This window comes from Dipteris shenzhenensis, chromosome 19, assembly GCF_047967505.1.
Source record: "Dipteris shenzhenensis isolate YYH24624 ecotype China chromosome 19, Dip_SZ_1.0, whole genome shotgun sequence".
Lineage (NCBI taxonomy): Eukaryota > Viridiplantae > Streptophyta > Polypodiopsida > Gleicheniales > Dipteridaceae > Dipteris > Dipteris shenzhenensis.
Window position 1 is genome coordinate 43,976,838 of NC_141614.1, and position 132,824 is coordinate 44,109,661.

Below are 132,824 nucleotides of genomic sequence, written 5' to 3' on the forward strand. Positions count from 1 at the left end.
CAGAATAAGGATTGAAAAGGATAACCAAGATTTGTGCTTTGAAAAGCTCAATCACATACAAGCCAAGAATGTAATTAGAAAACGTGAGAAAGCTTTCTTGATTTTGGTGAATACGGCTAATGGTACCAATCCTACTACCAAACCCACTTACGAAAAGTTTCCATGTGAGCTTTTTGATTGTTTTCTAGAGGACCTACCTCCTAAATACCTTGCTCTAGACCTAAAGATCATAGGATTAAAATCCTATTGGGTAATACACCAACTTGTGAAGCACTAGATACAGTAAATATGATAGAGCAAAAAGAAATCCAAAAACAAGTGGATGGTTTGATAGAAAGCGGATTAATAAGATATAGTAGTTCTCCTTTCAAAGCACCTATTTTATTGGTAAAAATGAAGAATGGCACTTATCAAATGTGTAATTTATTACCATGCACTAAACAAAACCACAATAAAAAACAGGTACCCAATTCCTTGGACAAATGACCTATTGGATAAATTGAGTCCTATAATCAGACATGCAACAAAGATCAATTGCAATCCAAGAAAGAGGGATGTTACATCACTTGCTAAGGATATTATATCATATTATAGTCATGTCTCTAGTTAGACTATTCCATAGGACCGCACCAAACCTAATGAGGATTCTCATGGATTCTGTATGTCATTAGTTGGGGATGCCTAACGAGACCTATGTTTTTACCATGCTAAATGGTAAGTATTGTGGGTGCTTCCATGTGATACTAATATTGTTAGAATTATTGGTGTTGCATTTGCTTATTCACATTGAGCACAATTATATTGGGGTTGATTGATTGCGTGGTCCATTCAATTGATTATTACTCATCTGATTGCAGCTTGAGTAAGATGTTCAAACTAATGATTAGGATTGAAGTTAGTGTCAGGTTATCGACTAAGCTATTGCATGACAAATGTTATATGGGCATAGGTAAATTTTTATATTACTATGATCTTGTATAGCTTGGGCAATATTTTTGTATGAGGACATAAATCATTTTTTAATGAATCAAGCCCAAAGAGGCTATGTAAAAAGCATATGGTACTTTTGTGGAGGGAAGGGGTAATTTTGGCAATGTATGCTTTAATCGAAGACCTCAAATACTCTATATGAGAAAGCATGAGCTAACTCATGTAGGAATGAAAATTGTTACGCATTTGTTATCATTTATCTCCTTGTGCCTTTGATTCTTTATGGGTACTTGGATGAAGGGATTTACATGCAACAACCCTAGAGATATGTTGAAACTTGAAAAGTAAATCAAGTGTGCCAACTAAAGAAAAGTCTCTATGGTTCAAAGCAAGCACCAAGAAGTTGGTCTAGCACAATTGACAATGTTTTACAAATCTTGGATATATAAAGTCTTATGCAGATCTACACTCTACTACAAAGTTGTATCGGAAAAACTACTCAGGGAACCACTGTGCACTCTTTTGGATGATTTTTAAACTTCAATAAATAGGAGTTATAAGTCTTTCCTTTGCGAGTTGTTCTTTGCTGATCATCTAGAATACAATCAAGCTTCAGAACTTCAATTTCATCCATAATCAAAGGTGGTTCTTCATATACAGGATGCGTTGGTAATTCTCCCTTAAAAGGTTTCAAGAGATGAATGTGAAAGGCATTATGAATCTTCCAATGATTTGGCTAGTCCAAACGATAAGTCAAATCATTTACCTTAGCGATAACCTTGAAAGGTCCATAAAACCTTGCTGCTAATTTCACTACATGGCATTTATCGACACTCTTTAAACACCTCTTTTCAATTCATAGAAAGACAACATCTCCTTCCTTACACATCATATGTTATCTTTTCTTATTTGCTTGCTTAGTATACTTCTCTTGAGCTCTCTTAATGGCTTCAGTCACTTCTCTCATGATCTGATTATAGTTTCTTGTAAAATCATCTGCAGCTTCTATCTTTTGACTAATCCTTGTGATAGGGATCGGTCATAATTTTCCTTGGATTATTTCGAATGGAGCTCTTCCTGTAGTAGAATAGATTGTATTGTTATAAGCAAATTGCAATAAATGCAAATACTTATTCCAATTTCTACGTTGAGCATCAGCATATATCCGCTACATATTCAAGATAGTATTGTTGATTACCTCTGTTTATCCATTTGCTTCGAGATGGAAAGCTGAAGTAAAATCCATCTTGGTGCCAAATTTTTCAAATAAAGTTCTCTAAAAGGTACTACAAAACTTGGAGTCTCGATCTGAAACTATAATCTTTGGTAATCTATGATGTGGAAAAACGTACTTCAAATACATGTGTGCCGCTTGTGGTGTAGATAATGTCTTTTTGTTGCAAGGCAAGAAATATGCTTTCTCGCTAAAGCGGTCCACAATAGTCCAGATCATGTTATTCTAATTAAAAGTCAAAGGAAATCCAGTAATAAAATACATAGATATTTGTTCCCAAGACTATGAAGGAATAGGCAAAGGCATTAATACTCCTAGTGTTTTCCCCTTGAAACTTTTTATCTTTTGGCAAATTAAACATTCAACAACATACTTAGAGATGTCGTTTTTCATTAAAGGCCAATGAAATTCTTTGATAATACTTTGATAAGTTGCAGTCACCCCTCGATGTCCCACATAAGAAGGTTGATGCATTTCCTCCATTACTTGTAATCTAAAAGGACTGGTGACGCAAAGTCTTTTTTCATAGAAGAAATATCCATCATTCACTGAATAGCTAGATATAAGACTCCAATTGTTTTGTTCAAGCTTAGTCCATATATCAAAGAAATTGGAGTCATCGTGACAGGAATTTTTCATTTCCTCAAATGGCTGTATTTCAATTACTAAAATGTTGTTGATTTTCGATTTTCGACTTAATGCATCTGCAACCGTATTTTCTTTTCTTGCTCTTAGATCTCTCAAGTTCTTTTTCTAACTTCTCTCGTTGATCTCTCTCTTGCAAAAGTTGAAGGTGAAGTGTATTAATTTGCTCTTGAATCATAGGAGATGGTGAAAGATGCTGTGCCATTTTACGGAAGCAAATAAATTCTTACACTCAATAAAAAATAAAATTTGCTCGACCATTATACTTATCTCTTGTGCACTCACCACCCAAGTTGAGAGCGTTCACACGTGTTGCCAATCATCTTCGCCAAGATCTGCAATACCAATTTTATGATGCTATTAGTATGTGAGAAAACCTTCTCGACACTTAGTAACAAGAGCTTTACGGCTTGTGGATGTTATCGAATATAGCGTTGCCGGAGTAGAGGAGCCTGCAAGAATCAACTTGAGGTCTGAGGAGAGCTACCCGTATGCTCGAGATATGAGAGGAATAGTGCGAAAATAAGAGAGCTAGAAAAGGAGTAGAGAGCTCTGATAAGTTGTTGAAAGACTTTGATAACATATCAAGCAATTCCCATTCTCTTATCATTCAAAAACTATTCTTATCTTCTTCTTCAACGTTTTAACCTTAGAAAGCATTTTCAAACCCACTGATGTGCTCAAAATTAGCCTGAATAGACCAGGGGAATGGATTCGGAGGGTCCATAAAATACACATGGAAAAACATGCAAAGGAGCTCTATGCCATAACAATACGTATAAGGGTAATGTATCTATTTGTAAGGCCTTTCTCCTACGAGCTTCCCCCTCCCCCTCCGTACCTCTACCTCCCCTAGCCCTCCTCCTCGCTTCGACCTCACCTCCCCTCACCCGCCGCTGCCGCTGCGCCCTCCCTCGCCATCCCCGCTCACCTCCGCCTCACCCCCCTCGCACCTCCGCTCACCCTCCTCGCAACCCCGCCTCACCCCACCCTCACCCCCTCACCTCGCCTCACCCCCGCCTCGCTCCGCCCCCCCTCGCTACGCTCACCCCTCCCCGCTCTGTCTCCTCTCCCCTTGCCCTCCCGCTCCACCCCTCCCCGCTACCACTCCGCTCACCCCCCGCCTCCCGTTCTGCCCCCTCACCCCTCGCCTCCTGCCCCTGCCCCCTTTCGCCTCTCCGCCCCTCCGTTCCACCCCCGTCTCCCCCTCCCGCTCTCCGCCCCCGCCCCCCCCGCCCCTTCGCTCCACCCCGCCCCTCCATCCCACCCCTTCCCCCCGCCCCCCGCCCGCCTCTCGCCCCACTCCGCCTCTCCCCCGCCCCCGCTTCCGTTCTCGCCTCCTCTCCACCTCCCCCGTTCCCCGCCCCCACTCCTCCACCCCGCGCCACCTCCGCTTCCCGCCCCCCCATCTCGCTTCCTCCGCCCCCCGCCCTCCATCCTTCCCGCCACACCCAGGCTCCACCCTCCCGCATCTACCCCCCCCCCCCTTTTTTGGGTGGCAGCCTCTTCCTCATCGGAAGCCTCGCAGTTCGTCTTGGCGGTATGGCGGCTCCCTGCCCGGAACCGGAGGCCCAGACGGACCCTCCCTCTCCAGATGCCTACCACGTCATCCTGACAGAGCAACAATCATCTCGGGTTCAGGAGGTTGCCAATGACTTTGCCCTTACCTCTGTTTATGGTAGAGTCATTGGACATTCCCCCTCCAGATCAGCCATCAGGGACTGGCTCCAGTCCACTCTCATGCTAGAGGACGGCCATATTGAGGAGGTGGCCCTTATGGGAAGGGGCATCTTCTGGCTCAAACTCTCCAATGCGAAAGCTGCGAGCAACCTGATTGCTGGCTCCCCCACGACAGTGGATGGAAAGATTATCATGATAGTCCCGTGGTACCGCAGATTCAGCGCAGCGGATTTTGATGCTCGGTTTCGTATACCTCGTCATCCAGTGACGCTAGTTTTTCCAGGTCTTGCTGCTGAGCTGCGGCCGATTGTCAGGGACCTGGGCTCCCACTTTGGCTAGGTTATGCACGATACTTTCGCCGATGCGGTGACTACGTTAGGAGCCCCCCGAGTCCGTGTGGCTGTGGCAGATCCTGCGACTCTCCCGGCAGTGATCGAGATCGTGACAGATGCCGGCAGCATCACCCAGAGCATGGTAGTCACCGGACAGCCAGGGCAGTGTCTGAGGTGTCACAGCTTTGGGCACCTGGCGGAACGCCAGCTCTTCTCGGCCCCCCCCGCCCCCCTCCTCTCCGCCCCCTTCCCCCCCCTCCGGGCAGCCACGCCAGAAGGAGCAGAGGCAGCCGGAGCCCGGACCAGAGTTAGCTGGCGGCTGGACTGAGGTTAGAAGGAAAAGAGGAAAGAACAAGAAGATTTCTGATAAAGGCAAAGAGGCAGAGGTTACCCAACAGGAGCTGCACCTCAGAGACCCGACAGGCAGCCGCCCCAGGGACCTGGGAGAGCATCTTCTTCGATGGTAGCCCGCCCTCCACAGCCTCAGGTCCCCCTCTCCTCCTCTCCCCAGCCTCTTCCCATTCAGCCCCAGGCCACCCCCCATCTGCACCCCATTTCTCCCGACCCGCAGCTTCAGCCCCCTCCTCGTCCTCCTCAGTCTTCTCCCCCTCCTTCTCAGCCCCAGTTCCAGATGCATCCCCATCCCTCCCCCCCCCTCGCCTCTTTCAGCTCTCCCGCAGAGCTAGTTGCACCGACAGTTCCTCAGCCGAGGGCAGCCCCCGCTCCCCCTCCTCCTCCTCCGCTAGTCGCCCCTGAGGAGTCTGAGTTGCCTATTCCCCAGCCTCCTCCCCCTCCCCCTCCGCTGGCAGGACACCCTGAGTCTACACCTTCACCGGAGCAGGCTTCTCTGTCCGCTCAGTGGCAGACTCTGACGGGCCTCAGCTTCAGGAGAGAGAGCTCCCCCGCGACTTTTACAGATCTGGTCCCTGGGACTACTTGGATGTGGTCGACCTCGGGACTTTCCCTGCTTGCCTCCACATCCGCAAAGGGGCGAATGGGAAGATAGCTGCCTTGGCCCCCAGGGATGGCCCTAGCTTTGCTTTCACGTTCCTTAGCAACGGCACCGAGACCTGGACAGATGACTCGGTCTGGGAGGCTCTCAGGGAGCAGACACATGCTCAGGTTTGCTCCTGGATAGGCCCGTCCGATGGACAGCTTCTCGAGACTCAGTGGTCCGAGGGTGACGTGCGCCTGCGGTGGCATTGCGCCGCCAAACGCTTCAGACTGATTGTGATCCTCAGGCCCCCCCTGTCTTGGCCCCTCCCCCAAGATGTCAGAGCCTGGACCCCTCAGAAACTCCGTGCCTTCTACGGCATGTCCACCTCAGAGATCTCGAGCTGGCTCGAGAAAGCTTTCGTTCATGGTACCAAAGGTCTCTCGCCTTTGCTGAAGGTGTTGAAGGACGGGCAGGACGACCCCGCCTCCCCCTCCAAACCTTCCCATAAGCGTCAGCGCCTCCACTCCGAAATGTCAGCTTCTTCTTCGACTTCGACTGCGAGCAGACCAGACAGTTGTTTGCAACCTCCCAGTCCTCACCATGAGCCTACACCTCGTTTCTTGGAATGTGAACGGGTTTCACTCTTCTGGAACCCGTGGTCCTAGGAAGCTCATTTTGAGACAGGAACTTCAACTAGCAGTGATTGGTCGTTTGGATGTACTTCTGCTCCAGGAGCACAAGCTTTCTGCGGCTCACTCTCGTAGATGCGGGAAGATTCTCCCTAGACGCTCTCACACTTATTGGGAGCCCTCGATCGGCGCACTGGGGAGGAGTGGTGGTGTCTGTACCTCCGTGGGCGAGCAGCTAGCCCAGGGAGTTTTCGGTCATGGCACGCTGATACCAGGCCGTGCCCTTTGGCTGGATTGTTGGAGGTGACTTCAACAATCTGGAGACCTTGGAGGACCAGCAGGGCAGACGACCGGAGTTTACAGGTATGTCTTAGGCAGAGCAGTCAGCTTGGGACTCTAGATCTGGTTGGCTCGGTGGCGCAGGCTTTGCAGGAGTCCAGCCAGATCTGCCAGCTCGCAGCCCTACAGGTTCGACAGGATTGGTGGGGCAGAGAGAGCTCTTCGGAGGGACCTCGCCTCCATTCAGCGACTCCAGCAGGCATCCCCGGGCTCGGAGGAGCTTCGGATCCAGGCCCTTCGAGCCAGAGCCCTTCTTGAGGAGACACTCCAGCATCGCTCAGAGTTTTCCTATCACGCCTCTCTCTCCTTCTGGGCCCGGAAGGGTGACCGGATGTGCAGGGAGTTCTTCAGGACGCATGGCCAGAGAACTGCAGGTGATCAGCTTCGGAGTCTCAGGACAGTGGAGGGACACATCGTTACGGATCCGAGAGAGGTCTTGGGGTTGGCCACTGACTTCTACAGGACCCTTTTCCAGCAGGAGCCGCTTGCCCCTCGTACTCGACGTGCCCGTGAGGAGGTGTGGAGGCACACTCCATCCCTGGTCCAACCTAGCATGCAGGCGACGTTGTTGGCACCGTTCACCACGGATGAGATGCTGGAGGCCTTGATGGCCATCGATGGACAGAAATGCCTAGGTGAGGATGGGCTATCCTGGGCATTCTTCACCTCCTTCTGGGACCAGATCCATCAGCCCCTCCTTGCAGCTCTGCAGAGGATTTTCAGCAGCGGTCATATGCCAGAGAGCCTTTCCTCGGGACTGATTTGCCTCATCCCGAAGGGAGGAGATAGACAGGAGATCCATCAGTGGCGCCCGATCACTCTCCTTACCACTGCCTACAAAATCCTCGCCAAGATGATCAGCGCCAGAGTTCGGCCTCTACTCCCAGACCTCATCCATGACACTCAGACAGGCTTTGTCCAGGATCGCAGTATCCTAGATAATGTCTTCACCTTTTCAGAGGCGGCGGAGTGGGCTCAGCACAGCGGATCACACCTTGCCATCCTACTTCTCGACTTTGAGAAGGCCTACGATCGAGTGGACTGGTCCTTTCTGGAGGGGACTCTGGAGCAGCTAGGTTTCCCAGCAGGTTGGATTCAGGGTATCTCAGCTTTGTACAGGACAGCTTCTAGCAGGGTCATCATTGGAGGCAGGATGGGTGAGCGTTTTAGCTTGGAGAGATCAGTGCGTCAAGGCTGCCCCCTTGCTCCTTACCTGTTTCTCTTCTTTGCCGAGGCTATGACTTACTACCTTCGGGCGAGGTCTACAGGGATCAGAGGTGTTCGCCTTCCACTCCGGGAGGACACGGAGCTTTTGGACTTGGAGTATGCGGATGACACAGCCCTGTATGTCCAGGACGATGAGATGATGGTGGAGAGGGTGCGGATGGCCCTGGAGGTCTTTTGCTCGGCTGCTGGTGCGAAAATCAACTGGAACAAATCAGTTGGTTTTCTCATAGACCCCGGGGCGTGTTCTCAGTGGGGGAGGTTTTTGGGTTTCAGGTGGATCCCACGGGGACAGACAGCTAGATACCTTGGTTTTCAGGTCGGCCTGGACATCACGCCAGCTCAACAGTTTCTCCCGGTGCTAGATTCCATTCGACGGAAGCTGGCTTTCTGGAGCACTGCTAAGCTTTCCCTTGCAGGTCGTGCCCTGGTAGTTAACCAGGTCCTCCTAGCCACGGCTTGGTATGTGGCTTCCTGTTGGTGTTTCTCGAGATCCAGTGTGGCACAGCTCAGGAGGCTGGTTCGGAACTTCCTTTGGTCCGGGGAGGATGGCCTCAGAGATACCAGAGCCAGGGTCGCTTGGCAGACAGTCATTCTTCCGCAGGCTGAGGGTGGCCTGGGGGTCATCGATCCAGAGCTTCAGAGTCAAGCCTTGTTAGGCAAGCTTGTCATCCGTGGTTTGACCCCGGGGGGCCAGACGTGGAAGATGCTACTTCAGCAGGGGGTCGGTTCTTGTGTCCCGCGCCGAGGTGGAGAGTGGCTACCGTCCCTCAGGAGGATCTTCACTTCCGCCCCGCTCACTCAGCCCCGTTCCCCACTCGTTCGTAGCCTCCTCATGGTTTGGAGGCGGCTCCGCCTCAGTCTCATTCAGTCCCCTCCTAGCTGTCAGGAGGAGATCGATCGCCAGCCGCTTATCTGGAGGAACGGTCAGGTCAGAGATGCCGAGGGCCTTCAGTTAGGGGAGAGATCACATATCAGGTGGGATGGCTGGATGAGGGGGCCAGCCCGGTCCCTTCGAGTTTGGAGGGACACGTACAGACATCTGGAGACGGCTGATCTCGCAGACGTAGCTGGAGGTGCATGTGGAGCCCAAGCAAGACGCACGGAGATCGACGGCGCGATCCAAGCTGATTGGTTGGTTCCACCTGAGCCTCAGATCCTCATGCCTGGTGACGACCGTTGGCTGGGACAGTTCACCCCCCGTGGCATCCCACTGGTGGTCACAGGACGTATGGATGACTCCTCTATTTCCTTCTTCGCGGTTATGGGGGATGGACGACTCAGGAGAGAGGATGCGCTCATCGGCCCCCTACTCCCATGGCAGAGGGTTCGGGTCGTAGGGCTTTTGGGGAAGGTCTGGCGTACCGATCCTAGCATCGAGCAGGATCAGATGCAGCTTTGGCGTCTCTGGCTTTGGGAGGGGCGGGCCTTGTCAAAGCTTGATTGGGACCCAGGAGAGTGGTGTTGGCTAGAGATTGTGACAGGACAGGGGCCGACCTCCTTCGCCTACAGCACGACTCTGGGCAGGCGAGTTCTTGGGAGGATGCAGAGCCGCCCCCCCACCCAGCGGCCCAGCTGGTATGCACAGGGTATTTCCAAGTTCTTTTTGCAGGCCTTCTGGAAGGCCTTGTGGGAGAGCTGACGGCCGCGGAAGATCTCCTACTTCCTGTGGCTTCTTGCCCACAAAGGTCTTCCAGTGGGGAGCTGGTTGCGGCAGATAGGCTAGGACGGATGCTGTCAGATTTGCCATGAGGATGAGGAGTCACCAAAACACTGCCTGTGGAGCTGCACTTGCGCCTAGGAAGTGTGAAGGTGGACTTTCGGGATTCTTACTCGCGCAGCACCGGAGCTAGGATTGATCACTTGGGGCGCGTTCTGTTGGTGCAGCACCGCACCTGGTCTTCATCACTTATTCGAGGCATGCCAGCAGGACCCCACCTTCCTTATCACACAGGGGACGTGGGGGCCGCTCGAGGGTATCCCGCAGCACCTAGCAGAGGCTGATACAGAAGTTCAAGAGAGGCAACCAGTCTGGGAGATTATTAGCAGCATTGCAAGGTGGCACATTTGGACCTCGCGTTGCGCGCAGATCCTCGGTGGCACCTCCTTATCGACTGCCCAGATCATGACGGATATTTGGAGCGAGATTATTCATACCCTCAGAGGCCAGTGGGACCAGATTCAGGGAGATTCCCGGGCCGGCCGGGAGAAGCGGAGACGCTTCCTTCGAGCTTGGGACACACAGGGCCTCTTCTTCGAGCAGACTTCGCAGGGCCTTCGGTGGCGCTACTCACCACCCCGATGGCTGTTCATTCACACTCGCCTTATCCCTCCGTGAGAGAGTGATTTATTTTTTGTTACCTTTTAGGGCTGTGTCCGATTTGTGAACGCAGCCCGTCAGCTACAAGCTGACCTTTTGTATCTTGCTCTCGAAGTAATATAATTAACACTGTTTTTTCGGGAAAAAAAAAAAATACGTATAAGGGTAATCCAAACTTCCCTCACATATGGTTGAACTTCAGTGAGGGAAGTGGGCACAAGGATTATTATTTACGCAATTCTCATTGTCAAAGGCAATTTAGAATTATGGAGTTTTCGTATTGAAACTTTGTCGAGACTATTACCAAATCATGGATGCCTTCATGAAGTCAAAGACACCAGTCAACTAATAGTTAGTTGCACCTTCGCCATGTGAAAAAGCTACAACATATTGATTAATCTCTTTTGCCCTAGTTCTTCAAGCTTTTAGACTCACATGGCCTCACGATTCAAACAAGCTTGCATTCCATCTTAAAAAGGTATGGATCTAGAGATGATCAAAAAGTCAAAATTCAATGGGAGATATAGATGGTGGCACAAGAAAAATAATGGGTTATAAGGATGAGAGAATGAGAGAGAGAGAGAGAGAGAGAGAGAGAGAGAGAGTTACACACACACACACACACAAAAAAACTACTAAAAAATCCCAAGAGAAAACAAGAGATGTAATTAACTACAATCTTGATGCCTCAATAGATATCTCATATTTGCCTGTTGAGTCATCGCTCACTGGTGAGGGACGTGAGCTCCATAATCTCTATATCTGGTGGTCCATATAAAGAGTGGTACATGATCTCCATCGTACATGGTCTGACCTGTATTTGGATTCTGGGTGGCCTCTGTGGCTTTGGCTCTGCTCCTCATCACCTGTTTTCAGTAATCCACTCTGCTCTCATATCAGCTAGCTACTTCTCCACTCCATTGTGGACCGATGCTGACTCAAACGTGTAGAAGCAAATTGCATGCCACATCACAACCATTTTCCTTACAGGGAGGTTGGGATACTATCCATTAAATTCACATGATACTCTACTGAATTGTAATGATGAATCAACATCATCTTAGGACTTGTGTAAGCAATTGTAACTGTCCTAATCTCTTTGTCCAAATTAATTAGCTCGACTCCAACTATGCTAAGGTATCTAGAGACGCCTATCAATTTGTGCAATAAAAATTTTCGCATCATGCATATGGCACACTTATCTTAGAGTAGAGTAATGCTTGCTACAAAGCCACAACTTGTTAATATTGGAAAATGAACGTTCTTTTTCACTTTTCTGAAGCTCTTTCCACAACTTCACAAAACCATAGCTCTCTTCAATGTCAAGACCTTAGCCTTCTTTTGTTCATTAATATGCAGTCATCTGAAAACCTTTCGAGTTCACAGCTAGTCAGTGCTTTCAATTCAACTTAATTTTGCACCTAGTAAATGCCTTCTTTCATTCAGACATAGCCCACACTAGGTGAACCACGTCTATCAGTATCTCTCTCTCTTTTGTTTTGTTTTTCTTTTAAGCTCAGCCACTGCAGCTAGTACACATCTTATTTCTGCACAATTTGTAGCAACCAACTGCCTAACTAGATACTCAGCATGAAGCTTAGTGGAATATTCCAACCTCAACCAGCTTATGCTTCAGCTACGAGGTCTATCTTTTAAGCTGACCGATGACTGTAACAGGAAACAATCAAAACCAATTAGCAATTCTGCTTCTTCAAAGATGCTATGTCACAGCTTGAGTGCAGTATATAGAAGCACATGATACCAATAGAGACCCTTTTAGAACCAAATATTCTCCTCTTGATTAAACAACCATTTCCAATTTTCATGCTATCACCAGCTTCACTCTAGATAAAACATGCACTCCATAGAAATGAAAATACAGTAGGATTATATTCTCCCAAACAAAGATACGGATGCATTCAGTGCAACAATATTGCATTGAGTGAATTTCATTCTCAGATATTGCATAATGCTCATTGTTATAAATTTCTTCCCTTGCTTTTCAGAACTTAGGTCACCTCATATTGATTCAGCACAGTTTGTAGAAAAACAGGGCCGCGAATCTGCAAAAAACTCTTTTGATGATATTAGGGAGAAAGGCCTACAAGACACCCAATCACCTTACATATCATGTGTAACCGTGCAACATGCTTCATGAGCAAGGTCTTACAATTGTTTACCCAGGTTAACCGTGGACAATGTTTGATGCAAACAGCATAGCGAAAACCAATATTGAGATGCACTTCTTGTAACCCTAATTTACTGTCAGAGCAACATGAATTATGCCAAAATTTCATCTGGAAATCCCTATTTGCCTCAGAGTAGTTATTGAATAATATTTATACTACAGAACAAATTAGCACTTTCAACTATTCGTGCTAGCACTTCAAGGAACCAGTATACAAGGTTAACCTTTGTATCTTTGGTGTCAGTAGAACCTATGGTTTCAAGTCTAATGGCTATACGACAAATAACACTTCCAAACTTTGTGCACAATACTCAAGAACCAGAAAACGCGATGGGAGGGCAATAAGTGTGTGATTTGTGCTTCAGTAGATCCTCATGGTTTTAACACTAAGGCCAGCCCAACCTTGGCTTGCTTCTCCAAGGCCCTGGTATCCACCTCAGTTGAAATGGTGACTGTTGACTTAGGTCTCCACTCATGCTGCAAGACTGCCCCCACCTTACCATGATTGTTCATCCGAGTCTTCACAGTAGTAAGGGAATCCAGTGCATAAGAACTTCCAACTGTGAATGTATTTTCGTTGGTGGAAAATTTCCGAGAAATCTCTGCAGCCACAGTTGTCTTTGTATCTGGACTGATATTATGCAGATAAGAGGCCTTCAAAGTGTCACCTTTATCCAATCTGTGACAGGAAAGACTCATTTACCACTTTTATAAGTCAAGAAAGCTCTCAGAGCAGAGACCAAGAAATAAAGGACACCATTGCAAATTGGTATTCAAGTGACATTAAAATAACGACAGCCAAACAGAAAAATTCGTACAAGAGAACTGCAGCGCTGAAGTCTGGCTTTGTAAGCCCTAGACCTGCATTGTACTTGGTAAAAGCTCCAGATCCTGTGTCAAAAGCAAACTCCCCACCCAAAGCAAAGCCTTCGCTACCAAAGGCCCCATTAACGTCCACAATTGGAACAGCAGTCAACCCAAAGACAGAGCTGATGCCAGCATATTCATTATGATACTGCAACTCCATCTGACCAAAAGGCAGAAATACAATGGACAAGGAATTACTTGTGAAACTACACAATCATATTTGAAGTACTCGAATTTTACTTTCGGTTTGACTTCTAGTAGCTGGCTCTTAAGCTCACCTTCCCAGATCGTTGGTCTGGGATAGTGAAGCTGAAGACTGACTTGAGACCTGGAGCAAGCTCACCCACTGTCACTGTGGTAAAGATCTACATCAGGATACCATTCCCATGTCAGTAACAATGAAATACCACGAAAGTTGAATGGGATGAAATTGTATTTCTCAAAGGGAACACAAGTGCATGTCTATTTCACAGGGAGGGCAGGAAGAGTTAAAATTCTCCGACATACAAGTAAGCTGAAAGGTACAAGGATATGGATATCTAAGGAGCTCACTCCTACCCAGCTCAAACAAAGGAATATTGAGCTCACTAAAGTGAAGGATGGGTCTCCTGAGACGGACTAGCATTAATTAGATATTTCAAATCTAAACCCAAAGACTCTCAGTCTTAAACTGATGTAAAGAAGGCCACTTTATTATAGGACTAGAATATAGATGAGTGCTATAATAATCCCGAGATGAGATGCTAAGTGCACTGGACTCTCTGATACTCAGTGATATACTAGCTACTCTTTTTTGGTGTGTATGTACTTTGTCTTATAGGCCCGTGAGGCCTTCGGAAGACATTAATAAATCTTTCTTTCTCTCCCTCTTCCTTTTTTGGGTGTGTACTTTGTCTCATAGGCCTGTGAGGTCTTCTGAAGACATTATTATATCTTTCTCTCTCTCCCTCTTCCCACCTCTCCTTCCCCACAAAAGAAAGATGTTACAAAATTTAGTAACATCATGTTGCGGTAAAAGGAATATGGATGCTTTGGTCAACTTCTTCCATTTTGGTCAGGACTATCTCTACAAAGTGATTGAGGTAACTCCTAGTCAGAATAACGGTTGATTTAGGCTTTACCCATTGGGTCAAGGAAACATGCTACTTTGTACCCTATAAACAATTTGAAATGTCTAATGGCTTGATTGTGTCAGCTAGCAGTACCTTACGTTTTCTTCTGGACTCTGCAACATCTTTTGGAGTTTGAAAATCATTGGAATCACTAATGGAACAAGAAGTGGGAGGTGTCAAAGGAACCTGCATGGCCTAGGTCAGGTAGGCAGCTATTGGCATGCTTTTATGTTGTTTTAAGTCATAAACACTCTGGTGGCTTGATGACGTGAATCATAGGCAGCCTCTAGCGCTCAATTTCTAACAATTACCACCTCCCAAAACCCTTGTCTTTGGGCCACATAATATCAGAAGATTGTATCAAGATTGTTCAGGTCTTCCAGGATTATCCTCTCCTCCTCAAGACTAGCTTTGAAGCTTTAATAAAGACACATCATTGCAAGTAAATAGTGGAAGAATACATAGGCTAAGGGATCCAATTGAGAATACTCCATTCCCAAAGGATCTACTTGCCTGTATAGTAGACTCTTTCAATGGAACTGCTGTCCTCAATGAATGTGCCCTTCTTAGTTTTCCCTTGTCAATGACATGGACTACTTAGTACTCTAAGACAATTCCTATTCCGTGTAATTGTTGTTCATCATCGCATCTACAATACGACCGTATGGGTAGATAGCCAGAGTTTGGAAACTGCTGGGCAGGCTGAGAGCTAATGCTGTCCCTTGGGACTCCGGCACCGTGTCGGGAGCTTGGAGGAAGCTAGAACAGATTAAGGGAACACAGCCATCTCTAAGCATACACGTGCTAAAGGAGATTGTTATCCCAGAGGCCTTTGATTGGCTTGAAGACAATCTTGCCATGAATGCTGTCAAACTCATCCACTCCTAAACCCAGTGCTCTCCTTTCCAAATGTTTACTAGTCCACCTAGGACTCCTAGTGTACTCAACACTAGGTTAGTACTAACTGTACTGTCTGTCCTAACTACATCAGTGAGAACCTGTGAAGGACCATGAGGGCTACAGTAGAGCACTAAGCTTCAGCAGGCCCAAAAGGGCTCACGAGTGCTGGCAAGTGGGCACTCAAGCACTAGCAGCACATGAGGCTTTCAATGTAGCTTGAAGTGAAGGTGCATGAGGAGCACTAGAGAATACAAGAAGAAAGCCATAGTAGGCTTGAGAGAAGCCTATGGCCAATGTAGCTCAAACCGAGAGGTACGTAAGGAGTACTGGAGAATTCAATAAGAAAGCCATAGTAGGCTTGAGAGAAGCCAGGCTTGGCTGAAATCTGAGAGCTTCAGCAGAGCATAAGCTCTAAGAGGAGCTAGGACAAGAGAAGGAGATCCCAGGCGACTCGAATAGTGCTGCAGCAATAGCATAGAAAGCCATAATAGGCTTGAGAGAAGCCTACTATGGCTTTCAATGTAGCTCAAACGAGAGGAGCATAAGGAGTCCTGGAGAATTCAATAAGAAAGCCATAGTAGACTTGAGAGGAGCTCAGCTTGGCTGAAATTTCGCAAAAGCTTCAACAACATATATAGGCTCTAAGAGCAGCTATGACAAACGGGGACTCGTCTAGTGCTGCAGCAAATGAATTACAATGCTGAGAAAATTTTGATGCACTCTACAAGCTAACTTGTAGGCAAGCTCACTACTCTAAAGTATTCTGAATAGTATCTTAGAGACGTATTGGTCCATTCACCAATCCCTAGTGCTTTGACCAACTCAGGTCCTCTCAAATAAACTTCCTCATCTTCTTCAAACTCAACTTCCTCACCTTCTTCAAAGTCGACTTTCCTTCTATATGCATTCACATAGCTTTCAGCCTCTTCAAACCATCTTGGGCATGCTTCAACATTTGATGCATGTCTTGGACAAAGTCTTTGCCATTAATACTTTTCCTTTACAAGCCCTACAGATGGTGGAGCTCTAGGCTGAATCCAGACATCAACAAGAAAAGGCTATAGCCTGTCGCTGAATGTTTTGAAAGATTATAGGTGAACTCTAAAATTCAAGGGTTCTTCCTGATTCACCTTCCTTTTACTCCCATATACATGCAACATATCTTCTAGAGTGAAGCTGTATTACCATTGGAATGTGTATGGTCAAACATGCTCATATTCAACTCTGGTTCCAACTTATGAAACACAGCCCTCCAAACATGGCTATCAAACTTGCTACCCAGTCACCAACAATAGTGAACAGTGGCCCATACAACCTGAAAACACCTTTGACAACCAGACAACCAATCTTTGCCAACCCAAGTGCGTCACATATTTCTAGTTGGAATAAAATTGAGCCCTCCTCATCAATCTATCAATTATTACCCATGCACAATCATGATTTCTTTGCATACAAAATCCATAGAGATACTTGGACGCTTCAAAACTCTTTTCAAGGTGCATGAGTCTTATGAATTTCAGGATGTACCTTACTCAAACTATCATGACACTCATAAAAGCACTCCTATAAAAGTTAATGCCTAGTATCTTTGTTAAGCCATATACAAACTCTACCCTGTGAGGGAAAGAGAGAAAGAGTGGAACAAAGGAGACAGAGAGAGGGAGACACAAGAAGTGTGGGTGTGTAGAGTGTTGAGCCACACCACAAACTCATAGGTTTTATTAGGATTAGGCTTTCACCCTATGACTGTCTTAAGACAGTCATAGGTGTCATAACATTTTAAAGGGTGGCAATGTGCCTTTACCCCAACAACCTCCCACCTAAAGGCCAATGTGCCTAAAGGGGAGAAAAGAATAAAAATTACAGCAATATACAGTTACTGTATACAAGACCATAAAATAAGAATGGTCTCATCCTAATCCCATGATGTGGCGACAATGTGCAAACCGCTCTGTAGGCAAGCTCTTAGTGAGCAAATCTGCAGGATTATCATCAGTGTGCACCTTCACAAGCTCAAGCTGCTTGTCCTCCAGTACCTCCCTGATGAAATGGTATTTCACATCTATGTGCTTGGTCTTCTGATGAAAGACCGGATTCTTTGCCAACATGATAGCACTCTGACTATCACAATGCAAAACTGGTATATCTCCTGTAATGCCCAAATCTCCCACCAGCCGAGTAAGCCATATTGCTTCCTTGCAAGCCTCAGTGGCTGCAACATATTCAGCTTCAGTGGTTGACAGTGCAATGCATTTCTGCAACCGAGACACCCATGATATAGCACCTCCTGCAAATGTGAAAATATAACCGGTAGTAGACTTCCGGTTATCTGCATTCCCTGCATAGTATGAATCTGTAAAACCATGCACCAATGCATCCTGCCTACCATAGCATATGCACAAGTCTTTGGTACCCTTGAGATACCTCAAGACGCCTTTCACTGCTTCCCAGTGCCGCTTGCCTGGATTTGCCATATACCTGCTGATGACTCCCACCGCAAAAGCAATATCCGGACGAGTGGCAACCATGGCATACATCAAAGAACCAACTGCAGATGCATACGGAACCTTGGCCATCTCAGCCTTATCATCATCTGATCTGGGGCTGTCCTTACTGCTGAGTTTTAAATGTGGAGGCAACGGGGTACTAATAGACTTCCCCCCCTCCATTTTAAACCTCTGCAGTACTTTGTCAATGTACTCCTTCTGTGACAGAAACAAAAGTCCCTTGGATCTGTCACGAATAATCCGCATACCAAGAATATGGTTTGCATCACCCAAGTCTTTCATGTCAAAAGACTTATGCAGTTGCTTCTTCAAAGCACTAATCTCCTGCTGAGATTTGCTGGCAATCAGCATGTCATCCACATATAGAATGAGTGGCATCAAACTGCCATCCTTTGCCATTTGTGTAGAAGCAGTGATCGGTCTCACACCTATGATACCCTTGGGACTGCATGAAGGCATCAAACTTCTTGTACCATTCTCTTGGCGCCTGCTTGAGTCCATACAAGCTCCTCTTGAGCTTACACACAAGCTGCTCTTTCCCTTTAACAGCATATCCCTCTGGCTGACTCATGTAGATCTCATCATGGAGATCTCCGTGAAGAAAAGCAGTCTTCACATCCATCTGACATAAATCCATGTCCGCATGAGCAACAAGAGCTAACACTGCTCTCAAAGTAGTCATTTTGACTACAGGGGAAAAGATCTCATCAAAGTCAATGCCCTTCTCCTGCTTAAATCCCTTGGCAACCAATCTGGCCTTATACCTCGGTAAAGCATTTGAATCCACTTTGACTTTGTAAACCCACTTGCATGGCAAAACCTTTCTGCCTGCAGGTAGCTGCACCAAATCCCATGTATCATTTTGAAGTAGGGAGTCCATTTCTGACTGCATGGCTTTCTCCCACTTCCTTTTCTCTGTTCTTCCCATAGCTTCCTTGAAGCTGGAAGGCTCACCACAATCTGTCAGCATGATAAAATCAGCCACATTATTGGCTCCTGGAACAAACCTGTCAGGAGGCCGTTGTACACGGGTGCTCCTCCTAACAAAATGTTCCGGATTAGACTGCTGTCTAGCCTGTTCGTCATGCATGACGGGTGGCTGTACCACCATATTTGGCTGTTCTACAGCGCCATTTGCTGGCATATCCAGTGGTGCATCATTGGCAAAATTGTCTGGCTGATTTTCAGCCTGTATACCCTCTTGAACAGGGTTATCTACAGCAGCCTGCTGCTGCATATTAATGGGCATTCTTTGCTGTCCGACATCATCATAAATAACCCTCTTGTATTCCACAGGTTGCACGGGTTCTTTGTGTACACTATCCTCTTTAAAGATGACGTCATTGCTGCGTATAATCTTCCGTTTGACGGGATCCCATAACCTGTACCCCATTTCACCTTCGTCACCGTAACCCATGAAGATGCATCTGAAAGACTTTCGGTCCAGTTTGGTGCGCAGTTCTTTGCGTACATGAGCAAAGCACTCGCAGCCAAACACACGTTAAGTGCTTATATGAAGGTGGCTTGCCAGACCACACCTCCTCTGGCACTTTCAACTCCAAAGCCTTGTTCGGCGACCTGTTAATTAGGTAAACTGCTGTTTGCACGGCTTCTGCCCAAAAGCCATGGGGCAATGCAGCATAAGACAACATACATCCAACTTTCTCCTGAATAGTTCGATTCATCCGCTCACTCACACCATTTTGAGATGCATTATGAGGGGTTGTGAGTTCCTGTTTAATGCCCTTAGCTTCGCAAAACTGTACAAAAGCATGTGACACATACTCACCCCCATTATGGGTCTGAGGCATTTCAGCCTGCGTCCTGTCCGATTCTCAACCTGAGCGACAAACCTCTTGAAAGCATTTAAGGCATCGCTCTTATGCTTCAAGAAATAGACCCACACTTTGCGTGTGGCATCATCAATAAAAGTAATGTAATACTTTGCACCCCCTAGTGATAGCTGTGGCATCTCACACAAATCAGTGTGCACTAGATCAAGCGGTGCTCTATTCTGGGGAGTTCTCCTCTTATGAGGAGTCATAGAATGCTTTCCAAAAAATGCAATGATCACGAGTAGGCAAATCTGAAAATGAAAGAGACGGCAGATAACCCAAACGTGACAGTTCTTGCATTCCTTTAACGGACATGTGTCCCAACCGGCTATGCCACAATGAAACCTTCGGCAGCTCGGTTATGGAAACAACATGATTACCTACACTGGAAACATAAAGAGGGTACAAGGTATCACTCTTATAACCCTCAGCCACTACAACCTGGCCATCAGTAATTACCCATTTGGAATCCCCAAATGTGGTGTGGTAACCACTGTCATCCAACAAGCCAGTGCTAATCAGATTTTTCTTGATTTGCGGCACATGGCGAACACCATCAAGCATAAATATGCGTCCATCAGGGAATACTATCTGTATACTGCCAATCCCTGCAATCTGACATGCATAGTTGTTCCCAAGATGAACAACTCCATGAGTACTTGTGTAGGAAGTAAACCACTTCCTATGAGGAGTAACATGAAAAGAAGCACCTGAATCCAAGAGCCAGGTGTGCATGTCATGGCCATCAATAATCAATGTATGTGCAATTACAGGAGAAGAGCATAAAACATCATGTCTGTCACTGTCACTGTCCTCTGCTGCAACATTCACTGCATCCAAGTCATCTGTCTTGGCCTTGCCTTTGCCTTTGCTTCCACTGCCTGCATCCTTTGTCTCAGCCTTCTTGGCTTTCTGATCCCGTATAAACTTGAAGCACTTAGACTTCACATGTCCCTTCTTGCCACAGTAAAAGCATTCAATATCCTTTTTGCCACGGGACTGACTGCGGGATTTGGACTTGCCAGCAGATCTCCCTTTTTGCTGAGTCCTACCTCTTTCCTGTACTTGCAAAGCATTGGAAGACTTGCTGCCCATATTATTCTTCCTGCTCATCTCCTCCATAAGGAGAGAGCTCTCCACATCAGCATACATAAGAGTGACATTTGAATTTGACAGAGTGGTCTTGAAAGTGTCCCAACTCTCAGGGAGGGTACACAACAAGAAAGTAGCCTTGAACTCCTCATCAAGGTTCAATCCCTGTGCAATAAGCTGTGTAAAGATGGCATTGAACTCACTCAAGTGTGAGGTCATAGCTGTACCTTCCTTCATGCGAAGGTCGACAAGCTTCTTCAACCAATAAACCTTACTGGCTGAACTCTTTTGGGCATACAACTCTTCTAGCCTCTGCCATAGGCCATAAGAGGTCTTTTCAACCTGAACATTGAACACAAGAGAATCAGTGAGAGTAAGCATAATAGCAGCCCTTGCAGACAAATCAAGTTCCTCCCACTCATCATCTGCAATCCCAGATGGCTTGACACCCTTCACCCTTATGGGCTTAGAAATCTTCTTTAGCAGAAGTACATTCAAACACTGTTCTGCCCATAATGCATAATTGTGTGCCCCTTCCAATTTCTTTATGTTCAGTATTGAAGATTCACTTCCCCCTGATGCCATATCAGATAAGGAAAGTGCCTGACTCCCTGTAAGTCAAAAAATTGACTAAATAAAATTCTGATTTCTCAGAAAACCTGCTCTATCAAGAGCCAGGAGCACTCACAATAGTGCTGTTTTTTACTGTCAAAAATTCTGCAGCAAAACAGAAAATTTTCCCTCCAGTCACTGTACCTTCTGACACACTGTACCGTGCTCAAATAGGCATAAAATAGTAACTTCAGAATGCTGCAGCTGTTCCACAAGTGCTTTATCAGTGCATCATCATCTGACGAAGCACAAAACACTGCTGTCCTGGACACTTCTCCCACCTCAGATGAGGTATTGCACTGATTTTATATGCATAAACCACTTGTCATACACTGTTTTGTCCACTGAAAAAGGCTCCAAACACCTCAGCCTGTCACAAAACCTGCAACAAAGTATGGGACAAATCCCAAACAATCACCCTTCTGCCAAGGGGATAAAAGGCATATGAAGTTCTCAAACAGTAACTCAAGTGCTCACAAGCAAAATATGGGCAAAAGCCCCTTGATTTGACACCTGTACCAAGTAAAAAACACCTCAACACTGAGGTAGCATACAAAATACAGCGCTCTCCTGGCACTTTCACCTGACAATGTAATGCATAAACGGCCCTGTGTACACAGTAACAACACAGATCCCAACGTACAAACACTGAAGAGAAAATCTTTTGAGCATTGTGAACGATGGACAGTTAGGGACCGAGTAAACTCGATGCGCCCTGGCCAAGCGTGGCTCAACTGAGATTTTCAAAGTGTCGTACACAGAATGTGACCTGCAAGAAATGTCACTGAATACACTGCGGAAACAAGACCAATGTGGGCACCCTGGCTCCACACTGCCTCAAGGCATACACTGCATACACTTCCAGGCAAAAGCCCTATGAAATTGTCACCCGAAAACTGAGATTTGCACTCAGCAAAAGCATAAAAGCCCTCTGTAAAATCAAGGCATCTGACCTTCCCGAAACAAAATAACTGTGCAACCACCACACACTGTGGCACTAGTCACCTCAAGCATGAGGGACACAAGTGTACTTGCTGTACCTCGAACACACAGTTTTGAGAACTAAAAAAAAAAAATTCCGGGAATGAAGAGCAGAGTGCTCTCTCTTTTCCTTCTTCCCCCCCCCCCAAAAAAAAAAAAAAAAAAAACTGTGCCTGCTGTACCTTTTGTACCTGCGCAGGGTACCTGCGAGGGCACGAATCCCCAAAAAAATTTCGCCTTGTACTTGCTTGTCGCGGCGTCCGTACGGCCACGTCCGTACGGTACGGCTGCCTGTACGGCGTCCGTACAGCCGGTACAGATGGCCGTACCTGTCGCGGCTGCTGCCTTGCAGCCGGTCGATGGGCTGCACGCAGCCGGTGCTGCGCGCAGCGCACGCTGGCTGCGCTTGCCGGTGCTGTGCGGTGCGCGCGCTGGCTGCGCCCGCGCAGCTAGCAGCAGCTAGCTGCTGTTGCAGCTATAGCTGCGTGAGCAGCTGCTCCTGCGCGCTGGCTGCTCGCCCTGCTCGCTCGCGCTGCCCCGCTCGCTGCTGCCTCGCTCTGCTCGCGCGCTGCCGCCCTGCTAGCTGCTGAGGGCACGAGGCCCGAGGGGAGAGGTAGAGGTGGAGGGAGGGGTAGACCGAAAATGAGAGGGAGAGGTAGAGGCTCTGATACCACTTGTGAGGGAAAGAGAGAGGGAGTGGAACAAAGGAGACAGAGAGAGGGAGACACAAGAAGTGTGGGTGTGTAAAGTGTTGAGCCACACGACAAACTCATAGGTTTTATTAGGATTAGGCTTTCACCCTATGACTGTCTTAAGACAGTCATAGGTGTCATAACATTTTAAAGGGTGGCAATGTGCCTTTACCCCAACATACCCTCAAAGACAACTATCTAGTATTTTATACTTTTCCTTCTTTTTCCTTCGTCAACACAACTCTCTCAACACTAACTCAGAGAAGATGGCATTATGAAATGTAATCATAGAATAAGAATCAGAACTAATAGAAGTGTCATAAAATTTGAAAGAACACAACTTCTGCCCAAAATTTAGATCCTGGGTTTTGTCAGATCCAACTAGCAAAGAACAAACACAAAATCATATGCATACTATGGCATGCAAGACTGCTTGGTTTGAGCAATGGCTCATGACATTTCTTGAATGAAAGCATATTTTTAGACATTGAAACAAGTGCTGCCTGTTTTACTGATACAATGGCCTTCAATGTTAGCAAATAAAACACATGAAGCATCTCTAAATGACTCTCAAAGTCTTGCATGATAATATCTGTTGAGGACTTGTTTCTTTCTTTCAAAAGTCCTATGCTGTTGTCTGTGTCAGAGGTGAACCAAAGAGATCAGAGAGTATAAAATGACAGCTGGATTCAAAGAGTGGCTGACAGTAGGATGTACACAACTCGATTTCTACACTTTTGGTTTGTTTGATTTCTTGTAGTCTATCAAAGATATCCTTTATGAGTATAGTTGTGACATAATCCCGATCTTGTTTAGAGCTCAACAATCTAGATATATATAACAGTATCAATCTTTCTTCCTCACAAGTGATATAAATGGAGAGCTACCACAATCAATAGATGAATCCTTCTCAAGAAGATCCTCGACTTGCCTCCAAATATATGTTGCTTATGCTAAAGAAGTCCAATTGCAAGAATGAATTCCTTACTCTTGTAGACATGATCTGAGATCTTCTTCACTTCCCCCATAGCTCGTATGTGATTCATCACAGGATTCAAGCCTCCTTGCTCAGCAAACTCTTTCCATCATGCTGAAATTCAATTGTATTGGTTTCAAAGATCAAAACAGCTTGCTTTTATGCATCTTGGGATTACTCAAATGGCATCCTCATGATCAATAATAAAAGAAACCAATTTAAATATCCTTGAGTATGTACATGAACCATGCCATCAGCTATTGATCATATACTTTCACTGGTGAAGGATCACGTAGCCTAAAAGTGTTTAGCTTGAATATGAAGCTGATTGACTTAGGCATCTACGGAGACCAAGTCACATGTACTTCCTTCCTTAATGAGCAAAAGACCATGCTGATTCTGAAGGTCTCGATAGAGCTATTGGATTGAGAAATACTACCTTTTACTTCTCAAGATCCACTTCCTTAGCTCTAGATAGGGTCAATGAACTCTCTTTGTCAACAATCATAGAACGGATGACCTTTTCCTTCACAAGTAAAATGCTTGCCCTGTAAAGCTTCTTGGGCTTGACAAATTGTACTTCGATCTGAAGATGCAGCTTCCAGCCTGCCAAAAACATTCTCATTTTCTCCTCATCCTTATCAGAGTGAGGGTTGAAATTAATAGCAACAACTATCGCAAAAAATTATGTAGTTTGCAACTGATTCCCATGAGCTGATAGGACTTCTTCAACTTAAGAATAAGTCTCTTCCTAAGAGCCTACAGTCATCAAAGAGTGGCCCTACTATCCATTCTCGGGCTAATTATAGGCAGTATCCTGAATGAATATGTCCTTATTCGGATCCATGGTATTATCTTGCTTGGCATCGTTCAACCCTTAAGACTTGGACAGCTTTGACCAGCTCGCTAGTTTCTTCCCAATCTTGGCCTTGAGACCTCCTCTATGATGAGTTCTTATATAGGGAGAGGGAAATTTTCCATGTGGAAAAGCTGGAGATGGTGCCGGTCCTTCATCTTTACAACTGTTGATTTCATTTTTATCAATGTAGTATGGGGATGAAAGTCTAGGTGGCAATGGAGTCGCAAAAGAATGTCTCATAGCATTTGCTTGGCCTCCGCATATGAAGAATGTTTGAGAACAATCCAGACAGCTATGGAAGGCCATAAGGCTGACCTTACAAAGCATGTAGATCATGCATCAGAGTTTTCAAATACACATACAATACATTTGTGATGCAGTAGATATGACCATTTGAGGCAGCATGCCAGCTAAGAAGAACATTAACAAAGTATTGTGCACTACCAAGTAATTCAAGGGAAATGGCATTCTTGGAAGCCCCATCAGCTACGTTTGCCTTCCCCCTCTTCTTAGGAAACTTCCCCACCCCTTGACTGTTTCTCTTGCTCCAAACCCTCAAGCTGGCAAGCCTGGAGCCGTGGATCTGTGTACCTGCCCACATAATCTGTCCCAGCATGCAAAACGTCTGTTGTAGGTGTGCTAGAGGCCTCAAAACAGCTCCAAAAGGCAAAGGCGGCTATTCAAAGTGCACCGGGGTGCTGCAGCAAGTCTTAATGCAGAGAATCGATTGATTTTGATGTGCTGAAAGGCCAGAAAAACCTCAAAAGTGGCTGGAAATGCAGCTCCAAGGTGATTTAGGGTTTTGAAATGCTGGAGCACATGAGGAAAACACCCGGAATCACCTCTGATGTAGGCGGTTATGCTGCAGCAGCACCAAAACAACTCGAAATTGCAGTAGCAGCTGCAAACTAGGTCGAAAAGCCTCCAAAAGATCACGAAAATCTGCAATCAAGGCCGACAAGTGGTCGATTTCTGCTGTAGCATCCTGGAAACCCTGATTTTTAACGATGAGAAGCTCCAAAACGGTTCGTTTCCTGAAGAAAATGCCGACCAGCAAGCAAGGGAATGCGTCAACCAGCATGGAATGGAGGTGGCTGGCTGTGGAGAAGAAAAAATGAAGCAAAGCAGCAAGACAGAGGCGAAATGAGGCGGCTATGACAGAAAACCTGAACGGGCTGAGAAGGCTAATAGGAGGAGGTAGAATGAAGCAGGGCTGAGGCGGCTTCTGCAGGAGGGAAGAGGCTGAGCAAAATTAGGGTTAGGGTTAGGGTTAGGGCAGAGATGACGTGGCAGGGAGCGGGCGCTATGGCAAGATTGACCTGGTGTGAGTGTGTGTGTGTGTGTGTGTGTGTGTGTGTGTGTGTGTGTGAGAGAGAGAGAGAGAGAGAGAGAGAGAGAGAGAGGCTAGGGAGTGAAGAAGTGGTACACAAATGTAGAATCCATGAAGACTTTCGTTCATTCATCATCACTACATGAGAGAAGTGAAGTACAAGTCTTACAGGCCACACACTCACACACTTGCACCAAGTGCATATGGGATAAGTCCCATAGTGACACGTGGCACTCACACGACTCACACAATCACGAGTACTAGATCTCCCAGTACTACACACCAACACATCAAATCAACACACTCTTTGGCTATGATATCTCCAACAATATTGCGATCTCATGCCTATTTTTTGCAATGTGCAAGTCAAGAAACATGAAGTGGATCCATATGAAGGTTCACATAATTCGAGCACACATCTTCGGCAACTCCATCCAATTGCACCCACATCAATGAAAACAAAGTGCCTAAAGATAGGGAAGAGCCAAGCACCTAAAGTTACAGCCTGCTATGTGCAGGGGCAGCTGTTCATGGAAGAGGCCTCAGGCAAGTATTCCTATTAATAATACCAAAGAGGATGATTTGGGTGTATTGGCCTTCACCTTTCATGGCCTTCACTAACCGTAGTTAGTGAACTAACTGTGGTTAGGGGAAAAAACCTCTAAGTGAGGGAAAAGTGCCCCTAACCTACTTATTACATTACATTGGTCACTGCTAAATTATAACAATAATTCTAACACCCCCTTGTAGTGCCAATGTCATATACAAGGAAATCAATCACCAAAAGGAGATAAGTTCAAGGCACTGCGAAATGCCTCAAACTTTTCACATGGAAGCGCTTTGGTGAAAATGTCTGCAACATTGTCATGTGTTGACACATAGATCATACTGATCTCTCCTGCATGCAACACTTCTCTGACGTAGTGATAGTGAACCTCAATGTGCTTCGTGCGAGCATGAAACACAGGATTCTTTGCCACTGCAATAGCACTCTGACTATCAGTGAGAATTGGAGAAGGACCCTCCAATGAAAGATGAAGATCAGCAAATAAACGATGCAGCCAAACACATTCAACTGTCACTGTGAAAGCTGCCCTGTACTCAGCTTCACATGAAGAGGTAGCCACTCTAGATTGTTTCTTGCTCAACCAAGAAATACAAGCTTTACCCAAAAAGAAACAATTGCCACTTGTGGACTGCCTAGTGCCATAGTCTCCAGCCCAATTTGAGTCACTGTAGGCATGCATCTGCAAATCACCCCCCCTGGGAAACATCAAGCCAAAAGACTTGGTACCTTGCAAATAACGGAAGATGTGTTTTACACCCTGCCAATGCATAGTCTTTGGGCTGTGCATATATCTGCTCACCTGAGAAACTGCAAACTGAATATCAGGTCGTGTATTGCAGAGATAAATGAGGCATCCAACAGCCTGACTGTAGAGTGTGACATCAATTGATTCACCTGCATCATGCATTGCAAGCTTCAGCCCCGGCTCCATGGGAGTAGCTATGGGCTTACAATCCTGCATGTTGAATCTGTCCAAGAGTTTCTGCACATACTTGGATTGAGACATAACGATGCCACTTTTCTGTTGAGTGAACTGGATCCCCAAATAAAAGTGTAGCAGCCCCAAATCTGACATGTCAAAAGTGGTCTGCAATTCAGCTTTAAAATCTGCAATATTATCTTCATTTGACCCTGTGAGCAGTAAGTCATCTACATAAAGAATGATGACTAAAATATCCCCCCCATCCTTCTTGATGTAGAGGGTGCTCTCAGTTGGACTATTGTGCAGCCCCTTGCTAGTCAGAAAGGCATGAATTTTGACATACCATGCACGTGGGGCTTGTTTCAGCCCATACAAAGCTTTATTCAGCTTGCATACCTGAAGTGCATTTCCTGAAATTTCAAAGCCTGGAGGTTGTTTCACATAAACCTCTTCCAACAAGCCTCCATTAAGGAAAGCTGTTTTAATGTCCAACTGATGAACATTCCATTTAAAGTTTGCAGCCATAGTTATAACTGACCGGATGGTTGTCATTCTGGATGTAGGAGCAAAAGTCTCCTCATAGTCTATGCCCTTTTTCTGAGTATATCCTTTTGCAACCAACCTTGCCTTGTACCGATCAATGGTCCCATCTGGCTTTCTTTGAAAACCCACCGTGTACCTATAGCATATTTACCTCGTGGCAAATCGACAACTTTCCATGTCTGATTTTTCTGAATGGACTGCAACTCATCGTGCATGGCATTCATCCAATGCACATTATCCTGTGCCTCTTCAAATGTCTCAGGTTTTTCCTCATCAAGAAGAGTACATGCATAAGCTGATTCAACTGAAAGAGCTCCCCCCCCATGCCTTACTGCACTCCGAGTTCTGCCAGGTAATGGAGCATCAATTTTACTCTCCGTGAGAGTTTGTAACAGCCAATTTGGGACTGCTTTTGCTGCATGTATATATGCAATTTCTTGCTGAACAACCTCTTCCACTGCTTGTGAAGGTGGTAAGACATCCTGTGGCTGAATCGGTGCATGTGGAGGTATCTGAAAATTTTGATTTGCATCAGATATATCAGCAGGAGAACCCAAGGCAATGGGTAGTAATCCCTCAAAGACATCATCGGAAGAAGTAGGCAAATCAAATTCAGCTTGAGTGTGAGCTGAATTTTCTGAAAATATAACATCTCTACTGACAATAATCTTGCGTGTGACAGGATTGTAGAGACGGTAGCCCTTGCTCTCTGCACTGTACCCAACAAAAATGCATTTGATTGCCTTATCAGACAACTTATGCCGAAACTCAACGGGCACATGAGCATATGTAATGCATCCAAAAACACGAAAATGATCCACAGAAGGCTTTCTCCCTTGCCAAACTTCATAGGGAGTCTTGGTCTTCAAAGCTTTTGTGGGTGCCCGATTCAAAACATAATTGGCACTCATGAGACCTTCAAGCCAAAATTTGTGAGGCAATTTTTTGCTTTTTAGCATGCATCTATCCATCTCCATAAGAGTACGATTTTCTCTCTCTATCCATCTCCATAAGAGTACGATTCTTCCTCTCAGCTTTGCCATTTTGCTGAGGAGTTAGCCTCACTATAAGCTGATGTGCAATGCCCTTGTCTTTCAAAAATGCATCAAAATCTGCAGACAAATACTCCCCTCCTCTATCTGTGCGTAATGTCTGTATCTTGAGTCCTGATTCATTCTCAACCATGGCTGTAAAGTGTTTGAAAACCATAAACACTTCTGATTTGCGTTTCAGCCCATAAACCCAAGTGTAGATAGAGTAGTCATCTATAAAAGTGACAAAGTAAAGATGACCACCCAATGATGGAGTCTTCATGGGACCACAAACATCACTATGGATAAGCTGTAATTTTCGAACAGCTTTTACTAATCCATCCTTCTTGAAAGGAAATCTGTGCATTTTACCAAGAATGCACCCTTCACAGGCATGTGGAGGAGGTGTTTCAAGAGGAGGCAATGCATCAACCATAGCATGTTTTTGAAGCATCATCAAGCTGCCATAATGCATGTGTCCATATCTGGCATGCCATAACTCCGCATTCTGCATAGCGGCAGTAGGAGTGGAAATTGCAAGAGCATGTGCTAGTCTTTTCTCATACATGTCAAGCTGAAAAAGACCACGTAACAAAGTGCCAGACAATCTCAAGGCATAGTCATTCTCTCTGTCATGGACTGCACACTTATCATCTTCAAAAATGACCTGAAATCCAGCTCTGTTAAGAGTGGACACTAAAAGTAGATTTTTTGTGATACCAGGCACATACAAGACATCAGAAATTTTGAATGTTGAGCCATCAATGGCTGTAAGTTCAACTTCTCCTGTACCACGAACTAAATAGGAGGAGTTGTTGGCACATGTGACCTTTTTACCAATGGGAGGTGGATGCAGAGATGTGAAAAGACACTTCCTGGAAGTGATATGCTTTGAGGCACCGCTATCAAAATACTATGTATTTTGTGTCTCATTGACACTGAAAGCTGATCCATCCTTGGAAGAATCATAACTGCATGTCAGAAAAGCATAAGAGTCATCATTACAAGTGGCTGTACTATCCGGAGCAGCCAACTGAGAGTCTGAACTGCAAGACAAGAAGGCATAGTCGTGCTCCACAAAGTTGGCTGTAGCTTGCTCATTGTCAAATGCATGAGGAGCTGACTCTGAAACACCCATACCGGAGCTGTTTTTCTTTTCTTTTGCAAGCCTCTTCTTGCATTCTCCAATGTAGTGACCTGGCTTTTTGCAGTAATGACATATTACCTTCTTTCTTGGGCTTACCTGCATCACCCTTAGTCTTTTGAGAAGGCTGTCCTGAACCACTGGAAGGCTGATTTGGTGATGTCTTTGCTTGTCCCTTTACTTTAGGCTTGAATTTTGAAGCTAAGCCTGCTCTGAGATACCAAATGTGAGTGGAAGGGAGAGAGCAAAGTGTGAGAGCAAGAGAGAGAGCTGAAAACGATAGTTGCAATAGAAGAGTGTTACAACTGAAGAGAGTGATAGGTTTTGTCAAAGTGACAAAACCTTATCCTTCACTAGCCATAGTTAGTGAACTAACTGTGGTTAGGGGAAAAACCTCTAAGTGAGGGAAAAGTGCCCCTAACCTACTTATTACATTACATTGGTCACTACTAAATTATAACAATAATTCTAACAATTAGTAGTGGGTTAGAGTGGACACCTCACCCAAGGGGAAATTTAGTTCCCACTTAGGGGTTTTTCCCCCTTGGGGTAGTTGGGGCTAAATAGGGTTGTTATTTTGGCTCGAGAGTAAATAACCCTATGTACCCTAAGTGTGAGTTGTACTTCATTCGCTCTTCCAATATCAGCATCTCATTTTCTTCACCCTTGATCAGTCCACTCTCTATCCTCTCGATAATTTTGACAAATGTGGCAACATAGGCAGTACTTTGGCTGGTAATTTCTAGTTGCACCTTGGCAACCTGTGGATGACATGTATACTTTGGTGACTAGTAGTGGTGTTGTTGAGTGAAGTGGTGCCTTGCAGCATGCTCTCCTCCAAATGTCACCATTTGGCAACTGCAACATGGATGTGGCGACGGCCCTCTTGGATATGTGACTCGTGATACAACCATTAAAAAAAGTGTGCTGTATACTAATGAATTTGAGGCACCCTCGCAATGTGTGGGTGGTCCCATTTCTTCTGTTTTGCCATGTGTTGGTGACCTCAAACTTTGGAACTCGGACCTGTGTGGCTAGCTTGTCATTGATTGGTGTTAGAGAGCTATACCACTCCCTTTTGTTGCTCATGTGTGCCGTGTGGCAATACCATCCTCATATCAGCGTAAGAGAGCTATACCGCTCCCTTTTGATGGTCATGTCTGCCTTGTGGCAATACCATCCTCATACCACATATCCTGTAATTCTATCACCACATTAGCAACAATGGGTATCTCCTCAATGATACTCGTCAACAAAGCGTTGCTACTACTCTTTTGCCTTGTCGCCGTCGTTCTTATCAGCTGTCTTCTTCCTGCACTCTTTGACACAGTGGCCCATCTTGTCATAGTAGAAGCACTTCACCTTCTTCTTCCCCTTCAAAACTAAAGATCCTTCTTCTTGGCCATCCTCCTTTCGAGATAGCCTTGCTTTCCCCTACCTCAGACAAAGGGAAAGCAGAGTGGAAGAGATTTCAGATGTTAAAAGTTGGTTTAAATCAAGTGCATCAATGGTGGTAGTAGGTACAATGAGCTGATTAACATATCCAACCAATACAGTTCATGCAAAGAGTTGATAGACAAAACAACTTCCATCAGGAAGATATCAGCGGCAAATTTACCTCATTGATGGATCAGCTGAATGCACAGATCAGTATTTGCAAAAGATATTTCAGAAGATATGGCAATGTGCTAAGGTTCCAAAACTCAGGCTCTCTTTATGGAACTTTGTAGATAATTGGTTACTACTCAGGAAAGACTTGCCGGGAGGAGAAATGGACACACTAGTGCCCTTTATGTCACGTTGCCAAAGAATGTAGTATGCACCCTTTCTGTGGATGTCAGATAGCTAAAATGTGGAGACAGGTAATGAAGGCAGTGGTACAGCCTTGCACAATGCCTGAAATCTCAAATGGTGGGCGAGGGAAATGGTGCTGACCTGGAGAGGACAGAGGAGAAAGTTTAGAGGCTGGCAGCATGCATGCTGCATCCTCTTCTTTGTGACTGGGGGAAAGAGGATGAAGTGGCCAAAGACTGCTTGAATCGTTTTCTGAGAGTAGTGAAGTCATGGCGAATGTCATGTTCTGACTTGGCAGAGATAATCTGGGAGCCTGGGGTCCCTTCTTTGCTTCAGTAATGGGGCTGAGACCCCTTCTTTTTGGAATACAACATATGAAGCATTGTCCACTTTCCAAAAAAAAGAAACATAAATTGAAAAAAAGTGAGCAAGATAGTTGTGCCTTTTCTGCAAAACAGTCTTGACGAATACCTCAAACATGGCCAGTTCAACACCCATAATGAGCCAAAACTCACACCGATGTTCTTTAAAAGCTTTTTGCATGCTCACAAAAAATAAAACACCTCAGCTGCACCTTCAACTCATGCATATGGCTTAACAAAATTTGTGTTTGAAGCATTTGATTGCACAACAGCACTGCAATCTGAATAAAAGAAAGGTTGGATTTGGCTTCAGCAGGCTCATGGCAAGAATTTTGACGGTGTGAAGCCCTACAGATTTCCTAATCACCCTCAGCGAAAAAGCAAAGACATGATTAATATATTCATGCAATAATACAATTGGTAGAAGTTATAAATTGTCCAAGGGTTGCAAATGGAAAGACTCTAGATTTACTGGAGGTCAGAGTAAATACATTGGAGTTTGTGTTGACTTTGATGTCAGTTGTAACATTGTTTTTCTTGAATTGAGTCACCACATCACCGATGAAACCCTCTCCTTTCTTGACACCAGTTGAGGTAAAAGCCTGCAACAACAACTTTTAATGTTAAAAATTGAACAAATCAAAGAGTTTGAAATCAATGGTCTGTCGATTCATAGTAACTTTGTGGCATGTGCCCATAGTAACTTTGTTATCTTCTAATTTAAAAGACCCAATGGATCTCCATCACAGTTTTAGAACCAGTGCAACCAGTGAAAATAAATTTTAAATATTTCCTCAAAATATAAGGCAGGCATTCTTACCTTTTTGGGCCTCCTGGATCTCATGCAAAACTCTGTGTGTGTGTGTGTGTGGTGTTGGTGTGTGAGAGAAAGAGGAGTGACCTCTGCTTTTCAGCCCTGTTAAGGTTTTCGTACAGCCTCCCCCTTCTGTCCATATACCTGTACGGTTGCCGTACAGCACTCGCAACACTGTTCGTACGTCCATACGAACCTAGGTTGCGAATTTTGTATAGGTTAGGGGGACGTACCTCCGTACAGTTTCTACTCGCAGCTCCGTACAGTCCTGTCTGCATCTCCGTACAGATTTCAGGAAGACCGTCTGCATCTCCGTACAGATTTCAGGGAGACCATATGCATCTCCGTACAGATTTCAGGAAGACCGTCTGCAGCTCCATACACAGTCCTGTCTGCATCTCCGTACAGATTTCAGGAAGATCGTCTGCATCTCCATACAGATTTCAGGAAGACCGTTTGCAGCTTGTTGTTTCTGTACTTCTTCGTACAGTCCTTCTTGTCTTGTCGTATTTCAATCATGGCTTCACGTTTGGATGTTTGTACATATGCTTGAAAAGAAGGACCCGCAGATGCTAAGCGCCGCCCTTCAGAGCCTGCATTACAAGATGATGAACTTACTATGGAAGCTCAGTACGTGTTTGACACCCTTAAGGATGACTTTCAGCAGTCACGACAAGAATGGGGCAAACCAGTTCCAGAGGTAACTTACAAATTGAAATTGCCATCCCTCGTGAAATCCTCTCAGGAAGTTATCTCAAACCGCGGTTATAATTTTCTTTCCAGGAAGAATCCCAACGGCCAGTGATGTCGCGCAGTGGATTAAATCCATCCTTGGAGGATGCTTTGTAGAGGGAGTGTATTTTGCATCTATAGGCTTTTATGAGGTGCATTTATCTGTTGCTTCGTGCAAGCAGAGGCTACTTGAGTACTCTCCCCTGTTTTACGGGAAGCAGAGGCTACTTGAGTACTCTCCCCTGTTTTACGGGAAGCAGATGGTACATGCTATGCCCTGGTCCCCAAACAAGGATTATCAAAGTCTTTGTGCCCTGCAAATAACGGAAGATGCACTTAACTGCCTGCCAATGCATAGTTTTTGGGCTGTGCATGTACCTGCTCACCTGAGAAACTAATTCTTCTGCATCATGCATTGTGAGTTTCAACCCCGGCTCCATGGGAGTGGCTATGGGCTTACAATCATGCATGTTAAATCTGTCCAAGAGTTTCTGAACATACTTGGACTGAGACATAATAGTGCCACGTCTCTCATGAGAGAACTGGATCCCCAAATAAAAGTGAAGCAGCCCCAAATCTGACATGTCAAAGTTGGTCTACAAATCAGCTTTGAAATCATTTTGTCTTCATTGGACCCTGTGAGTAGTAAGTCATCGACATAAAGAAGGATGACTAAAATTTCCCCCCCATCCATCTTGATGTAGAGGGTGCTCTCAGTAGGACAATTGTGCAGCCCCTTGCTGGTCAAAAAGGCATGGATCTTGGCATACCATGCACGAGGGGCTTGTTTCAGCCCATATAAAGCTTTGTTGAGCTTGCATACTTGAAGTGCATTTGCTGTAATTTCAAAGCCCAGAGGTTGTTTGACATACACCTCTTCCAGCAAGTCCCCATTTAAGAAGGCTGTTTTATGTCCAACTAATGAACATTCCACTCAAAATGTGCAGCCATTGCAATAATTGATCGGATGGTGGTCATCCGGGATGTAGGAGCGAATGTCTCCTCATAATCTATGCCCTTTTTCTGAGCATAGCCTTTAGCAACTAGCCTTGCCTTATATCTGTCAATGGAGTCATCTGGCTTCCGTTTGACCTTGAAAACCCATCGTGTGCCAATGGCATGTTTACTCGGTGGCAAGTCTACAACATCCCAAGTCTGATTTTTTGCAATGGACTGCAACTCTTCGTGCATGGCATTCATCCAATGCACATTATCCTTTGCCTCTTCGAATGTGGCAGGCTCCTCATCAAGAAGAGTACCTGCATATGCTGATTCCACTGAATTAGCACCTTCCATGTGCCTTGCTGCACTGCGAGTCCTGCCACGTAATGGAGCATCAATTTTACTCTCCCTGAGAGTCTGTAACAGCCAGTTTGGGACTGTTTTTGCTGCATGTATGTCTGCAATTTCTTGCTGCACCACCTATTCCACTGCCTGTGGAGGGGGCAAGACATCCTGTGGCGGAACTAAAGCATCTGGAGGTTGCTGTAAATTCTGATTTGCATCAGAAAAATCAACAGGGGAACCCAAGGCAATGGGTAGCAGCCCCTCAAAGACATCCTCTAAAGAAGAAGGCATTTGAAATTCAGCCTGAGTGTGAGCTGAATTTTCAGAAAATATCACATCTTTACTGACTATGATCTTCCGTGTAGCAGGATTGTACAGACGGTACCCCTTGCTTTCTACACTGTACCTAACAAATATGCACTTAATGACTTTATCTGACAATTTGTGCCTAAATTCAACTGGCACATGAGCATAAGCAAGGCATCCAAAGACTCGGAAGTGATCCATTGAAGGCTTTCTATCATTCCAGACCTCATAAGGAGTTTTTGTTTTTAAAGCCTTAGTGGGAGCCCGATTCAGAATGTAATTCGCACACATCAAACCCTCAAGCCAAAATTTGTGAGGCATGTGTTTGCTTTTCAGCATACATCTGTCCATCTCCATGAGAGTTCTATTTTTCCTCTCAGCTTTGCCATTTTGCTGAGGGGTCAGCCTGACTGTGAGCTGATGCACAATATCCTTGCCTTTCAAAAAAGCATCAAATTCTGCGGACAAGTATTCCCCACCTCTATCTGTGCGCAATGTCTGTATCTTGAGTCCGGTTTCATTTTCAACCATGGCTGAAAAGTGTTTAAACACCGTGAACACTTCTGATTTGCGTTCCAGCCCAAAAACCCAAGTGAAATTGGAGTAATCATCAATAAATGTAACGAAGTAGAGATGACCACCCAACGATGGAGTCCTCATGGGACCACAGACATCACTGTGTATAAGCTGTAATTTGCGGACAGCTTTAACTGAACCATCCTTCTTGAAGGGAAATCGATACATCTTGCCCAAAATGCACCCTTCACAGGCATGTGGAGGAGGTATCTCAAGAGGTGGCAATGCATCAACCATGGAATACTTCTGAAGTGTCATCAAGCTGTTGTAATGCATGTGACCATATCGGGCATGCCATAATTCTGCATTCTGCATGGCAGCTGTAGGGGTAGAAACTGCAAGAGCATGGGCTGCTCTTTTCTCAAAAAAATCAAGCTGAAACAGCCCACGCAGCAGAGTACCAGATAACCTTAAGGCATAGTCATCTTCCCTGTCTCGGACAACACATATGTCATTCTCAAAGATGACCTGAAATCCAGCTCTGTTAAGAGTGGACACTGAAAGAAGATTTTTGGTTATACCAGGCACATATAAGACATCTAAAAGTCTGAAAATTGAGCCATCAATGGCAGTGAGCTCAACATCTCCTGTGCCACGTACTGAATATGATGAGTTGTTGGCACAAGTGACTTTCTTACCAACGGGAGGTGGATGCAAGGAAGTAAAAAGACACTTCCTAGAAGTGATGTGCTTGGATGCACCGCTGTCAAAATACCAAGTGTTCAGTGTTTCATTGACACTGAAAGCAGATGCATCCGTAGAAGAGTCATAACTACAAATAAAAAATGCATATGTATCATCACTGCAAGTGGCTGTACCATAGTTAGGGGGAACGGAAACGGAAACGGAAACGGAAACGGGGAACGAAAACGGAAACAGAAACGTTTCTGGATTTCTAGGAGGGCTGAAACGGGGAAACGCCACGTCAGCAAGGGAGGGGAGTAGATGATCATGGAGGGCTGAAGCAGGCTGCAGGAGAGAAACGAGAGGAAAGGAGTGAATGGGGCTGAAGGAGGGCTGGAAAACCTTGAGGATGGAGAGAGTATGAGGCTGAAGGAGTGGAAGGAGCCTGGAGACCAAAATCAAAAGCAAAAAGACAAAAAATGTGATTTTGGAGACCTAGCAGCCTGTGTTGTCTGAAACGGCACGTTTCAGGGCTCTGAAACGCGTTTCAGACTGGCTGAAACGTTTCAGCCAGCCGTTTCAGGGTCCTGAAACGTTTCAGACCCTGAAACGCGTTTCAGGAAACGAGGCTTCTCTGAAACGGCGTTTCAGGCCTGGCTGGGCTCTGAAACGCGTTTCAGTGTAACTGTGGGCTGCACTATTCCGGGCATCTGGAACAGCCAGCCTAGAATCTGAAATGCAGGATAAAAAGTGTCAATGGTGATATTCTTGAGTTTGCATCAGTCTATGCCTCCCCGACCTCTGCCATGAGGGCTTCATTATGGGATTCTTTATGCAGATATCCATGGAGATCCAATGCATTCATCTGTGGAGATTTTAATAATTCCCCTCTGCCAAGAGATAACACCACTTCAAGATCTCATATGCTATCATTGGAAAGGCAGAAATGGGATAGCATGCTTCTTTCTATGCAGGCTGAAGATTTATGGCTGCTTCTCCAAGGGTCAGTGCCTGGATATACTTTTCATCATAATGCACTTACTACATACTGGGCAAGGCTTGACAGATGGTATTTGTTTTACCCACAACACTTTGCAGATTTTAGCCCTCATCTCCTTATAGATTTCTCATTGGGCTTGTCGGATCATGCCCCATTGTGGATGAATTTGCACCTTGGTATGCCTCTGGATGATTTGCCACCCCTTTCCAGTAGATTATTGCATGTTAATCAGGCTTATCTCCGACATCACTCTTTCCAACAAATGATCAGACTTGCAATTCATCCCTTGCCTTTGCATGCCCAGGAGGACATGGATTATGCTTAGGATAGTTTTGTCTCTCGTATGCAGAATGTCATTAGGGAGTATGGCAACTGGCATATGACTAAATGGAGGAATGAGGTTAAATGGGCAAAAAGGACAGCACAACAATTGACTGAATTTTCTCAATTAAGGCCTCTCTCTGATTCAGAAAATGATTCCCTTTCACATGCTCAGATTAAATTGACTGTTAATGATTAGAGGAAATTGCACAAATGGCCAATTAGGGCAAGAATGAAGCCCCTCATGGATAAGGGCCGCTCATCAAAAGCCTTTTTCCACGGCTTGCATGCTACTCGAAAGAAAAACTCATTTCTAAGGGTAAGGAAGCTAGATGGCTCTTGGACGCACTGTTTCTCTAATCTCCAAGATGAATACCAAAATTGTTTCCAGAAATTGTTCTCCGCTCCTGGTCACCCATCAAATCAAAGGACTGATGCTAGGACTGAATTTCTCCAATAAGTTTCTGAAATAGTGGAAATGGATGATGCTCCTACCTTGGAGAGACCTTTTACTGACACAGAACTTGATAATGCATTGTTCCACCTCAGCAAATACAAGTCCCCTGGCTGGGATGGCTCTACGCTGGAATTTTATATTTCTTTATGGAATGATTTGAAAGAAGTCCTCTTGCAAATGATCAATGTTGCCTGGCAAGAAAATCAGTTGCCGCACTCTTGGAAGCATGGCATAGTCAAACTTGTGCCCAAAAAACATAAGTGTGACCATATGTCAGATTGGAGGCCTATTACTTTGATGCCTGTAGTTTACAAACTCATTACCAAAATGATTGTGCATAGGCTTCACAGGATACTAGATGTGGGACTTCATCCTCATCAGTATGGGTTTGTGCCGCGAAGACAAATCCATGACAATATATCCAATGCCTTCACTGCAATTGAATATGCTAAGTATTCGCATCAAGATGTCCTTATATTGCAGGTGGATATTGCTAAGGCATTTGACACTGTTCAATGGGATTTTATCTCTCAAATCATGACAAAGTTGGGCATTCGTCCCAAGATAGCAAATGTAGTTTACTGGCTTTATTCTGACTCTACTCCTCAGTGCATTCTTGGGGGTCATCTGTCTCGGCCATGGACATTGGGTCGATCAGTTAGACAGGGTTGCCCTCTTAGTGCTCTCTTCTTTGCCATTGCGACCCATCCCCTTTTGATGTATCTTGATCATCTTACAAACACAGGACAGATGACTGGTCTTAAAATCCCTGGGGCTGCATCTTTTTTAGCACAAGCATATGCTGATAATTCCTTCTTTATGCCACAGAATTCTCCCCAGGAAGTTCACATGCTTATGACCACTCTTTCATTGTATGGCTTGGCAGCGGGATTGCATGTCAATTTTGACAAATCTAAATTGCTTCCCCTGAAACAATGTGATTGGCATTCTATTCTTTGGCCAGGTCAGGTGGTGCATTCCAAAGATGTAGTCAGGCATTTGGGATATCCCATAGGATGGCATATCACCAAGAAGCAGCAGCTAAAATGGATCTTCCAAAGACTTCAACATAAACTAGAATACTGGAAGATTTCTACTTGGCCTCTTCATGTCAGGCTCAGAATAGTACAGTCTATTGTAATGTCCTATGTCCAGATCTATTTGCCTTTGCTGCATTGGTCCTCCAGGGATATTTCAGCCTTTATGTCTCAAGCTAAGGAGATGTTATGGAGGACAAAAACTGCTGTGAAAGCATTGAGACTGATGAAGATGGAAATGGTGTGCTCCCCTAAGATGCATGGTGGACTTAATGTCCTCAATATAAGATATCATGTGCTTGCAAGGAAGGCGACTATGCTGCATACTTTTTTCCGCCAACAACAGCCATGGACTTGTATGCTAGCATCCATGTGTGTCAACATGAGAACTTGTGCTTATGGTCATTATGCTACTGATCATTGGGAGGTTGTCATTAGCACATTTGTAGGAAAGATACCTGGCTGTCCTTTCTATACTGCCCTGATACTTGAGTGGAAACAAGTACTTTCTAAGGTCAAATGGACACCTGATAATTGCTCGGGGACAAACTCAATGAGGAAAGAAAGTATTCACTGGAGTGCAATCTTTGACATTCCACTCGCTTTACAGGAACCTGTTCAGGCATACAATCTCATGAAATTGGGAATTAGATACATACACGATGTGGTAGATGATTAGGGATATATCTTATCTTTTCCTCAGGCCACTGCTTCCTATGCATTGGGAATGCATCAAAGGTCTATATGGAAGAAAATTGGCTGACACAGACACAGGCTTACGAATTGGCAATTGCAACCCTCTGCTACATGCACTCATCCTATTCCTCTTCCTGCCTTAACCTCCATCAAAGCCTATAAGCTTCTGCAGCCTGCTCCATGGATTCAGCAATATGCTAATTCTCTGTGGCATATAAGGAAGCCCCTCTCATGGTGGCGGAAGAATCTTGGGATGTTATGGAAGTGTAAAATGCCATTGAAGCAAAGACTTTTTCTTTGGATATGTATGACAGGTACATTGTCAGTGAGGGTCACACTTGCTAAACGTCGCATTGCACCATCCACATGTTAAAGATGTCAGGCTCCTTCAAAGACTGTTCTTCATTTGCTTTGGCACTACCAATGTACTAGGATCCTCCTCAGGAGAATTTCAGATTATCTTCGGATCCGTTTCCCGAGTCACAGATTTGGGAAACATTTCTGGCTCTTTCGTAGATTTATGGAGTCTTTGTCTCAATACTCACTATTTCTCTCTTGGGTGCGATATTGGGCTCTTTGGACAATCTAGAGTGAGCATAATTTGGCATACTTGGGTCGGCAGATCCACAAGTCATATAAATCTTTCCGAGCCTCATTGCGGCAATCCTTATATGATGCTTGCCATGAGGGTGATATGGATGCTTCTTGCATAGAGCTTTTCTTTTTATGTTTCTGATCTTTGGGATACTCTCCATTTCGGAGACCTCCCATCATGTAAATTTATGAGCATATAAATATACTGCACTGGATATTACCAAAAAAAAAAGTGTGTGTGATCCATGTTGCATGAAGACGTACAACCATAGGGGCAAAAGAATATGTTAAAAGCCTCTTCCAAAACACAATCCAAACATGGACAGTGGCATTAAGTGATCATTTTCAAGAACCACCCTTGTTTAGGTGACAAGCTTGGCAACCCCTCATATCTTGTTACAATCATGTAAGCTAACCAAACCCTCTGTGCTGCCAGGCATTCCCAAAGGCAGTAAGGAATCATCTCCATCACTCCGTCTATACAATAGTGGCATCTACCGTCCACCCTCATCTACTCCAAGTAGGGGCCAACGGGTGAGACCCCATGTGCTACCATCTAGAAGAAATAGGAAATCTTTGGTGGTTGCAGGCTAGACCAAAGACGTGACCAAAAACAGGGAATGATCTCTCTGGGAATCTCCTGCTCGACCCAGTATCGCTCTTGTGAGGTTAGTCCACACTGTTGCCTCCAACTGCAAATGGCAACCAATACGAGTTGTGTACGAAAAGAAAGCCACCTCCTCCACCCTGTCAGAGTGCCCTACTCAAGCGGGCCAGAACCACTCCCCTAGATCCCACTGAATGTCCCTCAGAGGACACCCCTCCCATAACTAGAGGCACCAGTGTGCTCCCTCTCTATCCGAGAGAGCCGTATCTAGGTCAATAGTCCAATTCTTGCCCAGCCGTCTCACAATCATGATCCCCTACCAAGTAAGCCCGTCCAAAGCCTCCTTGTCCCACTGATCACTCTCCACTATTAACAAAAGGCCTCACTCTCGTACTCTGTAGAAACTGCGCTCGGAAAGGCCTAGAGTCTGCTTCTAATTCTAACTTTGGGAGCTCTCCATGTGGACTAGTGTTAAGGGGTCGTCAGATTAAGGGAAGCAAGCTAACGTGGTCCTAGAGGACTTAGAAAAATAGTATGGGGCCAATTGGCTTTATTAGCCAGCACACTTTCTAGAAAGCAGGAGTGGCCAAGGCTATTGGGATGGCTTCAGTGTGTTGACACTACTCATAGGTCTAGTTTAGATCACGAGCCTCAACTCCTGTCATTTATATGGCCGACCGAAGCTATAGGCATAGCCTTGTGGGAGTCTGATCTCTAGGCTATATGTTCGGTGGTGGGAAATAAGTCACCTATTGATCTTTATTTGGTTTTATTGATCATGTTTGAACTGTGTTTACGGTTAGACCTTAGTGGCGATTTTTCACTACCCTGAAGCTACCAAGGCTTTGTGATAGATGAAACCAAATTACTTTTGAGCAGCTCAAAGCCATGGTCTTAGAAGAATAGCAATGGACAAAGATGTATGATGGCACAAAAGCTATTGACATAGATTTCAATGCCGAGGCAAGGGAAAAGGCAAGTAAGGATCTCGATTCTCCATTAAAAAGAGATGGGCAAGAACAAGGGTCTTAATATTAAAGAAGACAAAGAAGAAGAAGACAGTGTTTCTTTTGCAACAAAAGGGGACACTACTCCAAGGAATACAAGAACAACGAAGCTAACAAGGACAACAAAGAGAAGCCTATGGACATGACCAAAACCAACACACAGTGTTTCTTTTGCAACAAAAGGGGACACTACTCCAAGGAATACAAGAACAACGAAGCTAACAAGGACAACAAAGAGAAGCCTATGGACATGACCAAAACCAACAATGGGTATTTCCTCATCATTGAGCAAATACCCACCATTGCAAAATTGGTATAAGAATTAGAAGATGTATGCTTCATTCACAATAGTGAGCTTGACAAAAGACTAACAAACCAAAGTGGGAGCCGTAATGTGCCTTTCATCGCCATGTCAAAAGGTATTATCTGATTTACTTCTTGTTCCTACACTCTACAAGAAGCTTCTCTTTTCAATGCTATTATTAAGAATGCAATGAGGTAGAGTTTGGTCATCAAAAGGATCCTTGATAAATATAGAAAACAAAATGCAAAGAAGTGTCAAAGGACGATCTTTACACTATGGCTGCATTAAGAGCGCCATCCAATAATTTGTACCATGGGAGGTAAAGATATTTACATATAGATATATTGTGTAACATGAAAAAGAATGGATTGGTAAGATGGACTAACCGCAATCCACTCCTCACGAGATATATGTACTTCTTGCATGATGGGCAAGCAAGCCACGCAACAGCCAATGGAGTCCTTAAATGGCCAATCCATGCCCATATCCATCAGTTGGACGTGCATAATACTTCCTAACCTTCATAGATGACTTCAGCAGGAAAGACTGGGCAGACTTCTTGAAAAAGAAGTTAGAGGGATTTTACAATGTTAATTACTGGTTCACATTGAAGAAGAATGAAACAGGGAAGTAGTTGCTCTACAACAAGTAGAAAAAGTTTCACTGGTAAAACATGCTCCAAATTCGAAGCGCACAGTTTGTGGTGACACAAGAGCTCTCCATGCAGCTCAAATCAGCCAGCCCTTGAACAGCCCGAATAGTATGGTATGCACTTCGTGGCAAGTTTACAACAACTGACGCATCAATTTCAAATTCCAATCAATCAGGAAGAATACAAGAACAGGTGCACATAACTGCTCTTTCCTAGGGGGGTGACTTTCATTTACATGCTAACAGCAATTCGGATTGGGCTGGGGACTTTGATACTCAGGAGTCAACCAATGGAAGTTGTTTCTTTCTTGGACACTTGTGCATTTCTTGGTTAAGTAAAGAAACAATCTACGGTGGCTACCTCATCCTCCGAGATTGAGTATAGGGCAGCCTTCACAACCACAATCAAGTGTATTTGGCTGAGGTGTTTGTTGGCCGGTCTTCTTTGGAGGAGCCTACTCCAATTCTCAGAGTCCATTGCTGTGGCACGGAATCCTATGTTTCATGCTCGTACGAAACACATTGAAATTCATTATCACAATGTTAAGGACAGAATACATGCACAAGATATCAGCTTGGTCTTCTACCCTACAGAGTAGAATGTGGCGGATACTTTCACCAACACATTACCTCGTTCAAAGTTTGAGGCTTTTCCCAAAGCTTTGAACGTTTATCCAATTGGTGATTGATGTTTACCTTATACATTGTGAGATTGTCAATGAAACGAGTGTTCAAAATATTTATATTTCCTAAGGCAATGGCCAATGTTATTTAATAAGGGGCTAGGGGCACTTTTTCCCTTTATTAAGGTTTTTGCAAGAGCAAGCTTGCACCCTTGAGATGGCAAGTCTACATGAGATTGAGTATGTAGTGAAGATCCCCAGTTTATCCAACGTACTGTTAGTTGGACGAAAATAATTACAAAGTGTGGAGAGTGCTGATGGAGTCAATATTGCAATCATATGACCTTGCTGATTTTATTCTTATTGGAGTTAAGAGGCCAGATCTAGAGGAGCATCATGGAGCGAAAGGAGCGGGACACTTTGGCAGTTGCGGGATCGAGTCAATGCCCAAGTCCTTTCCTTTATCTTCTTGAATTGCACCCCCAAGTGATAAACCATGTTAAGCATAGAAGTATTTGGGAGCATTTGGCGTCTCTCTACAATAGGGTCTCCCCAATGAGCTCTTCAACACGAGGAGCTTCAAGCAGGAAAGGAGATCTCTTCAAGAATGGTCACTATTGGGGAAAGCGCCCTTTGCGAAGTCACAAGAAAGATATCGGTTCATCAGCAATAGCTGCGACAACCCCAGCAATTGTACATTTGGAGATCGAGGACACAAGAGTTCCATCTTCTTCAAGTTCAGAGAGGACAAGTTACACCAGTGGTGAGTCTTCCGATTGGATTGTGGACAGTGGTGCTCCTAGGCACATGACACATTCTCGTGAGGAGATCCAGGACTTCGGTGGTGGTCAAGAGACGTTTCCATTGGTGATAATTCCACTGTACCATTTGAACATGACAGTAGGTTGAAGATAATTTCCAATAGCAGAGGAGGGAGGCATACCTCATAATCTAGCTCTTGATTAACACCTATTTGTCAGCATATGAAGTGTGTAAGATTGGCAAGCACATGGAGTTTGAGGAAGAGCCAGGGGGCATTAGGGACATTACAACAGTCCGAGTAGTATCAAGAAGGAGAAGTTGATGACTGGATCTACAAACGTGAGCTTCTTCACTTACGGATACTCATCTAATTGACTTGTGGAGTGAAGACTCAATCTATGATTGACTCTGACCGGGGAGGCGATCAAGTCACAAGAAGATTGGCAACGGAGGACACGTGTATCCTTGGTCCCGAAGCAATCTCATGGAGCAGCAAGAAGAAGCCAGCCTTGTCATCTACGAAGGCTGAGAACAATCTAGTTGTGGAGCTGCAACCGGCATAGTGTGGCTACGACGGCTATTTGGTGAGGAGGCGAGTTAGATGGAGGACACAAAGCTTCTTCCATTGCTCTATAGATACTCCAACTCCCTGGAGTTGGTCCGATATCAATGTTAGCATCTCTTGTCTGTCAAGTAGGGAGAGAGGGCTTCTATGTAGGCGTGTCCATGTATAGAGAGTAGTAATATTCGGTTTTTTCTCGGTCTACTTCTGCCGATTAGTTGGCAGTTTGGCCAGGGCACATTGCCAGGGTCAACCGTTGGGTAAGTATGGCCGGGTTTGAGGCCAGATTGAGGCCAATCTAGGAGGCAAGTTTCACACCAGTTTGAGACCCTAACCAGGGTAGGGTCAACCAACCTGACCAAGTCGGGTTAATCTGACCACAAACGGCTAGGTCTACGAACCTGGGCAATAAATCCTCTACTAGTCCCCCCACCACAATAAATTAGGTCATTTGGGGCCATGGTTCTAGGTTGTTTTGGGAGTTGTACTGGCAATCTTGAGGTGCAGTTATCACATACTCCAGTTCCACCAGCGATGCAGTCCTACCTTGGACTTATATTTGTTTCTAGAGATTTCCCAACTACTCAGTAGAGTTTTTCCCTGATATTCCCTGCGTAGTTTCATCTCTTTGTTTTGCATTTCTTTGCTGTCTAAGTTTGCAGATCTGCTCTCTATTCTCTATTCACATATTCCACTGGACTTTGACAAACACTCCCGCAAGCAGTGTAAGCGTTTGCCCAGAAATCACCTAGTACTATCTCAAATCTCACTACTTTCCTTATTATGTACACAAGCAAATAAAGATGATGCAGATAGTTCTTGAACTATGCTCATGAGAGTAGAAATAGTAAATATATATTGCTGAAAAGATGGACAAAACCTTACAAAGTTGTGCTTTCACAAAAGTGTATGGTGTACACGGCCTGCTGATACTTGGTAGTCTTTTCTGTAGAGTATTTGAATGAAATTGTAACCTTGGGCAAGCTTTGTACTCATAAAGATTGGATTGATATGTAGAAAATCCAGACTTTATAAAGGTTTAACTGATTATTTTCTAGTGACTTGTGTTTTATCTGTTTTTCCTCCGCCCAAGGGGGCGGACTTACAGACAGGTTAATGAGAAGGGTGACCAGAGAAGCTGGCACAAGTACCAGTGTACCCTGGATGAAGAAAAACAGCACATTGCATACTAATGGCAATTGAGCTTACTACAGCCTAAGTTGTACAGCAATCAGTAATAAGCCTCTGGCTATAAAAGTGATCTTGAATATTTCTTGGCTACTGCTATAAGTGCATTATCGAAACGGTGTGGGCAGAGCCCAAAAACTCTCCCTCATAATGCAAAATGGTCGTAGGAGTCTGACATGATTTAAGGGAGCAAGCCTTTAGCATCCTTTGTCTGATTAACAAAAATGTCATTAATGTGTTGCCACATGTGGTTGGCATTTGCATCGCCGCCCTCGCCTCTCGCTGCATTAAGTTATAAGTAGAAAAATAATTTTAGTTAATTTTCCTTTGCCCTTGCCACAATTATGGGCTGTAAAAGCTAGGTCATTTCTATGACCTTCATCCATGTGTTACTCTATGACCTTCATCGATGTGTTACATCAATTGTTCTTCTTGATAGAGCAAGCCAAGCGTCTCTTGCATGGTAGGCATCTTGACATGAGCTGCCATGTTGAAACTAGGGGTGAACCCTTTGTACTGGTACCAGAAAGTTCAAACTAATTGGCCTAAGAATCCTTGTCCTCTGTTTTCTCATAAATGGCTGCCACTTGCTTATTGATTTTCTTTGAGTTTGGTGAGATGTGTTGAGATTGCATCCCCCTCTTCTCAAAGAGTAAAGCTATCCTTTGAGTCGCAAAGCTCTATCAATGTTGTTTGCCTCAAAGGTATCGTGCAATATCCGGCCATGCTTCTGATGAAGGAAGCTCCCCCATATGGGGAGAAAGGACGAGCTTGCATATATTCTCCAGAGATGTTGAATTGCCTTGAGACTGAGTTATTTTACCCACTAAGAGAAAATAACTTATTATTAATGCTTGAAAGAAGAAACAACCATACAAATCAGCAGTCCAAGTGGCGCTGTTTGTGGAAGAAAATCAAGGGAAAACCACTGGCTGTCAACCAGCCTATTTTCAGAGAACCCAGCTTATTGTTGATATTTGAGGGGTCACTCCCCACCTGTTAGCCCCTGGATGAGGATGACATGGGGGGGTTAGACCATCAGCATTGGACAGAGTCCACGTGGACTGTCACAGGGACAGATCTGAGAAGATATTGAGTCTGCAGTGAGCAGGGTTGCTACAGCAGGTCCTGCGGAGTAGAGCAGTGCTGTATGGGTTCATGGAAGCAGGTTGGAGTAGGTACATGGCTGCATCATGTGCAGCTGCTGGCTGGGGCTAGTCATAGGCCTTGGAACTGGGCAGCAGCAGCAGCCTATAGCGGATCAGTGGAGCTAGCAGAACTGGAGAGTAGCAGTGGTGAGCAGCAGACTGTCAGAGCATCGAAGCAGTCAGGTCGGCAGACTGGAGCAACTAGTCGGGTATGTTGGAGATATCATAGCCAAAGAGTGTGGTGATGTGATGTGTTGGTGTGTACTACTAGTTCATGTGTGTGAGTCATGTGTGAGTGCCACGTGTCACTAGGGGCCTCATCCCATATGCACTTGGTGCTAGTGTGAGTGAGTAGCCTATATAAGGCTTGTACTTCACTTGTCATGTCATACTTGATGAATGAATGAAAGCTTTCATTGTGTCTTCGTTTGAGTATCACTTCTCCACTCCCTAGCCTATCTCTCTCTCTCTCTCTCCGTCACACCATGTTTCTAACATGGTATAAGAGCATGTTCACCCTGCCATAGCTGCCACGCCATCCTAGACCTAACCCTAACCCAAACCCTAATTTTGCTCTAGCCTTTCTTTCTGCAGCCCGCCTCAGCCCTGCTCTTTTTCGCCTCAGCCCAGCTTCATTTCGCCTCTATCCTCTTAGATATGGTCAATGCCCCACCCTTTTGGTAACCACGAGTGGTCCAAGGTGCTCAAGTTGTAAGGCCCCCATATGAGGAGAAGTCATGTGTGAGCCCGGGACACTGGATGGATCCTGACTTGCATGTCAGATGAGGTCTATCAATGAGACCGTTGATGGTAGAAAGGTGATTGTGTGGCAGCCCCTTGCTCTCGCTGGGGTGTGGGGGCCAGCGGTCCCTTTGATGGGGGTTTGGGGACGAGAGCCCCCGAGGCAACGATATAGGGGATATTCCCTAAATATTCCATGGACGACTAGTTGGCTCCACCGACTACGTTGACTGGTTGGCTCCACCGACTACGTTGATCCGACTACCGCCCTCATAGCTATAAAAAGGCGACCTTCCCAGTCCATTGTACCAGATCAGATCTTCCAACAGAGATCTTCCAGCTTGTAGCTCTTCACCTAGTATCTGTCTAGATCGCCATCTAAGCTCCACTGTGGGAGCGCACGGGTGGATGGAGCCATCATCTGTACTACATCAGTATTGAAAGACAATTTTGTTCATCTCCAGTTTGCTGTGTACTCTCTATTCTTTGTTCAGTTTCTGTTCCGCTGCGCTGTGTAATTTAACATGTCCTGCAGCCCATCTACCCTCCTTTGTGCGCAGTTAGCTTCTCCATAGCCTGCCTCTTCATAGCCGCCTCCAACCGGACTGTTCAGGAGCTATTTTCTGCCTCTGTTTGGGTCTCTACAGCAAAGTCAGCCACTCCCAAGCAGTTGCAGCGCCATAACCTTCACCTCTGAGTATTACCAGCCCCTGCAAGTGGTGCGTGGAGGCCGCCCTCTGCATTCTTCAAGGGCTGTGTGCATTTCGGAGCATACCAGGGCATCAAATTTGGAAGAAATGTTGCGGCAGCAACATTTCTTCAACCGCCTTCCAAGAGCCCCTTGCACATGTAGAGAAACGTTTCTAGAATTTAACAGGCGTTTTGTCTAGAAACGTCTATAAATCTGTATTTTACGTATATATATGTGTGTGTGTGTGTGTATACATACATTTGGTTGCAGAGGACTCATCTATCATTTGGCTCTGGTTCCTTTGATCCATTTTATTTCTTTCGAGGATCCCTTCGTCAGTCACTCTATGATTGTATTCAACAGGGAGATCTGGATACTTTGGTCTTGGATGTTTTTTTCCACTGCTTTTGACTTTCAAAGGTTGACTCCATCACGGAGTTCACCTTCTGTATTACATAGTCTTTGATAATTTAAGCTGTGGTTTTACCCCAAAAAAAAAAAAAGTGTGTGTATACATACATACATACATACATGTATGTATGTATGTATGTATGTATGTATATATATATATATATACATACATACTTGTTTTTTTTTGTGAGAAAATATTTTATTGTTGTGAAATAATTACATTCATAGGTACTCCAAAAGCGGAGTAACTACTACTCAACCGAAAATCTCAGTATAAGTCATATATATCATGATCAATCAAATAAGTCTGAAAACAATCATGAAACGATTGCTGCAGAGATCTTTTGAAAAAAACAAAAGATAGAAAAGTCTATGATTTCTGTCCATCCATAGAGTCCAAAGTGCCCAGTAGCGCAAAACAAAAAATAAATCAAAACCCTGTCTAGCGGGATGAAAACCAAATAACCAGAAGAATCTGCCAAAAGTAACAGTAGGAAATCTCGCTCGAAGCTCCTGACGAATGAGAGCAAGGACACACACACACACACACACTTTTTTTTTATAGAAAAATCCAGTGCAGTGTATTTATATTCTCATAAATTTACAAGATGGGAAGTCTCCAAAATGGAGAGTATCCCAAAGATCAGAAACATAAAAAGAAAAGCTCTATGCAAGAAGCATGTATATCACCCTCATGGCAAGCATCATATAAGGATTGCCGCAATGAGGCTTGGAAAGATTCATATGACTTGTGAATCTGCCGACCCAAATATGCCAAATTATGCTCACTCCAGATTGTCCAAAGAGCCCAATATCTCGCCCATAAGAGAAATAGTGAGTATTGAGACAAAGACCTCATAAATCTGCCAAATAACCAAAAATGTTTCCCAAATCTGTGACTCGGGAAACGGAGCCAAAGATGATCTGAAATTCTCCCAAGGAGGTTCCGAGAACACGGGCAGTGCCAAAGCAAATGAGGGACAGTCTCTGAAGGAGCCTGACATCGTAAACATGTGGATGGTGCAATGTGACGTTTGGCAAGTGTGATTCCCACTGACAATGTGCCGGTCATGCATCTCCAAAGAAAAAGTCTTTGTTTCAAAGGCATTTTACACTTTCATAATATCCGGAGATTCTTCCGCCACCATGAGAGGGGCTTCCCGATATGCCACAGAGTATTAGCATATTGCTGAATCCATGGAGCAGGTTGAAGAAGCCTGTAGGCTTTGATGGAGGTCAAGGCGGGCAGAGAAACAGGATGAGAGCATGTAGCAGAGGGTTGCAATTGCCAATCCATAAGCATGTCTATGCCAGCCACAGGAGGAACAGGTAGAAGAGGATGTAATAAATCAGCAGTTTTCTTCCATATCGACCAATGATGCATTCCCAATGCATAGGAAGCAGTGGCCCGAGGAAAAGATAAAACATAGCCCTGATCATCTACCACATCATTTATGTATCTAATTCCCAATTTCATGAGGTTATATGCCCGAACAGGTTCCTGTAAAGCAAGTGGAATGTCAAAGATGTCACTCCAATGAATACTTTCTTGCCTCATTGAGTTTATCCCCGAGCAATTATTGGGAGCCCATTTGACCTTAGAAAGTACTTGTTTCCAGTCAAGTATCAGAGCAGTAGAGAAAGGACAGCCACGTATCTTCCCTACAGATCTCCCAATGACAACCTCCCAATCGTCAGTAGTCCAATGGCCGTAAGCAGATGTCCTCATGTTGACACACATGGATGCTATCATACAAGTCCATGGCTGTTGTTGACGGAAAAAAGTATGAAGCATAGTCGCCTTTCTTGCAAGTACATGATATCTTATATTGAGAACATTAAGTCCACCATGCATCCTAGGAGAGCACACCATTTCCATCTTCATCAGTCTCAATGCTTTCAGAGCAGTTTTTGTCCTCCATAACAGCTCCATAGCTTGAGACATAAAGGCTGAAATATCTCTGGAGGACCAATGTAGCAAAGGCAAAAAGAACTGGACATAGGACATTACAATGGACTGTACTATTTAGAGCCTGACATGAAGTGGCCAAGTAGAAATTTTCCAATATTCCAGTTTATGTTGAAGTCTTTGGAAGATCCATTTTAACTGCTGCTTCCTGGTGATATGCCATCCTATAGGATATCCCAAATGCCTGACTACATCTTTGGAATGCACCACCTGGCCTGGCCAGAGAATAGAATGCCAGTCACATTGTTTCAAGGGAAGCAATTTAGATTTGTCAAAATTGACATGCAATCCCGCTGCCAATCCATACAATGATAGTGTGGTCATAAGCATGTGAACTTCCCGGGGAGAATTCTGTGGCATAAAGAAGGAATCATCAGCATATGCTGGTGCCAAAAAAGATGCAGCCCTAGGGATTTTAAGACTTGTCATTTGTCCTGTGTTTGTAAGATGATCAAGATACATCAAGAGGGGATGGGTCGCAATGGCATAAAAGAGAGCACTAAGAGGGCAGCCCTGTCTAACTGATCTACCCAATGTCCATGACTGAGATAGATGACCCCCAAGGACACATTGAGAAGTACAGCCAGAACAAAGCCAATAACCTGCATTTGCTATCTTGGGACCAAAGCCCAACTTTGTCATGATTTGAGAGATAAAATCCCATTGAACAGTGTCAAATGTCTAGTGCATCTTGATGCGAGTACTTAGCATATTCAATTGCAGTCAATGCATTGGAGATATTGTCATGGATTTGTCTTCGCGGCACAAACCCATACTGATGAGGATGAAGGCCCACATTGAGTATCTCGTGAAGCCTATACACAATCATTTTGGCAATGAGTTTATAAACTACTGGCATCAAAGTAATAGGCCTCCAATCTTACATATGGTCACACATATGTTTTTTGGGCACAAGACACACACACACACATATATATATACACATTTATACATATATATGTATGTATGTATGTATGTACACCACACACACACACACACACACACACACATACATATACATACATATATACATACATATATATTTATGTACACACACTTTTTTGGTAAAATCCAGTGTATTTATATCCTCATAAATTTACAATATGGGAAGTCTCCCACACACTAGCAATGAACTCCGAAAGAGAGCCCAATAGAAGAACTCAAAAACAAGTAGAGAACACTTCAAGGCTAGTAGCATCCAAACCCCTTGCAGCAAGACTGTCATGTAAGGATTGCTTGAGGGACATTCTGAAGAAAATATATGCCTGAGGAAACTGTTGACCCATCCTAGAATGCAGTCTCTGTGTCCAAATGGTCCATAATACCCAAAAGCGAGTCCAGTGAAAGAAAAGGAGTAATGGAGACATCTGAGATGAGAGGCATCCAAACATCCAGAAAAGTTTCCCAAATCTGATAGAAGGGAACCGAAGCCGCAGTAAATGAGAGACATGAGTGATCAATGTGCGAGAGTGCAAGCAAAACCATAATAGGTGAGGAACTGTCTCGCAGGGATGAAAGCAACGGGGGCAAAAAGGAGAAGCAATGCGGCGTGCTGCCAATTTCACCCCAATGGAAAAGGCTCCCACTATACATCTCCAAAAGAAAAGCCTCTGTTTCAATGGCAATTTGGCTTTCCAGATTTTCATGAGTCGGGATTGCCACCAAGATAAAGGCCTATCCAAATTCCAAAGAGTGTTGGCATGCTTGTCAATCCATGGCTGTGGAAGAAGAAATCTGTAAACCTTTGAGGAGGTCAGATTGTGTATTGAGAGCGTATGGGTAGCAGGAGGTATGAAAGTCAAATTCCAGTCCATTAATCTGTCCTGTGCAAACAGTGGAGGAACCGGAACAAATGGCTGCAACATAGTGGAAAGTGTTCTCCAAATGGATCTATGATGCAGACCCAAGGAGAATGTCCTGCAAGCTTGTGGAAATGAAAGTATATAGCCTTGTTGATCCACAACATCACCAACAAATCTTATGCCCAATTTCATGAGATTGTATGCTTTAATAGGTGCCTGTAAAGCGAGAGGCGATGCAAACACCTTGCTCCAATGGATGCTTTCCAATCAAAAAGAATTACCATGATGAGAGGAAGCACCTGTCCATTTTGCATATGAAAGAATTCTCTTCCAATCATGAATAAAAGCAGTAGAAACAGGGCAACCAGGAATTTTCCCCTGAAAGGAAGACAAAACTGCTTCCCAGTGATCTGTAATCCAATGCCCATATGCATGGGAAGCCATGTTTCCACACATAGCTGCTAACATAATAGCCCATGGTTGTTTTTGCTGAAAAAAATCAGCAATCATAGTGCTCTTTCTTGCCAACATATGAACCTGGAGATTGAGAATATTCAGCCCCCCATGAGTCTTGGGTGAACAAATAGACTGCATAGGTAGTAGTCGCAAAGCTTTTTCATGAGATTTGCTTTTCCAAAATATCTCCATAGCTTGGGACATGTAGGAAGCCAAATGCTTGAAAGACCAAGGAAGAAGAGGCAAATAAAATTGCACATATGCCATAATGATGGACTGTACTATCCGGAGTCGAACATGTAGAGGCCAAGTGGACAAATGCCAGTATTCCAGCTTCTTGTTGATCTTTTGAAGCACCCATTTGAGCTGTTGTTGCGGAGTAATATTCCAGCCAATGGGGTATCCTAGATGTCTGACAATAGTAAGGGAAGAGATAATGTGGCCTGGCCAAAGAAGTGCATGCCAATCAGCTTCTTTCAGAGCTAGAAGTTTTGATTTCTGAAAATTGATATGCAGTCCAGCAGCTATGCCAAAGTCATTCAGTGTATGCATCAAGCGAGAAAGATCACTTTGAGAATTCCTTGGCATGAAGTATGAATCATCAGCATAGGCCTGTGCAAGAAATGACTGTGCCCCTGGAATTTGCAAGCCATGAAGCTGTCCTGTATCTGCCAGATAGTCCATATGCAAGAGTAACGAATGGGTAGCAATGGCATACAGTAAGGAACTAAGAGGGCAACCCTGTCTCACTGAGCGAGTCATAGTCCAGGTTCTTGACAACCCACCACCAAGCAAGCACTGTGCCGTGGCGTGAGAATAAAGCCAGTAAATGATGTGGACGAGCCGAGGGCCAAATCCCAATTTATGCATAGTTTGAGAGATGAAATCCCAATGGACAGTATCAAAAGCTTTCGCAATGTCTACTTGCAGAATGAGAACATCTTGTTTAGAATATTTGGCATACTCAATCGCAAGCAAGGCATTGGAGATATTGTCAGTGATCTGCCTTCTGGGGACAAACCCATACTGCCTAGGATGAAGTCCTGCTTGCAAAAGGAAGCGAACCCTAAGGACAATCATTTTAGCAATGAGTTTGTAAATGACAGGCATGAGAGATATAGGCCGCCAATCAGCCATCGTCTCACACAACCTTTTTTTGGGAATCAATTTTACTAGGCCATGTTTCCAGGATGGAGGAAGAGATTGTTCTGCCCAAGCATGATTGATCATTAGAAGGAGAGTGTTCTTGAGATCACCCCAAAATGCACGGAAGAATTCAACAGTCAGTGCATCCCAACCAGGGGAGCTGCTTTTGCGTAGATGACTCAAAGCATCTTCCAGTTCACTAAGCATAAAAGGCTGCTCCAATGCATGGACCTGTTCCCGAGATAATATGGGCTGAACATGCATAAGCAATTGAGACCTGGCTGCATTTACTTGCTTCAAATGATCACGCTGAAAAGAAAGGAGATGCTGGAAATGACTAGAACATTGCAATTCCAAGTCTGATTTGGAAGTGGTCCAGGTGCCATCATCTTTCTTGATCCTGCAAATATCCTCCTTTCGCCTATCCGCATGGAGACTTTTAAAAAAGGCTTTGGAGGAGCAGCCCTTATCCAAAAGGGGTTTCATACGAGCTCGGATTTGCCACTTCTTTAATTTGCGAAGATCATTTTGGTGGATGATATGAACCGCTTTGGAGGAGCAGCCCTTATCCAAAAGGGGTTTCATACGAGCTCGGATTTGCCACTTCTTTAATTTGCGAAGATCATTTTGGTGGATGATATGAACCGCATAAGCACAAGAATCCTGTTCAGAAGAAGTAAGCTGCCTATGAGAACTGATTGCATCCATTTGCTGCTTGTGAGATTGAGCCCATTTTATCTTAAGCCTAAGGTTTCCCATGTAACTCCGTCCATAGTCTTGAATAACAGCCTGTAAGCGATGAGCAAGACTGATCCAAGCAAAATCCATGAGCATGTAAGAGGAGGGGACGGACAGCCACTCTCACCATGTTCTGAAATTGTTGATGAAGCAAATAGGCACTATTAACATGGAGCAGGCGATGACCAAAAAACGGCATATCATCTGTCAGGCGTGCACACACACACACACACACACACACACACACACACACATTATACATAAACACAGTGCACACATATCTCAGATACACACATACACAGTGGGCACTCTAAAAATTCAAGAGACAACATTGAACAGGCTAACAACCAGGAGCTGCGAGCATACGGTCTATAGGACCCAAGTGACAAGTCACAAGCCTACGGATGATAGGTCACCTAGTGGCACTGAGTAGCCTACAAGTTTGTAGTGACATTAGACAAGTCAGTGGTCACAAGCCTACACCCTACAGAAGTAGTAACTTTTAAGCATAGCCTTCAAATTTAAGCATACACACACACACACACACACACACATACACACACATTATACATAAACACAGTGCACACATATCTCAGATACACACATACACAGTGGGCACTCTAAAAATTCAAGAGACAACATTGAACAGGCTAACAACCAGGAGCTGCGAGCATACGGTCTATAGGACCCAAGTGACAAGTCACAAGCCTACGGATGATAGGTCACCTAGTGGCACTGAGTAGCCTACAAGTTTGTAGTGACATTGGACAAGTCAGTGGTCACAAGCCTACACCCTACAGAAGTAGTAACTTTTAAGCATAGCCTTCAAATTTAATCATCATTCATTCAACTTAAAATTAGTATGGCCAGTGTCAGTCTTCGTCAATCAAGATTCGATACAAAAGATAACAAAATGTAATACATGTAAGATGTTTGATGTCATAATGTCAAATGATAACCAGATAACTGTATACATAATCCAGAATGATACTGTATACATGTAAGATGTTTGATGTCATAATGTCAAATGATAACCAGATAACTATATATATGTATACATAATCCAGAATCCAGATTCCATCATCCATGAACCCATGGTCCAAGCCTCGAAGGCATACAGGCGGTAGGCTACAAGGTAGCTATACAACCTACAGATAAACCATAACATCCTACACTCTACTGTCTAGCCTTTAGAGCCAGGGCTATGGCTCCTCTCCAAGATTTGTTGCCTCCTCACTATCCTCTAGAGAGGAAGAGAAAGTATCACCCTCGAAACAACCTGTGGCTTGCAACTGATCTGAGTTTGTGCTTGTGGTGTTTGCCAATGCCGCCTCCTTCTTTTGTGCCTCATCTCTATCTTGACGTCCTCGAGATGAGGATGCAGGAACATGTACATGTGGTCCCACGTGAGGCTCGTGCTCGACGTTGATAACCGCAAAGCTGAGGAGCCTGTGATGATCCCGATGCCGTGGCAGGTGTCTTTGTATCCTCTCTAGTAGCTGCAACTAGTACTTGCAGTGCACGAGCTCGAGCCTGTGAGTGTGTCTGATGTCGGAATTGAAGTGTATCCTGTTGGAGGAAGTAATAGACATCGTCGTTCTCTCGACTTTTTTAGATGATAGACATATCGACAGATTTTAGCTTTATCTTGTCGGGATTAACTTGTTTCAGAGGCTACCAGTACCATTTGCAGACCTATATGTCTCCAGCAGACGTAGGTTGGCATTTACATACACCAATCTGTTGAGCTGCTCCATGCTGAGCCTGACATAATTTATAAAGGACAGAGAAGTGAATTGAAGGCTGAAGCTATTTTCTAAAATATAAGTTATAACTTAGAATCTACTAAGCTTAAAGCGCTTAAGAACTTACTTGTTTCTCTTCCTGGTGTGCATGTTTGCACATATACTCCATATCCTCTCAGGTGGACCTAATGTGCAATCTTGTGAGAGGATTAGGGTCTGCAATGAGGGATTTAGAATCTCAAATTTCTCCCACCAAGTAATTGCACGGGAGAAATGATCCATGTCATTGCGGAACTCCACTATATCCTCTTCAATTCTATTGCAATTTGCAATACAAAAACAATTAGATAAATCATCATATAAACTTGCAAGTTGCAAGCCATGTCACATGCTAGCAGATAGCAGCTAAATTGCCAATCTTGAATCTAGATTCTATAATCATCTCAAGGCTCACCTATTCTAGACCGATGGCTCGCATACTTTGTCCAAGTATTGGGTCCATCCGCTCTCCATCCGCTCACAAGCACGCGATCACTCCATTTAGCAGGCTCCTTTTACAAGGGATGGAGCATATGTGCGATAGTGTGGATTGGCCTATGAAATTAATCCCATCTCTTCTTCCAAATCGCTAATATATCATCTTGTTTGAAAATTGGTGTTTACAAAAAGAAATCAAGTTAGAACTTCGAGCTAAGAGATTAGAGGAATCATGAGTCATGACTTAGAAGTTAAATTAAGGGAAAGTTATAAGACTTGTGTTTTTAGTATTTACCTCTGCTCGAGGATATGACAATCCTCCGTGTTTTTTCAAAGCTTCAACATAAACTCATAAAGCAGGCCCGTAGTACAACCCTCGTGGTTGAATAGTCGAAGCACAAAGTACAAGGGCTCTATGGACATCTGAATGGAAAGGACTTCCTGCCAAAACTGATTGTCGAAGACAATCCCCTCTACATTTTGTCGAGCAGGCAATCTCGAATCATTCCAGTCCAACCAATTTGAACTGGTCATCATTCGACGAAGGCTCTCTTTGGTCTTAACCAGCCTATGAAAATAAACCCCTTTGTGAGCCCTTGGTGAAGAAGAAATTTCAACAGAGAACTACAAACAAATTTAAGAGCCAGTAAAGAAATTTCAAGAGAGAATTATATACTTGCTAAGCACCAGGAAAATATAGCCAAAGCGTGTCTTGGAGGGTCTCACAAGCTCCCACTTGCACTCCCTTCTATATAGGGCCAGTGCATGTGGCTTACAAGTGATGCAAGTCGCTAATTGCATCGCTTTTTCGACCATAGCAGACACCCAAGGCAACTTTCCAATATCCTCCATCATCAAGTTGAGGGAGTGTGGAGCACAAGGAGTCCATACAATCTTGGGATACTTCTCCTCAAGGAGACTTCCCATTCTCCTGCAGTTGGAGCCATTGTTGGTGATGACTTGTATCACATTGTCTTCACCAACCTCCTTGATGGCTGCCTCAATGTGACCCCATATCCACTCTCCGGTGATGTGCAAACTGGCATGTGAAGCATCAACCACCATTAAGAAGATTCTATCGACACAACAAGTGACCAAAATATTAATCATGTGTCTCTCTTTGTGTCACTCCATTTGTTGGAGACAATGGTGCATTTATACCGACTCCAGGCTTCCGTGAGTCCCTCCATGTCTTTCTGAATTAATCCCACCTGCTTCTTCTAACGTGAGGTGCGGAGAGTCTCATAACTAGCAGGTGTAAGGTATGATGCTCTTGCTCTACCAACAGCTACAAGTGCATGGTAAAACTTCTTGTAGGCAAGAGTCCTTGCAACATGGAAGGGAATATTGCAAGCATAGAAGAACTGCTGCTTCTCTGTAATTTCAACCTCTTGCTTCAGGGGTGGTGCCCAAGCAGCCTGTATAGGAGTAACTCTCGGAGTGACAATTGTTGGACCACGTGTCCTCTTGGCAGGAGGCCGTGGAGGAGCTGATGGCATAGTGGACAGCCCAACTGACATGGATGTCGATGGAGTGATGCCATGTAGAGGCTCAGTAGAGACACTCCTGTGATGTCGATATAGATGGGCCTCTCTCCTGCTGTGAGAGAGACATACCCAAACCCTCCACATCCTCGGCATCTGACTCAGATGATGTAGTGGTTGCCTTAAGGCCCAACTTCTGCTACTCAATCGACACCTTCGCTTGAAGAATTTGATTAGTGACCACAGGATGGAGGTGTCGAATCTCAGCAAATTTGGTAGAGGTACCACCATATGCCAAGAAGATCCCCTCTGGAATGACATGGCATGGACCTTTACCCTGGCCTCCCTCACATAAGAAATGCGCTCGAACTCGAGGGGCAGATCTTGTCATCGTGTCCCCACAAAACTTGCACATTGACCTCCTTGTGCCAGATGTGCCATATCTCTTAATAAAAATGGTATCTTGCCACATCCTGCCTTGTGCTTGCAGTGGCACGTTTCGAGGCCATGGGATAGAGACTCGAGACTCAAGAGGTTGGAACTTGGAGAGGATAGAGCTAAGACGATAGATGAGGGAGGTTGGAGAGGAGAGAGGTTGTAGAGGCAAGTAGAGGTTGGAGAGGAGAGAGGATAGAGGAGAGGCTAGGCTAGAAGAGAAGTTGGAGAGGTATAGTGTAGAAGTAGAGGTATAGGCTAGGATAGCAAGGGGCTCAGGTAGAGTAGGGAACTAGGAGGCAAGCGTGGAGCAGCAGCAGCAAAATCCGAGAAGATTCAGCACAGAAAACTGCGACAAACGTCCCGTCTCGTCGTTTTTGGAGCCAGACGTTTCGCCCTAACGTGCCACGTTTGGTGCGTTTTGTAGAAACATTTCTACTACAAATGTTTCAACGTGTTTTGGTGCCCTGAAACACGTTTTTTGTTCAAACTGGATTCGAGCCATTTTTGAGCATTTACATTCCCATTTGTAGGGTTTCTAGGCCGCTGCAGCAGAACTGTCCATTCACGCACATCGATGCAGATTCTTGGGTTATTTGGAGGCCTCTTCGACCTATTTTGGAGCAGCTGCTTGCATTTGCGAGCTGTTTTAGGGTTGCTGTTGCAGAGCCACCTCCTTCACACTCATTTTTGGGGCTGCTCCTTGCCTCTCATTCATCCCGAGGCTGCCCTAGGCAGCTGCTGTGCATTTTGGAGTGCTCCTTTGGCTCTCTTTTTCTTGCTCCTTGCATCTCGGGCTTGTTGTCCGCCTTCATGAAGGTCTTTGCCATCATGACTTCATTGTCTTCTAGCTCTTTGCTCGTGGAGAAGTTCAAAGGAAAAGGTTTTCCCACATGGCAAACCAAGATGCAGCTACTTCTTATGCGCGCAGGTGTTTGGGATGTTGTTGAGAATAACAGGGTTGAATTACCTGATCAGCAACACCAAAGGATTTGGAAGCAACCGAATGCTAAGGCCATTGCTCTCATTGGTCTTTGCCTGGCCGACACTCTTATCCATCATGTGGACTTCAAGTCAACAGCTAAGGAGATTTGGGATCCTCAAGACATCGTTTGGTAACAAAATCACCAACTCTAAAGTATTTTTGAAGCTCAAGTTTTATGATTTGAAAATGGAAGAGAGTGATGAGTTGAGTGATCATCTAGCACGGTTTCAATCTCTTGCTCAACAACTCTCAAGTTTGAAAAGCGCGCCAAATGACGAAGATAAGATGGCTGTCCTTATGAAGAGTATGTATAGAATTTCTCGCTTTAAGCAAACTCTTGAAGTCCTTCGCCTTGCCACTACCATGTTTGATGATATGGTGACGCTAGTCATTGAGAAGAACTGTCGCAACAAGAAAGCCTCTCTTGCCTCGCCTGGTGATTAAGCATTTATTTCCACAAGCAAATGGAAGACCGACAAGAACATTATTTGCAGGTTTTGCAAGAGGAAAGGACACATTGAAGCTCATTGCCTCAAGAAGAAGGAACATGAACAAGAGAAGCACCATGCTAATCTCCTTGCTAAAGAACAAGGTGAACCTGAAGAGCCCCTTGAGGAGATACATGCAGCTACTGCAGAGGTTCATAGGCTCTCTCTTGGGGATGAGGACCCATACAACCAGGATTGGGCTTTCTAGGCCCTCTATGCTATGTGTGTTTATGTTGAGTCAATAAAAGTTCTCAACCTTGAGTTGTCCCTCTAAATAGAATGTATTTGGAGTCAATAAGAGGTACTTTGCCTTGGGTTGTCGCCCAAAAATGAATGTATTGTCTTTTACTTTGGTTTGATGGTATTGACCACCCAGTTCAGAGTAAGGGGGGGTGACGAGTGATGGTTTGCCCTGCCAGTCGCAAGTTGATTGAGAAGTCACTATCACACGGGAGGTGTTGGATAGTTGGACTTGCCCTTTGCAGTATTGCGATGGAGGGGGGATCGGTCTACTCTTGCATGTTGGGTCTCACACTCTTTACTCTGGAGGGGCGGGGGGCAGGGTGGGTTGGAGATATCATAGCCAAAGAGTGTGGTGATGTGATGTGTTGGTGTGTACTACTAGGAGTTCTAGTACTTGGTGCTAGTGTGTGAGTGAGTAGCCTATATAAGGCTTGTACTTCATTTGTCATGTCATACCTAATGAATGAATGAAAGCCTTCATTGTGTCTTCATTTGAGTATCACTTCTCGACTCCCTAGCCTCTCTCTCTCTCTCTCTCTCTCTCTCTCTCTCTCTCACACACACACACACACACACACACACACCATGTTTCTGACAGGGTACTTGCATGGTGGGTTGTAGCAGCACGAGGTGCCTGGTCCAGGGCCTTATAGAGGGCCAGGACTGGTTGGCTGTTCCAGGGAAGGCCAGACTAGGTTGGCCCACCAGTTTGGGACTTGGCTGACAGACTGATCAGCCAGTCTGTGACAGGTCGGCTGTGACAGGTCGATCGGGTCTGCAGGTACCCTGGGCTACGGAAAGGCTACCTGAGGGGACAGACAATCATTCACTACAGCCTCCACTACTGGCTGTTTACTAGGGCAGCAGAGAGGCCAGGAATCACCATGCCGGGCAGTTCAGTCTGTAGATGCCCTTCCAGGTTTAAAGAGCAGTACACTGCAGAGGGATAACAAGACCCTAGGATTAGCTGCAGTTCCAGCAGCCAGCAGATCTGAGGTCGGTGGAGCACTCAGCCTGTAGATCCCATCAGGAGGAAGAGCAGCAAGGAGTGTCCAAAAGGGCATCATCTACTTGGCCCACTGAAGAGCTAGGAGAGCACTAGTTTTGTAGCACTAGGGATCCACATCTAGGCAACACCTTAGCTACTAGATGGTGACACACTGTGCTATCAAATACCCTCTTTGTCAACACAAAATGTGCTTTGCTTGCAAGAACAGTACAAGAACCTGCCAAAAGCAGGGTGAATCTGGAGTATCACACTGATGTTCACGATTTTGCGCAATTTGTCAGTCAAATGATGTAGGCCTTAAATTTTGAGGGCCCTCTTAAATGCAAATCTGTGCAAACTCCTCCTATATAGATGTCTCCTTGGCTAGCATCTGCAAAAGCATAAGGTAGGCACCAAAAAATATGCCATTTCATTGTAATCTCAGGATTCTCCACTGGTCTAGCCAAGAGAATCTCGAAATTTGTATGCCTGTTAGCAGAGGAATATGCTACCAGTGCTACAATCATAACTCACATTATTTTGCCGATCATAGTCACCCTATTCTTGACACCCTGTTTCATACAGAGTTGTGCACACGAACTTTAATGAAGGGAACCACAGCAGCATTTTAATCAGAAAATAGATGGGCAGCAAGAATAAAAGCATCGAGGACATGCCCACATGAACTATTCATGGATAGACAAGTTGACCTTAACTAAATAGTCTGCTAATAGTTGTTGATGATAAAGTCTCTTAAAGATGCATTCTCACCAATCCAGAGTCAGTCTGTGTCGTAATTGTGATTTTCTGGTCCTGTATATAGTCTTTATTCAGCAGATCTGAAAAAACACATGGCATCTGATTAGAGATTCATGATTAGAGGAAAAAGACTGACAGAGACATTGCTGAGAACAGCCCATCAAGGCTTCAAAGCTATCAGGGGGAGAAGAAAAGGAATCTCATGGAACAGCTGGTGCAACATGGGATGCCAAAGAGCTGGAAAGGCATGGAAACTAGCACATGAAGAAGAAAAATCAGCAAGCTAAAAAAAGTACAAGACCTTAGGAAAAAGAACCAAAAATGGATTCATTAAGAGCAAACAGATCGAACAATTTAAGCAGCTCATGAGAGACCAATGCAAAACCGCTAGGAGACCGATCACTTTTACGGAAGAAACTTCTGCACCAGTCAAAGATTGACTGTGATTTGTTGACTGGGTTTACTGTACCAGTAGTCTGAGTGCTGTACTCAGAGATTGGTGGTCGATCTGTTGACTTTTCAAAGCATTGTTCAAACTTTCTTTGTTGGAGGCATTTCACTGCATTTTCTGCTCAGTCATTTTGAAGGCTTACCTGTTGCAGCATTGTGGGAAGTACACATTGGCACTCAGTTAGTGTGCAGGCAGTTGGTTTAGCTTGGATGGGCGAGATTTTTAAGAGGATTTGTGCATTTTGCCTCAGTTGCAATGGCAAACAATGATCTTTTTGTAATGCTTACACCTGAAGGTAAGTTAGATGGCACCAACTACCCCATGTGGTCCTACATGATGCATCATTTATTGGTAGCCAAAAGCTTGTGGAACATTATTGGAGGCTTTGAGCATAGACATCCGTCACACCTGTCACTACGCGTGGTGGTGGTAAATTGATTCTTCATCTTCCAACACTACTACTCTTTCACCTCTAATGCAAGAACAGGCCAAATGGAACGGCAGAGCTGCACAGGTTCATGCTTTCATTACCTTGTTAGCTAAAAGAGTTATAATTCCTCACATCAAGTTTGGCAAAACAGAAAAGGATGCTTGGGATAAATTGGCCTCTTTATAATGAGGAGCAAGAAGTACATTATAAACAAGAAGTACAACACTTGAGAAAGCAAGAGTTACAATACTTGAGAAATGTAAACTACTCAGTGCTTTCCATCAATTCAGACAACGGATTTTGCAGAGGCGTTTGAATGAAATGATTGCGAGTTGGCTGCTGCTCCCCGCTCCTCCTGCTCCCCTTCTCACTGCTCTCCCCGCTCCCTGCTGCTGCTGCTCCCCCGCTCCCTGCTCCTCCTCCTGCTCCTTCCCTCGCTGCCCCCTTTCTTCCCTCCTGCTGCTGCTCCATACCCCGCTCCCTGCTGCCTTGCTTGCCCCCTCCCTTCCCTCCTCGCTACCTGCCCTCTCCCCCGCACTGCCCCTTCCCCCGCGCTGCAGCCTCCCCCCCTGCACTGCAGCCTCCTCCCCCCCCTTCCCCGCCCGCTGCTGCCCTGCGCTGCAGCCTGCTGCTCCCCCCCCCCCACACCTGCTGCTGCTCTCCCCCCACTGCAGCCTGCTGCTCCCCCCCCCCCTCCTGCTGTTGCTTTCACCCCGCAGCAGCCTCTCCTCCCCTCTCCTTCCCCTCTCTATCCTCCACTCCTCCTCTCCCCTATCTTCCCCTCCTCTTCCCTCCTCCCTTCTTCTTCACCCTCTCCTTCTTCTGGATTACCCCTATTCTCCTATAGGGGTCTCCTGGGATTCAGGAAAGCGGACGGAATTTCTTTTTTTTGTGTTTGAATCGACCGACACACCTCGATTGACGAATGGGTTCCCATTCAGTCAATCCGTCTCCACTCACACCGGCCGCGAGAACTATCACTTTTTCAAAAGACGAGCTATAGCAGTTGCAAAAGGATTTTGAACATGAGTGTTCCACGACTCTCTTCGCACGCATTCATGGCTCACACCCTTCCAGGTTACAAGCTAGATATTGGATGCTGTCGGCGCTTCCTCAGGACCTCGCCCCCCACCTCAAGGATGTTCATTTCTTGGGACGGGGTTTCTTTCAAGTGTGCCTAGATTCCCCGGACGTCACGAAAGACCTGCTTCAAGCCGAGGCCCGGGTTCCTACTTCTAGGCTACAGGAGGATTTTCTTGTTTCCTTTCCAACTGGGATTTGACCCAGTTGAAGAGGACAAGCAAGGAATTTCTGTTTTCATCAGGTTCCCTGGTCTTCCCTCAGTTTATCATCGGCTTCCTTCAGTTATTGGCGAGAGGTTTGGTGTGGTGGCAGAGATCCCCCCTCTCCCTGGCGAGCCCTCTTCGGCTGCTGAGGCGGTCAGGATGGACGGGGTTCCCAGGGTTAAGGTCATTGTCCAAAACCCCAATATTTCAGATGACCACATCATGCTACAGCGACCCGATGGGTCTTTCTTCCGCCAGAGATTTGAGGTTGCAGGTTGGCAGGACCAGTACAGGATTTGCAGATCCTCGGGGCACTTCGCCAGAGATTGCCCAAAGAAGAAAAAGAGGCCCACAAAGCAACCAGCTTGTACCAGTTTACAACAGAGCGCTGGAGCAAGACATACCGCTCCACAGACACGGCCTCAGACACAGTGTCCCCCCTCTCCTAGGGCTACTCAAGTCCCTTCGGCACCCCGCGCCACCTTTGGCCCACGGTGGGTTCCGGTCACGGCTAGGCCCTCTACTCTAGTTCACTCCTCCACCTCTTCGGAGGCTACCCCCTTGGAGCCTCAGGAGGAGACTACTGTTCACGAGCCTTGTTCGACTCCACCCTTGGATCAGGTTGTACCTTCCTCAGCAGCGCAGGTTGTTGGCACCTCGTCTGCACCACTTTTTGATCAGGATCCAGTACAGGTGCCTCCCTCTTTGGACAAAGGGAAAGGGGTTCTACATTCTCTTCCTCGGTAGGAATCCTTCGTACCCCCTCTCCAAGACTGGCTCAGCGGAACTCTTTTTCCGCTTTGGAGGACCTCTCTAGCCTCCCATATGATGACTTTGTACCCTCTACTTTTGGAGAGCCAGTTATCGGCTTCCCGGTTGAGAGATCCTTCTCTCTCTCATCTATGGACTTTCCTCCCCTCGGACCTCGTGTGTATGGCAGGAGGTCTGCTCCGGTAGAGGCTTCTATTTCCGCCACCAGGTTGGGTAAGGTATTCCAACCCACTTCCTCCCGCCGATGAGGATAGCCAGTTGGAATATACACGGATTGGGCGGCATCCCTCATCGCCGTCGCAGACAGCTGATCAGGAATCAGCTCCATCCAGGTGTTTCAGGTGGTTCCCTAGACATTCTTTTTCTTCAGGAACACAAACTGGATATCAGAGATTGTTCCAAGTCAGGTAAGCTGCTCTCAAGTCGGACTTTTTGGCTTCCTGCCTTGGGAACCAGAGGAGGTACATGCATTTCAGTTTCAGACTCTGTTCTCCCTTTGGTCATTGGACACGGTACCATAACCCCCTCGAGGGCCCAGTGGGTTTTACTTTTGATTGACGGACGTAAGGTTCGTTTTATCAACCTTTATGCTCCGAACAACAGAGGGGACCGTGTTTTGTTTTGGAAAGAGCTGCTCTCGTGGGCTGACATTGCGGATGGTGACTTCAACATGGTTGAGGCACCTTCGGATAAGAAAGGGGGTAGAGAAGGTGGTATCCACTCCCTTGAGAGAGCAGCCTGGGATGCCTTCTTGTTCAGGTTCAGTGGCAGAGATGTTTGGTCAGATGATGCATTTCTTGTTCAGTCTCAGTCACTTTTGTTTTCATGGTCGAACCATAGGGCGCAGATGCCTATCCATGCTCGGATTGACAGATTCTATGTGGGTGACTGGGCTCTTGATAGAGGGGGGCCAGTTTGCATTGCACCCGGTGTTTCCACTTCACACCATTTTTCGGTAATTTTGTCCATTTCAGAGCCTCATCTGAGAGGTCGGTCTCACAATATCAGGATCCCAGACGCCTTATACACGGATGAGACTCTCACAGAGGCAGTGTTGGAGATCTGGGTTTCCCATATGCAGGGGGGGTGGCCGGTCCTTCACATGTGGCCACAGCACTTGACAGTATCAGCGACTTCTATCACTCAGTTGCTAGTGCTCGGCGTGGTGAGGTACTCAGGCGAGAGATCGGTATCCGCCGGCAGTTGGCAGCCCTTCAGAGGGAAGAGCAGAAACGACCTTCAGATGCTTGGATACAGGAGCGCCTTGCTCCGGCAAGGGCTCACTTGCAGACCTTGCTTGATCAAAGAGCAGAGTATGATGCACGCGAGTCCTTTTGAATACAAATGGGAGGGAGAGTCAATAAACACTTTTTCTCTACACTTGGCCCCAGACATAGTAGAGAGAGTGTCAGGCAGCTTATTGACTCTGACGGCATTTTACGGTCCCATCCGGAGACCGTCATGCACTTAGCGACAAATTTTTATACCTCCCTTCTTTCCGCAAATCCGAACTCACAGGCCAGAGAGGTGGCTAGAGATGAAGTTTGGCAGAGTTTACCTGTGTTGGTCACCCCAGAGATGTTATGCTCACTTGATGCACGCTTTACCAACACGGAGTTCAAGACTGCTCTTTCTGCCCTTCATAAGGACAAGTGCCATGGTTTCGATGGTCTGACTCCCTCTTTTTTTATAGCCTTTTGGGATATGATAGGTGATCATATTACTTCAGCCCTGCAGGGCATTTGGGACTCGGGCGAGATGCTTGACTCCCTGACTGAGGGACTCATTCACCTTATCCCGAAAGGTGGCAACAGGAATTTTGTATCCCATTGGAGACCCATCACTCTTTTGGGCACTCTTTACAAAATCCTTACCAAGGCGATCAGCATCCGACTACAGCCCTTTCTTCCATATCTCACCCATGATACTCAGACAGGCTTTGTGCATGGCAGGAGCATTTTTTATAATATCTTTTCCTTTTGGGAAGCCACAGAGTGGGCTATGCAGAGTGGACAGAGGCTAGCAGTTTTACTCTTGGACTTCGAGAAAGCCTATGACAGAGTAGATTGGGGTTTTCTTGAGGGCACTCTTCTACGGTTTGGATTTTCAGATGCTTGGATCAGAGGGGTGGCCTCCCTTTACAGATCAGCCCACAACCAGGTTTTGATTGGAGGGGTAAGGGGTGACACGTTTCAGATTTCCAGATCAGTTCGTCAGGGATGCCCTTTAGCCCCCCTCCTCTTTCTTTGTGGGGCAGAAGCTATGAGTATCTTCCTTAGATCTCAGGCTGAGCTTTTTGGGCTGAGACTGCCCTTGAGACAGGAGCAGGAGCTTTTTGACTGTGAGTTGGCTGATGACACTGCTATTTTTATTCAAGCCTCCTTGCAATCACTTGATGCTTTCCGAACAGCCTTGAATATCTTTTGCTCAGCTGCAGGGGCACACATTAACTGGCATAAATCCTTTGGCTTTTGGATCAGTGATAAGGACACTCCAGGCTAGGGAGTTGACATTGGTTTTTCTTGGATTCAAAGGGGTGTTCCTATCAAGTATTTGGGATGCCAGGTAGGATTGGACATCTCTCCAGCACAGCAGTTTGCCCCAGTACTAGAAAGTATAAGGAAAAAGCTCCTTTTCTGGAGCTCTGCCAAACTCGACCTCGCATCCAGAGTTGTGGTAGTGAACCAGGTTCTCTTGGCCACCTCCTGGTTCGTGTGTTCTTGCTGGTGCCGGTCTAGGGATTGCATCACTCAGCTCATCAGACCAATCAGGAATTTTTTATGGAGTGGACTTGATGGCACAGCAGATGTTGCAGCAAGGGTGGCCTGGGAGACTATTATTCTCCCTACATATGAAGGGGGCCTTAATGTCATTGACCCGGAGTTGCACTGTAGGGCTTTGCTTTGTAAGGTGGTTGGTGAGGGGACTCATGCCTGGGCAGGAACCTTGGAAGGATTTCTTTTTTGGACGCATTCAGGCTTGCACACCAACCTTGGGAGATGATTGGGTGGACAGCCCTCGATGGATTTTCACATCAGCCCCTCTCAGATCTCCTGCCTCCCCTCTCATGACTGCCATCCTGAAAGCTTGGGGGATCTTGAGGAACACTCTTCGAAGGATTCCACCTTCTACCATCGAAGAGATTGATAGGCAGCCGATCATTTGGAATGATAGTATTCTCGACGAGCATACCAGACCACTGGGCACTTCCCACTACATGCAGTGGTCTAAATGGGAGAGAGGCCCCGCCTACACAATAGGCACTTGGAAATCTTTTATCAGGCTACCTGTGGATCAGAGACTACAGTCCGTGAGTCACCTCAGAGGGGTAGCACGCAGGATTCAGCAGATAGATGCAGCCATCCCGGTGGAATGGACAGTTGAGCTGCCTATTACTTCCACCACTTGGATGGGGGCTTTTTCGAGGACATCAGTTCCTTTACAGGTGATCGCTCTCCGAGGTCTCGGGGAAGATGCACTAGTCTTTGATGTTGGGGATGGAGGTTTACTTTCTACATCCAAGGATGGCATTCTTCTTGAGGTTGCCTTTCAGCCTGTCAGGATTGCTGGTTTTGTGGACCTTGGAGCGGGCTTGCAATGGTACTTAGACCCCGACCCTCTGCTCCTGGCCTTGGGATCCTGAAGCTTGTTGTTATATGGAGGTACACCTATCAGGTGCTTGCAGTGGGACCCAGGAGAGTGGAAATGGATAGATCATGGGCACCGAGAGAGGGGGATTCCCTTCTTTCGTTTCACGGTTGGTAATGCCAGGAGGTTTCAGTAGGGGTTGGATTCCCTCCAGAGCCCCCCATTGGGAAAGCTTCTTCATCACCGCAGACTTGCGTAGAAATTTCTGGAGGAGGCTCTGGAAATCCCTCAAAAATAGAAAGATCACTCTTTTCTTTTGGCTTTCTATTCATGGAGGGATTGCAGTGAACCTGTGGAGATCACGATTTGGGGCTGATTCCACTTGTCCTCGATGCCATTCTGCAGAGGAGTCAGTGCGACATTGCCTTTGGGACTGCAGTCAGGCGAGGACTGTTTGGAAAGGGGTTGCTCGCATACTCAGCATCTTTCACACTTCCCCTTTCTTCATGACTTGGGGCTCGGTCGCATGGTTATCTCTTACCGGGCCCCAGGTGTTTTAGAGCTTCTCATGTTTCAGTGGACACCTCTTGGGAGATTTTGGCTAGCATTTCCTCTTGGCATATTTGGAGAGCCAGATGTACTGAGGCCTTGGATGGCACCCAGATACACCCATTACAGGTTTTCACGGGTATTTGGTCTGACACGGTTCACACTTTGATAGCCATATGGGCTAGCATGCAGGGCCCTTCACAGGCAGCCTCTTCTAGAAGGACTATATTTCTTCGAGTTTGGAGAGGTTCTCCCTTTTTCTCTATCTATCTACTTTCCTCTATCTATCTACTTTCCTTCCTTCCTTCCTCCTACTCGCTTGCACTCTCTCCCTCCCGCCCCCCCTTTCCCTCTCTCTCTCTCTCTCGTAGCCTCTGCACCACCCCCCCCTCCCGTAGCCTCTCGTAGCCTCTGCGCCACCCCCCCTCCCGTAGCCTCTCCGCCCCGCTCCCCCTCTCGCAGCCTCTCCGTCCCCCCTCCCGTAGCCTCTCTGCGCCACCCCCCCTCCCGTAGCCTCTGCGCCACCCCCCCTCCCGTAGCCTCTCCGCCCCGCTCCCCCTCTCGAAGTCTCTCCGTCCCCCCTCCCCCTCTCGCAGCCTCTCCGTCCCCCCTCCCGTAGCCTCTCCGCTCTGCCCCCCCTCCCGTAGCCTCTGCGCCACCCCCCCTCCCGTAGCCTCTCCGCCCCGCTCCCCCTCTCGCAGTCTCTCCGTCCCCCCTCCCCCTCTCGTAGCCTCTCCGTCCCCCCTCCCGTAGCCTCTCCGCTCTGCCCCCCCCCTCCCGTAGCCTCTGCGCCACCCCCCCCTCCCGTAGCCTCTCCGCCCCGCTCCCCCTCCCGTAGCCTCTCCGTCCCCCCTCCCCCTCTCGCAGCCTCTCCGTCCCCCCTCCCGTAGCCTCTCCGCCCTGCCCCCCCTCCCGTAGCCTCTCCAGATCCCCTGCCACCTGCCTATAGCTCCCCCCCGCTACCTCCTCCCCGCCGCCTGCCTCCAGCTCCCCCCCGCCGCCTGCCTCCAGCCCGACCTGCTACCTACTCTCGCTTGCACTTGGCCTGCTGCCCCGTGGTCTGAGGGCCCTTGTCAGCTGCAAGCCTTGGCTTGCCACTGGCCCTGCGTAGGCCTGCTCACCCCTACAGCAATGCTGAACAAGATCTGCCTCTGTAGGAAATCGTGCACCTAAACAAGTCCTACAATGGCCCACAAACCCAAACAGTCTCCGAAGCCAATTGTCATCACAAAGCGCATCTCCAGGAGTGGATTAGCAATTGACAGCCAACCAGTCCTGAAAACATCAGGTGCAATGGGCACCAATGGAGTTCTTTCTCCCACAGCCATCATCTCTACTCCGACCACTGCCTTCCCCACCAATGTACCAAATACCCCCGTTACCACCGCCCTCAGCCTGCCCCCCACAGGAGAGGGTCACAGTTCCTCACCCCCCACACAGCTCCCTTTTGTCTCCACCACTCTTATGTCCCCCCTTCCCCTCACCCAGCAGCCTTTCTCCACTCCCCTGCCATATACAGCCAGCCTATCTCCCACGCCCCCCAGCCCTACGCCATGTCCCAGTTCGCACCCCCCCGGGTCCCACCTGAGACGATAGATTACATCTTTATGGAGCTACATCGACTACGGGATCATACCGTAGCACAAGATCAGCTTATTCAGAGCATGCGCCAGGAGATCACTCACCTCCGTCAGGAAGTTGTCTCTCTCACTGCTACAGTCACAACGGCCCCGCGCACTACACCAGAGGTGGAGGAGCGGATCGCTACCATCCAGACTGCTATTGCGGAGACTACCAGATGGGTGGACGTTGCGAGACGGGCACCCAAAGCAACAGTCTCAGCCACCATCGCTGAGTAGGAACAGAGGACTCTCAACATCCGAGTACGAGGTATCCCCTGCGCAGATTCACTCACCCCCTTAGCGGATGCGATTGCTTTCGTGACCTCTACCCTCGGCCTCGCCGAGCATGGGATCGAGCATGCATGGCGCACAGGACGGGACCCCACGCGCCCACAACCACTCATCATCCGATTCAGGGATACTCAGGCAGCGTGCTACACTACGGGACCACCCTACTATCTTCATGGATGAGGATCTCACACCTATGCAGGTGGAAGAGTGGCGCACCCTGCTTCAGCAACGAGATGTAGCCCGTCAGGAGGGGAACTGGGCTGTCGTCCGAGATGGCCGCCTATTAGTTGGCCCCCGCCACCGAGCCCCACCAGGTACTCCAGACACGGTAGCAGGCTCCCCCCCCTAAATAGGGAGACATGGTCTATGAGATTCAGACTAAGCACACAGTACCCTTGGCATGCACCATATGGAACTGTAATGGTACCCTATGGTCTGACCGACCCTAGGAACTTCTCAGAGTCATACACTGGACGCGACATCGTTTTCTATACAGAGGCACATCAAAGCCCCGAGCCTGAAAGAACTGCTAGGTCATCCTATCTCCCTGTTGGACCCACCTGGCCCGGGAAGAATGGTATGAGAAACAATTTACCAAATCCGTTGTCTAAATTGATGAAAAGCACCGAGTAGTTTACATTGGTATCAGAGCTTAGGCAGTGGTCCTGTACTCTGTGCTTTCTCTTGTTGAGTCTCTCCTTTATTGAGTCATCTTGTCATCATGGCAGCCAATGGACCTGACCCTCCTCCTAACCTGCATGAGTTGAGTGCTCTCTTGTCAAACATTGCTCACCAGGTTCAAGTGCTAAAAAGCAACCAAGCACAAACTCATGACACAGGGCCCCAATCCCAAGAAAGAGGCCGTGCGGACAACACCAACTCCAACAAGGAGGGAAGATCATCCCCTTCTTCCCCTCCTCGAGGTAGACGGCGTCATCGGAGTCCATCTCCTTCGAGACATCCACGGAGACGAAGGTATGCAAAGCATAAGGTACCTCTTGGAGACAAGCTCTTCAAGTTTACCAAGTACAAGGGAGAGGACAAGCCCGAGGTATTGTTGGCTTGGATCCGAGACCTCGAGTATTTCTTTGAGGGGGACGAGTACGAAGACAAGGCGAAGATCAGGTTTGCCGTCCTGCACATGCAAGACCGTGCTTCACTCTGGTGGACAGCTATGGTCAACACTGGACAGCAAGCCCATACCTGGAAGCGCTTCAAGAAGAACTTGATGAGGCACTTCCTGCCTAAGGAGTTTAAGAGAGATATAATGGTGCAGTGGGATATCCTCCGCCAACGCCAAGAAGAGAAAGTCAGTGAGTATGTTGATCGTTTTTGGGATACTTTGTTAAAAGTTCAAGCATTCAGTAGGAAGGATAAAAAAGAGCAGCAAAGGAAAATCTTTGCTGGCCTATGGTATGTCGTTCAACATGAGGTGGACATTGCCACTCCTACTTCTCTCAAAGACACCATCAACATCGCCTTGAAGGTGGAGAAGAAACTGTCTTTCTCCAACAAGCGAAACGGCAGCAGCAACAAGCGGAAGTCCCAGGGAGCCTCTTCCAAAGAACAAAAGGGTAAGGAGACAGCAAAGGACGCACCAAAAGAGCAAAAGTCAGCCAGCCAGCCTCCTCCGAAGAAAGCAGTCTGCACTTTCAGCTCATTGTCTCCACAACATAAGCAAATGTATTACTCCAAAGGGCGGTGTTTCAAGTGTGGCGAGCGAGTCACAACTTCTACGAATGCCCTCAAGCTGCCAAAAATAGCAGCAACAAAGAAGCAGCCCCCAAAAAGCCAGCTTTGGTGGTTAACAAGGTGGAAGCACCTCCAGAAAAGGGAGCTGCAAACGACACCCATAGTTTGTTGAAAACATGGGGTCAGGTAAAGGATCAATCCAAGGAACAAAAGGGTAAGGAGATAGCAAAGGACGCACCAAAAGAGCAAAAGTCAGTCAGCCAGCCAGCCTCCTCCGAAGAAAGCAGCCTGCACTTTCAGTTCATTGTCTCCACAACAGAAGTAAAAGTATTACTCCGAAGGGTGGTGTTTCAAGTGTGGCGAGCGAGGCCACAACTTCTACGAATGCCCTCAAGCTGCCAAAAACAGCAGCAACAAAGAAGCAGCCCCCAAAAAGCCAACTTTGGTGTTAACAAGGTGGAAGCACCTCCAGAAAAGGGAGCTGCAAACGACACCCATAGTTTGTTGAACACATGGGGTCAGGTAAAGGATCAATCCGCTTTGTTTTTGTTCGATAGCGAAGCTACTCACAACTTTATTTCTTATGAGATGGCACAGAACTTGGGGATAGCCCCAGAGGATAAAGGAGAAGCCTTGGAGGCAACTGCAGCCTTTAAGAACCAAGAAGAGAAGGTGTACCCCATCATCGGCAAGCTTCGGGTACACATCCAGGGGTACTTTGATCATCTACCCTTCATGGTGGCACCACTTCAAGGATCGGATGTAATTCTCGGCATGCCCTGGCATATGTGAAGAATATTCTAACCCTCCAACATAAGGGTAGAGATGTGAGCATTACAGCGAGAGTTTCAGGAAACACCATTCCTATGGTAAGTATGTTCTTTTCTAGTGTTTGTAATAAGCAACCAAGTGAAGAAAAGTCAGATCCTCTCACAAAAGAGAATGTAGTGGCTGATGCCCTTTCTCGTAGACCACGGCTTCACCATATTTCAGTTCCCTATCATGATGAGCTAACAGCCCTCAAAGAATTCTATGAGGGAGATGCTGATTTTGTTCAGCCATGGGCACATCTGAAAGATGGAGGCACCCATCATGCCTACCACATCAGGGATGGCTATTTCATTCAAACGCCTCTGCAAAATCCGTTGTCTGAATTGATGGAAAGCACCGAGTAGTTTACATGCAGTTGAATGCCTTGACAATGGTTGAGGGAGAAAGCATGGATGCATATTTGATCAAAATCAAGGATTGTAAGAAACAGTTGGCCAACATTGATGAAGTTGTGCCAGATAGTCAGATTGTCTCCACTACACTTCGTGGACTTTCTGACTCCTATCAGGGGTTTGAAACCAATTTGAGGTTGGTGGCAATGGGCAATGCCAACCACTATACCTTTGATCACCTGCAGGAAGAGCCAAGCCGTGCAAATCGGAATGCCTCTATCAATTGATCAAGCATTTGCTAGCCATCATAAGGCTAATGGAAAGACAGCAAAGTCATGTGGGGAACCCAAGAATAATTCTGGTAACTTCTGATGCCAATAAAAGCGCAGACAAGAAAAAGAAAAACTGCAACTGCTGCAGGAAGCCAAGACATACATTTCTGAAATACAGTAAAACATTGAATCAGAAAAGAAGAAGAAGCGGTCTAGCCTTGAAGTTGCTGATGCTTCATCTTCACATGAGAAAGAAAATCAGCAAATATTGCTCATCATAATTAAGATTTTGCTATCACATGCCAATATATTCTTTCAATTCATGATTCATGCATGGTTGTCATTGATGCATCTAGTACTTGGTACTTTGATGATGGAGATTGCATGCACATAACTTCCTGTAAAAAGTTGTTTCTTTCTTTGAATAATGCACCTAACGGGGCGCTATGACTTGTACCAATGATGCTTCTTTTGCTGTGAGAGGTATTCACCAAGTTGGCCTTACTTCAGCATCTGCTAATCCAATGTCTCTTCAAGATGTTTGATATGTTCCAATAATTTTTTCCAAAAAATTTCATATCCATTTCAGCTATTGCTACATCTAGATATAGAATTATTTTTTATGGTTACCATTGTGTAATTATGATTTCAAAAATTGCAGCACCATTGTCATCAATGGAACATTTACTAGAGATCTTTGTAGAGTCGATGCCTATGAGAGAGAGACAGGCAAAGAAGCACTTGCACTAGAGGATTCAGTCATTACAGACACTCATTTGTGGCTTGAGCATTTTGGACATCTTAACTATGGCAATTTGGTCGGGTACATTCACAAATTATGGTTGTTGATCTCCCCAAGATGCCTACATATTCCAAACATGTTTTTGGGGGATGCTTACTTGGAAAAATGCATCAGTTTTCTTTCCCTAAAGATGGAAGTGTTGGTGCAGCTCGCAAGTTGCATTTAGTTCACATTGATGTTGTGAGAACAATGGGAGCAGAATGCAAGAGTGAGAGCAAGAGTGAACTTAATAACTGAATAGTGAACAGTACAAGAAAGAGTGAAGGGTTTTGTCTAAGTGTCAAAACCCTTATCCTATCCACTAACCGTAGTTAGGGATTGGACTGTGGTTAGGGGGAAAAACCTCAATGAGGGAAAAGTGCCCTTAACCTACTTATTACATTACATTGGCCACTACCTAGAATATACTAATAAATCTAACACCCCCCTGCAGTGCCAATGTGGTGTACAAGGTAGTGATCAATCACCAAAAGGAGATAAGTTTAGGGCACTGCGAAATGCCTCAAACTTCTCACGTCGAAGTGCTTTGGTGAAGATGCCTGCAACATTCTCATGTGTTGACACGTAGATCATACAGATCTCCCCTGCATGCAACTTCTCTCTGACATAATTATAATGAACCTCAATGTGCTTCATGCGAGCATGAAACACAGGATTCTTTGCTACTGCTATAGCACTCTGACTATCACTGAGAATCGGAGAAGGGCCCTCCGATAAGAGATGAAGATCAGCAAACAAACAACACAGTCAAACACATTCAACCGTCGCTGTGAAAGCTGCCCTATACTCAGCTTCACATGAGGAAGTAGCCACTGTAGATTGCTTTTTGCTCAGCCAAGAAATACAAGCTTTGCCCAAAAAGAAACAATTACCACTAGTGGACTGCCTAGTATCATAGTCTCCAACCCAATCTGAATCAATGTAAGCATGCATCTGCAAGTCACCCCCCCCCCCTCCCCGGCGAAACATCAAGTCATAAGACTTTGTGCCTTGCAAATAACGAAAGATGTGTTTTACATCCTACCAATGTGTAGTCTTTGGGCTGTGCATATACCTGCTCACCAAAGATACTGCATACTTAATATCAGGGCTTGTATTGCACAAATAGATGATGAATCCAACAGCCTGTCTGTAAAGTGTGACATCCACTGATTCACTTGCATCATACATAGTAAACTTCAGCCCCGACTCCACGGGAGTAGCTATAGGCTTACAATCATGCATGTTAAACCTATCCAAGAGCTTTTGCACATACTTGGATTAAGACATAACGATGCCACGCTTGTCTTGTATGAACTGGATCCCCAAATAAAAAAAGAACATGCCCAAATCTGTCATGTCAAATTCAGCTTTCAACTCAACTTTGAAATCTGCAATTATTTCCTCGTTTGACCCTGTGAGCAGCATGTCATCTACATAAAGAATGATGACCAAAATATCCCGCTCATCCTTCTTGTTGTAGAGGGTGCTTTCCGTGGGACTATTATGTAACCCCTAACTTGCCAGGAATGCATCAATCTTGGCATACCATGCACGTGGGGCTTGTTTCAGCCCATATAAAGCTTTATTCAACTTGCCAACTTGAAGTGCATTGCCAGAAAGTTCAAATCCGGGAGGTTGTTTGACATAAACCTCTTCCATCAAGTCCCCATTAAGGAAAGCTGTTTTTATGTCCAATTGATGGACATTCCAAACAAAATTTGCAGCCATGGCAATAACTAACCTTATGGTGGTCATCCGGGATGTAGGAGCAAAAGTCTCCTCATAACAGTGTAACCAGAAAATGTGTTTTGCCCAAGCGAAACGTGTAGAAACGTTTCTAGGCAAAACGTTTCGTCGAAACGGACGAAGCGCCAACGCATTGGGCGAAACGCCCTAGTGCCATAGTGTTACTATAAAAAGTTTTAAGTGATCCACTGAAGGCTTTCTTCCATGCCATGCCTCATAGGGAGTGATTGTCTTCAAAGCCTCTGTAGGAGCCTGATTCAAAACATAATTGGCACACATGAGGCCTTCGAGCCAAAACCTGTGAGGCAACTTCTTACTAGTAAGCATGCATCTATCCATCTCCATAAGAGTGCGATTTTTGCGCTCAGCTTTGCCATTTTGCTGAGGTGTAAGCCTCACTGTAAGCTAATGCGTGATGTTCAAAAATGCCTCAAACTCATGAGACATATACCTCCCCCCCCTCTATCTGTGCAAAGTGTCTGCACCTTGAGTCCTGCCTCATTTTCGGCCATAGCCACAAAATGTTTGAAATGCATAAACACTTCTTATTTTGCCTTAGACCATAGACCAAAGTATAATTGGTGAAATCATCTATGAATGTAACGTAATAGAGATAACCACCAAAAGCAGGTGTCCTCATGGGATCGCAGACATCACTATGTATGAGCTGTCATTTACGAGTAGCTCTTCCTGCACCATCCTTCTTAAAAGGAAATCTATGCATCTTGCCGAGGATGCATCCCTCACATGCAGGTGACTCCAAAGGAGGAAATGCATCAACCACCCATGTCTGGCATGCCATAACTCCGCACTCTACATCGCAATAGTCGGAGTGCTCACTGAAAGTACAAGATCGGATCTATTCTCATAAATGTCAAGCTGAAAAAGACCCCGACAACATCAAAGCATAGTCATTCTCTTTGTCTCGGACTACACACTTAGCATCATCGAATATAACCTGAAATCCTCCTCGCATCCGTGGATGTGAGTATGATGTCCCCCACTCCACACACTGAATAAGAAGAATTGTTTGCACGTGTCACCTTGTTTTTACTAGGTGGTGGATGCAAAGATGCAAAAAGGCTCTTCTTAAAGTGATGTGCTTAGAAGCACCACTATCAAAATACCAAGTGTTCAATGTCTCATTTACACTGAAAGAGCATGCATCCTTTGAAGGGTCATAACTGCAAGTCAAGAGAGCATACGGGTCATCCTCAAGAGTGGCTGTAGTGTCTAAACTATCCGCTGAAAAATCTGAAATGCAAGACAAAAAGACATAGTGCTCTTCCACAAAGTTGGCTGTAGCATCCCCTCCATCATGTGCATTAGGAGCTAATGCATCTGAGACTGCCATACCTAAATCCCTTTTCTTTTCTTTAGCTATGCGCTTCTTGCATTCACCAATGTAATGACCTGGCTTCTTGCAGTAGTGACAAATGCCCTTCTTCTTAGGCTTATCTGCATCACCTTTAGCCGGTTGTCCTAAATCAGCTTTATGCTGATGTGCGGGCTGATTGGCATGTTGCTTTTATTGCCCTTTTCCTTTGGGCATGAACTTAGAAAGCACGGCATGCTCGCCAGCCCGTGTTACCATATTTCTTCTTGTCTGCTCTTCCTACAACAAAAGTCCTATCAACTCGTGAAAAGAGAGGATTGCTGCCCCCCCTCAATGACAAATTCAGCAAAGTGTGAAAACCGAGATAAGACTCAGGAAGAGAATTCAGAGTGGTGGTAATCATCTCCGAATCCGGAATAACCTCATCTATATTCAACAGTTATTCCCTCAAATCCTGAAGTTTTGTGAGGTGAGCATTCATGGAATCTCCCTCATCCATATGCGTGTGAGATAGCTCTCTCTTCAGGAATGAAACTTTGGCATCATTTCTTGTTGCAAACATGCTCTCTAAAATCTCCCAAGCTGCCTTTGAGGTCTTGCATGATCGAACGTAAGGAATAATGAACCTCTTGAGAAAAAGAGAAATAATAGAAAGAGCTTGTGCATCCCTAGAATCCCATCTTTTTTGCTCTGTTGTGGGAGCCACTGGAGTAGCAGCTACTGCTTCAATCACTTGTGCTGCATTTTGACCTCTGCCTCTGCCTCCAGCTGTAGGAGTGACAGGTGTAGCCACAGATTTTGGCCTTGCCTCATCTCCAATGGCATAATCTCAGAGATGTCTGCCAACCATGATGGTGCGAACCATAAAACTCCACAAGGAGTAGTTGGTGCCATCCAACTTATCCTCCTATGTGAGGACTCCAAACACCTTATTGGGGTTGTTCTGAGCCATTTCTGCCAAAAAACTCAAAAAAACATAGCAAAATAGACAAGTAAAATCCCTTCCTAGGATGTAAAATGCACAACCAGAGTCTGCCAAAAAATTCTGCCCACAGTGACAATTACTATTACAGCCTATCAAAGGCTTGAAATGCACCACAATGCTCTGCAAATGCCCAAAAATCTGCAAAAAGTGGCAAAAGTCTGCAATTTGACTCACACTGAGTCCAAAACTGCTTGCAAATCTCCCAAATGATCTTTCAACTGCTGAATTGCATCTGAATGCCAAAAGCCCCAATTTCTTCAGGGAAATTGCATCCAAAAGAGGGCAAATTAACTGAAAGTCCCAAATATGCAATAAATTGCACTGCAAAACCAAAAGCCCCAAATTTTGGGGTGAAATTGAGCACAAATTGGGGCAAATTCACGGAAAAGCCCCAAATTGACAAAATGCCCGATTTCACAAAATGTGGCCTACAAAGCACACACAAATCTGGTCCGAATCTTCAGCCAAGCAATGGCACAATGCACAAAAAATTGCCTGCAAATGGACCCTGCAAGAAGACCCTGTAAACAACCACCCTGCGAGAGTACCCTGCTCAAGAAACCTGCAACAGTCCATACAGTATGGACGGTATGGCTGTACGGACATCTGACGGGAGCTGTGCAACGAAAGTACATTTGGTTGTACAAAAGCCGTACAAATGCATGGACGCACCTGCTTGTACAGACTACAAGCTGTCTGCTGGTACGGATGTGCAACGCAGAGCTGTACGGATGCAGCGGCATGTAAATGCTAGGCTGTTGTATGGTGCTCCAGCCGTTGTACGGACGGCGGCGCTGAGGCAACAGATGTACAATGCTCCAGCAGTTGTACGAACGACGACGCTGAGGCAACAGATGTACGACACTCTAGCAACAGTACAGATCGCTGCCACCACTGCAGCAGGGAGGTCCACAACTGCAGCAAGAGGCCTTCATCATTGGCTGCCTACACAGCAGCAAGGAAGGATGGAATCACGGGATTCTTGTGCCTCACCTTTGGGCTGCCTACAAAGCAGCAAGGAGTTCAAGGTTCAACAAAGAAAACCCTGCCTAAAGATAGGCTGTCCAAAGGAGCAGCAGGAAGGGGTGTTCGTGTGGGTACCATTACGACGCCCACGGAAGCTCTAGGAGAGCAATGCAGGCTGAAGTGTTTTGGGCGTGCCACGAGGAGGTAGGAGAACAGGTCTGAGTGACACACAGGTCCACAACGAGTCACATATTTTGTATATGATTTGGTCCAGTTTGGGACACACACACACACATATATATATATATGTTTTAGCTATGTGTGATTCTTGGGCACTATCTCTTTATTTATCTTCCACCGCGGGGAGCATTGGCTGTAGCAAACAACCTCCACCATCTTTTCTAACAGATTGACAATGAGAAGTCCAAGATATAGAGGTATGAAAGCTCTATCATTACAAATAGGCCAAACAACCAAAGGAAACGCAAGGATCTTGGCAAGCTTTGAGGTGAGAGCACAATCTTGCATGGTATATTGCTAATTTGTAGATTTTCATTGGGCATAGGCATTTGAACATAGTGTAACACGCCCATAAAAGACTCCAGAAGGAAAGATCTCAAAGGAATATTAACAGAAGTGGTATTCTGTGAGGAAGATAATGCGCGAGTGGGACGAGGAGAACGGGTATCAGGTCAGCAGGCCTCCGTAAAGATCTTGCAAGGCACCACTGAAGGTGGACCTAGGGAGAGAGAGCCATCGTTGACGTAGACGATCGGGCTCTGGTACAGGCAGTGCAGTTGGGGGGGTCAAACAAATTGTCCTATCACCTTGTTTGACATTTATAATGATGAGCTACCTAGCTCTACAAAAGTCTTGAATCCTTAATAGTTGACCTTGTGAAAAAACTCCAAAGCCCCTAAGACATCTGAGACCAAAGTCTCAGAAACAGGCGCAGCAGAAGGCAGGCCAGTGGCAGGCTGCCACGTGGCCGAATTGGCCATTCAGTCTGCAAAAGAAACCACTGAGCGGGTAGGCCCAGTCCGTGGGTAGGTCAGGCAGGGCCTCCAGCCTATAAAAACGGCCCCCAAGCAGGGCAGTAAGCAAGAACACTGGTGCCTCAACTTGGACCGCCACCACTGCAGCAGGGGGGTCCAGAACTACAGCAAGAGGCCCTCATCATTGACGGAAAGGAAGGATAGAATCATGGAAGTCTTGTGCCTCACCTTTGGGCTGCCTACAATGCACAAGGAGATCAAAGTTCAACAGAGAAAACACTGCCTTACAATAGGTTGTCCAAGGGAGCAGCAGGAAGGGGTGTTTCTGGGGTACCATTACGAAGCCATGGAAGCTCTAGGAGAGCAACGCAAGCTGAAGCCTTTCAGTCATGCCACGAGGAGGTAGGAGAACAGGCCTGAGTGGCACAGGGATCCACAGCTATTCAGCACCCGACTGATAGAGAGTGGTAAACTGTGCACATATTTTGTATATGATTTGGTCCAGCTTAGGACAAATATATATCTATATTATGATTTCACCACTGTGTAACTCATGGGCAATCTCTCTTTGTTTATCTTCCACTGTGGGGAGCGTTAGCTGTAGCAACCAACCTCCACCGTCTTTTCTAACAGATTGATAATGCTAAGTCCAAGACATATAGATATGCAAGGCTAGAGCACAACCATTTCTGAGCACTCACAATCAAAGGGGTGTGTGTGTGTGTATGTGTGTAAAAAAGTGTGTGTGTGTGTGTGTGTGTGTGAGAGAGAGAGAGAGATCCCGTGCTAGCCCTCGTGCTCCCACGTTGCAACTGCCGCCCGTTTTGTGTCCGTACGCTCTGTCAGAAAATTTTGGGAAAATTTTTTTAAAAATAATAAATAATCGTACTATCAAAAATCCGTACGATTTTCTCCATACAGCCAGGAAAAGTCCGTATAGTTTTGTCCCTACAGTCGGGAAAATCCATACAGTTTTGCTGTCAGAAAAAAAAAAAAAAAAAAAAAATATATATATATATATATATATATATATATATATATATATATATATATATATATATATATATATATATATATACAGAGCCAGGAAAAGTCCGTACAGTTTTGTCCGTACAGTCGGGAAAATCCATACAGTTTTGTTGTCAAAAAACTATATATATATATATATATAATATTTTAAAAATCGTACTGCCAAAAATCCGTACGATTTTGTCCGTACAGCCAAGAAAAATCCATACAGTTTTGTACCTGCTGTGCCTTCCTCCTTGTAAAGCGTTGCTACTTCCAAGCCTTTTCCTTAACTCAAATGGCGGATTATTCCTATGAGAAAACCTTTCACAAAGACAAGTCGGTTTCCAACAAGAAACAAAAATAGGTGATGGATTCAGATGATTCCCTTCATGACTCTGCTGAGGCTCAGCTTGTTTATGAGGTTATGCATGAAGGGTTTGAAGAGACCCGCAAAGGTTGGAAAGATCCACTTCCCACCACTGGCATTATGGTGGAAGTGGATGATATATTTGATCCAGTTAAGGAGTATGCAAAGCATGCCATTATAATTTTCTTCCCAGGACGGATGCCTGCTGCAACAGATGTTGGGAATTGGTTGACTCGAACCCTGGGTGGTTCTTATGTTAAAAAAGTTCATTATGCAGTGAGGGGCTTTTTTGAGATCATCATGGCTAATGAGGAGCACCGTCAAGTTTTGCTAGAGCACTCTCCTCTCTTCTATGGCCAGCAGATGGTCCATGTCCTGCCTTGGTCTCCCACCCGGGATTATCGGGCATTGATTCGGCATCGTTGCCCTGTTTGGGTAGAAGTTGTGGATTTTCCTCAATGCTTGTCTTCTCTTCTACCTAAAATTGCAGCTTCCCTCGATAAGGTGGTATGTCCACCGCAACCCAATGGAAATTCGAATCGCTTCTGCATTTTGTGGGATACAGATCACCCCACTCCAGCTTCATATTCGGCTATTGTGAATAATGTTTCCATGGGGAGTGCCTTTTACATGCTCAAGTGGGGACTGTTTGCAGGTGCTTGCTTTGAATGCAAGCAATTTGGGCACATGGCTTCACAATGCCCTTCCCGAGCTCCACGGATGCCAGTGCAAGCTGAAATGGTTCAGCCTTTGAATAAGAATGCAAATGCCTCTTCTGTGGTTAAAAACAAAGGGGTCAGACAGTTTTTCTCTATTCAAGACAAAGGCAAAGCCCCGGCTGTCTCAAATGGTAATGCTTCTTTTCCAGTACCTTTGTCCTCTCCACCTCAGGGGAAGGGGGAAATTTTTTTGGCTGACGGATGGCAAACTCCTTGCAAAGTGATCTCCCCCAGGCGACCTTTGCATTCTCGGACTTGGAGTGCTGCATCCTCTCATGGGAAAACACCTGCTAGAAACTCTGGTGTTGCCTTGACCTGGGCTGCTATGACTGCAAATCAGACCTTGTTTCCTGAAGAAAAAGTTGCTGCACTTTTGTCCTCTCCTCAGGCTGATGCTTCATCCCAGGGCAGAGGCCCGAACATTGAGGTGGAAATGCAGACGTAGACAGCCCGTTAGTTGCTGTACATACCTGTCCCATAACTGTAAATATGCTTGATCATCTGAAGTGTGTTACTCTCAATGTACAGGGAATGTGTGATGGTCGCAAATGAAAACTGGTCTGGATGTATATCAAGCAATTGCAGCTTGATATAGTTGCTTTGCAAGAGCATAATCAGCATATGTATGCTGGTCAGATAGGCCATTTTGCTGGTTATGATATCTTCTATGCTGGAGAGCAGTCCTTTTCTAATGTGGCTTTTTTGGTAAAGCACGACCTTCAACCTGTTGTGGCTCTCAATGATCGCCATGGTAGATGGATTATTGTTCAATGCCTTGTTCAAGGGGAAATTTTTGAATTTGCATCGGTTTATGCTCCCCAATCTTCTCGTGATAGAGCTTTGATTTGGGCTGCCATGCATACTTATCCATGGCGACAACATGCCTTCATTTGTGGTGACTTTAATAATGCTCCTCAATCGGGTGACAACACCTCAGGCCACACTCATATGTTGGCTTCTGAAACATAGGCATTGTCTGATTTTTTGCTTCAGTTGCGCCTGGTTGATCTCTGGAAGGAATTACAACCCATGCTTCCGGGCTATACCTTTCAGCATAATGCTCAATCTTCTTATCGGGCACGCTTAGACAGATGGTATCAGATTGATCCACACCATTGTGATGCCTTTACTTGTCAAATTTGGGTTGATCATGCTTTCACACATTCGGATCATGCTCCTCTTTGGTTGAGGCTTTCCTTACATGAATTTCCCACTAATAGATTGCCTTGCCGAAGGCTTTTGCTGATTAATAATAGTTATCTGGAGCATGCTGACTTTAAAGCCTTGGTCTCTAATGCTATTCAGCCTCTCTCTCATCAGATACACATTGGTTTGGATTATGCCTGGTAGGCTTTTGTTCCTCGGATGCAAGCAGTTATTCGAGATTATTAACAAATCCTATATGCAAGCCACAAGGGAGACTGTAGCACATGCCAAATTTACTCGTCAAAGTTTGACTGAGCTTGCTCATCTTCGCCCTTTGTCTTCAGAGGAAAGCATGCTCTTATGTCAGGCTCAATTCTGTCTTCAATCCAATGATCGCATAAAGCTTGCTAAATGGAAAACTCGATCCAGACAACGGGCATTTTTGGATAAAGGCTGCTCTTCCAAGCAATTTTTTAAGAGTTTACACTACAAAAGACACGTTGCCAATATTTGTCGGATCCGGATGCCTGATGGCTCTTGGTCAACATCTCGTTCACAGCTTGCTGATTTATGTGTGCAGCACTTCTCCACTCATTTTGGGCATGTGAATACTCTTTCTCCTCGGGTCGTGTCTGCACGTCAGCTTCTTTTGCAGCATATTCATCCAATTCTGTCTGATGCTCAAGCTTTGGAACTTGGACATCCCTTCACTGAAAGGGAATTGTCTAATGCACTGAGATCCTGTGGCAAATGGAAATCTCCAGGATGGAATGGTCTCACTGTTGAATTTTTTCTTGCATTCTGGGATCTTCTTAAATTCACCTTGCTACAAATGGTAAATACAGCATGGCAAAATCAGCAGATCCCTGTGTCGTGGAAAAAGGGTCTTCTCAAGCTGATTCCAAAAAAGCAGCTATGTGATTCACTTGGTGATTGGAGGCCAATCACGCTCATGCCAGTCATTTATAAGATCATTGCCAAAATGGTGGTTGATCGGATTAAAGGTTATTTGCTTGATGGGTTGCATCCCTCCCAATATGGCTTTGTTCCACGTCGCCATATCACAGATAACATTGCCAATGCTAATATTGGGATTGAATATGCCAAATACACGCAGCAGGATGTTCTACTCTTGCAGGTAGATATTGCAAAAGCCTTTGACACAATTCAATGGGATTTCATCTCGCAAGCTATGCGAGCCTTGGGGTTTGGACAAAAAATGCAGTAGGTTATTTACTGGCTTTACAAAGATAGCAATGCGGCTTGCATACTTTCTGGGGATATCTCTGATGAGTGGACTCTTCGTTGTTCAGTCCGCCAGGGATGCCCTCTCAGTGCTTTACAATATGCCACTGCTACTCATCCTATGTTGCAATATATTGATCATCTTGTGGCTACGGGATTACTTCATGGCTTGGAATTGGATGCTAATCGTAGCATGGTTGCTCAAGCTTATGCTGACAATTCTTTCTTTACCCCAAAGAATACACCCCATGATCTTGGTGCCTTGATGCAGGCCCTCTTTGTTTATGGTTTGGCAGCTGGTCTTCATGTTAATTTTCAGAAGTCTAAGCTACTTACTTTGCATTCTAAAGACTGGCATAGTCTATTATGGCCCGGGGATATCATTCCACCCACTCAGTTTGTTCGTCATCTTGGTTACCCTTTGGGGTGGGAACTCACTCGCCGACAACAAACTGATTGGGTTTTGCCTAAGCTTAAGAAAAAGCTTGAGTATTGGGAACTAGCAACCTGGCCTTTGCACGTTCGTCTTCGAATAGTGTAGTCCATCCTTGTGGCATATATTCAATTTTGCTTGCCATTGATCATGTTCACTAAGGCAGATCTTACATCTTTCATGTCTGTCTTTATGGAAATATTTTGGTGATCCAAACATGGCAGAAAAAGTCTCAGGCTGCTTTCGATGCATCACATTTGTTCTCCCAAGATGCATGGTGGATTGAACATCACGGATATTCATGTGCATATTCTTGTCCACATGGGAAAATTGTTGCTGTAATTTTTGCAAGGTGATCAGCCTTGGGCTCTTATGATTAGGACTCTAGTCACTCATATCAGTATTTCTGCGTTTGGTCATTGACAACTCGATCACTAGGATTTCTTTTTTGGCTGCACTTATGGCACTTTGCCTAGCTGCCCTTTTGTCTCCCGCTTGCTTCTTGACTGGAAGCATGTTCTTTCCCATCTGGAATGGAATAGACGGCAATCTTTGCTTGGGAATTCTTTGAGAGCTGAAAGCATTCACTAGTCGAAAGTCTTTCAGCCTCCCTTGGCTTCACAGGAACCTCGACGTTCCTACTTTGTCTCGTTTGAAGGCATCCCCTCGGTTACTGATGTTATAGATGATGCTGGTACTATGCTCCGCTTTTCTCTAGCAGCCACTACATATGGATTGGGCTCTCATTATTGTTCTTTGCAGCGACAAATTACCTCTATGCTTTTGCCTTTTGTTCCAATTCCTCCTTTGGAACTCCAGGACCGCCTGGAGGATTGGACTTTGACTTCTCCAGAGTCCTCTTCTCGTCCTTTGAGGCTATCTCATATTACTGTACCTGCATTGTATAAAATCCTTTTGCCTCAACCTTGGGGTTTCAGAGAGAGGTGATTCTGTTTGGCGAATGCATCGTTCAGCCAAGTGGTGGAGGAAAAGATTACAGCAACTTTAGGCCTATAAAGTACCACTTCGGCAACAAGTTTTCTTTTGGCGAGTTCTTTTGAGAGTGTTTCCATCTGGATAGCTATTAGCTCATCGACACATTGCTCCTGCACTTTGCCACAGATGTTCTGCTTCTTCGGAGACTGTGCCTCACTTGTTTTTGCATTGTCCATGCTCTCGTGAGTTTTTTGATCTGCTTCCATAGCGCCTGCGAGTGAGATTCCCATCTGTTCCATTTGGGAAGTTCTTTTGGCTATTTGGGTAGTTTCATCTTTTCTTCATTTGGGTTCGCTACCAGACACTATGGACTTTATGGACATATAGGAATTGTAAAGTCCTTGGTCATCCTACTTTCTCTCTGTTTGGCTTTTTTAGGCGTTCTCTGCAGCAATCTTTCTTTGATTGCTTGCAGACCCACTGCATAGATCATGAGGTCTTTTTGGCATATACTGAAATTTTCAGTTGATGTAATTGTAGCACCTTATTTTGAGGTTGCTACTCATATAATATAATCAATCAAAGATTTCACCCAAAAAATGAGAGTGTGTGTGTGTGTGTGTGTGTGTGTGTGTGTGTGTGTGTGTGTGTGTGTGTTTCTCACAAAAAAAAAGTGTGTGTGTGTGTGTGTGTGTGTGTGTGTGAGAGAGAGAGAGAGAGTATTCAGCACTTATTGTGGTTTTTTCCATATTCCAGGGACCTCTGCAGCAATCTTTCTTTGATTGCTTGCAAACCCACTGCATAGATCATGAGGTCTTTTTGGCATATACTGAAATTTTCAGTTGATGTAATTGTAGCACCTTATTTTGAGGTTGCTACTCATATAATATAATCAATCAAAGATTTCACCCAAAAAAAGAGTGTGTGTGTGTGTGTGTGTGTGTGTGTGTGTGTGTGTGTGAGAGAGAGAGAGAGAGTATTCAGCACTTATTGTGGTTTTTTCCATATTCCAGGGACCTTCTGGACAGGATCTCTTATTTTTTATCTCTTAGATTTCCGGCGCACAGGTTCTTGAGGTTTTTCTGGATATTTGGCAGATTACCAGCTACTTTGTCCCAGTACTCTCTTTTCTTTCATTGGATCAGATACTGGGCGTTGTGGACCCTATGGCTACAGCGTAATCATGCATTTCTAGCTTCTCCATTTTAGCACCCCTATGAGTTCTTCCGGGCCTCATTGCGGCAGTCCTTACATGATGCCTTGCATGAGGAGGATTTGGATGGCTCTTGCATTCAGCTTTTCTTTTACTGTTTCTGATGGATAGGGCATTGGCTCTTTTCTGGAGTCCAGCCCTTTTGTAAAATGATTGTTTCATAATATGATGTTCATAGTTTCACCCCCAAAAAAAATGTGTGTGTGTGTGTGTGTGTGTGTGTGTGTGTGTGTGTGTGTGAGAGAGAGAGAGAGAGAGAGAGAGGCTAGGGAGGAAGGAAATGATATTCAAATGAAGACATAATGGAAAGGTTCATATTCATTCATCAAGTATGATATGACAAGTGAAGTACAAGCCTTTATAGGCTACACACACACATATTAGCACCAAGTGCCCATGGTGACACGTGGCACTCACACATCAAGCCACTACTAGATCTCTAGTACAACACACCAACACCACATCTCACACACTCTTTGGCTATGATATCTCCAACACCCCCCTTCAGAGCAAAGAGTGTGAGACCCAACATGGAAGGAGTAGACCGATCCTCCACCACAGAGCAAGTCCAACTATCCAACACCTCCCATATGATAGTGACTTCTCAGTCAGCTTGCGACCGGCAAGGGTAAACCATCACTCGTCACCCCCCCGTACTCTGAACTGGGTGGTCAATAGCATCATACCAAAGTAAAAGACAATACATTCATTTTTGGGGGACAACCCAGGGCAGAGTACCTCTTATTGACTTCGAATTAGAGGGCAACTCAAGGCTGAGAACCTCTATTGACTCAACACAAAAACACATAGCATCACTAAACATCATCTACCACTTTAGAGAGGGATAATTCATGTAATATAGCAGATAAAGCTTGCTCCTCAGGTCCAGTAAATATTCTCGAGCTTGTCCAACGTCTCCTTGGCTGAAGTAGTGAGGGCAAGATGATGAAATAGTTTGTTAGCTAGCCTCACACCAATAAGTGCCAATGCTTTGTCATTCTCTTCATCCCTGTTGAGAGTTGTGCTGATGTCTCTTCACCACAAGGACGAGGCTCCATAGTAGCAAACTGACGAAACAAATTTCGCAGCAGCAAGTGAAGAACCAACAAACTGAAATTAATAACCAGCAAATAGAGGGGCTGATCTAGGGCTCTGAAATGGATCAGCAGCCTTCACAAATGCAAGTTAGTTGAACAAACGCTTGAATAAACGTGTCCAGCAGCTGGTTGATAATCTCAGAGGCTCCAAAATGCAAACCCTAATGAAAACACAGCAAGAAAATGATTTGAAATGTAGAGCTGAACCAGAATAGAAGTCCTTGTGGTCGAGACAACAGCTCCAAATGCTGCAGTAGGTCTGAAATGAGCAAGGCGGCTCAGTAGGACAGTCTGAAATGATGTAGCACTGTTCGAAGTGCTGCAGCAGGTGTGTAGGTGTTCCAAAGCACAACAGCAGGTCTGACATGTATAAGGCGGCTCCCTAGCACAGTTCCGAAATGCTACAGCAGGGCACTGATCTGAAAATCAGCTGCTGTAGGTCCTCAAGACAGCTTGAAAATGCCTCTGTTAAGAGCAGTTATGCAGCAGCAGCCCACAGGATGCAGATTGTGGCGACAAAATGCTCCAAAACGTCCTTGGGGAATTACACATGCAGACGCGACCTGAAGGAAGCACCAACTAGCAGGTGATAGGGCCGCCTAATAGCTCAGAAATGACCTGAATGAAGGCGAATGAAAGAGGAGTGTAGAGGCGGCAGACTGTGGAGGCAGGTGCAAACGGTTGAAGGAAGGAGGAGGCTAGAGGCGGAAATGAGCAGGAGGCAGCTAAGTAGAGTTAGGGTTAGGTTGGAGAAGATGATGACGTAGCAAGGCGAGCCCACACAACTTTGTAAGAAGCAGCAATCTTCATAGAGGATGACTGCATTCAAAGATTGGGCTACTTATAGGTGTAAGAGATTTAGCTGAAAGAACACTGGATCTTCGGATGCAAATCTATATGAGATCTATGAGAGGTTCCACTCCTTATTCTTCTCTTTGCTCCTAAATGCCTCGCGCTATAAGAGCCCAACCACTTTGCTCACCATTAGTCTTATGATCTGCTGATATAATTTCCATCAAGACCAATCATCACAAGAAATGTGTAATCTTTTACTAAATGAGCCATGCCTTGTTCCACACTAAGCTCTAGGGGGGAAAAGCATACCCTCCTATCATGCCTCCATTTTATCATTACAAATAATTGGACTCTACTATGGTCTAGATTCTTTTTTTGTCTCTTTGACATATTTCTACACAATGGCGATTGAGGCATTGACTTTAAAGTGGAAATCACACTACTTAAAAACCTATACCTAAACCCCATTCAAGTCAAAATCCATCTTCCCTTTTCAATTATGCTTTTACAAATTTGCCCTAAAATTGTGCAATAAACTGCCCCCCACAATTTCATAAGACACTGAAGACCTTCATTGAACATCTATGAAAGACCTTAGCAAACACTCATATGCTCCAAAATGCTTTTGGCCACAGCTTTTTCTACCCATAGGCATTCCCTTCACACATTGGAGCCTTCACATGTTCATAATTTGAAAATAAGATCTGTATTTTATCGGTTTTCCATGATATCAAGCTTCCCAAACAATTTTGAAAAAGACAAAAGAAAGAAGATTACTATATTCAGAAAGGCTGGAAGCAGTAAAAGACACATTAAGATGAAGAGCACACCTTTAGCCTTCTTGCCAATATCCGTGAACAAACCAGGTCCTTTACCCATGCCTGTATAAAGTAATTTAAAAACGTAAATTCCAATTGTAAGAACCGTGTTCATTGCCAACATTCAAGCTATAGGATCATTTTTATTACCTTCGCTCTAGAAAAGCTTTCTACTTGCTCATTTAAATCTTTCCTTTCCAAATAGACCTCAGCTTACCAATTTACAAACTTACTTCAACCTTGATAGTACACACAAAGAAAATAAGATCAACCCAATGCACCAAACATTCCACATAAAGTTTAGACAGTCAACTTCCATTGGCGACAAATCATATTATTAATAAATGGCATCATCAATGCTAAGTGTTTCATGAACTACCAATCATATTTGAATAAGGTTGCTATCCCCATGCGAGTGCTCAAGGCTATAACTCTCGATCTCAACTATTGGTGTTGAGTTATTCAGATTTCTTATGACTTGCAAGCCAACTCTTAACCTCTTCAAGGAAAAGGACTCCCCTCTTTTCAATTAGCATATGTTAAAGCACACATTGAAACACTTGAGAGTCTCCAGGAAGTAAGTTAACAGCCTCATGTCTCCTTGTGAAGATTCACATGATGCTGCATTAGTCTTGAAAGCCAAGACTTAAGTATCCTAAACTTTAAGACCATGTATTCACTACAACTTTCACCTTCGAATGAAGGTTGGATCGTGTATCACACTAAAAATCTTAACTGTAGCACAAGGCTATGTTGCTGTTGATTCAAAAGAAAGTCAAACTGCAAGCTGGAATGCTTGCAATGCCTACAGTTGATAAGCTCTAAGCTACTTTCTGCACAAAAAAAAGTTCGAAGAAACAAGAAAGATAGAAAATCTGTAGAAAATAGCATGAGTACAGAGAGAAGAAAATCATCTAATCTATGCAAAGAGAACCATTTGGAGAGCTCAAATTTTGCAACACACTTTGCTTGATTTTAGTGCCTATTTAAAAGAAACTAATATGTTATCTTGTCTCCTAGCTCATACCACTTAATTGTTTGACAACTACGGCCACTATAGTCCATTCCTTACGTTCTCCACAAGAAAATATTCATAATACTATGCTTATCATCACTTAAAAGTTTGATGCTAACAACCCATGTCCAAAAATCACGTGTCAAAGAAATGACTACATTCTCAAATTCTCCATGTGATTTAAGGCATTTTGGTTGAATGCTCAAACTTTCATATCTTCCAAATGTTCAATAATATAACAGAACTTATCACATGATAACTTCAAGACTTAGAGCTAGGAAGTTAGAATTCAATTACTACTTCCCACTTTGCAACAAATCAAATGAGCATGGCCATTCACTAAAAAGAAGACAATCACAAAAATGGTTAAAAATGCCATTAACAACCTAAAGTGACAGCCTTTACACAATCACAATTATGATAAGTAGATGATTAGAGTCAATATGAACAACAAGATGATAAAGAGGATTAGTTTCTCAAATGACACAAGAAAGAAAGAAAGAAAGAAATTTTATTAGAGTCTTCGGAAGACCGATGGGTCTATGAGACTGGAAGAAAACCTGATACAAATCACAGTAAGGGTGGAGCTGCTGAAACGAGCATCATCACCCATGCTGAATCCTAAGTCTGATCATACATAATCAAATACCTCAACCTCCTGATAGTCACACAATATGCATAAGCGATGCTCCCTAGGAATCCCCTCTACTCTGCCGCTCTCTATGCGGAGGCGGTGTGATGATACTGTCCGATGGAGATCTGTAGTGAGTGAGGCATATGAAGCTCAATGTACCCCGGTGGTGTGATGAATCCCTCCTCCGAAATACGAAGACAGTAATCTCTGTAGAAACTCAACTTCACTGGAAGCTTCCTCAGCTCCAACCAGATCCTAAAGGTGTGTAGCTGCAGGAGATCCTCTCGAATGACCTGGTTGGTGTGTGGCCCCATCGGGATGGTGGGTGGGAGTACCGGAGGGGCATCTGAACTATACTGAAAAGGAGGTATCCTATCGATGTGGAACCCTAGTCTCATAAACCATCTGTGAGTCCGTGCATACCAGCATCGCTTGTCTCCCTCTGCTGCCACCCTCATGGAGGAATCGAGAGCCAACCATGGCAACCTCTATCTCCCTAATATGCAATCCCCATACTCGGCCTGAATGATGGAGGAATCGAGAGCCAACCATGGCCATGGAGAAGCACCAAACTCGGCCTGAATGATGTGATGTGGTACAGACGATTTTCCCCGGATCATCCATGAGAGCATGAGGATCTGCAAGCGCTCCACCCGTGTCCACTCTATCTCTGACATGTCAGGCCCCCAACAAGGGCTACCATACACACCGGCTGGTCGGAGCAAGGAGTCGAAGAGAAGAGCCTTGGTCTGAGGGTCCTGGAAGTGGGAGTGGAAGCATTGTCTCTCTGGCTGCAAGGCATTGTCGCGTGCTATCGGATACTCCAACATTACTCAGATGCCGACAAATTGATTTTGGTACACCGCCTGGTTGCTATCAATGTTTTTGGATCGAACATTCACGGCAGGGCATTGACAACAACAACTATTGAAGAGGTGAGTGGGATAGAATAGGTGCATAATGACACAAAGAAAGAGCTCAAGTGAAGGCAAAATCAAAGTGTATTGAAATGAAGGAAGAACCTCCATTATATAGAGTGGAGTGATGATCCCGGCAAGTGAGCAACCGGTCCCTCTGAACGCCCCCATGAAAGTCTCAAGCTCATCGATGTAGATGCCAAACAGGGTTGGTGATAAGGGACAACCCTGTTTGACCCCTATGGTACTCAAGATCTCATCTACCCAATCTGCGCCTGTCCGAACTCGGCCTGAGACTCTCTCATAAAGTGCCATGACTGCTCAGATGATCTCCTGATCAAATCCCAGTGTCTGTAGGCGTGTGATGAGACGAGCTCGAGGTACTGTGTCAAAGGCTTGTGAAAATCCACAAAGCAGCAATATACCCTCTCCTTCCGTGATCTGGCCTCCTCAATGACACTCCTGAGTGTGAGTATGTGATCCATAGTCCCATGGTCTCGCCTGAAACCGGCCTAACCCTCTACTCTGAGCCCTCTCATCTTTGCAAACAGGCTAACCGACGCATCCAATACAACTGCATAGATCTTGGACATCACATGTCCAATCATGATAGTCCTATAGTTACTCGGGTCCATGGATCCCCTGCCTTGTGGATGGGGGTGATGGTGTTGAGTGTCCAAGTGCGGGGGAAGCCAAGGCAAACAGCATCATTGAATAGCTTTGCTAGGATCGGGGCTAACGTGTCGATCCCATATGCGATAAACTCAATGCATAGCCCCTCGTGTTCCTTAGCTTGGCCATTGTGCAGTTTCAATGTCGCGTCCTTGACTCCCCCTCTGGTGAACAACGTGCAAGTGGTGGGGAGAGGTGTGTGTATGAGATATGGAGTGGGCTGGTGTGGGACATCATAAAGAATCTACACCATGGAAACCCCCCATGTGGGTCTACACCATGACACAAGAAGTATCCTCCTCCAGCCCATGTGGCAGGCAGTTGTGCTGCCCACATGTCAAGTATACTGCTGCCACATCGCATCTTGGATGCTGCCCATGTGGCAGTCCACATAGCACTGAGACGGCATTATCTTCACATTGTGCTGCTCTTATGGCAGACCTAGACCCTAACCCAAATGCAAGTGTCTCCCCACCTTTGTCCTCCTCAATCGAGGACTCACATGTGGGGAGATGATCCTCATTCTCCAATATTCTCCGACACCCCCTCTCATTTACCCAGTGTGCCCACACACCCACCTAATTAAAGAGTTGCTCTATCAACTCACTAGGAAGAGCTCTCAACAAGAACATCTTCTGCCACGGTTTCAAAAATCAAAGTGTTGCCTCACTAACCAAACGCATGATCCCACCTAATTTTTCAGATGTCTAAATGCCACCATCAAGTCCATCCACAAAGTCACCAACACTCAACAATCCATAAACAAATTGACAAATGACTAAAAATGACTATCCAGTTGTCTCTCTCATCAACTAGGAATACCTTGGATCCTGCCAAGCACACCAAACACCAAACGTCTGTCTTAACTTCTCAATCATCCAACACCCTTGGTACACTCCGTCCAACCCACTTGAGGAGAGGGAACCCAGTGGCCAGGCCACATAGATGCCCTCCGCCACGTATGTGTCCAAAAAAACTACAACTGCATCCATTGGTCTATGGAAAAAAGCTCCACTCAAGGCTCAACCCTAACTCCAACAAGTTCCCGTGCAAACTCTTATCTTCTTGTAGCTCCCCAATCTCTAGCATATAGTTTCAAGCACCATCATATCTAGCATCCTGCCCCGATCAACTGCCTGCATCAACAACCCAGCCTCCTGGAAGACTTCATCACCAAGCTTCACAAAAATCATGCAATAGGCGCCAAATGCCAATGCCATGAATCTTTCCCCTTTGGCAAATCCACCAACTTAACATTAAAACAGCTTTCGTTCAGGTCATCTATTTTGAAGAAGCCTATGTCAGCCAGCCTCCCGGTTTTGAGGTTGAAGGTTTTGAAAATCAGGTTTGTTGGCTGAAAAAGGCCCTTTGTGGATTAAAGCAGGCACCCTGGGCATGGTAAGCCAAAATACATTCAGATTTGTTATGCCTTGGATTTTAGAGAAATCCCACAGAGACCACTTCTTATGTCCGAAAGAGAGAATCAGATTTTCTGATTTTAATTATGTGGATGATATCCTTATTACTAGGCCAGATACACAGCAAATTGCATCTTTCAAAGCTGATTTGCAGAAATCAATTGCCATGACAGATATGCGCAGGTTGCATTACTATCTTGGCATCCAATTTGCTAGTTTTGAGGGTGGCATAGATGAGCCAATCCAAATACACCAGACAGCGCTTCCAGTTCGAGTATTGTAAGCCGATTTCCACACCATTGAAGCCTGCCTTTCATTTCTCCTCTCAGGATAGGAGTGACCCATTTGATGCTACCCTTTACCAGCAGCCTGTGGACTGCCTTATCTCTTTATGTCACACCAGGCCTGATCTGGAGTATGCAGTGTCTTAGTTAAGCAAGTTCATGCACAAGCCCAGCACACAGCATCGCCAAGTAGTGAAACCAGTCTTCCGATACTTGAAAGGCACGCAGCATATATGATGATAAATCTTCACTGGTTACGCATGCCTTCATGGACAGTGACTAGCCTGGTTGTTTTCCACACCGGGGTGTCTCACAGTGGCAACTACTTCAAGCTTTTGGCTCTTCATGCATTTCTTGGTTCAGCAAGAAGCATACTTCAAGATGTGAGGCTGAGTACAAGGCAGCTTCACAGCTGCAAATAGATTGTGTTTGGCTCCAGAATTTACTTGCCGATCTTGATGTCAGCCAAGCCCATTCTACCATGATCTACACTAACAGTGAGACTGCTTCGCCATTGCGCATAGTCTTGTCTTTCATGCGCACCAAGCACACTTCCTAGAACATCTAGGGTGCCCGCTACAGTTTTGTGATGGTAGGCCCTTAGGTTCCCCCGACAGCACCCTCATCACCATCTCATTGGATATCATTAAATCCAAGAAGACATTGCAAACTATCTACGAAGATACTAGTTGTAACATGCAACGGTAATATGATCATGTAATCACAGCAAGACCTTCTTTAAACCTTTAGCGACGAATTGGCATTATGCACCATAGAGAGAGAAAGGAGATGAGTGTAGAAAGAAAGAAAGTTTATTAAAGTCTACAAAAGACGATGGGTCTATGAGGCCAATAAAAATCTGATACAAACAAGCAGAAGGTGGAACTACTGAGCGAGCATCATCACCCATGCTGAATGCTAAGTCCTAAAAAATACATAGTCATATAGCATCAGTGGTGTCATCAACATCATCCACATAAGTACAATGTGTACAATGTGACCTCATGATGGTGTAGGTGTCAACGGGACTCGAGGGAAGATCGAGATCGTGATGATGTGTAACCTGCTGATAAGGAAAAAAAAGGAAAGACGATCAGGAATTATGTACTTCACCACGTCACATAGCTGAGACTTCATAGGGATCAGCTGCAATGTGGGCTCGTAGATGATGACCTTATGAACCAGGTTCCAGAGCATGTGTCTTTGTATTAGGCACCGAGACAAACCCCCACAAAAACTGACTGAACATGGATCACACAAACTCAAAGAGAGCCAAAAGACTACACAGCCCGAAACAGATAAACTTAGAACTGAACTTCCCCCCAAAACTCAGAGAACAGTCAGCCTCAGAATACTATGAACCCACAGCCCACACTCCTAAGCTTCCATCAAGGACAACAGCACGTAACTCTCCCCAAAGCTGCAGTCACGACCCAAGAGTGAAAGGGACTGGCAAATCAGGTCGCATCAACCATCTCTGAATTACAAACCCACTTCCAATGTATGTATTCTTCTCCTTCCCACAGAGTACTCCACGCTCATACTTCACATCGCCAACAGTCCTTCAGATGATTTAAACCAGCCCATACATACCTCGTATCAGCTCACGTGCAAATGACGATGGTCCTGCCTGTAAGGTAGCCTTGCTCAGCCAACTACAAACAGATCGCTATCTCTGGAGATCTTCAGCGCCAAGGTCTCCTCAGCATCACCGGGCACTTGCTTGGCCAAAGCCTCCCTGCTGTCAGCCTTGAAGCGAACATGTACCCCGAATAACAGTCAGCCCATGCTCTTAGATTTCGTGGAGCTCACAAACTCAATCGCCCAAGATCCTCTCCTTCAACCGCACTATCAACACACGGCCAAAATTCTTCAGGACTTCAGTAAGTGCCACTTACACCACCGAGCTCATCTTCACCAAGCACCTAGTGTCCATTTGTGCCAAGCATGCAGTCGGAAATCCCCATCCCATCACGTATGTAGGCCTTTTTTTTGATGGGCGCTTAGCCTTTCGCTTTCATCTACGAGACCCTAGTTACGTGCGTCGCTTCCTCTTTTCTTCAAAAATTCTAGAGTTCTCTACACGTGATCGATCGCAATCCAGATGCTCTACATTCCTTGCTACGTAGCCACCTTTCCATAAGCAGGATACCTTCCCAATCAGTCCAGCCACCTCAGCCTAATTTGTCACCTCATCAGTGACATTTTACCACTCTCCCATTTAAAAAATGCAAATATCCCCCCAAGGCACATTAAATGCACATTTTGGACCTTTAGTCACACAATTCCCACACACATTAGCATGCACATTAAAGCTTGCATGCACCCCTGTACACACACATGAAAAGCTCCTTGACGTGGGCACCAAAACATATCAAATTCCCGTAACATGCAAGTGCACATTGACTCAGGAAAATATTAAAAAACCCTTCATGACTTGACTTTACATGACCCCAAAAACATTTCACTTGACCACACACTGGACACCCTTGCTCTGGAAGTCTGGTACAACCACATTGCATTCCATCATCTCCCATAAAGTCCCTGCAAAACATACTTTATTGTCTTAAAAAAACTATACATTAGTCCATCATGCTTGTGAAAGAAACATCCACAAATGCCAAAAGCCCACACCTACCCTAGATGTGTACAACTATGTGCCTACCCACAGCTATATACAATGCTCAAAAACTTAATACAGATTTTGTCCTATCATTTTGCCCATCCCCAAGTCTGCAGACATTCATGTCTTGCAGATAGGGGTATATAAGATTTGCATTTCTTCAGAGATATCCTCATCCATGAGGTCTTCCGGCTTGTCTGATTTCATCACAGTAGGTCCACAGCTGCCCACACTCATCATCCTATGAAAGTATTTCTTTAGTCTGAAGCCATTGACTCTATAATTATGCTGCTGATCATCCAAATTCTCAAGTTTTAATTTCTTCGTCACACGAAAAGGTCCATCCCATTTGGTCATAAATTTCTTCTTGAAGGTAGAATCCAAACTATTGTTGTATCTCAAAACTAGATCACCCTCCTCGATTTTCTTATCCCTGAATTTCCTGTTTGCTCTCTTCTGATTCACCTCCTGAATTAAAGTAATGTTCCACCGCCTTTTGTCCGTCTAGTTGTGCTTCCTGCAAATCCAATAATCAGTTTTGGGAAGTAGAATTTGAATCCTCATTTATCTTCATTAACATCTGTAATGCAGGAATTTCTACTTCCAAGGGTAATAGAGCTTCTTTCCCGTAAACAAGATGAAATGGTGAAAACTGAGTGCCTTCTTTTACTGCAACTCTATAAGCCCATAAAGCCCAGTGCAAAGCAAGGTCCCACTCCTTCTCATATATTCTTATGATCTTTCCCATGATATTAGTACACACAACATTAAATTTTTCATTGATCCCATTACATTGGGGATAATAGGGACTTGCATATCTGTGTTTAATCTTCAGCTTACCACATAATAAATCCATCATTTCACTCCTGAAACTTGGACCTCTATCAGAAAGCAGCTCCAGTGGCATGCCAAATCTACAGCAGATATCCTCATACACAAATTTACATACAGATTTCGCATTGACAGCCCGTATTGCTCGTGCTTCAGCCCATCTCGTCAAATAATCCACAGTTGTCAATACATAACAATTTCCCCTGGCTGTCATGGCTAGAGGACCGATGGCATCTATTCCCCATTTCCCAAAAATATTATAAGCAAGCATGATATTTCTGAGTTCTCGATGTAAGAGCCTCTTACTCATCTGCTGACACTGTAGGCATGACCTGCACCCATGTCTTATGTCTCTCTGAAGGGATGGCCACACATACCCTTCTGTAAGTATTTTCCTCAGCATGATTTTGAATGCAAAATGTCCTCCACATACTCCCTCATGATTAGCTTGTAGAATATGAAAAACTTCCTCATGCCAGGGAATTCTTCTGAGCACCAGATCAGCCCCTTTCATGTAAAGAACATCATCTATCAGACAATAATAAGTACAGCTTTTAATAAATCTGTATTTTCTTTGTTTCGGAACTTCTTCAAGCACTTTACCAGTTAACAGGAAGCTTTTCTCACAAGCCTAGGTCTCCCTTCCTTTGTATAAGGGCTCCTGCACTCCTATTGCATCAACATAAGCTGCTGTAATTTCCTGTGCAGCATCATGGGCATTTACATTCTTACCTCTTTCAATATGTTGGAGTGTCCAGCCATCCAATCGATTTAACAGTTTCTTCACCGCGCTTATCCAACCAATAGAGCATCTCCCTTAATCATGAGTCTCTTTATACCCAGACTAATGCATACTTTCAAACCTTCGAAGAGGGCTGCATATTCAGCTTCATTATTACTGCTGGCTTCGAGCAGTATTCCTATTTTCCGAATCTCCTTTCCTAGGATCATAAATGACAATTCCTCCTGTACTTTTATTTAAACTTTTTTTGTAAGATCCATCAAAGTGTAAAACAAATGCATCCTCTAGTACTTTTTCTTCATTCATGTCAGTGTTCTTCTCCACATCTTCAACTAAAATAGGTCCTTCCTTATAGGTGAGGAGATCAACCAAGGAAGCTCTGGTAGAGTTCTCAACCAAGAAGGTAAAAGAGTACTCCTATAACTCTACTATCCATTTAATCATGCTCCTGGAGATGTTTGTACTATTCAACATATGAGGCAATAGTGAACATGAGGTGAGAACCACAAAAGGTCTGGACAATAGATAAGACCGAAATCTCCTACAAGCATACAAGAAGCTAGCCAGGACCAATTCAGCCGCTGAATACTTCCTCTCTACTTCACTCTTCACACTGCTGGCATAATAGACTGGCCTCATATATCTGGAACCCTCTCCCTGCTGCAAAAGAATAGCACCAATAGCATCTGGTCCTACAGATGGATTCACATAAAAAGTCCTGGAATAATCTGGTGGCTTTACACTTGAAACATGATTCAAGGATTCCTTAACTGCCTCAAACACCTCTTCACTCTCTCCCGTCCATTTCAGAGACTCAGATTTTACTACCTGCTGAAGAGGATACAAAATCTGAGATAACATATGAATAAATCGCGACAGATACTTCACCTTCTGGAGAAAGGTATGCAACTGCTTGGTATTCTCAGCAAAGGACAGCATAACTAAAGCTTTCACTTTACCTGGATCCGGCTCAATCCCGTTCTCAGATACAATATGCCCCAATAATGCTGGTTTGAGCTAACTGAGTCTTCTTAGGATCTCATAGAATACCTGATCCAGCTTGCCACAGTGCTCCCTTCTTCCATTGTAGACACAGATGTCATCAATAAACATTTTACAAAATTTATCCAAGTAAGGTGATAAAATCAGATCTGAATTCTCCTGATAGTGCGAGGGGCCGTTGGTAACTCCAAAAGACATTTTCCTATAACAAAAACAGCCCTAGGGGGTAATGAAAGTAGTATTGATTTGATCTTCCTAGGCTATGGCTATCTGGAAGTACCCTGAATATCTGTCACACAAGCTGTACATTTCATGACCTGCCACTTATCAAGAATATCATCCAAAAAAGACAGAGGATAGTGGTTTCTCTTTGTTACTGCATTCAGAGGTTTGTAATCAACACAGAGTCTCCATTTGTCTACACCTTTTGGCACTATGACCACACGACTTATCCAATTAGAGTGAACTACAGGATAAATTATTCCTGCCTTGAGAAGCTTATCTACCTCTTCCTTCAGCACATCTCTCTGTTCCGGGCTTAATCTCCATATTTTCTGAAAAACACGTTTGGTACCTTCCTTTAGCTCAATCCTCAGAGGCTTCCCTTTAAACAGCAAGCTGTTCTTGATCATCCACTTACCTCCCGCCACCTGTACTGTAGGTGGCACAATCCCTGAGTCTTGGTCAACCATGGAGCTCCCATCCTGAACTTTTTGCCAATAATAAGAACTAAAATGACTATCAGTTGCGCAAAGCCCTCTCAAGGATTGAAATAGGTTTGAGGACATTTCCATAAATGACATAGCATTTACAAACTTGACTCGACTTAAGACATCTGCCACACTATTCAACGAACCCTTTCAATAACGTATTTTAAAATCAAAATCTTGCATTAATTCTACCCTTCTAGCCTTTCATCCCCTCAATTCAAACCCCTCACACACATACTTGATTAACTGGTGATCAGTCCAATACAAGAAACTTCGAACCATACAAGTAGTATCTCCAAACCTTCAGAGCATACACAACTGCATAGAGTTCTTTTTCTAGTGTGGGCCAATGATATTGGGTGTCATCTAGCTTCTTACTCTCAAAAGCTACAGGTCTGCCCTCTCGGAATAAAGCTGCCCCAATTACAAAATCACTCGCATCGGCCTCTAAAACATAAGGCCAGGTAGGATCGGGTAATGCAAGAATGGGTGCTTCCTTGATAGTTAACTTCAATGTTTCAAAAGCCTTGTTCAATACACAAGTTTGTAATTAGTAAAATTGTGAGATCTGCCCGAGTCAAAGAGAATGTGAACTCTTTGGTCCCTAACTTCTCCATAATTGCAAAAAAAATCATGGGAACCAAATAACGAATTATTAAAAGTGCAATTACAAGAAAGTGGGCACGTAATGACATTTACAGAAATACCTGTCATCGAAACTTGATTAGCTCCCTTATCTTTGGTACCTGGACCTGCATGGAGCTTCGGTCCTGACGCTTGCATCTGGTTCTTGCACTTAGGATCTCCTCATAAGAGGTGATAAACAAATTGGGGTATTTTTGCAACATCTTCAAATATTCTTCTTTCTCCTCAACATTGAGATCAGGATTCAATGATTGCTCAATCAACACCTGGGTTGATTCTTGAGAACATTTGGGCTGCATTAAATCCTCAATAACCTCGAACCTATCCACCTCTTCCTCACCGAACCCTGCTGCCCCCACAAAATCTACCTGTGAATCCTCATCTACCAAATCCACCAATGCTATTATTGTTCCTTCATCACTTTCTGAAGTCACCGAGCTCTCATCCTCACTGCTGCTTTCACTTCTCTCTTCCTCTTCACTTGCTGAATCTGAAACTTCAGCCCTGCTTACCATATCAAAATTAAATTTCTTCCCATTCGTATGTATAGAAAAGATTCCTCTCTGCCAATTTTGAATTGCACCTACCTTCCTCAACCACGGCCTTCCAAGAATCAAAGGATAGGCTCCCAACCCCGCAAATCCACTCAACATGAAACATTGAATGCCTCAACCTCCAGGCCAAGTACTATCCCTAAAGTCTTTACCTTGGAGTGGTTTGCCATTCTGATGCGATAACTACAGGAGCAGGATATCTTCAGTCCTAATCTCTCCACACAAGCCTGAGTAATTACACAAATCTGTGCACCCCCATCTATGTAGGCCTCTCCAAAACCCTTTCCTTTATGCCAGGCTTCTACAGCAAGTAAAAGATCTGGCAACTCTGAGACAAACATCAGCTTAATTGTACCTTTATAAGAGTTCTTCTTTGCTGGATTTACAACCCACCTCCATTGTTTTTTAAGCTTTGGGCATAGACCAATCATTTGGACAAATGTAATGTCCGGTTTCCTCCCTGAAAGATCTTCCACCAAATCATAATCTCCTTGCTCCTTCCCCATGGGATAATCTGCAGTTCTGTACTTCCCTCTGGGCTTCCTGCTTTTCTTCTTTTAGTAGGTCATCATCTCCTCAGACTGCTTCCCCTTCTTTGCACTCAGACCAACCTCCTCTTCTCTATCTCTCTTCCCTAATGGCATGACATCTTTAACTTCCTCCAACTCCAACAAGCCAAATGTAACTACCTTACCTTTCCCTTTCTCTTCTGCAGTGGCTTTACGGAATCCAAAGGCACTAGGCTGACCTGCATCTTTTACTTCTACACTATGATCATTCACCCTATTATTCAACCCTGTTGGCAATGGATAAACATCACCTCCAGCACGAGGAGGCTTATCACAGTGCATGCTGTAATGTCCCCACTCTCCACAATTAAAGCACTCGACACAAGGCGCAAATGACCCTTGACCTCGTCCTGCCTGCCACGGGCCTGGATTATTTAAAGAAGGCATGCTGCCTCTGCCATAACCACCCGATGACCTACCTCTTCCCCTATCGTTCATCAAATTCAAACTCAAACTCTTCATAAGCTCCGACATTTCATGAATTTCTTCTTTTATATTCTCCTCCTTCCTCACTTCAGGCTTCTGTATTTCTAGCTTCACATGAAAGATAATTTCAGGCACATGCTAAACCATTGGCATCTCTTGCATCATTTGTGACAATCTTATCTGCTTCCTCTCCTTCTCTTTTGCTTATCTGAGAGCATCCTCATAAGTGACCAGCTCTTTACATTCAATCTTTATCCTAATCTCCGGCTTCAAACCAGCAACAAACCTATCCTTTTTTATGACTCTGGGAGGAACTTCAAATAATAAGGCCACCTGCCATTTATTCCACAACACAATGAACTTACCGACATACTCATCCACTAGCTGAGTTGCATGTTGCTGCAATAAACATAGCTCTCTCCAAATGCCATCACGATCTCTGACACACATAAACCTATCCAGGAAAGCTGTCCTCACCTCTGGATAAGTCCGGTTTCTGTGAGCACCCTGATCATCACGGATCCTTGCAGAGAAAGTCTGCAGCCAAGTTCTCGCTTCTCCCAACAGACAAAAGGATAGAATCTGAAGAAGGACTTCTGGAGCATTCTTGTCTTTAATAAGAGCTGTGAACTCCAAGCACTCTAAAAACCTCTCTGGGTCTTCATTGGGCAACCCGTGAAATCGAGGAAATTCATGAGCCATCTCTCCTCTTGACTACCTTATCTCAAACACACTTCCAACCAAAAATACCACCCAACCTCTTCTGGGAAGAAAACAAAATGATCACTCTACTGAAACAAACTTACCCTGCATCTGACTAGCATTCTTCTGCCTAAGAGCAATCACTTTCAAAGCCTTTTGAACCTTAGCACGGAGACGTATCACCCGAAGTTCAACATCAAGGCATCTATCTCTCCTGTGTCCACACTCCCCACATAACTCATAATGAATCACTCTCATGCGAGGCTTTGTCTTCATAGTTTCAATCCCTAACCACACAGAAATTCAAGCAACATTCCCCAGCCAATCTTCTGGGCCGTTCTGTCTTGAGTACCCAATCTCAATTCAAAACTCCTCCTGTCCCCAGCAGGATCGCCAAAAAGATGATAAGGAAAAAAAAGGAAAGACAATCAGGAATTATGTACTTCACCACATTAGATAGCTGAGACTTCATAGGGATCAGCTGCAATGTGGGCTCGTAGATGATGAGCTTATGAACCAGGTTCCAAAGCATGTGTCTTTGTATTAGGCACCGAGACAAACCCCCACAAAAATTGACTGAACATGGATCACACAGACTCAAAGAGAGCCAAAAGACTACACAGCCCGAAACAGCTAACTTAGAACTGAACTTCCCCCCAAAACTCAGAGAACAGTCAGCCTCAGAATACTATGAACCCACAGCCCACACTCCTAAGCTTCCATCAAGGACAACAGCACGTAACTCTCCCCAAAGCTGCAGTCAGCGACCCAAGAGTGAAAGGGACTGGCAAATCAGGTCGCATCAACCATCTCTGCATAACAAACCCACTTCCAACGTATGTATTCTTCTCCTGCCCACAGAGTACTCCACGCTCATACTTCACATCGCCAACAGTCCTTCAGATGATTTAAACCAGCCCATACATACCTCGTATCAGCTCACGTGCAAAGGACGATGGTCCTGCCTGTAAGGTAGCCTTGCTCAGCCAACTACAAACAGATCGCTATCTCTGGAGATCTTCAGCGCCAAGGTCTCCTCAGCATCACCGGGCACTTGCTCGGCCAAAGCCTCCATGCTGTCAGCCTTGAAGCGAACGTGTACCCCGAATAACAGTCAGCCCATGCTCTTAGATTTCATGGAGCTCACAAACTCAATCGCCCAAGATCCTCTCCTTCAACCGCACTATCAACACACGGCCAAAATTCTACAGGACTTCAGTAAGTGCCACTTACACCACCGAGCTCACCTTCACCAAGCACCTAGTGTCCATTTGTGCCAAGCATGCAGTCGGGAATCCCCATCCCATCACCTATGTAGGCCTTTTTTTTAATGGGCGCTTAGCCTTTCGCTTTCATCTACGAGACCCCTAGTTACGTGCGCCGCTTCCTCTTTTCTATAGAAATTATAGATTTCTGTACACGTGATCCATCGCAATCCAGACGCTCTACATTCCTTGCTACGTAGCCACCTTTGCATGAGCAGGATGCTGTCCCAATCAGTCCAGCCACCTCAGCCTAATTTGTCACCTCATCAGTGACATTTTACCACTCTCCTTAAAAAATGCAAATATCCCCCCAAGGCACATTAAATGCACATTTTGGACCTTTAGTCACACAATTCCCACACACATTAGCATGCACATTAAAGCTTGCATGCACCCCTGTACACACACATGAAAAGCCCCTTGACATGGGCACCAAAACATATCCAATTCCCGTGACATGCAAGTGCACATTGACTCAGGAAAATATTTAAAAACCCTTCATGACTTGACTTTACATGACCCCAAAAACATTTCACTTGACCACACACTCGACACCCTTGCTCTGAAAGTCTGGTACAACCACATTGCATTCCATCATCTCCCATGAAGTCCCTGCAAAACATACTTTACTGTCTCAAAAAACTATAGATTAGTCCATCATGCTTGTGAAAGAAAAATCCACAAATGCCAAAAGCCCACACCTACCCTAGATGTGTACAACTATGTGCCTACCCACAACTATATTAGTGCTCAAAAACTTGATACAAATTTTGTCCTATCACCATGATGGAGCACTGCCGTCTGTCTCGATCTCCTGGCAATGACCCTGCTCCTAACCAAAGCTACTGTAACTCCTGTGGGCCGTGCTCCAAGTCTGAACAAGGAGGGGAGGTCCCCAAGTGTAATCTGCATGTCCGTCTGCTGTCGAGTGTCGTGTGTCTCGGACTCTAGGTCTCTGCTGTGTCTCCCGACATGGGCTGTTTGGTCCTTACGGTTTGAGTGGAAAAACTCAATAATCCTGCTCTGAGAGAGATTGGATTGTGTGTAAGAAGCCTATCTCCGCACCTTGAGTAGAAGCTCTCAAAGCTGAAGTACCTTGTGAAGGAAGGCAGCAAGACACCTCTGGTCTGGGTATGTAAGAAGCTTGGTGAGGGGCCCAAACCAACTTTGAAGAGGCAGTGATATCGGCCACGCATCTCATGGTACACAGGGCATTTGCATACGAAGTGCTCCTCAGACTCGATCTTCTGTCAATCACACAATGTGCATATGCGGCCTCCCTGGGGATCCCCTCAACTCATCCACTCTCGATACAGAGTCGATGCGATGACACTCGAAACTGCCCGCTGACGATCCTCAATGAGTGCGGTACATGGACCTGCGTGTACTCTGGGGGGATAATGAAACCAAGTCCTGAAAGTGTGTAGCTATAGGAGGTCCTCTCAAATGACCTGGTTCACCTTGTGGTACCCCAATGGGATAGATGGAGCTTCTAAGCTGTACTGGAAAGGGGGCAACCTGTCAATGTGAAGTCCCAGTCTCGCAAACCACCTTCGTGTCTATGCATACCAACCCCTCTCATCTCCTCCAACTGTGAGACTCATGGATGATGTCAGAGCCAGCCATGGTAACCTACATCGTTTCGATGTGCAGGATGCATACTGTCTGACACAATGGAGATAGGTGATAGTCTAGAAGGCGGCATCTAGCTGCAAAGGGGTAGCTCCGAGCTCAACTTGGATGACATGGTGCGGCACTGATGGCTTGCCCCGGATCATCCATGAGAGCAAGAGGATCTGTAATCACTCTACTCAAGCCCACTCTGTGTCTGAGAGGTCTAACCCCCAACAAGGGCTGCCATACATGCCCGATGGTCAAGCCAAGGAGTCAAATAGAAGAGCCTTGGTCCGAGGGTCCTGAAAATGTGAATGGAAGCACTGTCTCTCCAATCGAGCAAGTGAGGCGTAGCCTCAACTCAAGCAGGCCTGCATCACCAGTCTCATCGTGAAGATTGGACCAAAGAAAACAACACCTAAGTAGGTATACTAGGAGACAATCTAAACCGGCTCCCCATCGAAAGTGAACTGCTCCATGTGCATGATTGCTCGAGATGTGTTGAAGATCATAACCTTGTTTTCTCTTCAACTCACTGAGCTTCAAGTTCCAGCCAACAACATCTCCAACATAACTGCAATCGTCTCCACAGATACAAAGCCCAACCAACAGCTTCATAGTCTCAAACACAACACGGAATCTTGACACTTGCAACGGCTCCAACACTGTCAAACCTCGCTCCAAGAAAAGATTAAATCATGATCACAAGCTCATAGTGCCTTAGCCTCTCCATATAGGCCCCTGAAATCATCTACATTGTTGCATTGTCATTTGCTTCATTGCTGCTTCTCATCGCTCTACTGAATTCTTCTTCTCTCTCTACTCTCTCACTTTGCCACATGGTAGATAAGGTTATACCTCGATCAAGTTAAATGGACCCAGGTTAATGAAGTGGTCACGTTTTGGTCATCTAGCAACCCTAATCTACCACGTTGTAGCCTCATCCACTAGGTGCCACATCATCACTCCACGTGGAAATGCCAAGGTTGACCTTCAGATCGTGCGACTCACAAAAGTCCAAGTGTCTCTAGAGCCCCTCGGGAGAGCACATCATTACCACATCATCTACATATAGGAGGATCTAAACCAAGGTACCGGCAAGAGAGCAACCAGCCCCCCCTAATGTCATCATAGAGGTCTCGAGCTCGTCTATGTAGAGACCAAACAAGGTTGATGACAGCGGGCAACCTTGTTTGACACCAATGGTGCTCATAATCTCATCTGTCCATCCAACACCTGTCCAAAATCATCCTGAGACTCTCTCATAGAGTGCCATAATAGCCCGTATAATCTCCTGGTCATACCCCAGCTCCTATAGGTGCCTAATGAGGCGAGCCCGTGGGACCATGTCAAAGGCTTTGCGGAAGTCCACAAAGCAGCAATATACCTTCTGCTTTCGTGATCTGGCCTCCTCTATGATGCTCCAAAGTGTAAGCACATGATCCAGGGTCCCATGGTCCCATCAGAATCCTGCCTGCACCTCTGCTCTGAGTCCATGCATCTCTGCAAACCGGCTAACCTCTGTGTCAAGTACTGATGCATAAATCTTGGACATGACATGTCCAATCATAATAGTCCTATAGTTTCATGGGTTCGTGGGATCCCCTGCCTTGTAAATAGGAGTGATAGTGTTAAGGGTCCAAGCACATGGGAAGCCAAGGCAAAGTAAATCTTGGACATGACATGTCCAATCATAATAGTCCTATAGTTTCATGGGTTCATGGGATCCCCTGCCTTGTTAATAGGAGTTATAGTGTTAAGGGTCCAGGCACCTGGGAAGCCAAGGCAAACTGCATCATTTAAAAACTTAGCTAGGATCGGAGCTAGGATATCAATCCCATATGCAACAAATTCCCTTCATGATCTTTTGCTCGACCATTGTGAAGTTTAAGTGCCGCGTCCTTGACACCGCCTCTAGTGATCAAGGTGCAGGTGGTGGGGTGGAGTGAGTGAGAGAGATCTCGGGCGGGCTGGTATGAGACATCATAAAGGCTGCGTGCATCTACGTGCCACTTTAAAATTAATGCCAACATAGAAGAACATCAACTTAACCTTAAGCCATTCAAATATCGAAAGATGTTTGCACCAATAGCTTCATCCTTAGTCATTACATACATTCATCTACTTAAATGTATTCATTTTACTAAAATGCTTCATTTGCATATTCCTTTGCAAACTGAATTCAGGTGATCAGAAAAGATGTTTTGCATTGTCTTTCAGCATCCATGGTAAGGTGGGAGAGGAGAGTTGGGGCTGAGCAATGCTGAGGAGGGGTGAGAGCTGAGTGAGAGAAATTATGGGTGGTGGGAGGCACGCTGAGCAAAACAGTGAAGGAAAAGGCAACCCGGTTTTTTTTTTTAATAACAAATGGTTGATGTGGGAAGTGATGTGTCACCTGCTAATGTGGTAGGTGACCTAACCATTGCTTGCGTGCCAAGGGATGGAGGGGGTGTAGAGGCAATGACGGGTGACGGGTATGGAGAGGGAGCCGACGGAGGTGGAGGGAACAAACGACTCTTAAGGGAGCAAACAGTGTTGACGGAGGTGGAGAGGGAGCCAGAGCAAAGGCGTGGACTTTCCCCTTCAGCAACGGACTTTTCCCTTCAGCGACGATCAGCAACGAAACCCCCTTGCTCGATTCACCGAACGGAAGCAGCGACAGAATCTCAACACGAAAAGAGAACCTTCAACGCGTGCGCTATTGATGAAGCTCTCGCCAATGAGTCTGTGTGTCAAAGGTGCTTTGTGTTGGCGAATGGATGGAGAGATGGGGACTAGCAACAACCGAACCAGCAACTTCATGGATGAAAGATCCTTGCAAGCAAGCAAGCTTACGTGATGTGACAGGCCAGAACTTGTAGCTTGTGGCACAGCAATACCAACGATTTTGTGGACAACCTGAAGCTCCTCACAAGCTACGAGTTGAGCTGAGCGGAAGAGTGGCTGAGATATTCTAAGCTGAAGGAGCGCCTGAGCGGGAGTGCTTGAGCGAGAACACGACTGAGTGGAGCTAGGTAGAGAGGGCTATGATGGGTTGAGAGCTATGATGGGTTGAGGGCTACGATGGATGGACTGAGGGCCACGACGACGTACGAACGGGCTGAGGGCTACAACGAAGTATGGACGGGCTGAGGGCTACAACGAATGGATAGAGAGCTTACGGTCCTCCTCTTGATCTTGATCTATTTCAAGGCCCCATGCTCTGGAGAAGACAAAATGTTGCTCTATTGCCCTCAATATTGAGTCGACAACCGATTAAGTCCCTGTACCCACTAAGGGCCCCCTGCCCCAATCAAGGGAGGATTTGCTTTATACTTGGAGAACTGAGAGATACATATAACACTCTTTGAGAGAGCACGGAAACGCTTCTAAAGAGTACACTGTGCACACGTATTGCAGACCCAAAGACCCGAGAGGCAACACTGACCAATACGAAGACCTTGAAGCTGTCCACACTGACAATGTAGGGCACTTCTACAAGGCAAGGAAGAGGCTTGTGCTGTCCACCATGTATTGTGTCCAGTTTGTGGACGGACAGAAATATATAAGTGTTGCTTCTATATTTGTCTTGGATGCGTTGTCTATTCTGGCTTGCAACACACATCATTCATTGTGAAGTACACACAGTGTATGAACTTTGATTCCGTAGTAAAAAACTTCAGCGTGTAATTCCTGGGCTCATCTATCAGCCTTCCGTTGTGGGATACCCTCTGGTGGGATTTCATTTTCTAACAAACACTTCCTCATAAGAGAACTAGGACCCAGCATATAAACACCCTATCCCATCCTACTGGCTGATACCGGTATGATACCTCTTGAAGGGTAAGCACTATGCCAATACATGCTCTACCTCAACAAGCTCTTGAAAATGGATGCAAGCATAATACCACACAAAGCAATGGAGGCTACAAAGACCACTGAATGGCACAAGGGGGGGGGGGGGGGGCGAAATGGATGGAGTTATGGGGCACAAAGGCTGCTGATATCCCAGAGGATATGGGAGAAATCAGGAATTTGGTGACGCAAAAATTATTACACAAACTATGGCAACATCCGAAGGCGAAAATACAGTTCTACAAACAGGAAATTTATAAATGGATGGATATGAAATGCAAAAATATCTTGGAGATATTTAAATGTTCAAAAGGCGTTTAATTTGCAAAATAAGGACCAGCTCCCATGACCAAGAAGTGGAGAGGGGCAGGTGGACGAGACCCAAAATCTCGAGAGAGAAGAATCTGCCCCACAGGGGAGATAGAAAATGAGCAGCACGTACTCCTACAATGTCGAGCCTATGCAGACATCAGGGGAACAAAATAGCGACAACACTGACAAACCTTTTGGAACAACCAGCCAAAAAGCTGGAGGCTTAACTAAAGGAAGTCTTGGAACACCATAGCAAAGTCCTCGGGCTAACACACAAGCTAGCTAGGCAAAACTCACAACATAGCAACTTTTGTGACGATTTCCTTTCAATTTTCCAGATGAAACCGAACCACCATTAGTTTAAATTGATTATCAGTCCCATAGATCCTGAAGGGTTTCAAGCAGATTTTAATACAATCATATCATATCATATCGCCCCTCTCTCTCTCTCTTTGAGAGTGATGAGCTTATATGAGTCAATCAAAGGGAGAATACATGCCCCTGGAGGCCTGTCAAACTAGATTGAGAGCACGAACAGAGTGAAGCAAGGATGCCCCTTCTCACCAACACAACTTGGGCTCTACATTGATGAGATCACGACTTTCATTGATCGCCTAGGAGGTGAGGGGATAAAGACAGAATAAAACAGCATTCCTCCCATGATTCAAAATGATTCTTCGCAACACAACGTTCATTCCGAGGGTACAAAACAAGGTAAGTCTTCTTACCGAAGAGATTTTGAAATCTTCAAAACCTTGATGACAGCTTATGCTTGAGTATTGATGAGAACATAGGCGTCACTTTGCTTATCAATTATTTACTCATAATTTATTCTAAAGTCGAATGAAAAAAAGATTGTCATGCGCGGGCCCTAACACCTTTACTAATAGTTTTAATTTTTCTCATTTGCTCATAATTTTGTCTAAAGTCACTTAGAAACTCTCTTCTTCCTTTGTTCTTTCGTTTCTTCTATTAAGAAAATTTGATTTGTAAGATTGGATGTATTCTAGTCTTATGAAGGTAGGTGGGTGGGTGTGGGTGTGGGTGTGCGTGCATGCATGTGTGTGTGTGTGTGTGTGTGTGTGTAAAATGTTAAACCACAACTTCAACATTCCACTCTTCCTTCACCAAGTCTTTCAGCAGTCTTCCACTTAATCCTCTCCAAACTCAAACCTCTTCCTCGAGTTCATCCCTCATAACGATGCCTTTCCCACATCAGATTCCTTGTACACTGAAGTAGAGGCTCCTTTTCATAATGGAGCACCTCAAAATGGGAAATAAAAATTATTACTCAATTATTGTCCCAATTATCAAGGATGCCATAGCTGCGTGTGCAACATAAATGAAATAATCATTTTTGCAATCAACTAACGGGGAACTCTTTCTTATTCTACAGACCATGCAAGGCTTGTATTTAAAATATTCACTCTCATGCCCCGCAAATATCTAACAACATAAAGTAACCTTCTTGGCAGTTATATACTTTTGAAGGGTTACAAATATTTCTGTACAATCAGGAATCTTTACAAACGCAGGCAGAATCTGTATTTTAATGACAATGATAATTTTTTCCTGAACATTCCACTTATAAAGTCTCCCTCCAGCATAAAAGAATGTATGCATGACTTAATACTATGATACTCACTAGAGGAAGAAATAAAACTGGCCCAAAACACTGAAATGCGAGTAATGAAACTAACCAGAAACGGAGAAAACTCCTTTCTTTCTGAGAGAACAAACAAAACTCCTAGAATCACAAATATGAAACATCCTTGTAGACACCTTCTAAAATGGTCTCCACTCTACAGCATTGTATGTGCCCTCATAGAATGAATTGCAAACACGCCACGGACCCACATATGGATAGAGAAACCTATCTCACCTAAACGTTTCCCCTCCCTTTCAGAAAAGGACATAAGCAGAGGACATATATACGACTGACGAAAACATGAATACACCTTTCCCATCGTGTGTTCAAACGTGCACAGCCTTCATATCGTTCACTGAAACATACTTCTAGCTGAATGATACAGTCGCATGAATTTATGGCTAAGATGTCATAGCTCCCATAAGTCATATGTCCTCAGGCTTTCAAATCTGTGTGGTACTGCATTCTTACTGAATACAATAATAGCAGCGAAAAGGGCAATAGCCGTCATGAATTCTCCCATAAGGAAATGCCTTTCCCTTGCCGTCCAACATCGCATAACCATCTGTGCTGGCATCAGCAGTTTAAAGAGGGACAACCTACCCCTGGCGCAAGCTGAAACGAGTAGAACCTTAAAATTCAACCAGTCTGTTACAAAGCAAATTATCAAACGGGCAAGGCGAGAAAAGCCACGCGGAGTCAATGCTGGGTGTTGAGGAAATGAAAAACAATTAAAAATGAGGCGAGGCTAGAGAGAAAAGGAAGCTCGATGGAAGGGGAGGGGATATAAAAGAGTGTGAGAAAGAGAGCATGAAGACTAAATGTTCCTTGTAGTGTTGACAAATTTCCGGCAGGGATGGCGAGGATGAGGACTGAGGCAAAATGTAGGGTTGGAGTAACGCACCTGAGGCTGGTAGCGAGGAGGATGATGATGAGGAAGATGATGCGGCTGCTGTTGAGCGATGGCCAAGCAAAGTCCAACTCCAAAGTGCTCAACTTTCAGCACCTTGCAAAGAAACACTAGCACCTTTATATTCTCTACTTCATTTGTAGCGCCTCTAAGGTCCCCCCCTTCTCTCGAGAATGAATCTCCACCGTCCGATCAGATGTATACAGCACCTTTCATTGACGCAACTTAACCTCCTTATGCATAAAGACCAAATCAGCCCACCATTTTGAATCACACAAAATCAAACCCCATTTCCACACACACCCACCAATAAAAACCTTCCACTTGTCGTTTTCCAGCTCTTCTCGTGGGCCCTTCATGTGGGGGAAAGGCCCCCACAAAAGTCCTCCCCCGACCCTTTCCCCTATACTTTCCTTTCTTTTTTCTTGCCTGCAAAATAATTTCTTTTCCTCTTTTTTTGTTTTTTACGAGCAAAAGGTTAATATTTCATATTAATTGAAAAGGTAATTACAGCGTAGAGCGTAGAACACTAAACTCTGCTCAACACAAAGGACACAAAATGGAACTCAATAGACTTGCCACTACATACTTTAAGGACTTTAAGGACTCTAGTATTTTCCATCTTCGAATCCACACATTACGATGTAGAAATGGGGACAACAGGCTGACAATGAAAAACCACGAAATTTTGAACCCTCCAAAATACGTGTGTGAATCCTAGCACGAAATACACTGCTGAACCTCCCTCATTTGACCACGATCCCCCAACTAAGCGACCTTCCAACGCGGTTCAATGAACAAATGCCAGTCAACTAACCACTTGAAAACAGCTCTCTAGAGAGGGCGGACCACAAAGCAGCTCCAAAGAATATGAAAGTGGGACTCAACAGAGACCCAACACAATGGGCACAATGGCGAGACATCATAACACCATTTGGAGACCCTGTCACACGTTGGAAACTTGCCGATGAGGAGCCGCCACAAAGTAAAATTCAAAATATTGGAGAAGGTTGAAACCTAGATTCGTTGAAGGCGCATCTCCCAAATAGGTACATTATCCCTAGGTGCAAAAGTACGCCACGAGGATTTGACTTCGAGAGCAAGACTGGCTTGATCATGTTGTTGGAAATCTCGAAAAAGCAGCGAACAAGTTTTCCTCTATCATTAACCCAAAGATGAAGATCAGATATATCCCTATACTAACGGTCATGAAAAGGGAAAACGTAAATGTAGACTTCCAAGGGGTGAGATGGTAACGAGCTATAAGAACTTCAATAGGCAACCAATTTTGTCTACCAGCATCCCAAGCATCATACCAAGTGACCAATCCGTGCTAGTAAAGCCTTCTAGACATTCTTGGACTCGCTGTGCTAGGTGGCATAGAGGTCACAAAAGGAAACCGATTAATCCATAAGCTAAGAGAGAGAGAGAGAGAGAAAGAGAAAAGTTATCATTACATGTAGATGCTCCCTGCCATCTACAATGGCACAAGCCATGCTTCCAAACCCCAATCAACCTAGAAAGAAGATTCGATGACTGTATTTTAACAGGAAAGGGGCAGAAAAGCAATTCCTACCAGTGACCCCGAAAACCCAGCACTCTAACAATCTGCATAAGATGCCGAGCAATTATGGCCCAAGGTTGCTGGGTATGTAAGTGAAGCACCCACTTACAACATAGGCGATGGCATTGTGCAGTCGCAATAGTTAATCCCAGACCCCCCTATTAATGAGATGCAGTAGCGAAAGGCCAAGCAAACGAATGTTGTCTACCATACCATAGAAAATCCTTGGCCATCCGATCGAGCTTCTCAAGACATGCATTAGAAATTGGCAACACCAAACAAACGAAAACCAAAGTAGGTAATAAGCAATGCTTGAGAAATGTGACCCTATCAACAATGAGAGTCATTTGTCTTTCCACTTGTTGACTCGTCTACATCTCCCGCGTCAGCACAACATAAGCTGCCCTTCCTACTCTTCCTTCCCTTATGAGAGGCATGCGCAGGTGATGACCCCGTAGCTTCGATCTTTTGGAGAAGCCAATCGTTGTTTGAGTGTGATACCAAATTCGATCGGACAACCCAAGTAACGAATGACAGTGCATGGACAAACAATAGAGAAACCATAGGAGTAGAGCCAAGAAGGAATAGGGTCCCATGAGAGCCAAAGCAATGTCGTTTTACCAACATTAATACAAGAATCAAACAGAGTAGCAAATTGCTCGTACACATGAAGAAACTGAGCAAGATTCTGCTAATTAGCTAATAGAAAATTAGCATTGTCATCAACGAACATCCGTGAGGAAAAGGTTTTTCGATTTAGTAGAGGAAGGCCACGAATAGTGCCAGCAGCAGTTGAATGAGCATCAAGTTGTCCGAGGAGAGGTTCTGTGATCATGGTGAAGAGCAAAATTGTGGCTGCAGCATTGGAAAAAAGCACATTAGTCATAAGACAAAGTCGGTCGCCAAAGTCGAGCTTCTTCATAACCTGCAACATGAAGTGCCAACTACCCCAATCATAAGCTTTCTCAAGATCCACATTAAGAAGACCAAATCGCGAGTTTATGTAACAAAATAGTCAAGCGACGGTAGAACATAGAATTTTAAAGGATCACTCATGTTTAAAATAAAATAGCAAGCATTGGGTCCACTAATGACCATTTTTGGGGAGGTTTTTTAGGGACCATTTGCACTTCGAATCAATAGTAGGAATTTGTCAAATTTTGTCTTATCTCAAGGATCATTCATGTCTAATATTTTAGCACCCAAGGGAACTTTAATTTTTGTGGAATATTTTAAAGGATCACTCACATCTTTTTAAAAAAATCCCACAAAAAGTGACTAAAACTCTTCATCTTTAGATTAGAAACAACCCATACAAAAGCCATAAGAAATTTTTTTGGATGTAATGTTTAAGGAATCACTTGTATCTGAAATAAACAACTGTTGTGGGGCAAAATAAATCATGAATTTTTTTGGTAACTTATTCTTATCAAAATTACCAAAAACATCTCCCTCCGACTTATCTCAATAGTTAACCCTCAGCACAATGTTTGTGTCAATTCTAGACACAACTGAGTGGTGCAAGCAATTTCCATTATAGGATTGCTATCAATTGATTGAGCCCCTATGATATTGAATCTCACCAAAATCGTTGGAAACATAGTTATATCGTTGTTGATAAAGAGTCTGGCTTACTCATCCAAAAGTTGTCATATAGTAAGGTATGCAGTTCCAACTACTCAACTACTGAGAAGTTTCTATTGTGCTCATTTCATCTATCACAGTAAGACAAAAGATCAAACAAAGACTTTTTATTCGAATGAGCTCAAAGTTTGAGGCACAAATATTCATCATCTTTATGAAAGGCAAATGGATGAAGGGTGAAGTGCAAAGTATCTCGTTAGAATGGAGGAATAATGAGACTTTCCAAGTGATGTTATAGCCATTATGATAGACCATAGCATGCAAGATGCAAACTTTCCCATGTTAGACTAGTCAAAGCATGTTTAGCGCTACCATCAAGGGCTAGAGTTGCTAGAGTTTTGGTCCTCACCATTGGACCAAAACCCTCGCATAATAAGAATCTAAGCTAAAGGAAGATGCCCCTTGCATCTATTATGACCATTTAATGAAACTCCCTATCAGCCAAATGCCAAAAGATTTGGCCAAACCTATTGGTAAATAATAGTATTTTTGTAATCTCCTCTAGCCATTGATGGTGGCTAATTGTCGATTTCACCAACTTCCAACCATCATTATCAATCCAAAACTCGAAACAACAAAGACCTATCGCTAGAACCCAAAACTCAATACCCATTTCTTAGAGCCCAAAACATTGAACTATCTTATGTTAGATATCAATGCTCCACTCTCATGTAACTATGTGGGAACTAGCTAACTCTACTTGTAAGCCCCCCATATGAGAGAAGGCATTTGAGTAGCTCGGTTATCCGGTAGGTCCAGTTTGGACACCAGATGGAGGCCATGTGGCCTGATGGCTGGACGGAGTTGGCACACTGCTAACTAGGCTACATGTAAGTGCGGGAAGGCATCCCATGACTGATCGCATTGAGGGTAGACGGAGCATTTCCTGGAGCAGCCCACTCTTGGGTTGCAGGGCCCGTTTGGAGTGCCAGATGATCCCAGATGGCTGTGGGGCGAACGGTGGGCCATGGGTCAGTTGCTCTATTTTGCGCACCGGTTCTATCGCGTGGTCAGTGGCCTGACCGACCCCCAGTCGACCATTTTGGGTAGATTGGGTCGGTCACCCAATTGAGCTCAACCGACTACAATTGGTGGCTATATAAGAGCAAGCTCGTGAAGCCCATTTCATCACTGGCTATAGCAACCTTGATTCCTTAGCATCCAGCCTCCGTCCTCTATTGTTTCCAGCTCGCCATCGAAGCTTCTTTCACAGGAGTGCACGGTTAGGAGGCAGCGCCATCTATTGTATCAGTTCTACAGTAATCAAATTTTTGATTCTCCATACTATATGTTTTCTCTCTTGCGTACGAGATCTTATCTGTTGAGCACAGACGGATTGTTTTCTTACATTTTATTGGAACCTAGAACTTTTTTTTTCTAGAAAAATGAACTTTGTATTAATGCTTAGCTCTCCCTGAGGTGCTAACTATAGGAAAAAACAATTTAAAATTTTGGCTGAAAGAAAACTAGCCTATTTTAGAGAACTCAACTCACTGGCTAGGGAATCTCTAGAATAGGGTCTAACAACCAAGGAGGAGGACTATGTAGCCAGCGTATCTCTCACAGTCTGAAGATGTAGAAAACGCCTACAGGCCAAGCCTTGCAGAAGTGGCAATTGCTCTAGAATTTGATGTCTCATCCTCTGAAGTTGTGTGTAGCGTGTAGATGATATCTTCCTAGATGGTGACTAGAGTTGCTGTGGATGGAACCTGATGCTCGCCCATCAATAGGCTGTAGCAGTAGCGAGCAGATGTTCCATGCCATGATGCGAGCCATTGTCTCCCACACGCCATGCTCTAAAGAAGAGAGGGGATGATGTTGAGTGGGTTGGGTTGCCTCATGTAGCTCAATCTTGTGAATGCTCTGTTCATGTATCTTGTAGGCTGGGGAGACTTCATCAATGTCACAGATGTGGCCTTCTCATCAATGTGGAATTCCCCCCTCTGTCAGCTAGGTTGCCATACTCAAATTGAAATCTTGTTGAATCCTTTGCATCCAAGCCACAATCTATAAGGATCCAAACCAGATCCTTTGAGCACTAGGACATCTCCATAAGTAGTGCGAGATCATCTCCAAAACTGTCCATGCAATGGTGGCATCGCCCATTCACCCACATCTGCTCTAGCCATGACCCATGGGTAAACCCCCATGCATAACCAACTATAAGAAATAGTAGACCTTTTGTGGCTACAAGTTGAACCAAAGTCATTTGACCTCCTAGAGCACCTATTGCTCAGCCCAGTGTCTCTTCTTGAAGGAGTCCTATTTGTGTCATGTAGAAAAAAATTCCACCTCCTCCACTCACTTTGTGTGGCCTACTTTGAATGACCAAAACCAATTCCACAGGACCTCCCAGAGTGTTCGGCACTCCCAGAGCTAAAGGCACCAAAGTATATATCTGAACTCCTAGAGCACTTGTTGCTCAGCCCAGCATCTCTCCCTTGAAGGAGTCCATGATGATGCCTCCATTTGAAGCCATCGTCCTATTTGTGTCATGTAAGAAAAGAATGCCACCTCCTCCACTCGCTTTGTGAGTGAATGATCAAAACCAAATCCCACTGGACCTCCCAAAGTGTCCGGCCCTCTAAAAGCTAAAGGTGCCACCAAGGGGCATCCTAATCCGAGATGCTAGTAGAGTCAATGAACCACTAATTGCCCAATTGGCCCACTGCCCTAATCATTTGCCAATGAAGCAAATCCACATCTCTGGGTCTCCCTCGATCACTAGTTGGAGAAGCCCACTTTTAAGAAATTGGTTCGGTCACTACCATGCTCGATCATAATCCTCAAAGATACCTTTGTCCTTAAAAACTGACCCAACCACTTGCTATCCACCCAAGTCTAAAGTGCTGCTTACCATGACTTAGGAATGGCTGCATCTATCTCTCTCATCCTACCCTCCTCCTTGGAGATGAGAGAGCAATTTGAATTACACCTCTACCTTTAGAGGGAGCCTACTCCATGTCCCAAAAGAGCTAGCTAGGCCATTATCTTGCTATACCCAACCTATGTGAGTTTGTTGTCCAAGCATGACACCATCTTGATCTTGAATTGTTGGGTACCAAACAAGGGGTTGATGCTCAAACTCCTCCCTGTAGCACGATCGAGCTTAGATGAGTCCTCTTGCCAACCTCTATCAAATAGTGTATAGGCTTTGCATCAATGGTGAGCCTTTCCCCATGAGATGGGCTTCTAAAAACATCCACTAACGAGACTGTTGCCATTGACCACTTATGCAAGGGATGTGTTTTAGAAGCCCCTGTTGAAGGAGGAGCTTTGAGGGCTCTGTGCATGGGGTGAGACCACACCACTAGCTTTCCCAAGAGGGCTCTGCCTTACATCTCTGAATCAATGATGCCCAAGCCTCCTCGTGCCTATGGCATGATCACTATCTACAATGCAACTCTGGATCTGGTATTCCTCATGCAAACCAATTTGGCCTATAAGACATTGTATACGAAGCGCCTAAGCTACCCCATATATTTGCTATAAAATCATTCAAAATAGTCTTGTGCTAGGCTGTGGCAAGGACTTGGTTGGCCACTAAATCTCTACCTATGAGGGAGAGTCTACTGGCCAAGCTTCAATACAGGAGCTTGCACAGTACACTCTCTAGAATTGAAGAGATTTGCTACTCTACTGAGATGTCAAGACCCACCTGGCATCCAATATACCTTACTATCTACCCCTGTAGAATTCACCAAAATCCAAAGGCAGCCCACTAGTCTCAGACCCCTTGGACCTCCTTTACCCTTGTGAAGAAACCAATAGATTTGGTCTAGTTGATTTGAGCCCTACAAGCCTTGCAATAAATACCCAAGGCTCCCTTGATGTCTCTAGGCCTGCTACTACTAATCTCTCCACGTAAAGAGCCATGTCATTTGCAAACTTTGAATCCAAAAGCTCCTCCTCCTACCAAATTGGAAGCCTTATCTTAGTTAGGCCTGGAACCTCAGAGTTCAAAAATCAACCTAGCACTATGTGTGTGTATGTGTGTGTGCGCACACGCATGTACATATATATACATCCATATACATATACATATACATATACATATACATACATACATACATATATACAACATTGGTTCAATTGAGGTTCAATTTTTCTCTAGTTGGGAGGTCTCCGACCCTAGGTTTGTATTAGGGTTAGGATGCCTATGTAGAAAATATATATATCGTGGGTCATGAATTCTTATCAAGGTAGTAGTCCTTCTTTCATCACTCCTCGACCACCTTTGTCTATCCTACCATTGAAGGTGTGCCTCGATTATGGACTACCTAATAGGACTCGTATTCAATGTCATCTATACATGACTAGTGTGTATATGCATATACTACAAAGGTCTACTAGTGTGTGTGTGTGCGTGTATGCTCGTGCATGTGTGCATACATGCATCTCTCTCTCTCTCTCACACACACACACACACATACACGCATGCACACATGCACAAAAACACACACACACATGGAGGAGAATACAAATCAAATGAGTTATATCTAAAGCTAGGTTACTTTCATATATATTCCTCAGTAAAATAGTGTTTAAAAGAAAAGGATTCATAGCATAATGGAATGGATGCATGATGGACAAAAATAGCATTCCTTGTTCAATTTGGGCAAAAGCATGAGAGATTGCAACTTATTTGATGAGAAAAGTCCAAAATTTTGCAAAAAATCACTCCTAGAGAGGCTTTCATAGGTGTAAAGCCTTCAGTTAGTCAATTGAAGGAAGTTGGCTCTCTTGGATATTCTAGATGAACTCCATAAGAAGCTAGATATTAAACCCATCAAATGGATATACTAAAAAATCCAAAGCATACCAATTATGGAATACAATGATAAGAAATCTCATTCATTTAATGAGATAGCCTCATACTTGTATCAATAAAATCTTCATCAACACTAGTAATTTCAAAACCTAGTTTACCAACATCCAAATATTGTTCACTGATGGTGACTACACGAAGTAAAGGTAAGTATGACTAACTATGGATACTACAACAACAACAATCATCACAAAAATTCCGGTAGCTTCCAATGCACAATTGACAAGATCACCTTGAGAAAAGAAAGGGCCTCAAAGGTGGACATACAAAAGCAACTTTGCTTTCATGGCCAAAGTCATTGAGAAAGATGAACCTACGTCATTCAAACAAAGGTTCCTGAGTGTGGCAGTGTGCCATAAATTAGGATGATAACGCCCTCATAAAAAATCAAACATGATTATTGTCTAGATGAAAAGAAGGCTGTTGGTTGCAAATGGATATGCAAACTTCAAAGTCAACCTAACTCAAACAAAGCAATTGAGAAGTACAAGTCTAGATTGGTTTCCAAGGTATATGGAATATGCTAGACTGGTTGTCATCGGATAGGCCCAGAATATGGAATATGCTAGATTGGTTGTCATGGGATATGCTCAAGGATATGGAATATATTATGAAGAGAATTTTGTACTAGTTGCAAACATGACCATTATTAGGACAGTTGATTGCCATTGCTTCACTTTTGATTGGCCTATACATCAAATGGATATCACCAATGATTTTCTCAATGGATATTGCATGACATAACCTCAAGGGTATGCTGTCAATGGTGTGGAAAATAAGGTTTGCAATCTACAAAAATATCTTTATGGGTTGAAACAGCCACCCCATGCTTGGAATGCAAGAATTACAATCATTTTTCTTATGATGAGATTTCAAAGATCAGACGTAGATCCATCACTTTACCTCAAAATACATTGTTCATGTTATACTTTATGATGATGACTATATTATTCATGTTCTACTTTATGTTACTGACTTGATCATCATTGGTTCTATGGACATCTTATTTCATAATTCAAAGGTTAGTGAACATTTATGCAAGAACACCATTATTTTATTGGCATAGAAATATGGAGAGATGCTAATGGAACCATGTTCACACAAGAGGGCAACTATACCTATACATTTTTTAATAGGTTCAATTATATGATTTATAGAATACTCCCAAGTCCTATGGAAAGCAATATCAAATTTCCAGCACATTACGATTCTCCTAATATAAATTCTCATCAACATCAATAGCTTATTGGAAGCTTGATTTGTTTAGCAATCACAAGCCAAATATCTCTAAGTCAATGGGCATAATGATTCAATTCATGCAAAATCTCAAAAGACTCACTTCTCATGAGCTAAAGGTGCTTGAAAGCTACACGAGGTTATGGACTAAATTTTGAAAGGATAAGAAATGTCAATTCTCTTGGATACTAATGATCTTTGATTGTTGCTGCATTGACATCCTTGAGATTCACACATATTCTAAGCTTCTTATTTTTCTTAGGAACAATCACAATTGGTGACACCCAATCAGTATGCTCGATCTCATAAATGAAACCGGCATCTAGTAATTTTTATAGTTCTTCATAGACATGGGTGCCATACTTGGGATTTGTCCTGTAAGGTCCACATACCTTTGGTTTGGATCCTTCCCGTATTGGTATGGTATGTACTGCAACTTCTAGGGAAATCCTTTCATTTCTTTGTAGGACCAAGCCATGCAATCTCTATATACCATTAGCAATGCTTTCAATTCTTTTTCTTCTTCTAGAGTGAGCTATTCATCGATGTATATAGGCTTTTCTTCTTCTTTGTCCAAGGCAAGATTCGGTTTCCTTGTCTTGGCTGGTTCGTCATAAACTAAGGTATCCTCAATATTCTCTATTTCTTTGAGCCATGATTCCCTGACTGGCCTAGACATTGCTATTGTTGCTTCTCCTCTATTGTAGTTTTTGAAGTAATCGGGAACTTCCCTTAGGTATTCATGGCTCTTTGAGGTGCTTGTTTGGTTGCTAGCTCCACTGGAAGATATCTGGTTCAATTCACTTGTGTTCCCTTGTTCTTTTTTGTTACTATTCATCATTTCACTCTTCATTCTCACATTGGGTTTGAACTTTCTAAGCTTTTTGCATTGTGATACCACTAATGGATTTTCAATAGGAGTCACACTCCCAAGGAGTGGTTCTTTGGCCATACAAACACCTTTAAGCCCTTTAGGATCCCATTTAAAATTTGGGGACTTCAATGTTTTTGTGGGCTTAGTTAAGTACAATTCTACCAGTCTGGTCTGCATTCTTTCGAATTGGTTGAAGTGCTCTATCTTGGCCTTTTGGTGCTATACTTTTTCTTGGACCGATTGCTATTGGATAGTGTTGGAGGGTTGATCTTGGGGTATTTTATGGCCATGAGTGCCAGTAGGATTGCCAAGTCATTGTCAAATACTTGGCCCTCCAGGTTGCATTATCAGATTTTGTTTCCATATTGCAATCTATGCTGGCACCGTAGCCTTCTATTATGGACTCTTCAGGGTCACTATCACACTAGACACTTGTCATCAGGATTGGCATTTCCACTACTTTTGATTCATCATCCCAGATTGGTGCTTCTAAGTTGTATCATTTGGGCATCCACATCTGGCAACATTAGATGTGTTGTTGTACAATTATCTATTGTAGGCAACGTCTATATCCAATTATTGATGTCACTTCGTGTATCCCCTTCTATGGACTTGAGTACATTGGTAGGTACAAGGGATGCATGACTGGTGGTTGTAGTGGAAGAAGTGTCTTCAACATTTTGAGGAATAGTGGGTTTGATTTCCCCTTTTCCCAGATTTATCTTGACAACAGTTTCTCTATTTTGGAAAGTGATTCTATCGATGCCCCAATCATGGAGTACCGATGCTTCCCGAAGCCATGGTCTTCCCAACAATATCTGGTATGCTGTGGCTCCCTTGGGAAGATCCAAGATAGTAAACTGGAGCGTGAACCTTACTCCAACAATTTTTGTTAATACATTGTCAACGATACCCAATGGCTTCATTTTCATGCGGTCAATTAGGCAGATGTTAAATGTGGCCTTTTGCATTGGAGGTAGGCCCCATTCTTCATATAGCTCTCTTGCCAGAATGTTTACTCTGGCTCTGCCATCCACTATTGCCGAGTATTGACCAAAGGCTTTATGCTCTAGCAGGATGGTTACATTTTTTATGTCATCCCTAGCACCGAATTTTATTGAATTTACCTTTTCCTCTTCTTCATGTGGGGGGGAGTATTGAGAAGATTCGATCCATCCCTTGAAACTCTCCCACATTGTAGGGAAATTTCTTAGTAAGGTCCCAATTAGCATTATGATGGGGCGGTGTACCTCTTGGAAGTTGTTGGGATCAATCACTATGTCAATGCTGGGTGCTGATGGTGCTCTGACCTCTGCTTCTGCCATCCTGTCTGCCTCAAATTTTTCTTGATCTTGTTGTACCCATTGCTTTAAGGCATGATAACGTGCCTTTTCAGTTTCAGCATGGGGGTATGCTTCCTTGGCTCCTTGGGTGGCACTTTCCATGGATGTGCTAGGCATGGTCTCACTGTGTTGTGGGATTGGCATGGCTTGTTTTGCAGAGGGCTCTTTGCTTTTTGAGCTGAAAGGAGTTTTTGTCTTGCTGCTTCTTTCCGCTATCTTGTAATGATCAAGACTGGCTATAATGCCACACTATGATTTTCCACACTTATCATCCCGAGGGTTACATCAGGTTTTACTTCCATGGTTGGTTGAGGCTTTGTTCTTAGTGGGCAATCCATGCAAGCATGCCCAACTCCACATTCCCTGCACATAGGTTGGAATGTAATGGGGTTACCCTTGTGTGGGCATTCTGCTATGCGGTGGTTTTATCGACAACCAAAACATTTGATGGGTGTTCCCGTCCTCAATGTCAATTGCAGCTTCATGAGCATCACTGAAATGTGCATAGCTGCTGACTTTTTTCATGTCCTTTTGTGAATGGATTTTTTTAGGCCAGAGATGAACCATGCTATGAGGTACTTGTCGTACGGACAGGGATCACACTTTGCTATTAATCTTTTCATTCTTCCTAAGTATGTTTTGACCTTTTCTTTCTTGCGTATATCTAGATTTGTAATTCGGGGTCATCTTGCAGCCTTTTTGTTTGGAATCTTCTTCTAAACTTCTCAGATAGCAGTGCCCATGTGGCTCTTTCCTTTACAATGAGAAGGTCGAGGTACCATTTCAAAGCCTCATCGGTTAGGGCCATTGGGAACCAGGTGCCTTTGGTTTCATTTGATTGTCACCTCTAGCACAACATGTTGCTTTGAAGAGTTGAAGGAACCTGGCAGGGTCCCCTCGTCCATTGTACTTTGGATTTTCAATTTACCAAAGTGTCATCTGCCATTGTTGTTGTGGTTGCTGTTGTGTTGTTCTATAAGGTGATCTGAAGGATTCAAATCACGCTACTTATTTCTTCTTCAATAGTTATGTCCTCCATGCTGCTTGTCGATGGTGAGAGGTTGAATTATTGAAGAGCGTTGAGGGCCGAAGAAAGCTCACAAAAGTATGCAGGTGCTAGTCCTCATCTAGATCTGAGGTGCATACACAATGCTTAAGTGTATTCTTTGAGTGCCTTTGACCCCTACCATTGACTAAAATGGTTTTAGAAAGGGTAGCGGGATCTGAAGTGTATAGCTTCTTGGATGGGTTCAACGGGTACAACCAAGTACAAATTACACCTCAAGCTCAAGCAAAGACAACGTTTGCCATAGAATGGGGCATTTTTACACACAGAGTCATGCCATTTGGCTTATGTAATGCCCCATCTACTTTTCAAAGGGTAATGTACACTGCCTTCAAGGACTTTCTCAACAAGTTCCTACAAGTCTTCCTCGACAACTTGTGCGAACACTTAGAAAAAAGGGATCACTTGAAATGCCTTGAAGAAGTCCTTAAAAAATGCAGGGAGTATGGAATCTTTTTGAATCCTTTAAAATGCCAATTGTTGGTCACACACGAAGTAGTCTTGGGACGCATAGTCTCTCGACATGGGATTGGAATTGACATGGACAAAATAAAGATCATCATGGAGCTTTCCCCCCACTAAATGCCAAGGGAATCCAAGTCTTCATGGAACGTGCCGGATACTATAGAAGATTCATATTGAGATATGCCAGGATTGCAAGTCCCCTATATAAGCTCCTAGTCAACTTCATCTAAATAGACGAATGCGAATAAGCATTCGAAACTGTCAAGTGGAGATTGATCACAGCCCTCGTTCTAATGGCACCAAATTGGGACATAGAATTTCATGTACATATTGATGGTTTTAATTATGCAGTAGGGAGTGTGTTATGTCAACCAGGCAAACACAACGAAGACTACCCAATATACTTTGCAAGCAGACAGCTTAATGATGTGGAGGTGAATTACACCACAATGGAAAGAGAAGCCTTGGCAATGATCTACAACATGAAGAAATTTGGACACCTTCTACATAAATCATCAAGCCTTATTATATCTTGTGAATCGACCATGTACCATAGGCCGGATCACTCGATTTTGAAATTTGCATTTGATTTCAACCTTCATAGACTAATAATGGCAAAAAATATACAATCGATGAGTCGAAATCAGTGCCTAAGTAATGGCGACTATCGAGATTGAAAACGATGGTGAAAAGACTTGAAAATTATCGTTTGCGATTGGATGTTGTGTGAGTGAATCTTGGAGTCAACTATGTGTGATTTGGTCTTCAAACGGCCATGATACAGGCTCCCAAAGAAGGAGTAAAATTTGTTAGGGGGTTTAAAGATGTGTTAGTGTAGTAGGGACTGTCATGTTAAAAAATGTGCCAGTGCAGACGGATTGTCAATCGGAGGTCACGGTGGAATCTTATGAGCAAAATAGTGCAAAAAAGGGGCCCACACAGGGGTGCAATTTGACGAGTGTTATTGATGCCTAAATGGTGTGGGATTAGATGGAAGAAGTTTCGTAGCTCAATGGTTTCATGTGTGAATTTGTGCTTCAATCTAGGTCCAATTCGAGTCCCAAATAAGCAAGTTATGGACCCTCAAAGTTAGGGGAATTCAAGGGCCCTTTGATCTTTAGGTCCAAGTGTGAATGGACTTAGACCTTTGGCCTAACTAGGGTTGTGAGCTAACTGTAGTATTTGGGACTCAGATATTGTAACTGGTCCTTAGCATAACCTAGTTAATCTAACTATATTAATTAGTATAAATGTAGTTAGTCTAACTAACCTAACGTAAGTTCCACTAACCTAACTACGGTTAGTTTTTTAAGGGTTAGTTTAACCTCTTTTTTTTAAAGGGGCGACGGTTGAGGGGTTGGGGGCGAAAGGAGGGGGGGTTCTTAGTAGGAGGCCTTTAAGGCCTACATGGCTTAGGGCGTTGGACAGGCGCCTCTGCTGGGTGCCGGGTGGGTGAGATGCCCTAGGCAACCAAGGCCCAAGGCCCTTAAGGGCCTTAGTTAGAGAGAGGGGGGAGGGTGGGTGGGTCGGGTGGGTGGGAAAGAAGAAAGAAAGGAAAAAAAGGGGGGGTGGGTGGGGGGGTGGAAGTGGAAGGGGGAGGTGGAGGTGGACGGGGTGGAGGGGGGAGAGGGAATGGGGGATGGAGGTGGAGATGGGGGGGGAGAGGGAAGGCGGGTGGTGGAGGTGGAAGGGGGGGAGGGAGTGGGGGGTGGAGGTGGAGGTGGAGGTGGAGATGGAGGGGGCAGAGGGAAGGGGGGGGTGGTGGAGGTGGAGGGGGAAAAGGGGTGTAGAGAGAGGTAGAAAGATAGTGGAGTAGAGGGTGATGGAGATGGGGGGATGGAGGAGATGGGGGGTAGAGAAAGGTAGAGAGATGGTGGAGTGGAGGGTGATGGAGATGGGGGGATGGAGGGGGGTGGAGGGGGGGCAAAGGGGGAGGGAAAGAAGGGGGGTGGTTGTGGAGGTGGAGGGGGAAAAGGGGAGATAGGGTGTAGAGAGAGGTAGAGAGATAGTGGAGTGGGGGGTGATGGAGATGGGGGGTGGGGGAGATGGGGGGTGGAGAGAGGTAGAGAGATGGTGGAGTGGAGGTTGATGGAGATGGGGGGGAGTGGAGGAGATGGGGGGTAGAGAGAGGTGGAGAGATGGTGGAGTGGAGGGTGATGGAGATGGGGGGATGGAGGAGATGGGGGGTGGAGGTTGAGGGGGGAAAGGGGAGATGGGGTGTAGAGAGAGGTAGAGAGATGGTGGAGGGGAGAGGGATGGTTACCTTGAGTGGGGAGATGGGGGATGGATGAGGGGGTGGTTGTGGAAATGGTGGATGGAAGTTGGAGGATAGAAAATAGAGATAGATGGAAAATATGGAGGTTTAACAGAATTTGGAGAAGGAAGTGGCTAGCAAAAGTGTGGGGAAGAAGTGAGGGGGGTTGGTGTTGCTTTTATAGGATGTGGGGGGATTAAGGGTTAATTTAGCATATTAATGTGATTTTGTAAGTCAACATTATCCTTTTAGCATCATTTGGAAGCATTTTTTCACTCCTTTGCCTTGAGGGATGTATCTTGAATGGTTTTTCGAAGGAGGTTCTTTTCACACATGCAAGCACGTGCTCCGCTTCTGCTTCATGCGCTAACCTCCCCGGTAACAACGCCAAATGTTGTTTCTTTTTCTCCCAAGTGCAGGTTCCTAAAGTGTTGGTCACCTATAGTTGTCATTGCTTATTGTAGCATAGGTGTTCACAAGTGTAGCATAGGTCCTTGGGTCGTGTTCTGGTGAGAGGTGTAGGCTAAAGCATGGAAAGCAGATCTCATGCACACGTGGGTGAGAAAGAGGGCTTGATTATAACGATTGATGGAGACTCTCGCCTCCACGGGAGTTCAAGGGTTTAGAAGGGGATTTTAGGGTTCAAAAGGGGGATAGGGTTGAGAGAGTTAACTAGGAGTTCCAAGATTCAAAGGGGGTTACAGAGATCAGGAGTCCAAGGTTGAGGAATGGAGAGCTAGTCTCCTTCGTGGATTCGAGGGGGAAGGGTGGAGGAGGAGGAGGAGGAGGAGGGAGAAAGGAGGAGGAGGAGGGAGGACGGAGGAAGGAGGAGGAAGAAGCAAGAAACGAAGTCCTCATCACCTATCCAATATCCTCATCCACCAATTACTTGGATGTACAAGGAGATGACCTAGGTAGGAAATGAGTCCTCATCACTTATCCAATATCCTCATCCACCAATCACTTAGATGTAGATTTAATACACTCCTAGCACACTTATGTACAAATCTCAACATTTAGGGTGTCCAAACCAATTTGTGCAATTGGAGCTATCCATCACATGTACTACATTATAAACATAGCTACTCAAAGAAATATAAATTGACAAAACAAAAGACGTTGAATAGCCAATCAATGAACATAAGTTCTAATCTTGACCTCAATTGGGAAAGACCCGAGTTTAGAAGATTTTGACAAAAGCCACATACAAATTGTTGACACATGATCTGCTTCTTATGATGGATATGAATAGGAAGTGGGCTGTTAGAAGAGGGGTAAAGTGGTGGAGGGGAAAAGTTTGAGAAATTTGGAACCGCTACAAGGTGGGGAAGGTGCATTTTCTGCAATGGAAAATAACTCACTAGTGCCTCCCTCTTAGGGGTAGACTGGCTAGGAGGGTGACAGTGAATCCTGCATGCCATTGTGTGGCAAAGCAAAAGAATTGGAGCAGGACACTATGTCGAGTTGCGTAGTTACAAGGCAGGTGTGGTTGAGGGTAGAAGCAGCCATTAGGGGGTCAGGCTCGATGAGCCAGTTTTTCTTAGGAAGCAATTGGCGCAAAGCCCTGCTCAGTGATGCATCTAACCTCCCATCCACATTGGCGGCCAGTTGGCCCTATATCCAAGTGGCAGTACTCCTGTCGGTCTGAAAAATTAGTAATAGCTTAGTGTTTTGCTAGCTAATCGGCATCGCGCTCAGAGAGTCGGCTATCCTTAGGTCGGTAAGGATTTATCTGAAAGACTTTGCTAAAATGCTTAGAGAAGATGATCCAATTGTCAGTAATGCCTTAGCTATAGTAGATGGGCTTATGGTGGGTGGGTAAAGGTAGGGGGCAAGCTGCTTGCAACGAACATCAAGGGCTATCGCCCATTTTGACCAGTTTTTGTATAAGCTCTTGTAGTTAGGGCTGATCACCCTCTTAATACAAATATAACCTTTTTTGAATGAAAAAAAAAAAAAGAGTTCCAATAGACATCATCCAATGCAAGGTATACCAATGTCATGAACAAGAACATTGCATCTTAACTATGATCGTGATCTTGACTTAATGAGGCAATGCAATTTAGTAAGTAGTACA

General features: G+C 44.8%; 1 protein-coding gene across 1 annotated transcript; it reads right to left on the reverse strand.

Annotated features, from left to right (window-relative positions):
• Positions 1 to 12,328: 12,328 nt before the first annotated feature.
• Positions 12,329 to 115,550, reverse strand: LOC147890512 (mitochondrial outer membrane protein porin of 36 kDa-like). The gene is made up of 7 exons (XM_087390907.1): positions 115,468 to 115,550; positions 92,159 to 92,209; positions 63,452 to 63,519; positions 33,077 to 33,187; positions 13,604 to 13,690; positions 13,277 to 13,485; positions 12,329 to 13,137 (listed from the first exon to the last, which is right to left on the reverse strand). The coding sequence occupies exons 2-7, from the start codon at positions 92,205 to 92,207 to the stop codon at positions 12,831 to 12,833; spliced, it is 831 nt and encodes a 276-aa protein (XP_087247033.1). The 5' UTR covers positions 92,208 to 92,209; positions 115,468 to 115,550; the 3' UTR covers positions 12,329 to 12,830.
• Positions 115,551 to 132,824: the final 17,274 nt, after the last annotated feature.

What these genes read in the sequence shown, in the direction of transcription:
- LOC147890512 (XM_087390907.1), bottom strand. Translation starts at nt 92,207, where the DNA reads ATGGGTAAAGGACCTGGTTTGTTCACGGATATTGGCAAGAAGGCTAAA. An exon ending in CACAGACTGACTCTGGATTG is followed by an intron (nt 33,188 to 63,451) that starts GTGAGAATGCAT and finishes TTGTTGTTGCAG; the next exon opens with GCTTTTACCTCAACTGGTGT. An exon ending in AAGTCAACACAAACTCCAAT is followed by an intron (nt 13,691 to 33,076) that starts GTATTTACTCTG and finishes ATCCTGATGTAG; the next exon opens with ATCTTTACCACAGTGACAGT.